The following is a 144,179-nucleotide window of genomic DNA, read 5'->3' on the forward strand; positions in this document are numbered from 1 at the left end:
ATGGAGTGAGGACCTGTGGCAAACATTCCTGACCTTCTACCAACATGAAACCAGAGTAGGTTAATGCCCTCTTTGCAGGAAGAAACCTAATCTGGTGGGTAACAGAGGATCCAGATTTCGATGAGAAAAGTTGACCCTGATAAAAGCAAAATATGTGTCCTCTTTTCACCACTTGTCTCTAAATCTTTTAAGTGACTGAACAAAATGAAACCATTCTTTCAGGCTTACAAATCAGCATTTCAAATATGTCTGCTTGTTTAGTGTTAGATTTTGAAGATGTTTGACTACATTTTCGAAATTGGTATACCCCCTGAAGGAAATCAACACATTCTTTGAAGTCTAACTGTAGTTTAGATTGCTCAGTTGCCAAGCAAGGGACAACACAATGTGCTTGGACCCCCTCTCCTAAGTAGTAAGTAATTCTAGTAAATTCTAGAATTTAACCAGGAATGAATAAATGCACAGGAAAGTCAGGTGGATTTATGGGTTTAAAAGTCAATAAAGCTAAAGATAAAAACTTAGCAAAATTGAAATAAAGGACAATTCTCTAACTTACATACCATAAAATTTACCCATCGTGAGTGTTCAGTTATTTTTAACCAATTGGCAGTTGTGCAGCCATTTTTAGAACTTTCCTTTTGCCCCAGAAAGTTATCTCATGCCCATTTGCAGTATATTTCCACTCTAGCCTCAGGCTCAGACACTAATCTAATTTCTGTCTTTATAGATTTCTTATAAATGGAATACAATATGTACTCTTTTGTACATTTGGCTTCCTTCAGTTGGCATAATGTTTGGCTATTTTGAATAACACTGTGATGAACATTTTGTACAAGTCTCTGTAGATGTTTGATTTTTACTTCTTTTAGATAGATACTTCAGAGTAAGCTTGCTAAATTATATGGTAAAGTTACATTTAACTTTTTAAGAAACTACCTACCAAACTATTTTCCAAAGGGGCTTTTCCATTTTACATGCCCATCAGCAATGTATGAAGGTTTCTATTTCTCCATGTCCCCTCCAACACTTGTTATTGCCTGTATATTGATTTTAGCCACTCTGGTGAGTATGAAAAGGTAAATCATTGTTGTTTTAATTTGCATTTCTCTGATGAGTGATGACATGAACACCTTTCATATGCTTATTGAATATTGCTATATCTTCTTCGGTGAAATATCCATTTAAATCTTTTGCTTATTTTTTATTGGATTATTTGTCTTATTATTGAGTTGTGAGAATTCTTTATATATTTTGGATACAAGTCTTTGGTTAGATATGTGATTTGCAATTATTTTCTCAGTCTGTGACTTGTTTTTTGTTTTCTTAGTGGCATCTTTTGAAGAACAGAAGTTTTTAATTATGATGAAGTCCAATGTATTAATATTTTTATTTTACGGATCATCTTTTGGTTGACTGGCTTTTTCTTTTCTTTTTTGGTTCTACTATAAACTGATTCATGGGAACATACATTCTCCTCTGTCCCCTTTGCTATATTCCTAAATTTGCACAGAAGTATTCTACTGAAGGAAAACAGTGATAGGGAAGGATTTTCAGATTGGCACAATCGCTAAAAGACTGTATCAAGAATGGAGAAAAATGAGCCTGCATGATAAGGAGTGGGAACAAAACCAACAACACAGCATGGAAGTTACGATGAAACAAATGGTTCAGGAAACCTTACATTAAATTAGTGTTCACAAGAGGATGGAAAGCAGGAGAGAAGTGGCTAACAACACTATTGATTCTTTCTGGCAATTATTAAAAAAAAAAAAAAAAAGCAGAGGCCTCTGGGGGGAACTTGACTCGAGGTGGGCCATGGGAGGGGCAGGTGATATCTTCCCTCCCCCATCCTCTTATCTCCTTTCTGGTGATGTAGATTGAGTGAGTTAGTAGAGTGTCAAAGACAGGAGGGAGAACAGAGGACTCAGCCGGTGACATACACAGAAAGTAACAATGTAGGAAACTTGGAGTCAGAAAGGCTGACTCCAGGCTCATATCCGGGCTCTTTCCTCAGCTAGCTAAGTCTCCTCAGGCCAGACGCTTGATCTCAGAGTGTTAGTTTCTTTCCACTTTAAAATGGGAATAATAATTCCACTTCACAGGGGCTTGTGAGGGTCAGGGGTGTGTGTTGGGTATGGGGGGATGCTCGTCAATGTGCCCGCCGCACAGTAGGACCTCAGTAGACTCAACTACAAGGACCCAGAGAAGTGCTGAGGTGTGGAAAGTGTGCTGGCATTAGGTCTCAGAAGGCCCGACATCAAAACAACCATTCGCAGCAAAATTCTACACTCCTACTGTAAACCTACCCAGACCCCAAGAATAAGAATCCCGGTGTCTTCAGTGATCTGATTTAAGAAGTGGAATATAGGCCAGGCTCTCTGGGAGAAAGAAACTCCATAGTTTTTGTTGTTATTTTTTATCTCAAGTTATTAGAGGTACAGCAGATCTTAGACTCCAACCGAAAGATAAATGATACTGGAGAATAAACGGGAGAGGAAGAGATTAGTTGAAATCTAAGCACTGTCATTAAAAAAGAAAAAAAGCAGGAAGAATGTTTCTCATCAGTCAAATGAAGGGGTTGGCATAGCTAACCTCTGAGACCATTTCTTGTTTATGATTCTACCGTGAGGAAAAGCTTTTCATAGAAGCAAGACTGCACTTACCAGAAGGAGAGTTTCCAGAGAGATTTTTAGGTGGTTGATAAGATAGAGTTGCCCAAAAAATTCCCTATAGAGGAGATGAATTCTGAGTTAAATAAGAAAGCAGAAATAAAGAATTCCTACTGTAAGGCACATGCCAGTATTGAAAAATTACCATATAGAAAACACTGAGGACAAATTTAATTCTATAGGTAGAATCTTTTTTTTTTTTTTTTTTGCATAAGAATTCAGGAAACGTTGATATTTTGGAATGTGACTCTGGGGTTGGCTAACTTTCAGATTGCAACGTTAGACATAGTAATTAAATTTGGAAAGGCCTGGAGATTTGCAAATGGGTTATGTGAATCAGGAAGACAATTGAGAGACAGATCATTTAAAGGGCCTAGACCTACACCTGGGCTTGAGGGAATACTGCGGCCCACATATGTCACAATTAAATAGATCATCATTCAAAAGAGTATTTCCAGAAACTGGCAATTTGCCCCTAATTCTTTAGGTCTGCAAATCTGGTTGCCATCACCCAGCCGCTTACACCTACCAGGCAGATTTATTTGTGGCGTATATAATGGCTGTGACAAAGTTTTAAAATATACGCTTCAATACTTAAATATGATGTTCTATAAAAATATAACTACTAAAATAACCTAGTCCTTGCACCTGTGCTGAATATTTCTCATTCTCCCCTCCATGTCTTCTCTTCATCCTTCCCTCCTCTGCTCTGTGCCCTGGGAGGTGGCCCCATTTGGACTGTAGCACAGGGCTCTTCCCCCACTAGGTCCCTGTGAGACCCTGGCAAGTACCACATCTCAGTGCTAGGTGTTAGGAAAGAAATCGGATTAAATTTGTCAGCCTTGGGAGAATGGGAGTTTTGTCTGGGTGAGTGAGTGAGTGTGCATGCGTGCGTGTATACGTGTCTGTGTGTGCGTGTATGTGTTTAACTATAATAGCAACATATGCTGATTTTGAAAAATTTCTGAGTATATCAAACCATGTAGAGGAAAAATTAAGAGGCATCTTTTCCTTTTGAAACAGAAGTTCCTAAAGTTTCATACAAATAACCTAAGTCATTTTATTTCATAATTATCAGCACTGTCTCTACACACTGCCTTTATACTGTGGTACTCACAGAACTTGGTTGTATACTCACAGCTGAAACACAAGTGAAGGGAATGCAGACTCTTTTTTTAAAGATTTTATTTATTTGAGAGGGAGAGAGACAGATCGAGAAAGCATGAGCACAGTGAGAGGCAGAGGGAGAAGCAGGCTCTCCGCTGAGCAGGGAACCCGACACAAGGCTCGATCCCAGGACCCTGGGGTCATGACCTGGGCCAAACAGACTGAGCCATCCAAGCGCCCAGGGAATGCTGACTTTGAACAATACTCTCCCTGAGATACATGGTCTCTCACTATCTCAGTTCTCTTCTCTCCAATGAATAACCATTTTGTTATGAAAACCCTGATAACTATAACCTTAGGGGAGTCTTTTCCTTCGGGACAACGTAAAGGTATTTTTGAGTAGAAGAAATATTTTAAAATTTCAAATATAATACATCACTGAGGTGCCTGGGTGGCTCAGTGGGTTAAGGATCTGTCTTTGGCTCAAGTCATGATCTCAGGGTCCTGGGATCGAGTCCTACATTAGGCTCCCTGCTCAGTGGGAAGCCTGCTTCTGCGTCTCCCTCTGCCATTCCCCCTGCTTGTGCACTCTCTGGCTCTCTCTCTCTCTCTGTATCAAATAAATTAATAAAATCTTTTTAAAAAGTACTTCATTATGAATATTTATGTTTTTTAAAGATTTTATTTATTTATTTATTCATGAAAGACACAGAGAGAGAGAGAGGCAGACAGGCAGAGGGAGAAGCAGGCTCCATGCCAGGAGCCCGACGTGGGACTCGATCTTGGGTCTCCAGGATCACGCCCTGGGCCAAAGGCAGGCGCTAAACTGCTGAGCCACCCAGGGATTCCCCATTATGAATACTTTAAGCAAAAACAAGTAAAATAAAGGTGCTCTGTTCCCCTCCCAATCCTTACCCCCAAACCGCCTCAGTTCCATACTCAGGGATAACTATTGCTAAACATATTTTGAAAATACATGAATAAGTAGAACACATTTTCTTAAGACGTTTTTAAGATACGAAGAAAAAAAATAGGAGAAAGAGAACTAGCCCGTATCTTGCCCATTTGAGACTGGAAGAAAGGGTGACAGTGACACGAAATAGATTCAAGGTGAGAACGAAGCCTACAAAAGGGGGAAGCAAAGAGAATAAGAAACAAGGTTTAAAAAACGTCTTGAGAGAAAAGTGTACCTCTGGAGAGGAATTCAGTTTGCTGGAGGGAAATGAAGAAGAGATTCAGTTTTACCTAGTTTTAAGAATTGAAACTTCCAGGGAGAAGTAGAGATAGAGTGCGGTTCACACAGCATGGGAAACGGCTCACTCAAGGGAATGTGGAGGGCTGGGGCAGAAGCGTGACAGGGTCCCCCTGGGCCGTCCGTGAAATGAAGAGCACAGGAGGTGACATCCGATTGCTAGATGCTCAGTTTTAAGTCCTTGCGCACAACCCATGCAGCACAGAGGCAAAGGGATGATGGGATGGACAAACAAAAACAAAGACAAAACAAACGGCTGGTTATAAGACAATATTTAAGCAGACACCAGAGATCCTGACATTAATGACCTCAACGGTACACTGGTGTTTTTTTAACAGAAGGAGATTTGTAATTAGGAAGTATGACTAAGAAGATAAAGAGTGATGTATACCAAGGAGGGCACACGTGAAAATCTTTCTGTTTTTTGTTTATGGCTGGGACTGTTTGCAGAGCCTACTACTATTGATTTGTAACCGGACTTCTTAGACTTTCCTTTTTTCCTCCCCAGAATAGCCACCTCACTTTTGGAGATCATTGTGCTGAGATAGAGCCCTAAAGGCATTTTGCGTGAGAAAAGTTTGAAAATAAGATCCCGCACAAGCTTTCAGAGGACTAATTATGGGCTTGAGCCCCATTTAGGAAAGAGAGAAAAATCCTCCTTAAGGGGAAGTGGGAAGAAAAATGAGGAACAAAACTGCAAGAAAGAGGTAGGCTAGAGATGTTTATGCTTGGTAGCTTTGTGTTATCGGTTTCTGAGTGTGGTGTGAAAAAAAATTAATAGACGATGATTGAATAGGAAGTTGAAAAGTAGAGAGAAAAGAATAAATTCTCCAAAGTAGGATTGAACTATTTTTGTTATTGTTATTAAGTACTTATTATTCATTGAGCTAGGGTTTTTTTGTTTGTTTGTTTTGTTTTAAGTATAGGAGTGACGAAGGTAAGAAAGTTGTTGTCTAGGAAGACATAAGGCTTGTTTCATTACTTTTTTTTTTAAACCTCTTTTGTAGCAAACAAAAACAAAAACAAAAACAAAAACAAAACAAAACAAAACAAAAACCTCCTTTGTAGCACTTTTCCCACTAGAATATGTTGATCATTAGGTTGACATCTGGCTTTGAAAAGTCGGCAACCCTATTTCCCCTAATTATGGAGTAAATGGATGCCTAACTGTTGAACCTCAAGACCAGAAGGGAAGACTTTAGAGCAGGCATTTCTTCAGGCGGGCAGACCCAAGCCTGCTCGTCTGGCAAGTGAGTGTTTAATAGAAAGTGACAGTAAATAAAGGAGCAAAACTAGCTGTTTCTACCTCTAGTCCAGAGGAGCTGTCTAAACCCAGGGTACCAAACTGGCAATTTCACTGAACTACTCTTTGCAAATCGCACATGCTTATTAGTCACACGCTTTAAAAAAGAAAGAAAGAAAAGTCTACTTGCATTGAAGTCTGTTGAATATCAAGAGACTCTGATATGGTTAGAATTCCTGTGATTATAAGGCACAGTGTGGTCACATGCTAATGCAAAAAAAAAAAAAAAAAAAAAAAAAAAAAGACCCACATGCTGAGATCCAGGGAATCTGATCACCAGGCTATGGGAAGGGTAAGAACCAAGTGGGCTTGGACACTGGCTCTGTTCTCTCCCCATCGTTTCCCTCCATCTTCTGGTCCTTCTTTCCCTTTCCCTCCTCTCCTCTTCTCTTGGCTACTTCCTTCTTGCCTCTATCTACTCAGTGTACCCAAAATGACTTCTCCTGGGTAGCCCGCCTTCTCTCCCTCATCCCTTTATCTTTGCATGTGCTGCATCTTCACCCTGGAAGAGCCTCCCTTCTCTTTCTAGCTTGGTTGGATCCTGTCTGCTTCTTCAGAGTTTCCTCAGGCGAAGCCTTCTCCAAGCAGCTGCCCTAGATCCCCCGAGGCTGAGCAAATGCCCGCCTTCTAGGTTCACCCGTGCTAACTATTTTGTCTTATGATTTTCCATGTATTGGGCTTCCATGACCACTGTGCCTTACTTCCACTGCACTGGGAGCTCCTTGAAGGCAGGGACTGTCCCTTGTCCCCCTCGAGCTTTACACAGAGCATGGAAACATCTGTGAGTGGCATGCCCTGGAGTCATACAGTGCCCCTCGGACCAGAAGCTCAATAAACACTCCTTGAATGGATGAATGAATGGATAAATGAATTTGGTGCCTCCACTTCAGGATTACACATCAATTGCTTGTACTGTCCCTGCACCTAGTCTTCCCATTGTTGTTTTCCTTATCTTGGCGTGTATCAAATTCACTTGTGTTTGGAGTTCAAGCCTGGTAATTTTATAGTGCAAATCAGGACAGGTCTAGCTACGCAATACTGCACTGAAACCAACAGAGAAGGACACTGACTCACTTCTTGGAATCCCTGACTGAGAATTCCAGCTGGCAAAGGAATAGCACACCTGCCGGGAGATGGCCCCAGATGAGTGGCTTTGTCTACATCCAGGATACAAGGTTTGCTTTGGATCTCAAATGACTGAGCTGGTTGGTGCTCCTCTTGAAAACTTCCATTCCCAACCAGAGAAAGTGTTGTAAAGAAAATAATGGTTTGTAATTTATATTTTTGTGATTTTAGGAATATTCCCGGGAGGTGCCTTTGTGTTCATTTGTCTCACCAGGCTTATAAAACTCTTGTTTGGGTTCTTTACCTAAACTGCAGAAATTGGTTTTAATGTTTCCGATTTGACTTCACTGTAGTCTGCGAACACCACATATTAGCCTTATCTATAATGCAAAATTAGTCTGTTTTACAGTTACTGGTTCCTCGAGGAGTCATTACTGCCCATGATAATCTAGGCTTATACTCACCTGTACAAGGAGGGTATAAAGTTGATTTGAACCCTAAAGTATTTCACCATCTAGTATAGGTAACACTATTCAAGCTCTTTTCCATAAGCAGCAAATTTCACTGCTGAGTTACAGGTGTCATAGTCCCAGTGGGGCTTATTGTGAATTCTTGGGATCTCAACAATAAGAAAAATCATGTCCTGTTTCTAATTTGAAGCAAAAACAAATACATTGCATTTTTTTTTTTAAATGAGAAAGTGGGATTTCCCTCCCAAAGCTCATGGGGGAAATTCTTGGCTTACTTGATTTTGCTGCCACAACCACGGAGGTCAGAATGTCCTTAAGTCTACTCTGTACCAACTTGAGTATTAATTTCTCTCATGGCTAGTTTTGGTGCCCTTGTCCATAGTCATGTTTCACTCTCAAGCATCCTTTACTCAAAATAAATAAGTACCCAAAAAATCTCCATAGTAGCCTGAGGGGTATTCCTTACACATGAGCATAAGAGGAGTTTCCAAGAAGCAAGTGATGTTCTGGGATGGGAAGGTCAGAGAGAGAAGCAGGTCAGTCTTGATTAAAAATAGCTACTTAAGCCGCAAGACTCTAATAGGGGTAAGCGCAAGGAATTTTGCTTTTATGAAGCCATGTAGATGCCTACGAAATATTTTGATTTATTTGTTTCAACTCCAGCTTTTGGTTTCTGGGACATTTTGGATCAGGAGAAGCTGAAAGGAGGTAGCTTATAAGAAAACAATTTCCTTTTGCTGTATAAATAACCCGACTGGTTGTGTGTTGGCTGATGGCCATACCCACTCATGAAGCTCCAAGCCAAGATTTGTTCTTTCCTAGGTTAAGATTTTTCCAGATTTTTAAGATTTTTCCACATTTAGAAGCAACTGCATCCTTCCCTTATTAAGACTTGAGCAACTGAAGGAGGAATGGAAAAGGAGGAAGCTTGTCTGTCAGCAAGGTCACTAAATATTTCATTCCAGAAAGCCAACTGGCACTTGGTCAGCCATTCAGAGTTGAAAGGCCACCAAGCACCTGGATCAGGTGCTTCCTTCCTTATCTTAAGGGTACAGTTGCCATATGCTTGGACAGTATCAAATGTGAGCTGACCAATCAGCCTCCCAAATCTCCCTGCAAATCACACATCAGGCATATTAGATGATGCCAAGAATACTTTCTCTAGGCAAAAACATCTGCCGCACTTTCCAGTCCCTGATGTCTAAAATACCAGCAGTGAAGATTTTTATCTTTGTATTAAAGAACTGGGTTTATAAGCCAGAGGCGTGGGATTGGGTCATTGGGTTATTGTTGCAAGTCACTTAACCTCTTTGAGCCCATTTCTCATCTATATGAGTGGATTAATAATGCTTTCTTTTAGGCTCTGAGGATTAAATGAGATATTAGCTGTTCTCAAATCTTGGTGCATATGAAAATCATCTCGGGTGTTGGTTAAAAGTGTAGATTTTAGGCTTTGTTCAGAAGATAATTATTTATTAACTTGTTTTATAAATGTAAGGACATTACATATAAATATAAGTAATTGCTCTCATTATCCTGGGCATTCCTGGAAGGGTTAACATTTTGAATGTTCATCAGCCTATTACATATCAGGAAAGGGACTGGAATTAAAGAAATTCATATTCCTTGAATAGCTAACATGATCTAGGCCTATTGCCCACATTATTTAAGTATATGAGGTAGGGATTATTATTCCCATTTTACAGATGAGGAGTGGAGTCTGAGAGAAGTGAACATTCTGCTTCAGCCTCAAAGGGCAGGGTCTGTGATCCTGCTTCCAAAGTCCAGGCTCTTCCCACTATAGCAAAATTAAATCACTGACAGATATGGGTCCTTTTCTTTCTTTCTTTCTTTCTTTCTTTTTAAGATTTTTATTTATTTATTCATGAGAGACACAGAGAGAGGCAGAGACCCAGGCAGAGGGAGAAGCAGGCTCCATGCAGGGAACCCGACGCAGTACTCGATCCCGGGACTCCAGGATCATGCCCTGGGCCAAAGGCAGGCACTAAACTGCTGAGCCACCCAGGCTGCCCAATGTGGGTCCTTTTCTAAATGACCATAAGTGAAGATCAGACTTTTGGAAGAGGAAAAATACAAGTAAAAAGTTCTCAAAGTGGGCTTTCCAGAACAATATCTTTAGCATCATCCTGGGAACTTGTTAGAAATGTGGCGTGGACCCCACTCCAGACCTCTGGATCAGAAACTGAGGCTAGATATAGTTCCACCCACAGCTTGCCTGAAGTCGCACAAGACTCCAACTAGTTCCTCTCTACTCTCCCTTTATGACTTTTGGACAAAGTGTTCAATGAACATATTCACTCTAAAGAACCTTGGGGTCACAGTCCTTTTTGTTGCAATCCCATTCCTGATGATGCACTCTTCCAGCAACCATCACACATGTATCCACCGTCATTGGCTCTACTGGCTACTGGACGTGCAAGTATGAAGGGGCTCTCACCTGACACCTTCATCTATGGATGAAAAAAGACATAAACTAATATTTACAGTGCAGGATGCTTTCAGAGAGGCTAGGCATATCAAACATTACCTGAGGGTGTCGGGAAACGGTTATGATGGCCAACATTTATTGCGCACTTACCACATGCCAGGAACTGCTCTAATTTTTTATACTTATTTAATCATCTCAACAATCCCCTGAGGGAGGTACTATTATTATACCATCTCACTGATGAGAAAACAGTCACAGAGAGGTTATATAACTGGTCTCAAAGGCACACTGTTAGTGTAAACTAAGCATTTCCATTATTTTTTTTTTGTAAAAATTCAATTCGGAGGACAACATATCTGAATTTTGTGGCACCTTGATATGACTCTTTTTTGAAAATGTTACTTACTTTAGAGAGAGAGAACATGAACAGGGGGAGGGGTGGAGAGAGAGGGAAAGAGAATCCCAAGCAGACTCCCCACTGAGCACAGAGACCAAGCAGGGCTTGATCTCAAGTCCCTGAGATCATGACCCTAATATCATGACCCAAGGCAAAATCAAGAGTTAGACGCTTTACCGACTGAGCCACCCTGGCACCCCAACTTCACAAGACTGTTTTGTTATAGCTAATGTTTCAATATGTGGTAGCTAGGGTATTGTCTGTGGAAAAAGAATAAAATATGAAGTAGCCAAGGAGGCGGTTTTGATTTATTTTTAAATATTTTATTTATTTATTCATGAGAGACACAGAGAGAGAGGCAGAGACACAGGCAGAGGGAGAAGCAGGCTCCACGCAGGGAGCCCGATGTGGGACTCGATCCCGGGACTCCAGGATCACGCCCTGGGCTGAAGGCAGGCACTAAACTACTGAGCCACCCGGGCATCCTGGTTTTCATTTTTTTATAGTGTGGGTGGCTCATCCTTGAGAGCAATACTGGGGAGAAGAGAGTTAACTTGGTATAGACATGTCATTTTCAAAACTGATAGCTAATTGCATTTAGGGGCTGTTGTGCTTGGATTAACTTTACACTCCCTGCCCTGGCCACCCAGCCTGTCCTTTGGGAAAAGCCCTGTTTTACAGCTAGTCAAAGGCTATATATCTTCAATCAGCCAGTTTGCTCTCCAGTGTGTGATAGTGGTCACAAGGGAAACTAGTAGAGATGACTCAACATGACCCATCACTGCCACTAGAAAAAATATCCCAAACCAAGACTTACTGGCTCTGATTTCTTAGTGTCATTTATCTAAAGAGCAGCATCATCTCATTGATCCTATAGGAATCCCCTCCAGAGAGGGGATTTCTCAGAAGTGCCTAAGTGTGCAAGATGAACAAGAATCCAAATTTGACATGAACGAGAGAGAACTGCGAAAAAGAAGACTCAAGAGACATTTCAGGAACGGGTTGTTTGGGAATGGAGTGTAACTAGGCAAGTAAGGCAGAAATGGTCTATCCTAGGACAGGCGTAAGGTCTGTTCTCACAGAGGAACTGAGTAGGAGCTGGGAATGAGAGTAAGGAGGGTAGCAGCTTCCTGGGGCAGTTTTCACTCTCTTACCTCCCTGCTCAGGGAACTGTCCCCTACATGTGGTTGGGCTCCTAACTCCTGGGTCTGAATTACATGACCTGTTGTTAGGCGTGGTTGACTGGTTCAGGGGACCTCTGTGCTAAGTGGAGCCAAGAAGATTTCTCTCTGGAGGATCTGGAAGTTTGAACTGAGAAGTATGGCTATCAGGAGTTCACGGTGTTGAGCGAGGGCAGTGTTCTGGAACTGTCTGGATCCACCTTGGGTCCAGCCCTCCTTCAGGCTGGTTGTTTAGCCCTTCCTGAGATTTCCTTATTCACTTGTTACTTACCTACCTTTGTTTAGGTTAGGTAGGTTTGATCTCCATAATTTGGGATCAGAAGCATCTAATCGAAGACTTTCAGAAAGCTGGCAAACACCTCTTCAAGCTTCAATGCCATCTTCCCAGTTCTGATTGAAACTAACTTCTCCTAAGTAAGATTGACAGCTTAATTAGCGAGAAATTAAGGATCCATTGAAGTTTGAGACTACTTAAGAGTGGAAACCAAGAAAAGTAGCCTCTGTCTCTCACAAATAATTTAAATTATATCTCAGGGAATGAGATTAAGGACCGACTGTGATTGACTGCAGCCGGGGGTAGCTGAGCAGTCTGCCACCTGATGATGGCTAACGTTCTGAGAACATGTTACTGGCTGACAAGCCGGACTTGTTGCGTCAGAATATCTAGGGCCCAGGAACATGTATTTTAAATAAGTTCTCCAAGTTTTGTTATTTTTGAATATTTTATATATGTTATTTTTTGAATATTTTATATATATATTTATATATATATCTGGTATATATATATACAGACACACACATATCTCAGGTACTTAGTTCTTCTAAATATAAATATATATTTAGATATATATATAAATCTAAATATATATATATCTGGTATATATATACATATATATGTGTGTGTATATATATATATATACACATATATATACACATACATATCTTGGATACTTATTTCTTCTAAAACATTTATTCTCAGACTACTAAACAAATCACCACAAACTAGGTAGCTTAAAATGACAGAAATGTGCTCTCCAACTGTTCTGAAGTCTAGGAGTCCAAAAATCCAGGTGTTGGCAGGTGCATGCTCCCACTGAAGCCTCTAGGGAAGAATCCTACCTTGCCTCTTGGAGGCCAGCAATCCTTGGAGTTCCTGGGCTTGCAGCTGTGTCCCTCTAGTCCCCACCTCCATCACCATGTGGCCATCTCTCCTCTGTTCTCTATTTCCCTTTTAACTGAGTTTGGCTAATCTTAATTATATCTGCAAAAACCCTATTTCCAAACATGGTCACATTCATAGGTACTAGGGATTGGGACTTGAACATATCTTCTTCGGGAGCACAATCCAATCCACCGCACTTCCTGTTGGACATTTGTGTCATTTCTAATGTTTTCCACATGATAATGGTACAGTAGACATTCTTTTATACAAATCTTCGATGTCACGATGTCCAGGTGGCTCAGTGACTTGGTGCCTGCTTTCGGCCTAGGGCGTGACCCCGGGGTCCTGGGATCGAGTCCCACGTTGGGCTCCCTGCATGGAGCCTGCTTCTCCCTCTGCCTGTGTCTCTGCCTCTCTCTCTCTCTCTCTCTCTCTCTCTCATGAAATAAATAGAATTTTTAAAAAATGTTCACATGGGTTCTAGAAATAGCTGTGAAGGCACTCAGGACAAGTAAGGTAACTCACAGTTTAAGGCTGAAGCCACTATTATCCCTGTGAGCACCTGATGGAATCTAGAACCACCGAGAATGAGTAGGCCTGTTGGGCAGGAGGTGGATCCCTAGCAATGGATTTTCTAAGTTAGAAAGAAGGAGGGGAACTGCCTTTTGCAATCCTTTCACCCCTACCCTCACAGCTTCCCACTAGTATGTCCCTCAGCCAAGGGACCAGGGAGCCCAACACATGACCCCCAGAGGTTAGCTCTCTGCAATTCAGAGTAGATCATGCAAAGGCGGAGGTGAGCTGAGGGCAAATGGACAGAGGCTGGCCGAGGTGTGTGGCATTAAGGGTCTGCTAGATTGCTCGATGCTTTCCAGGAAGTGTCGATCAGTGTGTACTCTCGTAATAATAAGTGAGGGCTGGTCTCATAACGCTTTTGCTTCTACTGAGAATTTAAATTTAATAAACAACATTTTCCTCTTACCTCGAAGGCAACGTATATTCATTGTGAGAAATTTGGAAATTAGAGAAGCAAACAGAAAAATTTTAAATCCTCTCTGCCTTTGCCCCTAAGTGACAATCCCTGTTAACAGTGCGTCATACACATCAGCAAGTGCTCAGTAACAGGTCCAGAAACTCCATGGGATAATGTACCCATTACCCTATTACCTGCACAGTGGGAGTCCCTGTTCACAAGACTGTCCATTTTCTAAACATTTCTCTGAACACTTGCTCTCCTCGATTCTTGAATTTGCATCTCAGCACCACGCAACTAAAAAATCCAGCCAGAAATCCCACCGGCTCGGCCTTCTTTTTTTTTTTTTTTTTTTTTTTTCGGCTCGGCCTTCTGATCCCCTCGTCTCGTAGCTCATCTCTCTGGATGGCCAACATCCACGAGGCCTTTTCTTCTCCAGCTGTGGATCCCCAGATCCAGCCCGGACTGAGTCTTGCAGTAGGTGTTCCGTTTATAAGTGTGTGTGTGTGTGTGTGTGTGTGTGTGTCCACTGATAACAGAGTGGGTGCTCTTTAAAATCAGCCACACCAGCACCCATCAGCATCATATGAACTCAGAAGGTAGAGAGGGAACACTTTTCATGCTGAATTGCATAATAAAGTCACTGCAGGGCCCTCCGCAGTGGGGGAGCCTCACGTCAGGCTCCGGGCAGGCCGCAGGCGCTGGCGGCGCTAGTCCTGGGCAGCTCCTGCCCCGGGTCGGGGCTGAACGGAGTTTCGCATGAGGCAACACGCGCACACGCCCAGGACTCAGAGCAATGGACACGCTGCCCCACGGATGTGGGAGCCTCAGGGCTGCAGAGGAGACGAAGCCATGTGTCCACGCGCGTCCACAGACAACCGAGCCAGGGTGCAGGTGTCCCTGACCCCAGCCCTCGCAGGCTCGGAGCCCACCGTAGGCCCCGTGGCCGCCTCTGAGCTCCCGTCCCCACAGCAGGGTGACGGCAGGAGGCCCTGTGGGCACCGGAAGGGCCCAGAGGCCTTTGGCAGCTTTGCTGGGCGCTTGGCGTGGTTTCCACTTGTTTTCCCGAAGCGCCCGACGCGGTGCAGTGGGAGGCAGGGCGCCGTGGGACACGAGGTGTGGGGGCAGGTGCAGGGTGAGCCAGGGTGCGGGGGCAGGTGCAGGGTGAGGCGGGTGCAGGGGCAGGTGCAGGGTGAGGCAGGTGCAGGGGGCAGGTGCAGGGTGAGGCAGGGTGCGGGAGCTGGGCAGTTGGAGGGGGCGCCCATCAGGGCCTCTCTGGGAAAGGGCGTTGCAGCAAAACCCAAAGCAAAGCAGGAGAAGCAGCCATGGGGTCAACAGGGAAGAACATTCTAGACAGAGGAAACAGCAAACGCGATGGGCAGGAGTCCAGGGTGTGAGGGCTTGTCCAAGAGGTGGCAGGCGGGTGGCCCGGGCCTGGACGTGCAGAGCACCGGAGGCTCCTGCAGAGCTTGGGCCCCAGGCGGGGCGGGGAGGGGGGCAGGGGGCAGGAATCAGAGGCCGGGGTCCAGCGGTTCCCAAGGCGGAGCTTTCCAGCTGTGCTAACAGATGCGGGACGGGGGGTGGCTCACAGCCGGATGCAAGTCACGGAGTTGTCCCGGGTGTCAGACAGTTGTCCCAGGTGTCAGGGTGTTGTTCCTGAGTGACAGGGTGTTGTCCCTGGATGTCAGGGTGTTGTCCCGGGTGTCAGGTGGTTGGTTGTCCCAGGTGTCAGGCAGTTGTCCCGGGTGACAGGGTGTTGTTCCGGATGTCGGGGTGTTGTCCCGGGTGACACGGTGTTGTCGCGGGTGTCAGGCGGTTGTCCCGGGTGTTCCCGATGCACAGAGCAGCCGGCCACCAGGTCCGCGACCCCAGGGCCATCTACGTGGGGTCTGCGGGTGGAGAGGCGCGGAGGCCTCGGGGCACAGGGAGGAGGCACTGTCCCTGAGGGGATGACGGCGACAGGGCGAGAAAGTGCTAGAAGAAAGCGGCTCCTTGGGGCTCTGTCCAAGCTGAGGAGAAGGGCGGAGGACAGGGCAACGCAGAGGTGACCCATGGAGGTGACCGGGGCTCCCTAGAGATGTGCCTCCAAGTGTGTGTGCGGGGAGCGGGGGACCTGGAAATCCTCTGGTTATTGGTTCCCACTGGCTATCTTCCTACACACTGCTCCGGGTCCCACTGGCCCCCCGTATGTTCCCCCCTCTCTGGGTCCCGCTGGCCCCTGCGTGCTGGCCCCCCTCTGGGTACCTATGGCCCCCAGGTGCTGGCCCCCCTCTGTGTTGCACTGGCCCCCCGGGTGCTGGTCCCCCTCTGGGTCCCACTGCCCCCCCTGTGCTGGCCCCCCTCTGGGTCCCGGTGGCCCCCCATGTGCTGGCCCCCCTCTGGGTCATACTAGCCCCCTGTGTGCTGGCCCGCTCTGGGTCCTGCTAGCCCCCCATGTGCTGGCCCCCCTCTGGGTCATACTAGCCCCCTGTGTGCTGGCCCCCCTCTGGGTCCCACTGGCCCCTGTGTGCTGGCCCCCTTCTGGGTCCCGGTGGCCCCCGGGTGCTGGTGCCCCTCTGGGTCGCATTGGTCCCCCATGTGCTGACGCTCCTCTGGTTGCATGCTGGCCCCCCGTGTGCTGGCCCTCCTCTGTGTTGTGCTGGCCCCCGTGTGCTGGTCCCCTTCTGGGTCACATCGGCCCCCCCGTGTGCTGGTCCCCCTCTGGTTGTATGCTGGCCCCCCGGGTGCTGGCCAGACCCCTTTCAATAGGTGTCAGCAAATCTGTGCCTTCACTCGAGGCCTGGATTCGAGGTCCCAGCTCTGCCCTGAGGCCAGCAGGGTCATTTGGCCTCTGGCCCCTGCAGGCATCACACGGGTCCTGCAGGTCAGACTGTGTCCTGTGATCACCCACCAGCCCTACTTCTCTCCTAGTATTCTGGAAACCAAGGAACCCAATAAAAATACTCTCCTCTTTTATCTTGGCAACACAAAAGGCTTTCTCCATGCAGGGTGATTCCCCAGGCCTTTGACAGTAGGCCTCTTGGGGCTGTCTTCCTAGTATCTGAATATTTCCTTCTCTTCTCTCTCTCTCTCTCTCTCTCTCTCTGCAGCATCACTTGAGGCAAATAAAACCAACGTTAACTCCTTGAAAGTAAGAATAAAGGCCTAACTGCCTAGCCTTCATTTGTGGGGAGAGGGGGATAAAATCCCCTTTTCTTTCTTTCCAAATGTCTAGAGCAAGGAGGGAAAAACAAACAAAAAGGCAGTAATTACTGTAACAGTAACTCCTCTTGTTATGTATTGATTCATTCCAGATTCAAAATCAGGTCACATCTGGATTCCAAAGCTAAAATAAATACAAGCCGAAAGAAAATAGTGGGGTGGTGGGAGGTGGGAGCATGTATGCTAATAGCAACTGCATTCATAAGGGGAGGAGAATCTAGAATCGAGGCGTCTAAAGACTAAGTCCAGGAGCCTACAGATTCTAAAGAGTGGAAGGAGTCATTGAGACTCTAATTTTCCTTCCAATTAAGAAATCTATTTCAGGGGACGGCTGGGTGGCTCAGCGGTTGAGCATCTGTCTTCGGCCCAGGCCGTGATCCCGGGGTCCTGGGCTCGAGTCCCATATCGGGCTCCCCATGGGGAGCCTGCTTCTCCCCCTGCCTATGTCTGTGTCTCTCATGAATAAATAAATAAAATACTTTTAAAAAATAAATCTAGTTCAGGATATCTCTTGCAGATAATGACCTCGTCTCAGACTATGTAGGCACGGCAGGAAGGAGCCTGCTTCTTTTGGAGATGGCTTGTTCCATCCTTGGACAGTTCCAGCAGCTTTTAAGTTCTTCTTTATCTTAAATCAAAAACATCCTATGTTTTGTCCTTCAGCCGTAGTTTTGCTTTTTAGGAGTAATACGGAATAGGTCAGCACAGCATTCAAGCACTTAAAGCCGTTATCCCACTCTCCCATCTGCTTCTCTGAGTTCCCCCATGTCCACGGCCGATACTACCTGCCCCTCCCTGCAGGTCGGTCAGGGTGATACACACACAGACACACGAGTGTGTGTCCCATTTAATACTGGGAACTGCCCTGTGAGGCAGGTACTCGTTTTATCCCCATTTTACGGATGAGGAAGCTGAGCTCCCAAAGCTGCTGCTGGCAGAGCTGGGCCTCAGGGCCACATTCTGGCTCCGGTGCTCAGTGCGTCCTCGCTAGCTAGTGCGTCGCAGGCCTGAGTGCACAGCAGGACCGCAGAGGGTCCGTTCCAGCCAGATTGCCCAGAATGTGCATTTCCGACTGGTCCCTGGATTGTGTTGGTGCTGGGAGCCTCAGAGCCACTAGCTGGTGCTAATTAAATCCTCTAGGTCTGCATTTTTGAGTCCTCTCTTGGGTTGCCTGCCCGCCCCCTGGACAGCTCGTCCTACGTTCCCGAGGAGGACTAGGCTCTACGCTCTGCTCTGAGATAACCCGGGCACTACTTGCTTTCTTGAATCTCTGCCTATTGTCATCTGCACAGTTTCCTGTTCTCTGCCTTCCTCCCTGCACTTCCAGATGCTAGAAATCGCCCCAATCACAGCCACTCTGTGTGGGGTTCATCTTGTCCATTGATTCTGCTCTGTCCTGATTCCTGACTGAGCTGTGGCTATGAGAGCTTTCATCCCTTACACCTTCTCTGAGCGGGCACCTGGGGGGCTCAGTCAGCTCAGGCCATGATCCCGGGGTCCTGACATCGAGTCCCAAATGGGGCTCTCTGCTTGGTGGGGAGTCTGCTTCCCCTCTTCCCTTTGTCACCTGCTGCCCTGCTCGTTCTCTCACTCTCGCTCTCTCTCAAATAAATAAATAAAATCATGGGGGAGGGGGCTTGTCTGACCTAAAACAATTCATGGAGTTTACATGTTCACAGGTAGCATGTCTTCCAACCTATCGCTGTCCAGCTGAACCTCTTCCGACCGCTCTCGAGGCCGCCTGTACTCATTTAGCGTGTGTCTGCTCAGAACTACACGCAGTGCATCATATGGGCTCTGACCACAGTTCACTGCAACCATCGCTTCTTTCTTCCAGACTCTTATATCCTGTGAACACTTCCCATGATTGCATCAGCTTACCCTCTTGGCACATATTGAATTTCGACCCAAGACTTCCAAATATTTTTCAAATAAACCATCCCCACACCCATCTTTCCTCCATTTTATGCTTCTGTAAAATCGTTTTCACGCTGGCAGAAGACTTTACAGTCACTCATGTTAACTTTCATCTGGTGTGTTTTTGTTTTGTTCCAGCCAATGGATTTTTCTTTTCTTTCTGAAATAAGTCTCTTAGTTATTTTTTCTCATTATGAAGGGAACACTTCTTCATTACCAACAAAGTCATAAAATATAGATAAACAAGAAGAAGAACATTAAAAACTATGCCACCCAAAGTTAATCGTTATGAATACCTTGGCGCATCTTTCTACAGCCTTGATAAACATCCTTCCAAAATGTTCCAAAACATCCCTCCACATGTTTCTGTACGTAAATGATCCATAGAGGTTATTTTTTTTTAAGATTTTTATTTATTTATTCATGATAGAGAGAGAGAGGCAGAGACACAGGCAGAGGGAGAAACAGGCTCCACGTAGGGAGCCCGACGTGGGACTCGATCCCGGGTCTCCAGGATCGCGCCCTTGGCCAAAGGCAGTCACCAAACCACTGAGCCACCCAGGGATCCCCCATAGAGATTATTTTTAGGCTTACTATAAATCCCATATATTTTGTATTCCTTCTAGCTCTGCCAGCCAACAAAGTTTGTTTGATAAAATATCATAGAGGATGGGCAGTAATGGGATCCTGCAGCACAGCCCAAGATCTTGCCCTCCAAAAGGCTACTGGCTCATCATTCAACGTTCATTGGGTAGCAGCTTTCAACCAGGTAGAAATCCACATGTCAGGACCCGAGTCCCATTTTCCATCTTATTCCGAGAGGCTGCATGAGAGGCTCCACCTGTGTACGTTGTGATGACTGCTATTCCGCCTGCAGATGTGACCTAAATCTTGTAATTCCTGCAACCAGGCTTCGTTCACAATAGGCTGACTCTGTCATTTCCCAAACCCAAATTGTACTACTCTACCTCCTTTCAGAAATACAGTCATTTGTCCATTTCCAATTTTCAGGCAACTTTTCCCTTCTTTTTGATTTTCCAGAAACTACTAGCAGCGATTCTATAATTTCTTTGGTTGGTTCTCTCGGGCACCTCAGGATCGAATTCATCCAGGTCTGAAGAACGAGGTCTTTAACAGAGGCTTCTTCTTCCCTTACCATCTCGGCTCCTATCTTGGAATTCAATTACCTTTTAACCGTGTTTGTTCCACACTTTCAGCTTTGAAGATCTTTCACTTTCATGGAGAAGATGGAAGCAAGAGTTGTGAGGAAGTTCTCCTGCACCCCCCACCTCACCCCACCGTCATCTGTTACCCTTAGAACATCAGATTCAGTACATTGTTCTGGCCACTTTGCTCAGGTCATTGCCAACAAAAGACCATTTTGATGCCTCTTGATTTTTTTCCATGTGCTTTGATTTATTTTTTTTTTTCTTGGCTCAAGCCTTCCAGCTATAATTTTAACTCTTTTATACCAACCTTTCTTTTTCCCTAGTAATGTATGTTCTCTGACCCTGTGTGCCTGTGATCTTTCACAATCTGATTTCATTGAAGTGGCCCATTATGTGCTCATTTGCTTCCTTACATTCCTTTCTCTTTTCTTTTACACAAAGATCATTTTTTAAAATCATATTTTCAGATTTATTGTCTTGTAGAGTCTTAAGCCACTTACCCCTTGATAGGCTCTGAGCTGTATCAACATATCTAGCTCTTTTTTGAGTTTTTGAAATATCAGATACATATCTCTTTATTCCCTCTCTCTTTTTTTTTTTTTATTATTTTTTTTTTATTATTTTTTTTATTCCCTCTCTCTTACTTTGAGTTATCACAAAGATGATATGGAGTGTCATATTCAATAAGGAGAATATGGATGTCATATTCAGCATGGTTATTAGGTTAGTATCAATAGAAACAGACTATGGCTAAGTTATACAAAAATGGAATTTGTTGGAAGAGATGAAGCTCAAGACCGATGAGAAGCTTTGGAACCAGGCTGTGAAACAGAACCAAGGCAGCTCGGAGGGTTCACTCAGCAGGAATTATTCTCCCTTTGTGTCAGCTACTTAAGATCTAAAGTTCTAGGACAGACATCTGACGTAGCTATGTCTGACACCTGTGCCTTGGCTAGGGGCAGGCTGGGGACCCTGCTTAACATGCCCAGTAAGACTGTCCTCATCGTGAGGATATAATCACTCCACAGGGAACTGGGGTGCAGTCACCTGTAGTGGGATGAACAGGACTCTGAAGAACAACAAATGTCCACTTGCTACTGTCTACCAAGGTTGACCTCACTTTTATTTTACCAAGAAGTTCAACCTTTTCTTTTGGAATTAAGCATTGGTCAGTATTGGCTTTATTGATCTATCTGCTTCTGAAAAAAGGTTGTTAGCAAGGGGTATTAGGAATTTATGAGATGCTCTGCTTTTACTAGCAGGAGACTTCCCACGGTTATCTGAACAGTGGAGGTCCCAGGAATACCAGTCATCTCTGTGCCAATTTTAACAATACCTCTGAGGTTCTATTTACCTTGTGATCTCAAATCTTTTAGAAAGGAGTATCCACAAACACGTGCATTTATCTTATATTAAATATTTATCTTTATTATCTGCAATTATCTTATATTAAAATATTTTATTACTTTAACAATCATGTTTTGGGCTTACCAGACACTGGAAATCATAAATATTGCTCCTGAATCTTTCCCATTATTTCTTTCCCAAAATTACGAGCCATGCCCTCAGTAACATTAATAACCACCCCCATGAGAGTGCTGACTCTGGACTACCTGATACTCCATTCCATCTTTCTTATCCATACCTAGTATCATTTGTAATCTTTGATATTATGGTCTTTCTTGGACTTTTTCTCCTTTTTCATCATTTCAGGAATGTCATTTATTGCTCTCCCATTAAATGTGTTCCTTCAAGCCTCCATAAATGGTCCTTAACTTTTGCCAGGAACTTATGCCAGCCAGGTAGCTAGCTGACCATTTCTCATGACCATATTCCCTTAAAGATAGAATCTTGCAAGAAGGGATAAAAAAATTATTGTGATGACTAGTTCTTTAATTTCCTATCTAGAGTCAGAGATATGAATGTTTCTTCCAATTTTACCATTTGCTCCCCTGTGGTAGTTGATTATAGGGAAGCTTTCCTTGTCAAACATCCTCCAAACAGACAACCCAATTCTAAAGTGACCAGGACAGGTTAGTTATAGTCATCTCCTTATTCCTCACCATAGATAAATTCTACAAAGCACATCTTCCGCCTAGAAAACTATTAGGCATATAGATGTTGGAGAAGTAAGAGCAATTCATAGAATCACTGATTAAAAGACAAAGTCTTAGGAGGTGGTGACAGTGGTTGGAAAGATGAGACCAAAGGGGAAACGGTAAATAGAAAAGAAGAGGGCAGCCCCGGTGGCTCAGCGGTTTAGTGAGGCCTTTGGCCTAGGGCGTGATCCTGGAGATCCCTGCGTGGAGCCTGCTTCTCCCTCTGCCTGGGTCTCTACCTCTCTCTCTGTGTCTCTCATGAATAAATAAATAAGATCTTCAAAAAAAATTCCTGATGTTTTTCTGTGAATGAGTTTTCTCGTATTATCCTGGAGGTCTCCACTGCTCAACAAATCAGAAAGACAGTGGAACTGGGAGATTTTTTTTCTTTTTTAAACTTCTGGCTTCCAGGGACTGTATTTGAAATTGAAGCTGAGCACACAAATAGTCCTAAAAGCCATACACAGGTGTCATCAATCCCAAAAAGGCTTGAACTTTATCAGAGAAGCTGGTGACTCTTGAGAAAGCACAGCTGCCTCAAGGAATTGAGCCCCATTAGAAGTTTACACTGGGGGGCCCCCGGGTGGCTCAGTCAATTAAGCATCCGGCTCAGGTCATAATCTCAGGGTCTTGAGATTGTGCCCCATGTTGGGCTCCTTGCTGAGTGTGAGGCCTGCTTAAGATTCTCTCTCTCCCTGCCCTTCAGTCCCCCTCACTTGTGTGCACACTCTTTCTCTCTCTCTGTCTCTCTCTCTCTAAAAAAAAAAAAAAAAGAGAGAGAGAGAGAACTTTACATTGGAACCTGTCATTGGGATGCCCTTTTAATTTCTGAGACATAGTAATCTGGAAATTTGAAACTTGCCTATGATTCAGTTTCCTTTCCTTTCAACTGTCTTTAATGAATTTATGAGATCTGACAGTGGCCAAGCAAGCAGCCACGGATAGCGCCCCGGCTCTGGTGCTTACTAATAAGCAAAGTAGTTTTCTGCGGTACTTACACGTGAGGGAAGCTGAGGGCAAAATAACACCTGTTCTAAGAGAATGATAAGTGTCAAAAACGGGAAGCCAAGGTCATGGTCCAAGGATTCAAGAACAACAGAAGAGGAGAAAAGGCGGGAAGAAGGAAAGACCATTTTGCCCTGAGTAGGGCTGGGAGACTGGAACATCGACTGAGTCTCTAAGATGTGGGTAGGGCAGCCTCGGTTGAAGGCACTGAACACACTGAATAAGAGCCACTGGTTTTAAAGAAACATCCTTTATTCTTTTAAACTAACAGCCAAGTAAACATCTAGAGACTCCCTTCTAGAATGTTCCTCTCAGTGAGTAGAAGATGAAAAGTCAAAGGAATAGTTTGTCTTACAATGTACCAAACCCAGCAGCCACTCCTGCATGTCTTTGTAGGATGGTCTTAGGAATGAAGACAATGTTGGTAGAAGGGGCTACGAGGCTTTACGTGAAGCTAGATTCAGTCAGATTGTGCGTCTATTTTGGGGTAGCACTAAGGTTAATGGAGATGGGGGCTGATGGCCACACAAAGGCCAGAGTCTTCAAACCACTTCTTGGCATTACTTCCTTTCACAATTAAATTAGTTTACTCCACTGGTGACTATTGTGAAAGATGCAGAGAACTGAGGAAAGATGTTTGTAGGAGGCTGCGATGGTGGTGAGTGCAGGACACACAAAGGTACTGCCTGACTCCAATAATTTGACTTATAATGTTGCAGTGGAATACAGTTCAGATTTCCAGGCTATATTCCCATTTTCATCCATACAAATAGGGCATTGATCTGGGCAATAGAATTTCCAGGAGGTCTCTGGGAGAAGAGAGGCGCTTGTTCTGATAGGGCTTAGCGACAGCCCCTCGCCCTTACACTCTTCTCCCTGCCTCACACATGGTAGGCACAGCCGGGCTTCTCAACTGGACACACCCTGCACCAGACTCTGCCTGGCATGTTGACCGCAGCTGACATCTGGACCAAACTCATCAAGGACCATCAGCCAGACGACCCCAATCAGCTGCTCCTTGACCTAAAGGATAATAATGTTTGTTGTTTTAAGCCTTTTTATTTATTTATTCATGAGAGACACAGAGAGAGGCAGAGACCCAGGCAGAGGGAGAAGCAGGCTCCATGCAGGGAGCCCAACACGGGACTCGATCCCCAGACTGGTGGGATCACGCCCTGGGCCGAAGGCAGATGCTCCACCGCTGAGCCACCCAGGCGTCCGGCCCTGTTTGTTGTTGTTTTAAGCCGCCAAGCTCTGGGGGCTAATTCATTACAGTAAACAACCAACGTAATCACTTGTGGAATGGAAGGGACACAGCCAGGTTGGGAGAGAGGGAACAGCTGAGCTGTGATGGCCTCCGCTGACCCTAAGAGAGGTTTCCAAAGCTCGTATGGCCCTTTACAGTCACATGTATTCTTTTCTTAAACTAGAGGGTTCTTATTCTTTCTGCCCATTGGAGATCTACATAGCTTCCTTCAAGGTTTCCACAGCTACGTGGTACCCTACCATGTGGACGTAGGGGTCCGGTCTTACTGAGACAATCTCCTCTTGCTGGACATTCAGCTAGTGTTGGTATTTCACAGCCTGCTGGAAGGTACACGTGTACACATCTCTGTGGACATGCACAAGTGGAAGCACAGAACTCACCCCTGGAGTTGGAATTGGGGGTCCTCAGGCTTCTCACTCACTGTACAGCACCGATCCCCAGGAGCCGCCTGGCCCTACATGTGTCGTCTACCTCCCTTGTTCCCACCTAAGTGCTGGAAACCGCCTGGAGATCCCACTGCCCTCATCACATAAAGGGCACGTTATGTGAACTTAGAGAAAATTCCTGGAAACATTACGGGTGAGTTCTATCAAGACATGAGCAGAGAACTGTCTCAACAAGTCCGCCACCGTGCCTGGCACAGACTTTTTAGGTTAAACCAATGTTCTCAACCCTCTGTTGTGATAGGACACTGTAAGAAAGTCAAAAGAAGTTAAAGACGTGCTCGTTACTCTCAGGAACTGAAAATCGAGTCTACCCCGTTAGCTGAAACCCAGAGGAGCTGAATCCAATCAGCTAGTTTTTCTTCCTCACTGATAGAGCTCCAGTTACCAAGAGGGAGGAACTGCCCTGAGGTCACCGAAGATGGGAAGACATTCTTCAGTAGGCTTTCCCTCTCTCCCACTACTGCCCTTCCTCCTTCTGTCCTTTTCTTCCTCTCCCCTCCCCCAACACATTTTTTAAAGATTTATTTTTATTTATTTATGATAGACATAGAGAGAGAGAGAGAGAGGCAGAGACACAGGCAGAGGGAGAAGCAGGCTCCATGCAGGGAGCCCGACGTGGGACTCGATCCCGGGTCTCCAGGATCACACCCTGGGCTGAAGGCAGCGCTAAACCGCTGAGCGACCCGGGCTGCCCTAGAATAGATATTTTCTACTGTAGTCTAGTCCTTTTTGTAGAAATGCTGGTCTTAACCCAATTGACTTCATGAACCATTAATGGGTCGCAACCTATAGTTTGAAAAACACTGCTGTCTATGCCACACACCACAGGCCTGGGGTAAATTTTAGGTGTCCTTTGCTCCGTGTAATAAAAACCTTAAAAGCCAGTGCTGTCTGCTAGCTAAATTGTTCTTCCTTTAAAAGTTAAAAGTCATCCTCACTAAATGTACTGGAAGCAACATAAATCTGAGACTTTCTCAGAAGTTGGCATTAATGTGCTGTAATTTGGTGCCAGCGCTGGGAGTATCAGTGAGTGCACCTGGCTCCGTCATTCTGCTTGATTGTCTGTCACAGTTGGGGAGGTACTTTCCCTTCAGACGCCCTCTGATGCGGCCACACGGAGAGAATGCAAATGCTGGTGAGCTCCGGCCAAGAATCCATCTCCCTGTAGCCGACTGGATTACTCGGCAGAGGCGTGTGTGTCTGTCACTGGGAAGAGGGATGTGTTTTCGGGGAAGCCAGGGGATTGGCGTGCGAGGCCCAGGCAGGGGAAGGAGGACAGGTGTGGGGGACATCGCCCTGACCTTAGGCCATCAGAGCCGACATGCTACCTTTGATCCCACACTGTGTTCACGCCCGTCCAGGAGGATGGGGGACAGAAGCTGACAGGGTCTGGAAGGGGCCTCTGTGTCAGGCCCTTGTCCAGGCACATTTCCACATGGTCACTGTAGTGAGGACGTAACACGGGTTGAGGACCTATTTTATTGCAGGCATTTATTTGCATTATCCCGTTTAAATCTCACAATTCTCTGAGGCAGATGCTATGTGATTGTCAGTTTTGCAGATGAGAAAACCGAAGCTTAGGGAGGGAGGATAGATTTCTCCAGGTTACGTTGCCAGTGAAAGGGGGAGCCGGGATGGGAGCCCCGATTGCCTGAGCCCGGAGCTCGCGCTCGTCTCCACCACCCACAGCATCTCTCTGGCAGGCAAGACACCGGCTTAGAAGGGTCATGCCCAAGGTCACGCAGCTAGCAGGCTGCAGGGCTGGGATTCCCACGGAGTCTGCGCCGGAACCGCCCCGCGGGGCTGTGTCACAAGCCCACGGCGCCCTGGAATACTTTGGGGGGGAATGTGGTTCTCCCAGGAATACAAGCCTGAATGGGGGGGGGGCAGCAAGACAAGCACAGGGCCGCCCCGAGGAACACGTGCCCCAGTGTGACTCCCCGCAAGCCTGCCAGGAGCCGAGGGCCAGAGGATGCATGTCTCCGGGAGATCAGCCTGAATCTTCAGCAACGGCGCAAGCTTGCGGACATTGCGCAGTTGTGGAGGATCAGACCTAACAGTGGGAGGGCTTCGAGAACGTTGTAGCTCAGTAGGAAGACTCGACTCTTCAAATCCCTTCCTACACCGTGCGTCCTATGGCGGCCAAGAGGAAGGTCCGGCACTTCGCTGCTCAAACAGAAACAAATTCCGGGGGGGCAGGAACCGTGTTGCGTGGGACTCAGACTACTTAGCAGTCAAGTTTTTCTCCACTGTTACCCTCTAAAGCCCCAGAAAAGAAATTTCTAGTGCCAGGGAAAATATTGAAAACTTGGGGAGCGGGGAGGCGGCAGCCCCTACCAACACCACTGACGGCAGGTAAGCAGTGCCTGTTAGAGGTCAGGGTCCTGGTTCACGACAGAAGTAGACCCCGGGAATCATGATCTCAACCAGGGAGTAATTATTCTGCTTAGAACTTGGACATTTGGGATCCCTGGGTGGCGCAGCGGTTTAGTGCCTGCCTTTGGCCCGGGGCACGATCCTGGAGACCCAGGATCGAATCCCACGTCGGGCTCCCGGTGCATGGAGCCTGCTTCTCCCTCTGCCCCCCTCTCTCTCTCTCTCTGCGTGACTATCATGAATAAATAAATAAAATCTTAAAAAAAAAAAAAGAACTTGCACATTCTCTGTAGAGGTGATGTATTGTTGTCACTAAGGAGCTCACACCGAGGGCCTCTACTTACAACGGCCTCACGAGCTTACCTAGAAGAGTGACTGTGTCTGCAACGCCCACTCTGGCGTCCGCAGAGCCTCCCAGCACGGCGCCTGTCACACAGCAGGCGCCCGATACATTCTCCCTCCGTGAGCAGAGTTGTTGGTAGACACCCCTGCTTGCAGCACCAATGGGAAAATAATGGGCAAGTCCTGCAGGCATATCTTTAACTTAAAAAGTGTCGGGATCCCTGGGGGTGCTCAGCGGTTGAGCGTCTGCCTTTGGCTCAGAGCGTGATCCCCGGGGTCCTGGGATCGAGTCCTGTATCGGGCTCCCTGCATGGAGCCTGCTTCTCCCTCTGCCTGTGTCTCTGCCTCTCTCTCTGGGTTTCTCATGGATAAATAAATAAAATCTTAAAAAAAAAAAAAAGTAAGTGCCAAGGTTTTGGTGAATGAATTCTGTTCCATAGTTTTAGGGGCTAAGTGGAGGTTTTCATCATGAAACAATTCATCTTAGTACAAAATTAGCCACGTTGGTTCTTTCTCTCCATGCAAACAAATGTCTCATAGAGGTTTTTTGTTTTGAGGGGTTTGTTTTTTTGGTGGTGGTGGGGGAGCTTGTACAGTTTTAAAATCTGCGACCTCAGAGAGGGAGACAGTTCCCGGCGGCTTGCATTGTGACTGAAGGTGAGTTGTACTACTGGTGCCACGTGCAGGTGTGTGTCTAATCCCACACTGTCACCCACTGTCACCCCCTCCCACTGTCACCCCCACCCCAACCCCAAACAGAAGATGCATCTCTCCCTGCTGTTTACAGACACGTCCCAGGAAAGACTGCCCTCTATCTTTTTTTTTGGAACGGGTTTTATAAGGGCAACCCAAGGGTACAGCCAGCTTGCTCTAGCAGTTAGGTCGCTCAACAATTCAGGGTCAAGGGAAAATAGGGTCGGAGGCCCCAAAAATAAAACAGACTGGTTAGAGATAAAACAACTGGAATAAAGACTTCTTTTCAAAATGCAAGCAGAATCCTTGCCCTTCGAAGAACAGAAGGTACAAAACAATGGCAAGACAACAGGAATAAAAGCCACATAATCACTTGGGCTATTCAGTTTCTCTTTACAAGGAAGAAGCTCCAGTTCATCCTTTATTTTCTGTTTATATTCATGAGCAAAACACAAGGAGCTTATAAAACTAAATATGGATCTCAGCATTAACAGCCAAACAGATGAAGGGATTTAAATGCGTTGATCTAAAAATTACGATCACAATGAGATACCACTTCATACCCATTAGAATGGCTGTTACCCAAAAGATGGAAGATTGCAAGGGTTGGAGAGGATGTGGAGAAATTGGAACCTTCGTGCCTTGCCGGTGGGAATGTGAAATGGCGCAGCTCCTGTGGAAAGCAGCCTGGTGGTCCCTCAAAAACTTAGACACAGAGTTACCATAGGACCCAGCAATTCCAGTTTTAGGCACATACCTCAAAGTATTAAAAGTCAGGACTCAGAGACCTTCCTACACTCACGTTCCCGGCAGCATTGTTCACAGCAGCCAAAAGGCAGACACAACACAACTGTTCACCATAAGACAAGAGAGTGGATAAATGGAAGTGTGGTCTGTACATTCAATGGAATATTATTCAGTCTCAGAAAGGAAGGAAGTTTCGATGCCTGCTACACTCAACACGGCTGGACCTCGAGAAGGTTATCGCTGGTAACTAAGCCAGGCACAAGGGGAAACCGTGTAATTCCACTTACACCACTTGTTATTTACAAGGAAAGAGCTGCGGTTCATCCTTTATTTGTTGTTTACATTCGTGAGAAAAACACGAGTAGCTGATAAACCTAAAGGCGGATCTCAGTGCTAACAGCTGAACGGATGAAGGTCTCAAGAGTAGTCCCATTCACAGGGCCAGAAAGTGAAATACAGGTTACCAGGGGTTACGGGGGTGGGAGGAGATGGGGCGTTAGTGCTTAGTGGGTACAGAGGGTCTGGGGTGATGAAACAGTTCTGGAAATGCTCAGTGGTGATAGTTCTAGGACGGTATAAATGTACTTAATGCCACTGCATTGCACACCTCAAAATGGTTAAAATGGTCATCTTTATGTTACGTATATTTTATCACAATCAACAAGAATACACCGTACAACGTGTGAATACATTAATTACGTTCCCTGTGTTGGACAAACATCACCCCAGCCGCTACCGCCTCCCCCAGAGCCCAGAGGCAGGGGACACGGGAGGCGCTCTGCTGGCCTTGAATGGCTGGAGGACATGGGAGCTGCCGCTTCGCTTCCAAATCCCCGACACGGAGGTAGGGAAAGGGGGTGGCACCCCTGCCTGGCCACCCACCCGGAGGCCTGCACGGAGCTGGGGAAACGGGACTTGCCATTTGGCCCTGGAGCTCACTGAGCTAGCCTTGCACGCCTTGCATGACGCGGATCTGGGTGGGTGGGCTGGGTGCAGCCGCGCCTTTCACTTCTCCTACCGACTTTCTGTAGGTTTTGTTGGATAAATATTTCTTAAATTGTTGACCGAAAAGGTTCAGTCAACCTCCAGAGATTTTGTTTGATTGTCTTTGCGAGCTTTCCATAGTTTGATAGATGTCTCCCTGGGGTTGACGTTTCACTGGGATCCTCACTTGACCATCCTGGAAGCTCCTCCTTCTCCGTAGAGTATTACCGACCATAACGGGAAGATGCACGTTCCTGGACAGCAGCACCTTGTGCATGTCCCTCTGCAGGATGTGCCTTGTCAACCCATGCATCAACCCTACACCGCTCTTGCAGTATCCCAAGGAGAAGCGGAGATCGTGGTCACATCAATCTCAGGTCTGTCGCAAAACTTGGAGGTGACATTATGATGGGCAAGCCCTCTACTCAGAGTTAACAGTCTCAATAAGTCAAAGGATTTGATTAGATAAACCTGAGATCAAAAGTAAAGCGTCCCCACAGGAAGGTAAGGGGATTAGCAGCCTGGAGGCCTGCAGAGCTTTTGGAAGGACAAGCCCTTTGAAATCCGCAAAATCATCTGTGGCTCAGATAGGGGCTTAGAGTGACTTCTGAGGGGATTAGACCCTGCCGGTGGTGCTACTTCCTAAGATGCATCATTATTCGCAGTGATGTTTACCGAGTGTCCCCCGAGAGGCTGCCATCGTCATTATCTCTTCCGAAGTCTCTGCATAACCTTGCTTTGATTTTTGTCTTTTTCTTTCTTTAAAGACTTGGCCGTTGCTAGAGATTTCACGACTCTTTTATGTTTGGCTGGTTTTTAAGGAGAAGAGGCAGTTGACTCCATGCTCTGCGCACACAGTCTTCGCAAAACCACGGCTGAGGATTTTAAATATTAGACCGATTTGGATCACGTGCCACTCTAAGCGGAGCTGTCTTCTTCGCTAGACTGGCTACCGGTTGGAAGGGAAGCCGTCCTTCAACGATGGCGAATGACACAGCCATTATCTCTGCAAGTCCAGAATGATTAATAGACTTCACCTCATCTGTCCCCTTCTCTGACTCAAGTCGGAGAACAGTTTCATTATTACTACTTTCTGGAAGAACAAACAAAATTATTTGCCAGGATGCTTGAAATGATGAATTGCTAAAAACGAAGAGAAGTATCTTTACGATCCTTGTAGATGCCTCTTAATGTATCTCTTCATTTTCCTTCCAAAGGCCATTTGTTTATTAGGATCTTCCCAGCGAAGGCTCCCAATGCATATTTCAAACATCAGTTTAAAATGATTCTTCAGGTGTGATGCCAGAGACTTCAAGAGCGCCCTTCGCAGCACTTCTGTGTTCCCCGGCATGTCCTTCCAAGCTCCCTCCTGTCGCCCAAGTGCCTTCTGAATAACAAAGATTTCTGGCTGGACAATGCTTGGGTCCAGTTCAGAGAGTGTTCTTGTGTTTCTTTCATCATCTAATAAAGATGGGTGTGTGTGTGTGCTGTGGTCAGGAGCAGCACGTCTTAGGGAGGAAGGGCAAACTGAGATCCTTGGATTCAAAGACGGTGACCCCATCACTTTCTCTTACATAAAAATTGTATTCATCCCACACTTCCTACTGCAAATCACTCTGGTACGACGTGACAATGCAGCAGATACCCAAGGACTTTTCCCACATCACACTACAAACATAGCCACCCTCTCTGGGGAGCCTAAGAGAAACTTTGGGGCTTCCACTTCCCCTCCATTTGTTTGAAGGATCAAGAGAACACAGTTCCATTTTCAACAAAAATTAAAAAGGAAAATCATGAAAAGAACCAGCCTCCTCTTTTTTTTTTTTCTCTCTTAATATATTGTTGCATCCAGGGAAGAGGAAGCCGTGAGCGCCACTGATACTGGGTCCCCAGGGACCCTACAAGGGTCACTCCCCAGCTATCAAATGAGCATGTCTTCCTCCACCCGCACAGCAAGTTTGTAAGGGGACTGGAAGTTCCTTTTGGCTCTGCTCTGCTGTGCAAAGATATGAAATGCCACAGTGCTATAGGGACTCAGGCTGTGTTCACACCTGGGTTTTCACAGGGAAGACAGTTTTTGGTTTTAAGGCTTTGGAGATTTGAAAAACCATTAGCCGCGATCCTGCCAGCCTCACAGGCCTTGCGAGGAACTGCACGTTCCTCAAGGACAGGAGCAAATTCCTTCCACACGTTTTTGGTTTTCTTATTTCTCCATAAGGCACTGTCCGGTGCCACAGGCCAATTCAATTCGGGACATAAAATGTGACAACATCTCATTTATTCTGCATTGTTATAAAACAAGGCGTGCACCGGACAAGAATTTCCAAGTGACTGTACTGTCACCCTTGGAAGCTTAAAATGAAAATGGATTTGGAGTGCATCTGGCTAATAAACAGGCAGGTTCATTATTGCCAATGTGTGCTATTTTACTGGCTGCATCAGAGATGTAGGGCCTAACTGGGTGACGGGCCCTGAGGAGGGCACGTGATGGGATGAGCCCTGGGTGTTATGCTGTATGTTGGAAAATTGAATATAAATTTAAAAATTACCTTTAAAAAAAAAAAAGAGAGAGATGTAGGGCCTACAGAGACCAAAGGGACTCTTTGCAGAGCCTCCTTTGTGGTGTCGGACTTCTAGCATCTTTCCTCGGTTTTCTGCTTCCTGACTGTGTACTCGGTTGTCCTTACTTCTGCTGTTCTTTCCCTTGATCTGTGTCTGAGAAGCTTCATTTTCTTCTCTGGTCCTGACTATTTACTTCATCAGCAACTGTAACTCAGAACAAAACTGAGAGAAACTGGATGGGCTTAATTCTACATACATTACCTGGTAAACATACTCTTTTGCCAACTGAGTAAGGAGCATGGGTTTTATGATAGCTCTGAGATTCTAATTCATCCCTTCTGTTATTATGTGAGGGAATGGCCTTTGTTTTTGTTTTTTTTTTAATTTATTTATTTATGATAGTCACAGAGAGAGAAAGAGAGGCAGAGACACAGGCAGAGGGAGAAGCAGGCTCCATGCACTGGGAACCCGATGTGGGACTCGATCCCAGGTCTCCAGGATCGCGCCCTGGGCCAAAGGCAGGCGCCAAACCGCTGCGCCACCCAGGGATCCCAGGGAATGGCCTTTGTATTAAGCAGCATTTTGTTTTGTACTTAGAAAAATATACTTTTGTTATTGTGACAATTAGCACCCAGCAGAACAAATCAACTGGACCCCAAAACAGATTTTGAACCACCCGCTTCTAACCCTTCCTTGCTACCTCCTTAATCAAGGCCAATGTCATCATTCACAAACTATTTTTTTTTATTTTTAAATATTTATTTTTAAAGATTTTATTTATCCATTCATAGAGATGCAGAGAGAGAGAGGCAGAGACACAGGCAGAGGGAGAAGCAGGCTCCATGCAGAGAGCCCAACGGGGGACTCGATCCAGGGTCTCCAGGATCATGCCCTGGGCTGCAGGCGGCGCTAAACTGCTGCGCCACCGGGGCTGTCCCATTCATGGACTATTAAAACTGCTTTTTAATGGCCTCCTAATACCATCCTGGCTTCCTTCCAACCTGTCCTCCACACGATAGCCAGAAGAAGCATTAGAATACGTAAAACTCATCTTTCACCACCACCCACCAAACCTTGCTCAGTGGTTTCCCGTATCAGCTTCACCGTACATCACTCTCCTGCTCCCGCTGAGTGCTGCCACACCGTCCCCGCTCCTGGGCCACGTTCCCTCTCCCACAGCCTTTGGCATATACTTTCTGCTCTGTCTGGCATGCTCTTCCCCTGGTTTTCTTCATGGATGGCTCCTTAGATCTTTAAGTTCTCAAATTAAATGTCACTTTTTCAGAGAGACAATTCCTGACCACGCTAATTCACTATCATTCTCTGCTTAGGGTGGAAGGACATATGAGAGTGAACACAAGCATGGAAAATCTTTGTATCACATGTCAACATCCACCACGTAGCAGGCACCATGGAGAGTCGTTAAAAAATCAGGCAATGACCTTGCCAGTTGACTTCAGTCCTTTACCAATAGCCACCCTGGTGCTAAGACAAAAAACAAACAAAACCATATGAATGAAGTAGCCATAGTGATACATATGGAGGCTACACATGTGCCCAACAGCATAACGTACATCTACCAAGGCCGATCTAACTCCTGTCACTGCCGAATATCCAACACGCCAGCAGCCAAGGCTGATGCTGAGCTTCCAAAATGGCACAGTTGCTCAGGAAGATCATTCACTTGGCGAGAAGTTGACCATGTTGAATCTTTTTCATCTTGAAGAGCCAGTGGTTTTTGTTTTTTTGTTTTTTTGTTTTTTGTTTGTTTGTTTGTTTGTTTGTTTTTCATAGGAACAGACCCACATTTGCCAGGATAGAGACCGGAGTGGCCCCACTTGTCAACACCCACAGTAACACACCGTTCAGTAGCACACTGCTCACTCCTGTAACTCTGAGTTCTGCAGGGTTAGAAATTTTCCTCCTCACAAAGGGATACGCTTTCACCTGGGGATATCGCAAGGGTACCACTGAATCATAAGCTACAGCTGCCATCTGGGCATCTTTTGTTCCTTGTCTCCAGGGACCAGCACAAGGGATGGGGTCACCATTTTGGCAGAGGGAATCCACTCAGTCATCAGGAGGGAAAAGGCTGCTGTTACAAAATGGGTCAGAGAGGAGTACACGTGGAACCCAGGTAACCCATTCGGGTTTCTTTTGGTATTTCCTTTCCCACTTGTGACTATAAATGAACAAGTACAGCAACCTCATTCTGAAAAGAGGATGTGTCTTAGTCCATGCGGGCTGCTATAACGAACCACCACAGACTGAGTAGCTTAAGCAATAAACATTTATTTCTCACAGTTTCGGAGCTTGGGAATTTCAAGATCAAGGTGTTGGCAGGTTCTGTATCCAGTGAGGGCCTGCCTCCTGGTTTGCCTTCTTGCTGTGTCCTCTGGTGGTAGAGAAAGAGAGAGCTCTGGTTTTCTCTTCTTCCTGTGAGGACACTAATCCCATCATGGAGGAAGCTCCATGTTCATGATTTCATCTAAACCTAATTACCTCCCAAAGGCCTTATGTCCAAATACCATCACACTAGGGGTAAGGGCTACTAATTTAGGGTGGGAGGACACAAACTTGTAATCCTGAGCAACATGGTGGTCAAGACTCAGACCCCTTAGGGATGAGAATGTGGGTCACACTACCTGAAAAGCCACTAAGACCGGCAGAGGTAGTGTCTGATGGAGACAGGGACCCAGACAGGTAATGGAGGAAGGAGAAGAGGAGTACTGGCTGCGTCTCCTAGACCAATTAGAGCCGTGGGGGCTAAAGTTTATCCCACTCATCTTCCACTTCTAAGTTTTCTTTCAGAAAGACGGGCCCACTGGTATCCTGGGGGAGATGCTCCATGGGTGCACATGAATAGGTGGACCAGAGGAATGCAAGGGTAGGGGGGCTGTAGTAGACACCGGGGCGAGTCAAGCCATGTCTCTTCAAGGAAGGACGCGTACGGAGCTGTCAATCAGTAGACAGCCTCTAGCCATTGGCTCCCTCGGGGTGTGTCCCTGTTACAGAGTCACACCTTCCTGAGGTCATTCCCTTTCCAAGGCAGCCCATACCTGGTGACTGAGCAAGAGGGGTGTGCACAGGCCTGGGCATCTCTGCCCAACGTGGCACAACCCTGATGGGCAATCGTTGCCCAGAGCCACCTGCCATGCTGGGTGAGGCTCGGTGAGGCCTGCATCAGTTTGTCCCCTCTCTTTACTCGAACTTCTCTCCCCACCCTTTCTTTTCACTGGTGCTAATCCTTATTAAGCATCTTGCACCCAGATTTGTCTCACTGTCTACTTCCAAAGAAACCAACGTGGTACATGCTTTGGTGGCAAATGAGGAACTTGCTAGCTAGGTCGTTTGGAGCAAATTATTTCACTCTGCGGAACCTCCATTTCTTTGGCAGTAAAATGGAAATAACAATATTTACCTCTCAGGGTTGGGCTGTGTGAGGTGTGGAGAAAATCAGGTGTGTGTCACCTGGTCCAGCGTACAGCATAGAACAGTGTATGATGTTTGACAAGGAAGCCCTCTCAGAAATGATGACTTCCCATGCCGACCCAGCTTTGTGAGCTCTCTGCTGGGAAGGGAGAGCTGAGTGTTCTGTTTTCTGGCCACTTTGTTCCTAATAATAACGGCGAGTTCTTGAACAGCATGCACCACCAGCCAGGCACTTTGCAGGTGTCTTGCATATATTAACTCATTTAACCTGCAAACAACTTGGTGAGGAAGGTTCCTAATCCCATTTGACAGGTGAGGAAACAGAGGCACAGGGAGGTCCACAAACTGGCCACAGGTTCCAAAGATGGCAAGTAGGAGAGTTGGGCTTTGAACCCTGGAACCTGACACCAGAATGTGTGCTCATTCCCAGCATAAGTGTATGGCCTCTTGGTTAAACTTTACAGTACAAAGAAGTTGACATGGAATAAAGCAGTCTTGCTGCCAACTTCCCACTTCTTCATGACACCCTTCCAGAACTAGTTTTTCTAAATGGGAAAGAGAAAAGGCTGAGGAAGATGTCACCTGCCTGCGGATGGTGTGAGGTTCAGGAATCCTTCCCGAAGCCCTGAGGCAGGGAGAAGTCAACATCTGTACCTCCCTGGGGTCGAAGCCCCAGGGGGAACCACTCTGGCAGAAGGTCTGAGGGCACGAGTGCAACGTTGGCAATGGTCGCTTCCTTGCAAAATTTCAGGTATTTGCAAATAATTAACTCAGCCTTTTTGACATGTCTTTATTTGCTTAAATTAACAAAATATAGGTTACATGCTATTTTCAGGTAAACTGCTTTTTCCACTGAAGCAGAAAGCAATATTCACAACTTGGGTGACTACACACTTGGAGTTTTAGTATTTAAATAGCAAGCCAGAATTCTGTACAAAATCAACATTTGGTGTAATGCTGTCCAAATATGTGAAGGTTTTTAAATGTTAGCTCTGTTACATTTTGTTCCAGCAAAGCAGACAGAGATCATGATTCAAAATTCGATGTTAATATTTTATTAAATTCCTTTAGGGCTTAATAAATACAGTATGCATATTGGGCTTCCTCACGCAGCGACTCATATACAAATATACCAGTTACCCCTGCGGGGTTACGAAAGGTCAGCCTCAGTCTCATGGCCAGCGGGGATTCAAATTTTTAAAAAGAGAGGATGAAAGAGGAATTAGAAGGCAAAAAAGAGGGGCGTAATCATAGGCCTGAATAAAAAGGATAAAAGAAAAATATGCCACTTGGCTGATGAGTTGGCTGCTTCAAAGCGACAGTGGCCAAAAGCCTGGGAAGCACACGGTAGTGACCTATTCTCAGAGTGCCACAAGAAAGAAGGTGGGTGCCACGCTGCCCTGACCCTTAGACTGCCGATAACCTTGGGTGCTTTTACCCCTTAATTCTCTTGGGGTGATCCCCATAGGTCTGTCCTTCAGGTTTGCGTTCTAGTTAATTAGCTCAATAGGCAAGTTGGCCCACCCTTCCCCTAGCTCAGCACTCCTACAGAGGGTGTCCATATAATTTATTACCCAAACTGGGACTCTTTTGAGAGTTGACGTGATACTCTTAGTAATTATCCTGGGGCAGAGGTATAAACCAGGGTTGCTCCAGGCACACCAGGACATTGGTCACTCATCAGCACACAAAACCAAGCCTTTAGCCTTAGTTCTCACAAAATCGGTATCTATTTACCATCAGGCTAGACCTGATGGAGTCTCTCATACCCAGAGTCAGGAACTAAAAACAGGCTTTATAATACACTTCCTAACACTTTTTAAATTACTTTCCTTAGACCTTTTTTTTTTCTCCCTCAAAATGAAATTTTACTTGGAAGGCTCACATGAAAAACAGATGAAATGTGAGCCCGTGGAGTGAAGTGGGCATGAGAGCTGAGTTTCTCCTTTTCCCCTCGCAGCTTTGTAGGGGCCTAAGAGGGACCTCTGGCTCCTCACTCCACAACTTGGAAACCACCCTTCTAGACCGTACTCTCTCCATCTCAACATGAACTTGATCCTCAAACATTCCCACATGATTCATTGGTTGGAAGACACTAGAGCTTGCCATTCTGGATTCCCTGGTTCCAGCGAGGCATACCCAGAACGAGCTGGAAGTCTGAAGCCCCGACAGCAGGTCTACAAGCGCTCTAGACTACTGAGAGAATGACCTTGTAAGAGAACCCAAGAGCTGGAGGGTCACAGAGCATGCCGCCGGCCTCCTTGTGATGTTATCAGGGGCACTAATGAGCTATATTCATAAGGAATGGAAGGCAAGTTGCCCCTCGGAGGACTGGGGACGGTTTCCTGGCACAGAGTTGTGCTTGTACCCACAACAACCCACTCTATCACCATCAGCATCCCCTTTGCAGGAGCTTGACCTCAGAACAGGGGTGGCAGTAGGAAACCCAAACAGCTTTGGCACTTTGCGGTGGTGGTGAGGCTGGAAAAGAAAAAAGAGCTTTAGGCGAGGTAGCAGGAGAAATGCGTCAGGGATCCACGAAGCCCGTGGGCAGATGATTAGAAGTAGATGAGGCTCCGGGGGAAGAGAAAAAGCCAGCATCCGGCCGTCAGAGACGACGGGCCAGGCCCTCCAGAGAGATGTCCTGGGAACATTAGGAGGAGAGAAAGCCAAATCACAAACAGTACCTAGCTCTACAAATAAGAGTTGAAACTACCACCCAAGAGGCAGTTTTTACATAAACACAGACACAGTACCAGAGGGTTAGTCACAGGTGGGCCACCCCCGGGGAGGCGGCTCTACCCGGCGCCCGGCCTGGGGAAGCCTGCCCGCCCGTTAGAGTCGTCACCACTCACTGGCATCGTGATTCAAGCGTCTCGGAGGAAATAATTAGTCACTGCGGGCTGGCTGGGTGTGTTTTAAGTGTATTAAGTGACCATAAACATCACAGGCATCATCTTCTAGAACAAAAAGCGTGTGTTTATACAGTGTGTGTGCGTGTGTGCCTGTGCATGCACACATGCGTGCGTGTTTGTGTCCTGATGAGGCTCTTACATGACAGATAAGAAGCCCCGAGTCAGCGGTATGACTTCAGAGTCTCCTACTCTATATTTTAATGAGTCTGAAGCCAGAAACATGTATTTACGGAGTTCCTGGGACGGGTCTTGGGAGCCACCATATTAGCCCGCTCAGTCTTTCTCAATCCTGGCTGCACAGAAGAATCATCTGGAGCAACCTTTTAAAAAAAAAAAAAAAAAAAAAAGTACAGGAGTTGGCGCTCCACTCCAGACCAAATGAAATCAGAATCTCAAAGGTTGAGGCCTCAGCATTGGTTACTTTTCTTTTTTTTTTAAGTTCCCCTAGATGATTCTAATGTGCAGGCAGCATTGAGAACGAGTCCCGAATCCCCCTTTATCAGTAAGTGGCTGATGGTTATTCTAATATTCTATTCTAGATAAGCGACACTTGGATGGCAGGAATCCCTCCCCGCACGCCCAGCTCCGGCACTGCGGAGAAATCCAGGGCCTGCAAACTCTTGGTTGTGCAGCTGCTTGGTGGGCCGCAGGCCCCAGAGCAAGGCCTCCAGGAGGGAGCTCTGCTCAGGCCACGGAGGGTGAGGCTGCAGACGCTGAGCACTCTGGGGCCACCTGGGGAGAGGCTCCACGTGCTCCACCTGAGGCAGGGAGACGTCACAGATCAAGGCAGACAGGCAGGCATCTGAGTTCTGCTGGGTTTTCACCACTTTACAGTCATTCATATTTTCTTGAAATTCTATCTTGTATCTGCAGCAACTATTGAGAGCATCCTCGTCAATACCTCACTCTCGTCCTTTCTGGTATGTCGGATTATTTAATGACAGTGATTTATATATATATCTATGTATAGATATATACACACAACTACTAATGTTTTCACCTATCTGGAAAAAAATTGTGAGTTCCACACATTCAACTAAATCATCATTAATAAGGTAACGTGTCAAGCACCATATTTTTGCAACTAAAAAGAAATTTACCACGTATTGCGTATTAGTCAAAGGAAGAAAGAATTTCTAAAAGCACCTCAGCGTCAGCGTCCAGTTCGGCCCGGCGAGCACGTACAACATACTGTCCGGCAGGTGCACGCGGCAGCACCGGGGAGGCCGGCGTGTGTGCCGGAAATCGGGGCCCTGGCGTGGCCTGCGAGGGAAGCATTCACGTGGCGGGGGACAGTCCCCGCTGGTGCGGCCCGAGACCCTGGCTGTGGCAGGTGACAGCTCACGCAGAAGGCGCTCCTGGCACGGCCTCGCTCCCATTGTCCAGACGTGATTTGAAGACCGTGCACTTAGATCCCTAAAAGCACCGCTTGTTTTTCCATCTTCCTCTCCAGTAATTCCTTTAAACTCTCATCTCTGTGCTTGAAGTACAAGTAATCGGGGAAGGGGGGGCCCCGCCGGGCACCGAGCAGAGCCCGTGGGCGGAGGCGCTCCTCTCCGCGGGCTCGGTCCCGGTCCCTCTCCCTCTCGGGGCCTCCCTCTGGCCCTGCGCTGTCCCGGCCCCGGGCCTTGGCCTCTGTGCCCGCCTCGCCCTCGGCCTGGCCCGCTGCGCAGGGGGGCTGCTGGGGGTGCTGCGGGCCCGGGCTGTGTCGCCGGGGCTCACGGCGGGGGTCGTCCTCCTCCTGCTGGGGGCGGCAGCTGGCCTGGGAGCCCTCCCCGGCAGGCTGCAGCTGGGGCACCCCGGGCCCACGCTTCTGGGACAGGTCGAAGGGCTCCTCCTGCTCCAGCCCCCCGAGGGCCGCGGCCGCTGGTGCCAGGGCGAGCCTCCCCCGGCCGAAACCTGCGGGAGCAGAGCAGAACTCAGGCTGGGGCGTGGGGAGCCGGCCCGCCAGCACCAGGCCCCAGGACAGCCGGGTCTGCACCCCAGAAGCAAGCAAAGCCCGGGTTAAGCGTCCGCATCCCGACCCCAGCCCAGGTCTTAACCTCAGGGTGCTAAGCTCAAGTCCTGCAGGGAGCTCCGGGCTGGGTGTGCGGAGCCCAGCCAGAAAAAGTCAAATGAGGTTAAAATTAAAAGTAAAATATATATTGGCAGATTGAACTCCAATAAAAAAAAAAAAAGCTGGTATTAAAAAAATAAAAATAAGATAAGATAAAATAAGATAAGATAAATAAAATAAAATAAAATAAAATAAAATAAAATACGCTCCCAGTAAAGCTGTGGAGAGACGGGCCTTGTCACGGATGTCGTGGGCATCAGGAGGGCTCCTTTATGGTAAATTTGGCAACAGGAGCCAAAAGCTTATAATAAGCAGCTTCTGACTTAGCAGTTATACCACTGAGAGCTTAAACTATGGAAATAGTCAAGTGCACAAAATGTGGAAGGATGCTCCTCTACCACATTTTTTTTTATAGTGAAACTGAAAGGATAGAGGTTTTAGATAAATGATACAATGAACACGTGTAGATGTAGAGACCGACTAAGCGTCGTAAAAAGGTAGTCTATATATTTTAAGTAAAAAAACCTATATTTATCATATATATTTATAGTGTAGGCCCCATCTTATCTGTCTTTATCAAAAAATATCTGGATGAATTTATGTCAAAATCTCACAAATTAGGTGATTCTGACATTTTTCTTTTCATTTTTTTAAAAAGATTTTATGTATTTATTCATGAGACACAGACAGAGGCAGAGACATGGACAGAGGGAGAAGCAGGCTCCATGCAGGGAGCCCCATATGGGACTCGGTCCCGGGACCCCGGGGTCACGCCCTGGGCTGAAGGCAGACGCTCCACCAGTGGAGCCACCCAGGGATCTCTCTTCTCACTTCTAAGATATTCCTTATTCTATTATTTTCAGTGAGCATATATTTTACCATAAGAAAAAATAACATAGCAAAGGTATTATCATCTTGAAAAATACATGTGTCTACCACTTGGAGCCAAGAAGGCCACCCCATAACGGGGCCCCCGAGCACGGCGGAGGGGAGAGGGCCTGAAGAGACCCAGAGCCCCCGTGTGCACCCCAAGGATCCGTGCTGCTGAACTCTGTTGTGCCAAAGGGCCGGCCTCCCTCTCAGCCTGGGGTTGAGGGCCCTGTGAGGGGGGTACCTTGCCGGAGCCCAGGGACACAGGCCTGCGCCTCTCACCCCAGGTGTGATCCCAGCAGTCGGGGCCCAGGCGAAGGCGGGGGCGCCTACAGGAGCCGACGTCCGGCCCAGGCTGCCTTGTGATGTCAGGCAGCGAAGGCGCCTGCAGCTTTAATCATACAAGGCACGTGGGGAGGATCTTTTTAATCCGATTCAGGATTTTTTGGGGCCGTTTCAAACACTGGAGTGCAAAAGTGCTCACACCGTTTGTAGATGAAAACATTACAAATTGTTGAAAGTCTGTTAACTTTCAAAGTGTCTCTCTGATACATAGTGACGCTCTTTATTTTTCCACAAGAATGACAGGCTCGTCAGGTGCCTTTTAGGATCCGAGCCCCCCGTACGGGGTAAGTCACAGTCACCAGGTTGGGCTTTCCAGCGGAGGGCCCTCTCCTCATTGCCTTCTGTTCCCAGCCCCAGAGACTGGACAAACTTCACCAATTCTGGAAAAACCCAGGCCTAGGTTGGAAGTTGGCTCAGGCAAGGAGAGATGCAGAGAATACTCCGGGAGAAAACCAGTCTCCGCGGGGTGGGGTGGGGTGGGGTGGGGGTGGGGTGGGGACTGCTTTTGTTTTTTAACTGGAATTTTTTCAGGGCTTTTGCATGAACTCTAGGCTTTGCTCTGTGATGCCCACAGCTACTGTCACTCGGTTATCAACGCAGGTACTGTGAAAAGGATGAAAACTGCCTTCATTCTGTTCCACGCTGTGGGGGGGAACATGTGTGTCCTATTTACGCATATATGCGCCCACTGGCCACCCCCCGGGGAGGGCGGGACAAGGGGCAAACATGAGCCCGTCACCCCGCGAGCACTGGCTTAGTGCAGCAGGTCCTGATTGAGCCCCGGGTCCAGGGCCGCACAGTCCACGACGCCGCTGGGCCTCAGTGCGGCCTGGGCTGCGGAGCCGGAATCACCCAGGCCAGTCTGGGGGGGCGCTGGGCACCCCTGGGGCATCTCCGGAGTACAGAGCACTGCACAGGGAACAGCAGGGCACCGTGGGGTCTGCAGCCGCGAGCGTGTGTCCGCTGTCCCCGTGCACACACCCGCTGCTGTCGCCTCCCTGGTCCCCGGCAGCCGCACCTGCCGCCTGTTTGTGGCTCGACCGCCCAGGGGGGCAGCCCGCCCAGTGGGTGCGCGAGCCACATAAGGCCGCCTCGGCTCGGGCCGGGAGTGGAGCGGGAGGGAGAGGGGTCCCCGCACAGTCCAGGGAGGGCTCCGCGGGGACCCGGGCGCCGTGCCCTGCGCACGGGCCACTCAGCCGACCCAGCGGGGAAAGCGTGCCTGGGCGCCCCGCTGTTTTGGAAAGGGGAGAAAGATCCCTCGCCCTTTAACGGCAGCACGATGGAAAGGATCTGCCCAAGATATTAGTTCAGGGTCAGTCAGCTCTGCGTTCGAGTCTTGGCCCTGCCGCTTTTCAGGGAGGTGGCTTTGGGCAAACCAGTATCCTGCGGCCTCAGTCACCCCATCTTACAAAGCTGGGGCTGGGAGACATTCCTCTAGCCTTGCGCTGTTGAAAGATTAAAGGGGACGGGACACCCGAAGTGGCGTCTGGAGCAGAACCTCGTCCCAGTCCTGGGTGGCATCATCATGACACTGCGCGGCTTCTCTGTGACCCCTTTCATGCACCACCTTCCGACAGCAGTATTGCATGTGCTGTGGTAACGTCAAGAGCCTGCTCCTCTGCCCCTGCTGTGGCCTTGACAGTTGTGACCCCTTTTAACAAGAGGAATAACCCATCCCCCCCACGGAAAGTAAAGCCCCCTAAGCGCAAGCTCAGCTCCCCGGTGGTACCCGCTGGCCTCAGTGGGCCGGGCACCTCCCAGAGGAATGCTTACCTTGAGAATGGAGGCCCCGCTCCATGACCCCATGCTTGACTTTCATATGGCGTGTCAGGTTCCCCTTTAGGGTGAATTTGCTCGGACAGTAGAGACACTTGAAGGGTTTGCTGTCGGAGTGCAGGTGCATGTGGCCCATTAGGTTGTGCATCCGGTTGAACTCCTTCCCACACAGCTGTCGGGGGCGATGGGGAGGACGAGACAGGTTATTCACGGCGTGGGCCTCCCCCCCGGACGAACCCGCACCCAGGCCTGCGTGGGGCTGCGTGCACTGCTGCTGTGTGGGGGTCTCGGCACGGTAAGCGGCCCCCAAGGGAGGTGTCCCCAGTGAAGCCGGGGATGGCCTGCACCGGGCCCAGGCTCCGACGCGGAGCCAGTAGGAATGGAGTCATGAGACCGTGGTCCTGCCACCCGGTGAATTTGAACACGAGGCAAAACCCTGCAAACCTACTGCAGCTTCTTTTGCATGCAGGCCGCACAGAAACAGAAAAGCCGACCTGAAAAGTGATTGCTCAGAGTGGGCTCCGCTCTAACGGCGCATACACAAGTATGGGCTTCCTATTTGCACGGCGTTCATAACGTGGAAGGTCCTGTGCTAAGCCTGCCATGGACTGTCACCTTTAGTTCCCCCACCAGTCCCAGGAGAAGGCTGCGGTTATCACCCCCAGTTCACGGATGGATAAGCAGAGAGATTAAGGCACCCGGACCAAGACACGCAGCTAATGGGTGCCCGAGCTGCGACAGCAACCCCAGAGGCCATGTGGCCAACCACCACCCCGTCCTGCGCCCCCTCGACACCACTCTTCTGCTGGACTGTGTCATGCAACGCATTTCTAATCTTCTTACTGCTCTTGGGGATGGACGGCAACACTAGAAGGGACAGAGAGACCTCAAGCAAGGCACGTGTCTTCTCTGCGGGCCGGGCTTTGAAAACACGATCTCAGCTTTACCAAAGGCAGACATGTGCTGTTGTTCTTTCCTTTCTTTTTTGGTCGTGCTGTTGTCTCTGTTTCCCACAAAGTGCAGACGCACCATGGACCGTGACCGTGGTTCTCCCACTGCTTTTGAAAGAACAGAACCGCCTTTTCTGAAGGCAATCTATGCAGACGCCCAGGGTGCACAACAGAGCCCGCTGCTCTAGGGTGTCCCTTCCTCCCCTTGTTCCCTAAGCCCTGGCGCAGCAGGGTTCCGAGGATCCAGCCCTTCCTCGGCCGTGTGCGGAAGAACACGGAGGAGGGTTTTCTGTGCGTATGAAGAAGGCCAGGGCACTAAGGAAGGAGCACGTTCCCTCCCCGCCTACCCCAGAGGCCCGTGTCACCCGGGCAGCCATATGGAGCGAGAGACGACACGGAGGGAGGAGTCGGGCCACAGTGGCCCCTGAGGCTGACCCCAGTTTTCCTCTCTCGCTGAGAGATATTTTCAGGGACAATGTTGGGGATCCTGGGTTGAATGTTTATTAACCAAGGCACTGTTTTCCTCAAGCGGCCTTGGAGAGAAGAGTTAAGCTGGCCCTAGAAGAATGGGTCGGCGCAACAAACAGTGGCCTTGGGAGACCCACCGGAAAGGATGCTGGGTGGCATGAAAGGGGGCCGGCTGGGGGTGACGACTCTGTCATAGAAAATCCACGCATGGATAATGAATAACGGGTTCTGTATTTTTTTTGATGATTCATATTTGGGGATTTTAAGTCCTTTTTCTCTTCCCTCTTTACTTCCTTGCTGGCAAGGATGAATTTGGCACACCGGTGTCCCACGCTTGGGATTCCGAGCACCTGCACACCACGTTCCTTTGGAAACAGTGGCCCAGGAGGGAAAAGATTGAGAGTGCTGGTTGGTCTAATTTTAATGTCCTGGGGAGAAGCCCGGCGTGTGGGATGGGGACTTGCTTTCTTTTACTCTCAACAGGGGACTAGTTAGTGAGATGAATCAATCTGTGACTCAGCTTTTCACATATGCGGACGTTCTGGGAGACTTCTATTTATTAGCTTCATCATCCAATTCTCCATCCTGGCTACAGGGGATAAAAAGCTTTGAATCTAGAGAGCCTATGTTAGGTATTTCCACTCACGAGTCATATAGGGAGAAAAAAAAAGTACATCTCATTTGGTTCGTGGGATGGTTCCTGATTATTTGGAGAGAGGCGGCCACAAAAGATCTGAAAACAGCACAAGCCCTGGGCTGTTAAGCACAAGATACATGGGAGCAGAGGAGCCAGAGGCTGCAAGATTATATACTACTGCACTAGTCCAAGTGCGTACAGGTCTCAGGGTTGTTCAAGCCAGACAGAATGGAAGGCACGGTGCCTTCCGTACCCGGCTACTATGAAGGGGAGCTTCTACTTTATCATCTCTAGTTGCTAAGGTATCAGCAGCTGGACTAGTCTGAAAAGGTTTTTATAAAGGGGATGGAATTTCAGCCTAACCTTGAAGAATGTTTAGGGCGCCATTTGTTTTTGGTTTGCTGCAGAATAAAGTCTCTTCAAGTATTTTCAGGCACTTTATTCAACCTTGAACCTACTAGGCAAGAACGGTGATTGCAGTGGTGCTAACGACCACCTGTTTGTTGTTGCCCCGGCCGCTGCACCTTGGAGGTCAGAGGGACTACACATTTCACCTGCCCCGAGGTCCCCTCTCCCTGTCCCTTTCCCCACCCCACTCCCACCCCAACACACAGAGCTGTGCACACGTCACAACGGCTACTGGTAAGCACTTTCCACATTCTTCCTTAGCTCTAGACAAGCCACGGTGTATGATCCTGTAACACAGGATCATGTGTCTACTATAGCGTTATTCTGAATCAATCAGTTCACTCCTGAACATTGTGGGGGCATTTTTAGTGGCACGTGAGTATATCAGGACACTAAAATGATATGGTCCCCTGAAGTCAAAGAATGTGGCTTTGGGGAGGGTCCCCTGTAGGACATGACTGCTCAGCTACATTATCTGAGGGTGATTGACAGAGGAGACTTTTGTGCTGTTGGCAAAATTTATTTCGTGCATGTCAGAGTTATCCTTCATGGTTGATGGTAGCCTATTGGGCCAACTGATGGAAAGCTTTTGCAGGGTTGGATTGAAGGTGTCTCAACTCTGAAAGAGGTCTGGGGCACTACAAGGAGCCCTAGGTTATCTTCCAAAATGCAAGGGCAACCTTCCTTTCCTACGTGGCCAACCTCAGTATCAAGCACAGGGCTACGCACACAGTAACATTTAATAAATCTCTAAGTATTTAGTTGGGAGACCAAACAAACAAGTCAGGAAAATATCCCTACCCTGTGCAAAAATTCCAAAAAGCAACCATCACCACATCTCTTCCTTTCCCCTACTAAAATGTCTATAACCCTATACACACTAGTTTGGAAACCAAAATCCTTCGTGGCAGGAGGACAGGGACAATTACTCAGGCCCCGAGGCACCTGGACACCAGTCACGTCTCCATAGTGGGCACCCTTAGCTTCTTCCTTTCAGCTCCTTCCGCAAAACCCTTCAGTCCTTATTCGGAATACCCAGCCTCTTCATGTTTCTCAGAAGGCTATTCTCACATGACAACAGATGAGTGTAGAAGATATTTTACGTCTATGAGATCCAGAGAAAAAAGACCCCTCAGCCACTGTTAGTGAAGAGAGGCCAGAGAGAGTGAACTGGGTAAATCAAAGATGGCACCCTTGGGTGGGGTTTCAACATGTGAGCCCCAAGAAGAATCCTTATAGGAGCGAGGGGGAAGGAGACCAGAAGGAAGAAGGAGAGTGACCTGGGAGGGATCACCAAAATGCTAGTTTCTTCTCCCGGGGAAAGCAGTGTGTGTCAAGGCCCCCTGTAATCATGAGGTGTGAGGCCAAGAGCAAGTCAAGACTTGCTGAACCATCTCCTGCCAAGGTCTGTGCGGATTCAATCAGGGTGGCTGTTGTTGATACAGGGAGCTCCTGGAGTGGAGAAGTCCCAGATTTCATGGTGCAGGTGTTCATCTTTCAACAGTCTGCCCCTCCTGAACTCTCAGTTGCTCTAATGAGGGGTACGAGTGTGCCTCTGACTCAGCCTTTCCATCAATACCAACTCTAATGCCTACTTTTTAAACAGAGGGGGAAACCTCCACATTTAACAGAACGTTGGAACAACTGTTTTGAACTGTCCTTTGCAAATGGGCCGCATGCATCATCGGGCTTTGAGATAGCAGCTCAGAGAGGTGATGGCGAGACCCCGGAAGGATGGAGAACTCGCTCCATTTTCTCTTCTGTAAAACGTCAGTGATAATAATAGTTTCTTACGAAGGTTGTTGTAAGGATCAAATGAGATAATTCACGTAAAGGGCTTGCCAAGTAGTAAGAGCTCAATAAATATTAGCTCTTATGATTATCATGTACATAGTAGACTCTTATACATTCTGGAAAGAGACAGATCTGTAAAGATAAGAGTGCTTTTTAGGCCAAGTTATTTGGAGGAAGTATTACAGGGAGGCCAAAGCGAGGGATCCTTCGGGTAAATACTTGCCGGGTCGCTGGAGGCTGCAGAGGCAGTCGTGCCCGACCCAGCGCAGAGAAGTGTGGTCGGAAGGAGAAGCTGCGCCCTGGCCCTTGGTTGCAGCCTTTGGGAGAGCCCCTCACGTGGCTCCTGGATCCCCAGCCCTTTAAGCAGCCGGCAGATGCCGTTCACTGAGCCAGATCCCGGCCTCCCCGGGCCCCTTCGCGCTGGTCCAGGGCCCGGAGGCACCTCAGGCCACTTGCCATGAGCTGCGGCGACAGCGTGGACAGCCAGCGACACTGTGTGCAGGGGCGGGGTGAGGGCGGCGGCGGCCCCGGGGGAGGCCCGCAGAGCCAGGAGGCCGGGGTGCACCCGGGGGCCCGGGGGTGCGGGGCCCGGGAGAGCAGGACGGGGCGCCGGAGCCTGCGGCCCACGGGCAGGGCCCTGCTAAGCCGCCCTTGCCTACGCCTCCTCTCCCGCGCTCTCTCTTTTAATAAGAAGGGTGTTCCTTTCCTCAAAGGGCGAGGGAGGGAGGGAGGGAGAGAGAGACTGTAAACTGTCCAAAAGGACCGTGAGAAAACAGGAAGCTCTGAGAAGTACAAGAGAAAGCAAGATGAAATCTGGTCGCAGGCGGCCCCCGGGGACGCGGAGGCATTGTTAGGCAGGCGGTCCGAGCAGCTATATCCTTCCTTCTCGAGGAGGGCTTGGCTGCCGAAAGGCTGCTATCTGGTCACTGCCTTAACCCCCTCCACGCCAGCCCCAGGGCCCTGGCCCAAAGGCCCGGCCCCCCCGAGCCCCCCCTCCGCGGCGTGCCCCCCACGGGGCGCCAGGGCCCAGGCGGGGAGCGAAGCCGCGCGGCAAAGGCGGTGGGGCCCCGGCCAAGGAGGCCTCGGCCCTCGGCCCGCGCTGCCCTCCGCCCGCGGGCCCCCGCCCTCGCCGAGGCTGCGGATGACCTGGTGATTCATAACTCAGGCAGCTCCCGGCTTCACCCATCATCTCAAAGGAGAATTTGTCCCGGAAATTCTGGATGGCTGCTTTTCCTGGACAGGTTTCCCAAAGACGGCAGCTGGCTCTTCGCTATTATGGAGCGCGGCCGCCACAGGGATGGCATCCAAATCAACCCCTGCGCGCTTACGCAGAATCTGGGAAGCATATTTCTGAACCGTGGCTCAAGTCTACAGGCACGGGTCTCTGGAGGCACTCCAGCTGGCTCCAAGAAGCAGGGAGGCCAGAAGTGGAGCCAACAGCAAAGGAGTCCAGAAGGGCAGTAATGGGGTTTTTTTTATACAAGAAAAATATAGAGAGAGAGAATGGAAACCTTTCCTCTCCTCTAATTTTCCATCCTATTGTGAATGCTTAATCTCACCGTGAGCGCATGTTGCTGCCCGCTGAGGACAGCTGTTGCCACTGAGCTCGGGGCCAGAGCGAGCCAGGTCACGCTGCAGCAGGGGGAGGGCTTTACGTCAGGAGGACTTTTAGCAGGGAGAAACCCAAGAAATTAGGCCCTGTTCCTTCAACACTCTCCCCCTTTCTACAAGCTTTTGGGCAAAACGGACAGATCTAACTCCTGGGATAGGACTGCGGCAAGGTCTGCCTTTTTTTTTGTTTGTTTGTTTCCAGCCACGTCAATTCTGTGACGCGACTATCTCTTCCCTGTTACCCACGATAAAGCTTTTGGGTTTAGTTTTCTGGGCCTCTCCTCCAGCATCACTATGCAGTCAGCCAGCCATTCATCTGGGATTGGCTATGGTTTTCGTGGTGATGAGCAAATGGCCCTCCGTTCTGTACCCAATGCCCAAAGTTCCACGGACATCCACCGAGGGCCAGGTCTCCAAGAATCCACAGCAACACTGGTGGCAAGCAAAGCACATAGGACACTGTCTGGAGACGGCCTGTGCTGCAGGAGGATCAGGGGCCGGCTGACAAACACGGAGCCGGGGTACATACTCTGTAAACTCAGACGTGCTCTGAAGCCCCTTTGAAGTGAAGAAGGGTGATGAGACCAGGAGGACACCAAGCAGGGGGGCACTTTGCAGGGACATGTGGACAGAGACAAAGACCCTGGTAGGGCTTCTGGCACTTCCCAGGAGGCAGAGGGCTCTTCGGTGAGGCAGCTGACACCTGCCCTCATTTCAGAAATGTCCAAGAATGGAGAAGGCCCGCCCATTTGACAAAAATACCCTTCAACACCCACTTATTTTTAATCCAATGACAGATACACTGTCCTAGGCAGCCTCCTGACCCGTAGTGTGGTCTCCTGGGAAAACCTCCCCACCAGGGAAAGGTGGCCTTTGCAGACGACGCAGCCAATTCCCCCACCAGGCCCATCTGCCGCTGAAGAGTATAAACTGTGCATCATCTCAGAGCTGCATTTCAGCCCTCAAGCCTCTCTCATGGAACCTGGTGGTGTTAGGATACATCCCAAGCCTAATCCACCCTCAAAGAGAGGTCAGAGTGAGTTTCTGAACCGCAGAGTGGATCCTCAGGCACCTGCTGCACCACGTATGGTATGCTATCATGGGGGTGGGTGGAAGAGGGGGGCAGGCATAAGGCATCAAGCAAGGTTGGCTCACTGAGCACTGGGCCCCGCTCGCACCATGTCATGCAGTCCTCTATGCACTGGTACCCGAGAGAATCTTCTCAGTCCTCAGGTACCACCTGGTCCAAGAAATCCTCCAGACCCCTCTGCATCCCCAGATCAAACCCAGCCTGCAAGCCCTTTTCCTGCATCGGCTCTGCTCCCTGATGAATCCTCTTTCAGAGATGCTCTCTGCCTGGTCTGACCACAGGTCCTGCTGCACCTGATGTGACGAAGGAGGTGGCAGTTGGCTGGACCGCACAGGTGTGGAAGGGACGGCAAGCAGGGCTCCCTTCACGTTTTAACAACGTACGTGTCCTGCCGCCGGCCGGTGAGATGCAAATGCACAGTTCATGCTCGAAGCCCAAGAGTGAACCGAGCACAATGAAGGAAAAGTGGCCAGCAGCTCCCATTTGCACCTCCACTGTAGGGGAAGCAACCCCCCGGCCGCGGGACAGCTGTGCTGAAAGCAAAGGGCTCAAGTGGGAAGCGGGGAGGAAATCAAAGTGCCTAATGAGAGAGAGAAGGGGTGTTATGCAGAGTCCCCAGGTTCCCGAGGCCACGGCTGGCTTCCCGGGCCTGTGTGCAATGCGGTCACAGAGGCCCCAACCCAGAAGGGTCCTCCTGAGTTGGCTCTAAAGCTCTACTTTCACCGCCCTGAAATTCTTAATAAGGTCTAACGAGGGACCTCACATTTTCATTTTGCACCAGGCACTAGGAACGGTGCAGCCTCATCTGCACGCAGCTTCCTCCCCCTTCGGCTCAGATGACTCAAGACGCACAGGAGTCAACTTTCAAACCACCGGGAGCTTGAAGGAAAGGAGGGGAAACACGAGTGGGTGGCAGGAAAGGGCTGGAGGGAGAAGCCTCCCTCCCCCGCCTCCAGAGAATGCCCATTCGGGTCTAGGGAAGCTCTGGTTCCTGACCCCTCTCACCCCGTCCAGGAGTGGCCGACACAGGAAAGCCGCTGGCTTCACAGGGGGTTCCTTCAAGTGGGGAGGGGGTACGGGGACATGCTGCAGAGGGAGCAAGGCAGGAAGAGCCCCTCTGATGGGCAGCGCATGGCATCTGGGCCCCATCAGACACGCAGTAGCACAGAAGGCAAACGTCCAACGCAGACACAAAGGCTCCAACAGTAGCCGAAGGCGTGATTCCCCTCTGCTTCCCCCAGCCCTGTCTTCACCGCAGGCCGCCGCACACCTGAACCCCCCGATCTGCAGCTGATTCCCTCTCACGGGGCGAGTGGAGAAGGGAAACGGCACCGGGGAGGGGTGGGAGGACGGGGAACAGCCTGGGAGGCCCAAGCGTCTCTAAGCAGTACCCGTCACTCCTGGAGTTTTACCAATCTCCAGCTCCTACGTGATCTCAGCTACGCTATCCCTAAGCCTACCCCTACCCCTACCCCTAAGCCTAAACCTAAGCCTAAGCCTAAGCCTAACCGGCCGCTGAGATAAAAGTGAGATGAGGTAACACTCCAGCCAGTGAGGCGGATGCAGGCGTTCCCACGGCGACGCTGCACGCCTGCCCTGCACGGGACTTGGGCACCAACGGGAACCGCTTCGGATGGCGGCGCTCACGGCCAGGCCTCGACCCCAACGAGCACTTCTAAGGGCGCTGGAGGCCCCAACCTCGGCCTTCCTCCCACCTGGCCTGGGAGACCCGGCCTCATGTCATGCAGCTCCATCCTGGTGTCCGGAGGGTGTGTGGGGGGGTGCCTCTCGGGCTCCCTTCCGAGGTCCACCCATCGGCTTGTGGGGGGAAGAGGCCCTAGAGGCCGTTGCTCCCTCCCGGGATGGGCCACTCCACCTCACCTTCGTCCTTTAGCCACCTCATGCCCCCGGTGGGCCTTCCGTCCTCCTTCCTCCCCGCGGGTTGCCTCCTCCCCTGCGTGCTGATCCCACCGTACGACACACAGGGCCAGCTTCCTAGGGACCAGCTAGGGGCTGGTGCAAGCACAGGTGTGGTGCGCAGAGGAACAGAGCCATGGACGGGCCTGGGGTTGGCCACAGCAGCCCCATGGACAAAACACAGTAGGACGTTTCCTGGAGATCCTCCTCCACTGGCCATTGGCACAACCCTCTGCATCCTTCAGGTGTGCACCGCCCCCCCCCCCAGGCCCACTGCCCACCTTGCATTTGAAAGGTTTCACGTCGGAGTGGACGATCATGTGTGCCTTGAGGGTCTGTTTCTGCACAAAACTCTTGTAGCAGAGGTGACACTGGTAGGCGCGGATGTTGGTATGGATGAGCACGTGTCTCTTCATGTTGGCCAGCAGAGTGAATTCCCGCCCGCAGATCCCACATTTGTGCTCCTTCACACCCTGGAGAGAAGCAAGATTCAAAACATGCTGTGGTTAGCAGGTGACACGCGTTCATCAGAATTAGAATCTTCACTTCTCTCTTTGCCACGCGAGTCCACGGAGAGCCTGGTGACAGATGCTGAGTTCCAAAGGGCGTGGCTTTGGCCTTGCTAATTGCCGTTTTCCTGAAAAGTGTTAGTCACATAATCTTTTCTGTTTTCTGAAAACCATGAGCTAAGCCAAACCTTTAGGGAAAAAGAAAGCTACTGCTCCCGTTGCTCCTGCTGCTACAGGGGTTAATTCTATAGTAACAGTTCTGGGGATTAATAGGATTTGGGTAAGAGCCCTGTGGAGTGATATGTAAAATGAGACTACAATCTATCTTTGGGGAAAACAAACAAACAAACAAAAAAACCCAAAAAACCAAAAAACCAAAACCTCCTCAAGTGATGATAGCATTTCTCGAATGAAGAACCATTGTTTTCTTGAGTTTTCCTTAATGGACTTGACAATCCCAGAAGAACAAGTGATATGCCCACTTGAATTTCTGAATTAGAAAACAGGACAGAAAGAGACTTTGTACCTTCCCCACTGTTCATGGAGAGGGGCTGAAGACGTAAGCATCGGTGCCCTCAGTCGAAGCCCCTTCCAGGGACTCACAGCGTGAGCAGAGTAGGAGCGACTCCTGCCTGACCAGTGCTTCCCTGAAAAGGCCTTTGCAAGCCATCCTAGCGCAGAATGACTTTTCAGGAGGAACACTTAGAGACCCACAGCGTTAGAACTGAGGCTGGTACAGGATTAGAACGAGCTGCTTAGCTAACCCTTATAAAACACCTATTATCAGATATCCATAGCGACCTAGGGAGAGAGGAGGTCTAAGTGTAGCTCTGAGTCCTTTCTTCAAGGTGCGACATGATAAGGACGTACCGCTCCTCAGTTTTGGTGAGCCCAAGGCCCCCAGGGGTGGGTCCAGGTCTCTGCCCAGCCATTTAGGGGCTGTGCAACTTCAGGCAAGTCTCGTGCTGTTGGGTCCCTCCTCTCAAGATGTAGCGGTAGGTCATGAGAACCAGGGACTCTTTCCAGCTCAAATACCTCTTGAGTCCTGATGACTGTCGGTGAGTAGGAGTTCATGCTCACCAAGAGACGGGAACTCTAATGCCCTCCGAAGAGGGTGAATTTTAACAGTATGTTGTGTATTCAAGCAGGGAGTTTAAAATTCTGAAAGTCATGAAAGTTATATTCTTGATGGGTCTCAAGCATTACCTCAGCATCTTTCTTCTCAAGATCGCCTCCCCACTTGTCTAGCTGGCCACAGCAGCCCTCCTGCGACCATCCTGCGACCGAGAGTGCCTACTTATCACTAAAGAGAATTCTGTGTTCTAAGTAAAATTCACATAGAGGCTGGCCTAGAACTCATGAATGGAAGCCTGGACAAACTCTGGGAACTGAGGCAGTGACTGTGTCACTAATAGGATCAGTGAAATCACAGAAAGGGAGCCCATGTTAGGAGGGAGGGAGGGAGGGAGTAGAGAAGGGGAACACTTGACAATAGCATTCAAGGGCTCAGGTGCCAGAGTCCGAGGGTCTGGGGGACAGCCCCCTGCCTCAGTGGTGTGCGCATCTGCAGATCTGGAGTAGTGATACCTGCAGGGAGCTCTTAGAGTTGTTGAGGCCCTCCACAGGGCTCTTACCCAAATCCTAAATGAGGAGGAGAGCACCTGGTCCGCAGCAAGTGTTCAACAAACACTACCTCTCACTATTGGCTGACACTGGAAATTAAAATGCATTTTGTTTCCTAATTCAAACGAGACATTTTGGACACCATGCTGTTTTGTCCATTTTTTATTTCATTTTCTACATTCTTAAGAGAATTTCTGTATGTTCTAAAATTCGTCTTTGATTCCTTTTCCACACATGTAGAAGCCCCTGCAACCCGCACAGGGTCTTAAATCTCAGGCCAGCTTCTTTGTGGATGGTTCCTGCGCTTGGCAGGTGCCTCCTCCCTGGGTGGTATCCTCAGGTGCCTTTCGTAGGTCAGAAGCTGTTTGGCTCTACGTCTCCGCTGTAAAGCCCCAAAATGCCCACGTTGTGTCCTAACCTATCAAACGAAACCCCTTATGGCAGGGTAGAGAGGCTATCCTGGCTGGGCAAAGTCCTCCACTGGCCTTTCTAGAGTAAAGAGTGTATTACAGACTCTGGCTTACTAGATGTCTCTCCTGCCAAGGAAACTACTTGAGGTCCAAAGCGTGAGGACAGAGGTCGTTGGAGCAAAGCTCCCCTCTCAGAAGCTCACAGCAGCCCCAAGTCGGCTTAGCTGGCTAAGATTTCAGGGACACCAATAGGGCCTCGCCTTTGTTCATCCCGAATGACTCCAGGGCTCTGGCTGCAAAGTAGGCTGCACTCGGCCCTTGGGCCTGTATTTGTCCTTAAAGATCTGAGCCTAGGGAAGGTCAAACCAAACCCAACAGAAGGGTGTGCTCTCACTCCTCCCACGAAACAAACCACAGGACACTGCACCCAGCTGGGCAGGGGCTCCACGACCGGGAGCGCAGGCCTGGCTGGACCCAGAGCCACATGTGCACGAGGCAGTTCTCACAGCTGCATGAGAAAACCACCCAAAAGAGCTGCGTGAGAAAACCACCCAAAAGGCGGCCACTGCGTCAGCAGCAAAGGACCAAGGGAAGTGTCTAGAAGGCGGCTCTGGTTAGTAACTCCCAGGCACAGAGCTGGTCTTGGTTCCTGAGTGTGTCCTGAGACACACTCCTGCTGATGCCCCAGATGACATTTTGGGAAACAGGGCTTCAGGGCTCAAAGGGGGCTTGGGAGCAACAGCACGAGGCCCAGGGGGCTCCCTCTGGCCTTGCTCACTCTGCTCTTTGCTCTGTGCACATTACTAACCCCGGGGCCCACCCGAGCCCCCGGAAGGCTGGCTGGCAAGGGGCTGCAGGCCTGGTGGGCCTCCGGGCCAGGCCGGGGGTGGTGAGGCCGGGAGGGGAGGACCCAGCAAGGGTCCGCCCCCCCCCCCCCGCGCCAGGTGCCCCCCCCAAGGCCCTCCTACCTTGTGCGTGAGCGAGTGCTGCTTGAGGTGGTGCGGCTGCACGAACTCCATGCCGCACTCGGAGCAGATGTAGGGCCGGATGTCCTTGTGCTTCATCATGTGGTTCTGCAGCTGGCTCGGGTACTGGAAGGTCTTGTCGCACTCGGAGCAGCTGTACTGCACGGGGCCCCGGTGCGCGGTCAGGTGCCTCTTGAGCTGCGCCAGCGTGGGGAAGTCGAGGCCGCACTCCACGCAGATGTTCTCGCGGCCGCTCGCGTGCTTGGCCTCGTGGGCCTTGAGCTCGCTGGGGTAGGCGAAGCCGCGGCCGCACACGCGGCAGTTGTGCGGCTTCACGTCGCTGTGCTGCATCATGTGGCGCTTCAGGTGGCTGGTCTGCGTGAAGGCCTTGTGGCACACCTGGCACTTGTGCGGCCGCGTGCCCTGGTGCGTGAGCATGTGGGTGTGCAGGTGGCTGAGCTGCTTGAAGAGCTTCCCGCAGCGGCCGCACGCGTGGGGCTTGATGCCGCTGTGGCCCAGGATGTGCGTGACCAGGTTGTACTTGGACGTGTAGGACTTGTCGCAGCTGGGGCACTGCCAGCGCTTCTGCGCGCCGCCCACGTCCACCAGGTAGCTGTCGTCCACGCGCACGTTCACGTCCACGCGGTCGGCGCGCGGCGGGGCCTCGGGCCTGCGCGGGGGCGGCGGCGGGGGCGGGGGGGGCAGGAAGGCGTGGCGGCCGAAGGGGAAGGCGGGCGCGGGCACGAAGAGCGGCAGCACCAGGCCGGGGGGCCCCTTGGGCAGGTAGGCGTAGGGCGCGGGCAGGAGCGCGGCGGGCCACGGCCGCTCGGGGGGCTCGGGGGGCTCGGGGGGCTCGGGGGGCCGGCCCGGCTGCAGCCCCAGGTGGCACAGGTCGATCATGCGCGAGGCGCAGGCGGGGCGCGGCGGGGGAGGCGGGGGGCCCGGGGGCGCGTCCTCCGCGGGGGGCCGGCAGGGCACCTTGCTGGGCACGCTCTTGCGCCTCCGCGACCCCCCGCCCTCGAAGGCCCCCGGGAACCCGTCCAGGTGGCCCGCGGGCGGCTCATACCGAAACTGCGAAAAGGGGCCCCGGAGGGCCTCCGGGAAGAGGTGTCCCTGCGGGGCCTTGCCTCGGGAGACCCCCGGCTGCAGGCAGTGCGGGAAGGACGGGGCTCGCTTCAGCCCCAGCTGCAAGGGCACGACCTCGTCCTTGATCGCCTTCATCTCCCTCGGCGTCCTGGGCCGCGCGCCTTCAAAGAGAGAGAAATGCAGTTTTTTACAAAAGAAAAAAGGGTTCCTCGGCCCCCACGGGCGGCAGCGGGCATCAGGGCCAACTCAGGGGGAGTGACCTTCTCAGCCCAGGGCGGGTTCCCGTCGCTGCGGTGCAAAGCCCCAGCCTGCTGCACGGGGACCCCACGGCACCCACAGAACCAGAGCGGCAGGCCGGGTGTCAGGGTGCTTTGGGAAGACACCTGAGACCTCAGCCAGCCTCGGGGCCCCCCTAGGATGAGGGCGGCGGTAGCAAGGATGCAACCCGTGAAATGACCTGCATAGTGGGGGAGTCAGAACTGGGGTGCAGGGGATCCCTGGATGGCTTGGCAGTTTGGGGCCTGCCTTTGGGCCAGGGCACGACCCCAGGGTCCTGGGATCAAGTCTTGCAGGAACCCTGCTTCTCCTTCTGCCTATGTCTCTGCCTCTGTGTGTGTGTGTGTGTGTGTGTGTGTCTCATGAACAAATAAAATCTTTATTAAAAAAAAAAAAAAAGAACTGGGGTGCACTCTGACGTGGGTTTTCAGCCTGAGATGGCCTTGTGTCTGCCAGGGGGACTTCCATGTGTCTTCGGGGTCGCTCTTGGTCTCAAGGAACCAACCTCCCTGCCGGTCTGGGTCTTGGGGGCCTTGGCTGCTGGAGGACAGGGAGGTCCACACAGGTGCAGAGATTTGCCTGCTGAACTCAGATGTCAGAATTCCCAAGTTACCCACTCCAAGCCAGGTGTGCTGCCGGGCGTACCGAGCGGATGGGGTCAATGTGATGAAGGAAAGCGGATCAGACAATGTCACCAAGTCATCTTGGCAACTTAAGCCTTTTCATCTTCCCCGTGAAGCATCCGCAGGTGAAAAATACCAGGATTGTCAATCTCTGAAACCGCACTTGCATCTCCTCCTTCCCAGAGGTTTCGGGATAAAGCTCGGCCTTCGCCGACTCCCGAGGCAGGTGACCTTCCTTTCCTTGCTAGGCCTGCATCAGGCATGTGCGGGAGAGGGTGTGGGCTGGACTCTAAGCCAAGGGCTCTGTGTCCTTTCATGCGGCCCCCTGCCACGTTTCTGCGCCCCTCGTGTGGACGGTGGTAGAGAGAATCGGGTGGCCGACTCCACATTTTCAGGGGGGGCCCTTTATGCCCTAACCCTCTGAACTTGAAGGGGATCCTTAGGGCCCTGGCCTTGGGGCTGGCTACGTGCTGAGTACTGTAGGGTGAGGCTCCCCGGCATGAGAGGCCCAACAGTTTCTGGTGGTTTTCTTCAGTCCTTGATGGAGCAAATGTAATTTTTGCAAGTACCTGGGTATTAACAAAACTGCTCGTGTGTCTTCATGAGAGGTTTGAGAACTGCAGCACCGTTAAAACAAAAATGGGCCTTTTTAGGTTGGATTACCAATTCCATGCACAGAGCATTCAACGGAGAGAAAAACTATGTGCCTTTATGATACGAATATTTGGGTGTTACTTAAAACCGTTACAGAAAATCATCAGAAAACTAAAGAATAATGTGTATTGATCTTTGCTTTGTATTTATGTGGTGGGGAGTTAGCTCTGGTTTGTCTTCTTTCCGTGGATTTGGGGTTTAGTAATTAAGAGCGAGAGCTTGTTTAGCAGAAGGAAAGCTCAGCCCTACCTATGTCCCATCCTCCTTCTCATTCCTAAAATTGTTTACCAAAATGCCAGGTCTTCCCCCACTGCTAACCCGAGGACCAGGCAGGCACCTGGGGAAGATGAGGAGGGGGCAGCAGAATGAGTACCTAGCCTGTGAGCTTGGGGACGGCCGCTGGGTGCTGGTAGGTAGGCCCCGGGCGGGGACGGAATGGTTTCCACGGTCACTGGGTCTGGCCTCGAGCGGCAGCAAGTCCTGGCCCCTGAATTCGCGTGCGGGTCTAGAGGGGCTGGTGGACCCTGATCTGACACCCTGTTACTTCTATAAAAATATGTGGCTTCCAGACAAGGTCAGTGTGTCCTCTTGAAATAGAGGGAGGAGGAAACAATGGCAGCTCCTTTCTCTGGATTTCGTTTTGGCCACGGTTGGTTGTATTCCCTCGGTGGCGAGAAGGTTCTATTTGCAAAAAAAAGGCTTTTCACACTGGAGACAACTATGCCAGGCCACACGTGACTATGGCAGACCACAGCGGAGCCCATCCAAGTGCACACTGGTCCTTTTTTATTCTGATTATCTGATTTAGAGAGCTTGATTGAAGAATTAGTTTAAAAAAACAAAAACAAAAACAAAAACAGACCTACCAGAGCGTGGGCCAGAATTTATTAGTTCGTTGAATATTTTATTGCTAAGGTATTAAAAAACGCGTGGCTAATGATGTTTGGCGTCTTTATACCGTGTGTGATATCTTATTACTAGAAAGCTACTTACGTGGAAACGAATGTTTTCGCTCATTTTTAAAACAAAAGGTGTTTCATTATTGTCTTTGTGCGGCGTGTCTGTTTCTAGTTGTGACACGGTCTACTAATTGGGTCCCTTTACTGCATTAGGAGCGACGTTTTTAATACAATACTAATTTCAAAAGCATATTTACGTTCTGTGTTTGCGTCTTAATTTTGTCGCCGTCGACCTAGTCAGGTAAAGACCTATTGTTGAACACAGATGACGTGATTTCTTTTAATATCAACGTCAGAATTGTGTCCCCCAAATGTAGAGATTTTCCGTATGTTCGTGTTAATCTCCTCCCTGTGTTGACTTGATGATGATCTCCCCCAGTGTCTGACTCTACCCCTAAAAACAGTCGTGTGCCTGTTCGAGAATAAAATCATCAATTCAGGAGCTTTAAAAAGGCATGGGGATCCCTGCATGGACGTTTTCCAGAGCTTTCAAACAGCGGAGCCCTCTGCACACTGATCTGGGGGCGCCCCCCACCCCCCGGCAGGCCCGGAGGAGGCATGTGCCCCGGCCCTCCTAGGAGGAACGGCTGTCGCTGCTGCTGACCCCCAACAGCACAGGTGCCGAGGGGAAGGAGCCCAAGGGGGGGGGAGGAGGATCCGGGAAGGGCGGCTCCCTCAGGGCATTAATCTTGGGGTCGGTGAACTTAGGAGGCTGAGCGGCCTCTGCGACACACCGACGGCCCCGTGCGCCCCACGGCGGGCTCCCTCGGAGCAGGTCCCCCTGCGTGTGGCACATGGGGGTTCCCATCGGGGCCTGGCCGGAGCCTGTGGCCCCTCCCGGGACCGGCCCGTCGGAAGCCGGTTCCTCGCCAGGAGGAGCAGGACCTCGTGCACCACGGCACTGGCACTGTGAAAGCAGCCCCCTGCGCCGTGGTCGGAGCCCTGCGCCGCAGGCGGGATCTGGGTTTGACCTGTGTCAGCGGCTGTGAGACACCGAGCCTGGGGGGCTCAGGCCGTGGGCCTGGGAACCTGGACGAAGGCTTGCACTGGGCCCCTGCTCAGCAGGGAGCCTGCTTCGGCCGGCTGCTCCCCCCCACCCCCGCCCCGGGTTCTCTCCCCACCCCCGCGGTCTTCACCCCCTCTCTCTCTCTTACACAAAGAAATAAAATCTTAAAGAAAGAAAGAAAGAAAGAAGGAAAAAGAAAGAAGAAAAGGAAGGAACCTAAGCAAGTTAATTTGGGGGCTTGGCTTTCTCGTCCATGACCTGGGGGTTGGGCAATTGCCTGCGGGGTGTTGAAACCTTAGAGCGTGTAGGGAAAGTGTATTAAGCCCTAGACGGTGTGGTGCCCTGGAGGGGTCGGGGGTGCGGTGCCCTGGAGGGGGTGAGGGGTGTGGTGCCCTGGAGGAGTGGGGGTGCAGTGCCCTGGAGGGGGTGGGGGGTGCGGTGCCCTGGAGGGGTGGGTGGCGGGAGGGCAGGGTTGCCATGTGATCAGTGGATCGATGCCAGCTGACAAGGTCCCTTTCCCAAGCGAAGGCTCGTGGTCGGCATCTGGGTGTCTGCTCCGCTGCTCAAAACCAAGACTTAGCTCATTTGCTCTGAGTTGCTCTTGTTGCAACAGCAGATGTGACTCCCCACAAATGAGTATTCATTCAGTGTGGACATGGACCTCCGGGTTCGAGAATAGTCCCCACCCCTTGTCCATGGCTCGCTTTCCTATCCGGGCCTCTGTTCTGAGGCTGCCTTAATCACCAGCGGCTTTGGTTGTTGGGAACTAGAGGGCTAGGTGGTCTGCTAAGCCATTTCAGCTGAAGGATTGTCCCCGTCTGGTGGCACCAGTCACCTTCCCAGAGAGAAGAGCACCTGTCAAAGCTCCAGTGTCAGATACTTAAGACGGTGCTGAGCCAGCAGAGGCTAAAAGACTCCTGGAATTCCCTCTAGGCTGCGGGGCCTGCTCGCGGCGGCACTGTCCAGTGCCCACTTGGTGATTGACGCTGAGCAAGGGCTCCGGAAGCTGCTCTGGGATGAGAGGGATGGAAAGGTCTTGTTTTTAAAGTCTCCATGTGGAACTTTCATTTTATTTATTTATTTTTTTAAGATCTTATGTATTTGTTCATGAAAGACAAAGGGAGAAAGGCAGGCTCCCTACAGGGAGCCTGATGCGGAACTCGATCCCAGGACCTGGGGATCACGCCCTGAGCCAAAGGCAGACGCTCAACTGCTGAGCCACCCAGGCGCCCCTCCACGTGGAACTTTTAAATGTATAACCTTATCTTTATTTAGACCGCAGGTGACTTTTGGAGACCTCCCTAATCAGATCATGAGCACACTCCAAAACCGTCGTCAGGTAGTTATTGCACAAAGAACTTGCGTGTCCTATTGCTCATCCCCCTCGGTTTCCAAGGCCTACATTCTCTGACCTGATCCTCAAACCAGGGTGTGCCCTACATCCTGGCTATTTCCAGGATGCAAAGGACACAGAAATTAATGCTGGGGGGCTATCCTCAAAGTGCCACAAGGTTCTCAGTCGTGACAAGGCCAACGGGCAGTCGTGAGTAGAAGGGCAGACCCTTGGGGGCACCTGGGGGGCTCGATCGGTTAAGCATCAGACTCTTGATCACAGCTCGGTCCTCCATCTCAGCAGTGTGAGTTCAAGCCCTGCATGGAGCCTACTTTAAAAAGGTGGGGTGGGGAGGGGCCCTGAATTAAGAATGTGAAACACAGACCAAGATGAAGGAGTCACCCGGCACCCTTCCACCCCAAGGAGATGCTTGGAAAGCTAGTAGCGGTCCACTTTTTGTACTAGGAGGTAAGGGTGGAAGGTTAGAAGAATCATGTATTTTCCTTGCCGCCGTCAGAGAATGTCCCTGACTTTCTTCCCTATCTGCTCAGTCACCACAGCAAATAGGCTAAGTCAGGAAGCAGATAGTTTCAGGAGGAAAATATTGGGTGGATCTGTGTTAGAAGAATCTGGGACTCAAGATGTCTTCTTTCATAAGAAGTATGACCCTCAAGAGTTAGTGATAAGGAAATGGGGAGTGAAAGGATTTTAAAAGCAAAAATCTCCTTTTGAACCATAAGGACCAATTAAAAATGCAAGGCCTAAGATGAAACTATATTTAGTTTGAGGGAAAAATTTTTTCTTTTTTTTTTTTTTTCTAATAATGCCCTTTAATCAGGAATTCACCTACTGCACCAAAATGTAAATATCCCCCAGATAAAATTACTGGTATTTTGTGGTTCTCACTTGAATCGAAGGTCATTCCAGTAAACGCTCTCAGAGGAGTCACGGTGAGTCAGCAATGCCAAGAGGCAGATTTACTTATCTTGACTCCATAACACTGATTTTTGTTCATCCTGAAATTCATGAGAGAATATTCCCTCACGTTTTTTTCATTCCTTGAAGATGTCCACATTGCACTGGAAAAGGGTACGTCTCGCTCTTGGAGACAGTGGCTTCTTCTCTTTTCATTGGAGAGAGTAGCACTTTCTTACGTGGTCTGCCCCGGAGCTCTGCCCTCAACGAAGATGAAAGCAGGGAGGAGGTGGGAGTTGGGGAGACATTTAAGAATAAGGAACAGAGCTAAGAGGACCGAAGGTAACAGGAGGGCAGCATGGGAGATACGTGGACTTATTACTAACCGCTCTGACAAGAAGACCTTGTTTTAACGTTCCTCCAAAGTGGGATTTTATTGGGTCACCTGCTTCTTTGTGAAGTTTTGATAGCAAGAGGAGACTTCGAATCTGAGGCTTAAACATCGTGATGATTCCACATCATTGTCTTAACACGTCTGTCGCTGTATTGCTACAGTCACATATCGTGATTGGCAGGAATGGAAGGCTCTCTGTGTGCAACTGGCAGATGGGCCAGTATGTTCCAAAGGAAAGCATGACCCTCCTTGTCACTCCCTGGGCTAGTGGTATACCTAAGACGGGGTCACCAGGCCCCAGGTAGGCCTTTCCGGATGCTCTTATGGCCCTAACTTAATAAACCCAAATCCCTCCCATTTTGTTATAAAAAGTAACCTGTTAGCCCACAGCTTGGTGGTCAGAAGATATTCATTGGTGATGAGACCTATTTACCTGTGAAATAGTCCATCGAACTCATATTTTTTTTTAAGTTCCTAAATATCACCAAGATACATACGGCATAGTTGAAGTCAAATTTAGTTTTTCATCGTTCAGGTTGTCCATACACACACACACACCCCATGTATGTATCATAGGCCTTACTAAAACAACAGCAAATTTGGTTACTAAGCTGCACAGATTAAATAGATGTGGGAAAAAATAAATAAATAGATGTGGGTTTCATTTAGAAAAGTGCTGGATGCCTAGGTCAAGTTTCTGGAAAGCAGGAGTGAATATAATTGCTTGAGCCCTGGAACAGCTGCTGGGGTGTTGGGGTTATCTCTACCCTCGTGACCCATTTAAAGGAAGGAAATGAATTGGAGATGTGACTTAGCAGTTTTCTTTCCCAACTCTCAGAGCTAATATATCTTTTGTGGATGGAGCTGTAACTGGAATGTTAGCACGTTTCTCCTACTTTCTTTTGGGGGAAAATGTCCTTAGGATATATATCAGGTTTTTTTCTTTTCTTTTTTTTTTTTTTTTTTTTGGTTTTATGCTCTTAGATGAAGTAAACTTGATGTACCCCCTCCTAGCAAAGCAAATAGACACGTGCATGTTAGAAAGTTTCATTTTGTCTATCTCTGGAAGTGATAGCATAAATTGTTGGGTAAGCCTTTGAATGGTAGCTGATGCCAGAAAATATGACCCTCTGGCAAGCAAGAATGGTTAAGAACGAACACTTAATAAATGAGGACGGCCATCTGTGGAAGGAACCTATCTTCAACATGTAACTCAAGGCGGTATTTTTGGGAAAGAGGTGTCGAGAACTGTTTTGTACTCAACGGGGGTGGTGGTCACACAACTTTGTCGAAACTCCTAGAATACAAATGAATTTTACTGTACGTAAATTAAAAATAAGTCTGAAAATGTAAAAGAGATATACCCCAAAATTCTACTCTGTGCATTATTGTAAAGATAGTAACTGAGGATACTTGGGAAATAGTCAAGGTGAGCAGATTGTTAGAATGCTCCCAGTAATGATATGCGAAGTCTTCTCTTTAGAAGGCACCTGTCCATATGGTATATGAAGAGGGGCTCTCAGTTACAAGTTTTCGATGATCTTAATTATTGGTCTTTCCAAAGGGGAGACTTTGAATATGGCAGATAGACCTGCTTTTTTGTTTGTTTGTTTTGTTTTGTATGTTTTCTATTCCGCGTAAATATTATGGGGACAGGGATGATGCCTTAAATTATCCTCCAAGGTCTAATTTTTGGCCCCAATTGCATATTCAGTAAATAATCTTCCATTATTTCTCCAACATTTTTGTGATGTACATCTAGCACCAGTGGACAAAATCCTTCTGGTCGTTAGGAAATCTATTACTACCCCTTGTCAATCAGTAGGTTGGTATTGACATGCAGGTCAACAGATGACTCTTGTGAATACATCATTTCCTCTAAAAGTGGTTGACTGAGTACTTTTATGGAATGAAGCACATGAATGTCCAAACCCACAGCCTAAATCCGGAGTCGTGGCAGCTCCGGCAGGTGCTGCTGGCCCATGGAGTCCCCTGAGCAGTCAGTGCCTTCTTAGCAGTCAGTGCCTTCTTTCTCTGATACCTGTCACTGGATGTATTCACCAGTCCGTCCCCAGACTGTACCGGGCAGGAGGTAGAGAGAACCTCACCTGCTGGAGGCTTTTCTGGAGACACTCAGGTGAAACTTTCCTTTCTATCAGAGCTGGGAACAAAACTGCCCACGTCTCTGATGCTTATCACATTTGCCATTGACTGGCTGCTGTGCCGCTAGTCACCTCTCTGTGTGGGTAGGAATCTCATATTTCTAACAATCTGGTTAGAAAGTCAGAAACTTGGCTGGTGACTGATCTATTGTTGGGACCCAGCACCTGTGTGGGAATTTATTTAACAAGCCCGTGTTCTAGCTTGCTCTTGCTCCCTGATCCCTACTCCGACCCGAAAGGAGGAGCTGCTGGTTGACTTGACCTGTTCCAATCCATCCAAGCCCAACTTCACATCGGTAAACCACCAAGAGCAACTCTGATGAGGCAGGTGATTTAGCTAAGGTGTGGAAAGACTAGGGTTTTGCTTTTCAGGAAACATGGCCCCTTCTGCTTCATGCGGGTTTGGGTTCCTTAGCCAGTATATCCCATATTCCTTTGGCCTGAAAGGTGGAATTCAGTCCTGTTACACCGAAATAATGTGAATGAATGTGAGCGGGCTCTGCAAATGCCTAGTGATCAAATGCCACTGAGCCTCTGAGGGAGTGTAGAACATGCCCATGTTCTAGCAAACAATATCCCAGGAAGGCAGGCCACCACAGTTTCTCTCAGTTTCTCCAGAGCTGCAAGTTCCCCCATGATCTGCTGGGAAAATGCCCATTAGTTTTGTAGAAGTGCCCAGCCTAATGGGCAGATGGATCTGTGACCTCACCCTTTCTTTTTCTTTTTATGTAGAAAAAAAAAAATTCCGGCTCTATTTCTGTCTTCTGATGCTTATCACTTTCATCCTGGATACCAGTCCCCCACACACACACTTTTTAGTTGAAGATCTTCTCCTTAACCTGCTTCCTGTTGATTTTTCTATGGGCTCTGCCACCAAAAGAATTCTTGGAAAATATCTATACATATAGATCTATTTATTTCCTCATGTACTTGTACCCCTTGCCTGTCTCTTGGAAGGAAGTACAAGAATCTGGTAATACTGGTTACCTCTAAGGAGGAAGACTGTATGGCTGGTGGAAGAAGGCTTGGGAGTCCCAAAGTTGAGTTACCGGTTCAGGATGGACCATTGCCATCATGGTCTTAAGGTCTCCTGTGACCATAGATATAGGAAGATGCCCTGTGGGTGAAGAGTTCCCTGGGTGGAGAGGAAACTTTTAATTGTATAACCCCTTCAACTTAGTACTTTTGCACGCTCTGACTTAGCTATTCAGATACTTGCATTAAAAAAGTAAAAATTCATAATGGCTTTCAAACAGCAAACATTCAGATAAAATTAAACCTGGGATCCCCTTCCTTTTGAGTGCTGAAGAATTCTCTTGAAGCATTTCTTTGGACTCCTCTCAAGTGTTCTTCTCCCCAAGGTCTTTTGATGCCCCTGGCAGAGTTAATCCTGGCTTATACTTTGGGCGTGCAGCCTTATGACCCAGGGAGCTAAATGTAAGCGACCACGAAGACTCAGGCATGGAGAAGCCTCCCCCAAGCATTCCCTCGGGAAACCACTCTCTGTGTGGGAGCAAGAGGACAATGGCTGATAAGCCAAATGCTAACTTCAAGGAACTCATTATCTGGGAGAAGAAACTGATGAACAGTTGTGGGGAAACTACTTTAGGATCTACGGGAGGGGATTCTTGACCTGGCAGGTTGATGTGCTGGATGGATGTCAAAGAGCAAGAAGCAGAATGACGTTTCTTTGACTTAAAATATTTTCTTTCAATATATGCCTTTATCTCCTTTTTGTATCATTGAAACTTCGATTAGAATAACAAGAAACAGATGAAGGGGTATCAGTGATTGTGAGAGAAGCCAGGAAAACTTCTCCTTTCCTCAACCAGTGCCCCAGCCTTCACTACCCACATTTCCTACACAACAGAGGAAGACTTTGGTGGCTTGAAAAGTGGGCTGACCTTTGCTTAAGTGCATTAAGAAAACCAGGGTGTATCAGACAAAAATAAATGACATTCAGCCTTGCAAGCGCAGGTTAACATGAGTCTGATGTGAAGATTCACAGTAAACAGAGAGTCACACGCTGCAGATATGACTAATGCAGTTTCTCCATCCTACCCATCCCTGAGCTTTTCCTTGGCTCCCTCCCCAGTGCTGGAAAGGGACTTTGGGATGCTAAGGATGACACCCTTGGATGTTGGGCAGTGTCAGGTTTTCCCCCAGGACCTCCTACAGTAATGCAGTTGCTTACAAGCTTCTTCCAGGGTAAAAGTCCAATCCTATTCCTGCCACTGCAGAATCATCAAACGTCACAGCCCAGGCACAGTCCAGCCCGCAGACAGAAGGAGTCCCCCGTTTCTCTTGGGTCCCCCAATGTGCGCCCACACCCGTCATGGAGACTCCTCCTGGCACACTTCCCCACACCACTGTGATCCCTTTGAGGTCCAGACGCATTCCTAAATTTTTTCCAAGTCTTCACTGCCTTATGCAATGACTGGTACTAATGTTTTTAAGCGATAGATACATTTCCAAATTGCAGTAATTTTCTAGTCATAAAACGATCTTGCTGTGTTCGTGAGTGCTAACCAGTAGATAAAACTACAAAAAGAGTCTGTGGAGTTTTGTATTCTTTCCTTCCAACAAATAGACCGTGCTTTGTGATTGTCATTTAGGGTTAGTCATCAAAAGGAATGTAATTTGTCTTCAGATGTGGTTCATCTCGCTTATCAATCACAAACGTATTTTATATTCTAATCTGTTCTAATGACCTGCTATGTGCTGTGTGTAGACAATGGCCCTGAAAAGCAAAGCCCACATTCCCAACGATGGGCACATTCGTCTTAGAATCCGTTAACTTCCAATCTAACCCGTCTCTCTTCCATACCTCAGGTGCTTATTACGTTAAAATGTAATAATACTCTAGGATTTGTAACTGCCTCAACATGTCTCATTCTGGGATTTTTTTCTTTGTCAACTTCTCCCTTCATTAGGCCCCACATACTAACTTTGACAAATACCTACCATTTGCTTCGATGTGGTTGGAACTGGAGGGTATTATGCTGAGTGAAGTAAGTCAATCGGAGAAGGACAAACATTATATGGTCTCATTCATTTGGGGAATATAAATAATAGTGAAAGGAAATAGAGGGGTAGGGAGAAGAAATGGGTAGGAAATATCAGAAAGGAAAACAGAACATGGAAGACTCCTAACTCTGGGAAACGAACTAGGGGTGGTGGAAGGGGAGGAGGGTGGGGGGTGGGGGTGACTGGGTGGCGAGCACTGAGGGGGGCACTTGACGGGATGAGCACTGGGTGTTATTCTGTAAGTTGGCAAATTGAACACCAATAAAAAATATATTATTAAAAAAAACTTTGTCTAAGAAACAAAGAAAGAAGGAAGAGAGGGAGGGAGGGAGAGAACCAAGCAGTCAGCTTGCCAACACCTTCCTCATGGACCATGCGTCCATGCGTTGTTGGATGGTTGTTAGAAAATCTTGCTCTCCGTTTCTTAGAAATGACTATTAGCTTCTCTCTTTGTTTCCACCCCCAGATCTAGGACGGTAGCCTGGGTGCCCGCTTCACTCCTAGGTTACCTCCAACACAATACTGCGTAGATATTGCTATATTCATAGTGTGTAGGGCTTGCTACTTGCGGCTCCAGTGTCCAGCCCTCCTCCCCCCTTTAAAAATGGAGCTGACTTTGCTTGTGGTGACGATACACCCGGCCAGTGCCCTAGCTCTTCAGATGTCCCTTCAGGTGGGGGTTGCCTTGAGCCACAGTTCTGGCCAGTGACGTGTAAGTAGCGGGGGGCTAGCGATTTCTGAGAAAGCTCTTGTAGTCATAACACAGAAACCACCCACTTTATCTTTTCCCCTTTGAAATCTTTCTGCCTAGAATATGGATCTATGGTTGGGGGCAGAGCAGTCATGTTGCAGCCATGAAACAAGGTAAATGACAGCGTTCCCTGCAAGTTACAGTAGAGGGGAAGACGGAAATTGTCAGTAGGAAACCCCTGGTACCTTCTTGGTGCTGGTCGCTTTGTCGTTTGACAAAGCGAATCCTGTACTTTGTTAAGAAAATGTACTCGGAGCTGTATGGCTTATCACCACAGTCCCCACCTGATGCACAGGGCAATGTAAACTCCTCCCCCGGACGTTCACGTCCAACTGAAAACCTCTCAACCCCAGTGACACCAGGCTTCCACGATTCTCACCAAATGGAACAATCTGAGTTCTGTCTCCTGGCCTTTGTTTACACCGGTCAGCCGTTTAAGAATTTTCTTTCCATTGATCCATCCCTTTGTTCCAGGCTTCCTCCTGGAAAACTTTCCACCCTACCCTTATGCCCAGTTATCTTTCCCTTCTTTCTATCTTTCTTTTCTTTTTTCTTTTTTGATTTATTTATTTATTTTAGAGAGGGAGTGTGTGTTGGCAGGCATGGGGGAGGGGCAGAGAGAGAAGGAGAGAGAGAGAATCTCACGCAGACTCCCGCTGAGCACTGAGCCCTACCAGGGACTTGATCTCTCGACCCTGAGATCATGACCTGAGCCAAGAGCTAGAGTCAGATACTTAGCCAGCTGAGCCACCTGGGCCCCTCCCTGCTTCCAAATCCTTGTACCAATCCCCCAAGCCCTGGGTTAAACACAGTGTTTTTTTTTTTTCCCTACTGCTCTCTGGATCTTTCATGCTTAGGTGTTTTCCCAAAAGCTCCTTTCAGCCTGGGACTCATACTCTCCTGTCTCCCGTTGTGCCGTGCACGGTACTAGTTACCAAGTTGCTCAGCACAGAGCTGTTGCCTGGTTAGGATTCTCTTACTCTGTACCGCTGTTAAAATGCATTTGTTTGTGGCCTTTAAAAGGACATGTGACTTTAGATTCTATTTCGGTCTAGTAAGTTAATATTACCATAAGTTGCCAGTTGAGGTTCAGTATGCGTTTGCCAGGTGGAGAAGTTGGCGGCAGCAAGCATTGTCATTGTGGGTTATTAGTTGCTATAAGCATGATGTTGAAGGGACACGTTGTCAATAGAGCATTAGCTGATGCTACACATCAACCTCCAGGCCCTTAAATCTGGGTTTTCAGCCTCAAGAGAACGTGAGATTAGGACTCTTTGGAGCCCGTTTCTGTCTGTCTCTGAAGTACTACAAAGGCCAGTTAATCAACTCAGCTTGGGTGAAGGGCCGCAGATATGATGTCAGGCTTCTGTGCCAAGTGGGACTGGGCTACTACAGTGGGTGGGACCGCTCAGTACTCTCCTCAAAGGGTGCCTTCCTCTTGTTTGGCTGAATGCAAGGAAAGCAAGGAGGGAGTAGAGGGGGAAAACGCTACTTTTTATTAAACCTCTGGAGGTTTAGTTACTCTTCTATGAAATGGAGATAATCACTGGACTTACATGGTGGACAATTTTGTGTTCTTCCTTAGACATGTCAACTGTGAAAAACAAAAAGGACATCAGAGCAAAGAGGGGGTTCCAAATTCAGAAATGAAGGTTATTGTAATTTCCCAATTTTCTTTTTTTTTCCTTAGAGATTGTATTTCTTTATTTTAGAGAGCATGGGGGTGGGGAGGGGCAGAGGGAGAGGCAGAGAGAGTCCCAAGCAGACTCCACGTTGAGCTTGGAGCCCGATGTGGGGCTCCATCACACGACCCTGAGATCATGACCCAGGCTGAAACCAAGAGTCAGACATTCAAGAAACCAAGAGTCGGGATCCCTGGGTGGCGCAGCGGTTTAGCGCCTGCCTTTGGCCCAGAGCGCGATCCTGGAGACCCGGGATCGAATCCCACGTCGGGCTCCCGGTGCATGGAGCCTGCTTCTCCCTCTGCCTGTGTCTCTGCCTCTCCTTCTGCCTGTGTCTCTGCCTCTCTCTCTCTCTGTGTGACTATCATAAATAAATTAATTAAAAAATTAAAAAAAAAAAAAAAAGAAACCAAGAGTCAGTCACTCAACTGGCTGTGCCACCTAGGTGCCCCTAATTTCTCAATTTTCTATATTAATTTAGCTTCAAGGATATATATACCACATTAATACCCTTGCTTTCTTCCTCTCTGCCTCAAACATACACATTTGCATGCATACACCCACAAGCCATGTAAAGCTATCTTTATTTAATTTGTTATATTATTTATGCCTGTTATATCAATAGATGTGGCCATTATGGAAAACAGTAGGAGGTTCCTCAAGAAATTAAAAATAGAACTACCATATGATTAGCAATCTTGCTTCTGGGTATATATCCAAAGGAAATGAAACTATTATTTGAAGAGGTATCTGCCCTCCCATGATTACTGATGCATTATTCACAACAGACAAGAGGTAGAAACAACTCAGATGTCTGTCAAGGGATGAATGAATCAAGAAAATATATATAATGGAATATTATTCAGCCTTAAAAATGAAGGAATCCCGGCATTTGTGACAACATGAATGGACCTTGAGGGCATTGTGCTAAGTGAAATAAACCAGGCAGAGAAAGAGAAATACTGCATGCTATCACTTATATGTGGAATCTAAAAAAAAAAAAAGTGACCTCATTGAAACAGAGTGTAGAGAAGTAGTTGCCAGAGGCTTGGGTGTGGGGGAAATAGAGGGAGTCTGGTAAAATGGTATACAATTTTAGTTATAAAATGAAAAATCTCAGCTCTAATGTAAAACATGGTGTCTATAGTTGATAACATTGTACTCTCTATTTGAAATTTGCTAAAAGAGTAGAACTTAAATGTTCTCACAAAAAAATTTTTAAAGAGTGGTAAATATGTGGGGTGAGAGATGTATCGATTAACTAGTTGGAGATCCTTTCACAATGTGTATGTGTATCAAGTCATCACGGTGTTTAAATATCTTACAATTTATTTATTTATTTATTTATTTATTTATTTATTTATTTTAATATCTTACAGTTTAATTTGCCAATTATACCTTAATAAGCTGAGAAAAAAAGGGGGAAGTCTCTTCATAGATATGTCCTTCTACTACCTTAAAATATCAGCCAAAATATCTTATTGAATAACATTCCCTAGTCTAAGAAATTGCAATGACTTTGTCATTTGGTATATTCATCTCTTTTTAAAAAAAACAACAACAACATTTAATTAGCAAAACAAACAAAAATGATGGGGAACATGAAAAATCATTTCTTTTGGGACAGGCCTTGAGGCAAATGCCCACAGGATGCATTTATAAATGTCTGTGAGTTGCTTGGGGGCATTCTGGGGAGTCTCGGTGCTGCTTGGGAAAACTCCACCGGGCAGTCTTGACAGAAAAGAACAGAGTCCAAGCTTATGAGCAGCAACACTGAGGCTTGCAGGATTCAAAGGATTCCTTGGGGCCTCAAGGGCTCAAGAGTGACGCTGCCTCCACGAACTGACCTCTGATGCAGTTATTGCTCACCTCAGGCCAGGCACGTGGGGGTGAGGAGAGAAGGGATGCTCCTGCAAAGATGTGTAAGATGCATTGCCTTTCCTCAGGTAGCTTGCCAGCTCGCCGAGGAGGAAACGAGCTAGAGATTGTAGGGTCACAGATTGTCGGAGTTGGAGGGGACCTACAAGGTCTAAAATATAAACCACATTCTAAGTCTCTTAACCATTCAGGGTCTTGTTTTCCACATTTATGAAACAGCGCTGATAGTGCCTGCCCTAGTAGTGAAGTTCACTGAGATACTGTATCGTGTAGAGTGCCTGCGCGTAGTAAGTGTAGTTCAATCTGCCTTTAGTATCAGGTTATCACAAGTCAGCAAATTATGGTCATTAGTGATGCCGATGATAGAACATTGCTTTCACGTGGGGCAAGAGGGAGGGGGCATGCTCTGTGGGGCCGCTTCTGGTTTCAGTGATTGGCCTGGGCTGTCCAGGAGGGCTCTCCCATAGTGCTTCACTCTATAGAAACAGGGGACACAGCGACACTAATTGTCCTGAACAAGAAGCAGGCATCTAACCACAGCCCTGTCACTAGCCTTGGGCACTAACAGAGCTTTCTGCAAGCCAAGAAACCAAGTGTGAGCCCAAGTGATGATGCCCTGACCTTTCGAAAGTTATATAATCTCCCATCCTCCAGCTCTTTCACAGCTCCAAGCTTTATTCTCCAGTGGCAGTCAGAAAAATATCTTTACCGCTCATTTATTCGTTCAAAAAAAATCTTTACCACTCATTTATTTGTTCTGCCTTGACCTACTAGACCACAGTCTCCATGAGGCCAGGTCCTCGCCTGTTCTATTCACCGTTGGACCACCTAGCAGAGTACCCTACCCATAGTAGGTTAGCGCATTGGAATCACTCGGGAACTTCTCAATGGACAATACCCACTCACCCCCACACCTAAAAACAATGCCAAGCCTAGACCCTTCCCCAGATCTAAATTATATCAGGAGCTCTGGGGATGGGGACCAGATACAGGTGTAATTTAAGAGTTCTGTAGGTGATTCTCACTGCCACCCAAGAACTACTTTGGGGGCGTGTGATAAAGCTTTGTTGTGTATAAATGTCAGAACCTCTACAATAAGGGAAAGGCCAGTGGACCTAGGGTGGTAGAGGAAGGACTCTGATGGAAGAAGCCCTGTGACATGCAGTCATCCTTCCCTTTCTGCGACACAATCAGGCTACTAGGAATGCGGTGTAGGGGTGATAAGATTCTTCTCTATGACAAGGCTGAGTTGATGAGGCACAGCCCATGCCATGGCCATTTTGGGGTACAGGTAATCCACAAAGGAAGCATGCTGGGCAGGTCGTGCTGGACCTGGTGGTGATGGGGGTACCACCAGTGCATCATTTGAGTGCATAGGAGTCTCAGACTAGAGAAGCTTCCCCACCCCTTTTTCTCCTCCCAAGCACCAACCTATCCCAAGGCCCTGCCTAGCCACCTGCTGAGAAGCTGGGCTGCAGATCTGGTTCCCCATAGGGATGGCTCCTCTAACCTGCAGAGCTTGACAATGCGGAAGAGAGTACAAGAAGGTTTTCTCCTGGCATGACTGATACTTGTGAAAGGTTGAGCTGTGGGATTTTTTTTTTCTCACTTCTCTCTTGGAAATCACCTCCATATGCTGATTGGACTGTAGGAAAAGACTTCTTCTTTACATTGAGAAAGCATTTCCCATTATATTTAGGAAGCGAAGTGGAGTTGCTGTTTTTTCAGCTTCCTTAGTGGCTTTTAATGCCATTTGTCAAGCTTGATTGTCTTTTGAAGAAAAAAAATCTTTTCACTTTTGAACAATAAGTGACTAAAGGAAAAATCTTCTCTTGTACTTTGGTTGATAGTTCGCACCTTTTAGAATATCTTGCTCATATTTTTAGAAAGAAACGGCTGGTGCTGTTGACATTTAATTCCATTACAATGCCTCATCCAATTCCTCCTCTCCCAGATAGGATATGCAGACTATTGGAAAATATTCAATGACACTAATCCAAATGTCTCTATTAAGTGTGGAGGAAAGGTAGAGTGTGCTTTTAATATCCTCGAAGCTGAGCTAATGGCATTGAAATGGCTGATCTTAAGAAAGCCATTATGGCAGGAAGAGACGACTCTTAGGTGCTATTGATATCTGCAGTGAATTAGAGGGCTTTGAAACTGGGGTTGAACGAACAGGTTTTCCTGGATCAGGATGAGTTTTATACAAGGGACGTTGCTATAAATCAGTGTTGTTAGTAGTAACATAATAGCCGTCATTAAGCAAGGACTCACCACATGCAAGACTTTTACATGGATTGTCTCATTCAATCACTACTATCACTATCCCTATTTTCCAGAAACGGAATTTCAGGCACAATAACTATAAATTATTTGTCTAGGGTCACGTGGCCTGCAAGTAGCAGCTCTTAGCCAGGCGTTGGTAAACTTCTACTTAAAGGGTCAAAGAGTAAATATTTTTGGCTTTGTGAGACCTACAGTCTCTGTTGGGACAATTCCTCCCTGTTGTAATGAAAGCAGCTGTAGTGGCCACATGCAAACAAATGGGAGTGGCTGTGTTCCAACAAAGCCTTTTATACTCAACCAGGTGATGGGCTAGATCTGGCCTTGGGGCCGTAGTTTGTTGACTCCTGCTCTTAGCCATGACACTGGGCTCTCTCTTGAGGGCCTGTTGCTGGACTCTCTTTTTCATAACCCTCTTTCAAGATTTTTACATTTACCTACGGGCTATTGCAAACACTCATCAAGCCTATTTGTACAGTGGCCTACTGGGCAAACAATTCAGTTTTTTGATGAGTTGTAATCCTCAGTGCTAGCAGCACTCCAAATGTTGTGATAGGAAAGGGCTTTTAGATGAGGGGAGTCGTAACCACACAAGGACTCTTCAGAGGGAAGCATCTTAGCTCTCAGCAGTTTGTAGGCTGGCGCAGTGGAAGAGAAGTTAGGTGCTTGCGGCACCCACTCCTTGCCAGGCATTTGCAGGGGCTCCTCACATTCTGCCTTCGTCAAGAGGGTCTTTACGTACTACTCCTTCCAAGTTTCAAGGTGACACTTGAACATACACCACCACCAAGATAAAAGAACTGAAGAAGGTGGAGCATTATATAACTTACTCCTCATATCCACCCCGCAAGACCATTGTCCCACATTTTATAGATGAGAAATAGCAGCTCAGAGGGAGGTCATTTGCCTGAGGCCAAAGAGCAAATAACTGGCTGGCTGCATTGGCCTTTCATCGCAGATACGCCCACTGTCTTGACCTGTACCCCTTCTGTCGGGCCACGCTGCCCCTTCGTAGTGGATGGCACACCTCACCTTGCTCCATAACTCAATCACAAACTCACTTGGGTTTGGAAAGCCAGTTAAATTTGATATTCTGTTTACTTCTAGTCTGTAGAAAGACTAGGAAACCTCGGTGAGCCCTACTTGCTTCACACAGCTGCTGTAATAATCAAACAAGGTAGAGCATCTAAAGGATACTTGGAAAGGGCGAAACCTCTCTAGATGTGTGGTGGTGGCATCTGTCAGGGAACTGGTTGGAGCTGTGGTGAGGCAGGCCCCTTGGCCTCTTCACCACCTAGCTGGCCACCGAAAGCATTCCCCTGCACCCAGAGGACCCTGGCCACTGAATCATTCAGATTGCCCAAGTCTGGGAAGGAATTGGCCCCTAAAAATCCCCTGAAATCAACCCAAAGCTTAGGAACTTGGAAAAGGTTACAAAACAGTCATCCAGCTCCTAGTCACAGAAGTGTCCTTTCTATCCCTCCTCGCACTGCATTCGTCCTACTTCTATTCCTCTAGTTTCAAGATGGCTTTTTCTTCTCCTCAGGATGAGTGTAAATCCAACCGTATCTTCCAGACTGATCCCCTGCCTCGTTCTTTCAACAACGTGCTAGGGAATGATTATACCAGCTTCATTCGAAGACTGAAACTCCCAACTCATTGTGGGGAGAGGGCTTTCATGTGTCTTTGCTTAAAACTGTGACCTTTTAAAGCCCTTGGGGGGTGGGGAAGTTTGAATAGTTTGATTATATATAAGGAAGAAAAAATCCTGTGTATCAAAAATCGCATAAAATTAAAAAGGAAATGGCAGACTGGAAAAATAATTGCATAATTGCAGCATATGACAGAGAAACAGTATCATTTGATATCTAAGAGCTTCCACAAATCAGTCACAAATGTGACTACTTAACGTGGAAAATTGGGCAAAAGCCATCTAAAGGGAACACACATGAACAGTTCTAAAGACAGATTAAAAAAAAATTTTTTTTTTTTTTGGCTAGTCTCAAGTAACACCAGACACCTAATTTTCATGGAATCACCAGTATCGGAAATGTTTTCACAAAACATAGAGGATCATATCTGCCACTCGTAAGTTCTGTGTCTGTACATGGGCATGTGTAATCTCTGAATAAATCCACACCTGCGTGAGGCCATTCAGGTGACGGAAGAGAATGGTACCAGAGACAAGGATTAGACCGAGTTTCAGATTTAAAATCTATGAAGACACCGTATACCAATAGAGCCAAGATTTCAAGTTTGAGACTCTGGACAAAGGAAGAAAGAAATACGTCGGTATTTAGGGAGGAAGATGGAAGCAGCCTCCCAAACTCTTGTCCTGCAACAATATCTGGAATGAAAAGCACAAGGCCCCAGGTTCATCTAAGGCCGCGATCACACAGGGAGAAAATCCATTCATGGAACTAAATCGTCCTAATGCAGATGACATTTCATGAGGCGAGACTACAACCAAAGTGTGAAGGACATCCTCCCAATCAATGTGAAAGTGTGAGGAAATAGCTGGATCTAAGTTGAGTAAGAATTGTGCAACAAATGGATGAGGTGGTGAGGAAAAGCCAATTAACACTGACAGCCTTACTCTGAGAGTCTGAATCTGGAAGATTCTGGATAAAGACTATTTCTTCGGAAGGGCTAGCCAAGGGAAGAATTCTCAGCGGTGCTTTGCCGTAGCCGATTGTCTGTTCCTTGGAGCTTTTTGACTCTGAGGGTTGGGAACAACTCGGTCTCAGTAGATCAGTCAGTCTGTCTCTCCCCGTCCCCCTCTCTCCATGATCTCTGGTACCATTCTCTTCCGTCACCTGAATGGCCTCACGCAGGTGTGCTTATTAAAAATAAGAGGGCACATTTGATAGCATCATTCAGTAGAGTTTTGGGGAAATAACCCTTTCAGGTTTTCATCTTCATTCATGCTGACTGAAGAAATGCTGGAGCGAATTTAAGATGGAACTATCCGATTGAGCGAATAATGTGGTGAGTAAATAACAAAACACCTTGTACTCACCCTCTGGTAAGAGGTAACTCCTGTGAATTCCTAACTTGAAAACAAAATATGAGCAAATTCAACCTAGAGTTTAGGGAATTGCCTATAATTTCTGAAACCTTTGTTTTTTCAGAGGAAAAGCCTACTCTGTAGGGATTAATGGGAAATTCGACGTGAGTGGAGATGCCTCTGCCTGAGATTTTTTTTTTTTTTTTTTTTTTTTTGCAACTTGAGAATCATCTCAGTGTAAGTTACCACAATATCACAAACTAGTTCTCTCCATAATCCTGGAATTATTTTTCATTTTAATAATTGGGGGCTAGGGAGAGAGAGTGCAGAGGAAGGGGAAAGGGAGTGGGAGAAAGAGAATCTCTGGCAGGCTCTACACCCAGCACAGAGCCCGACAGGCTCGATCCTGCAACCCCAAGATAATGACCTGAGCTTACAGCAGGAGCCCGACGCTCCTCCAGCTGAGCCACCCAGGTGCCTCTCTGCCTGAGAACTTTTTTAGGGGGAGTCAAGCAAGCCACACTTTAAGAGTGTCCTCGGTAGATCTTATTCTAAAAGAAATGAGTCCTGGGCCAATTCATATCTCGTGAACTTCGTGTGAAGAAAGAGTATGTGGGATATTCAAGGAAAGAAAGAGCCTCCGTGTGGACACTAAGACTAACAGGTGAACCCTGGGTGTTATCTAGGCTGCTGGCAGAGCACAGGCATGATGTAAAGCCCACAGAATGTTGTGGTTCACTGAAGAACAAGAAGAAAGTCATGGAAGTAGTTGAGATAAGCTGGCTGTTGGTCAAGATGAATTAAAGGACAGGATGAGTTAGTTCCAGAACTAGATGAAGGTGGGCAGCTCTACACAATTTATTTTTAAAGACCCTTAAGTAATATGAATTCATTACCCTCGTAAAATTTAACACTGAAATGTTTAAAGAAGAAAATGGAAATAATACTATCACCACCACCACCACCCCCCAAGAGTAACTGTTAATATTTTGGTTTGTTTCTTTCAAATATGTTTGCTTTTCCAACGTGGACTATTTACTATATGTCTCAATACAATACACAAATAGCACTGCAGTGGATGACTTTATACATAAATCTTGTATGAGTTGAGTCTCTGTCATTTCCTTAGATCAGATTCTCTAGAAATAGAATTACTGAGTCAAAGGATATGAATTTTCAGGTCTTAGTATGTGTTGTTAAATTGATTCCTGGGAAGATCGCTATAATTCATACGTAAACCACTCACTCATTTCCTTCAGTGCATCTTTTTACCTCCTGTGGATCCTTTCATTTTCCACCTGAAATTAAATAAGCTCCTAAACTTGACCCAACATTTTTGTAATAGAAATGAAAAATAATTCCAGGCTTATAGTGAGAGCTAGTTTGTGATATTGTGGTAACTTACACCGAGATGACTCTCAAGTTGCAAAAAAACCCTCTTTCATACCCGTCATTACATTTAGTTCCTATGAAAACCCCATGAGATGGAGAGAATTAATTGTAGAATGTTTGAAGCATGGGAGAGGATTTCAGGTGTCACCTTGTTCAGATTGTATTAGTGTTTCCATGTGACAGAGGCAGAGGGAGGAGAGGAGATTTTCAAAGTCTAGAGGCCAAGTGTCTAGAATCTCAGTTCATGTATTACTTGGCTCCTATATGACTTTTTTCATTCCCCACTTCCTCCTCTCCTATACCTTATTACCACTCCATTGGGAATTATACCACTCAGCCTCTCCCTGTCGTAGGGATTTGCGAATAATTGGAAATTAAGACTCAGACTCCTAAGCAGAGACAAAGCAATCTGGAAACAAGTGTCTTATCTGTGACGTGTATGAACACTTAGAAAAAAAGAAGCAAAGGGATGAAAACGAGCCAGTGGCATTGAGGTAGTCAGGGCTGAGTTTGGAGTGAACTTGATAAACCAAAGTTCATCAAGGGCAGTTTATCAAAGTTTATCAAGTCAAGGGAAACTTAGTAAGAACAAGTCAAGGGCTCCGGGCTCAGCTCCAGGTTTCACTACCAGACAGTTCTGGCCACGAGGACCGCTGAATGCCAGCGTGTGCTGACACAAGGGGAGTCATTTCCGTGGATAATTCTCACCTGCTTGTGTGACTTAGGTGGCACAGGTGAGTTCTGTCAACGGACAGGGGAAGCTTCAGTGAACACTGTCAAGGCTTCTTCTGCCCCAAAGATTTGGACACTCTTTGTGCCTTATCATCTGGTTAATGCACTACAGGATCATAGTATACTGGGTAGAAGTTAAAGCAGCAGTCTGCTGATGTTTGGCAGACCGGCGTCCACCATGGCCTCTGGTCAGCTGTTGACTTTATTTAGAAGCATCTCAGTAGTATTTCCATTTTTGGAGGGGGTGTGATTTTAATTCAAAGAGACCATTTCTTAAAATGCTTGACATTTAAGATAATCTGGCACTGTATTGCCACCACTGAAGCCAAGTATCACATGTGTAGAGAGTGGCATGGCTTAGCGTATTGCGTGCGCCAAATTTTCCTTAAAATTAACATTTGTGCCATATGTTGGTACCCTAAACTCGATACTCCTTCGGCTGATGAAAATGCAAAGGGAAAACATTCTCCGACTAAGTCCCGTCCTCTTTCTTTGTGTATCCTTTCGTGTGTAGACACCAGCAGTGATATCCCTCAGGGAGTGAAAATGAGGACCTGCTCTGAAACCCTTGGTGAGAGGTCAGGCACCTGAAGGCTTGAAGGCAGGAAGACCTGGGCTTGGCAGGCAAGGGGCCTGAAGGCAGTGAATCTGCAAGGCAGCCCTATGTTCAGGGTTTATCATTCGGCTCCTCACAATGTCTCAGGCAAGAACTTGGAAGTAGACTCCAGGCTCCTCACTCCCATCACAACGTTCCAGAGGGCTAGTGGGCAGGAGGTAGCCACAAATCTCTCATGGAATTTAGAGAGAGCATTACACTAGAACTTGACCAAATGCCCAGGAAATCTGAGGTTGACATGTGACCTATACTCGTACACCCCCTGGGTGGGTCTTAGGTGCTAGATCTCCTGGCCTTGGAGGCTACGCCCCCTCTGAGTCACCTCCTCTGCTCCTACCTCTCCCTGTCACACACACGTGGCCTCCGTGGTGCAAGGAAGAGGTGATAGTCTTTATGCCTGTGGGCCAGCGGTCTGTGCCACTCTGGGGCTGCAGTGTACTCTGTCTATACCATTAATCACTCTACTCCCCGAACCCCTGGGTGCCTCAGGCCGAGTCTGCAGCTCCCCTTGGCGCAGGGGGCACAGGCTTTGCTTGTAAACATTGATCCTAAGCCCATAGCAAAGAGTAGGATGAACGAGTAAAGTCATGTTACCGCCAAAAACACCAGAGATTTAACCTACGATGGGAATTAGGGGCCCATTAAATATATGGCTTTGTTCCACTGCAGTATTAAATAAGAATTGTGTGTTCTCGGTGCTTAGGTAGGCTTTGGCATCAGTACCATGAAGCATGCACAGTATTTAAGGGGAATTTTTGAAAATCCTACCTGTACTAGAACCTAAGAAAGCATGGAAATCTACCTTCAGGGGGAAAAAAAGGTTATTACATAAATATTTAAACTATAAAAGTAGAGAGAATAATACAGTGAATCCCCATGTGAATCTCACACCTTGTTTCAATTATGGCAAATCTTATTTCTTCTAAACCCCATCATCCTAATCAGGATGATTTTGAAGTAGATCCACAACATCAGTTTATTCCATCTATAAATATATTTTAGAATGTATCTCTTAAACATAAAGATTTTTTTTTCCTAAAACACAGCCAAACATCATTAGTTTCCTTAATCATTAAATATCCAGTTAGGATTCCAACCTCCCAAGAAAATCCAGCTCTTTTTGGGCTCAGAATGAAAACCATTATTGGAATTTTGTTCATTTGCTATTGAAGTAGCCACTTTCCCACCATCAGATCCCTTGAGATCATAGAAGAATTTAGAAGTTTGGAAGGAAAGATTTCTTTGGGAAATGATAATGAAAATAAAAAGGAGGAAAACCTATTTGGATTTCCTTAACCGGGAGGCAGTGATTGTTAAGACTGAAAAAGTTGACGCGTATCACGCAGCCCTGCTGTATTTCCTCCGTGCACCGAGGCATGGAAAAGACCAATTTCCTCGAATTCACCCACTTAGTCAATCACAAATTAGTCGATTTTGAAATTTAAGCTCTGCTTAAAGTATTATATACCTTTTTAAATTACTATAGAAGGACCTACATTGAAGTGTTTTGTACCTGGATTTATTGTGGCTGCTTTAATGGTTTAGAGACACGTTGTCCAGCTTAGTACTCACTGCCACGTGTGGCTTTTGAGCACACGGAAATATGGCTGATCCAAATTCAGGCATGCTGTACGTGTAGAAAGCACACTGGATTTTTAAAATTTAGTAAAAAAAAAAAAAGTATAGTACCTCACTAATAATTATTCTTTTGATTACATGTTTCAATATTTTTTTGATTTATTGGGTTAAATAGAATAAGTTGTTCAAATTAATTTAATCTGTGTTTTTTTTCTTTTTTAAATATAGCTTCTGACCAGGGTAAAGTTACATTTGTGGCTTGCATCACATTATGTTTCTATGGGACAACTCTGGTTTAGAGATTGTGTTTTTGATGCAGGACTCCATCAAGTCCTTATACAGCCAGGTCGGGAGAGGGCTGGGGCCAGTCTCTGTCTCATCTTCTCTTTCTGGTAAGCCTGGGCATGAAACCATCCTGTAACAAATGTTATTTTTTTTAAATCTATTTATAGAAAAACTGATTTTCCAACTTACCCTGTGGCTTGATCTACTACAAGTAGGTGAGTTCTATAAATAGGACAGTCTTACATCCACTGGTACAAGTATTTTAAACAAAGAACTGGGAATATACCTTGTGGCTCATCCAAACCTAGGTCTACTTTCTAAGTAGCTCCTGGATCTTGACCTTTCTTCTCATCATGACCTCCCAGCTCTCTCCGGGATCCACACCAGCACCGAGCACCGACTCACCTGAGCTGCTGCCTTTGTCTTGTACTTGGCCTTCCACATCCCTCTTGCTCCACTCAGCAAGCATGGAGTACCATCATTCCCTTGCTTCAAGGCCTCCAGCTGCTCCCCAATGATTTCAGCGCGAGGTTCAAAATCTGAACATGGCCCACAAGCCCAGCAGTCTGACCCTGTCCATTTCTCCAGCTGCATTTTGCTCACATTCCCCAAGCTCTCTGCATTTTACTCACATTGACCTTCTCTCAGTTCCTCATCCATACTGTGCTCCCCCTCCCTTCAGAACCTCTGTACGTGCCATTTCCATTGCCTAGGACACTCTTCCCCTGCCTCTGCCATCTTTGTCTGCTTGGCACTTATTTATTCGGGCGCAGCTCAAGGGTGCTTTCTTTAGCACCTTCTGACCAGGGCAGATACACCGATGTTGACGCTCAGCATTTGTCACAGTGGTCATTTTACATTTATGGCTGTGATTATCCACTTAACATCTGACTCTCTTTGTAAACCGTTTGCTCTATAAGGGCAGTCATCCTATTAGTTCACACGCACTGCTGCATCCCAACGAAATGCCTGGCACATAACAGGCCCTCAGTTAACATGAAGGAACAAGGATGAAAGGCAAGATGGTTGAACCAACAAGAATCCTGCCTCTTCTTCCTTCACTGGAAGCGAGGAGGGCATACCCCCCGTAACCATTCCTCCACAGCTCACTAACAGAGTCCTGGGCAGGCCTCCTGAGCACTCAGGTATGGATTACCAATTCCCTAGGTTCTGTTTTTATTGTCCATGCAGAATCCAACCATTCCTCCCCACCTGCACTGCCCCTACCCTGGCCCATGCCACAGTAGGCTTCTTCCAGGAACTTTGGCCTTTTTTTCCCCTTTTTTTGGTAAAGATTTATTTATTTGTTTTTAGAGAGAGAGGGTAGGGGAAGGGGCAGAGGGAGAGAGAGAAAGAGAATCCCAAGCAGACTCCCCATTGAGTTCAGAGCCTGATGTAGGCAGGATCTAATGACTCTGAGATCAAGATCTATATCAAGAGTCAGACTTTTTTTTAATTTTTTTTAATTTTTTATTTATTTATGATAGTCACACAGAGAGAGAGAGAGAGGCAGAGACACAGGCAGAGGGAGAAGCAGGCTCCATGCACCGGGAGCCCGACGTGGGATTCGATCCCAGGTCTCCAGGATCGCGCCCTGGGCCAAAGGCAGGCGCCAAACCGCTGCGCCACCCAGGGATCCCAAGAGTCAGACTCTTAACCGACTAAGTCACGCAGATACTCCAGGAACTTGGGCTTTTGCCCTAAAGTCACTTCCTAATGGCCTCCTAGTTCTTCTCCTCACTTCTAGCCTTTGGATCTCTTTAGCCATACTTTCAACGCAGTAGTCAAATTGATTCTATTAAAATGTAAGTCAGATCTTGTCACTCCCCCACATAAAATTCTCCCACCATCTTTTATTGTAGGGCCAAAGTAGGGATGCCTGGGTGGCTCAGTCACTGAAGTGTCTGCCATCGGCACAGGTCAGGTCCTGGGATCGAGCCCCACGTCATGCTCCCTGCTCAGCAGGGAGTCTGCTTCTCCCTCTCCCTCTGTACTCCCTCTCTTTTTCTCTCAAATAAATAAATAATTTTTTTTTTTAAAGAATAAAAGCCAAAGTGCACCCAGTGGCCTCCAAGACTATCCATGATGTAGTTACCCCCCCTCACCTCATACCCTACCATACACCCTCCGTTGCTTGCTCCGCTCCAACCCCACTGGCCTTTGGTTGTTTCCCATACACAGAAAGCAGTCTCTCACCTCTGGACCTTTGCATTTGCTTCTCTTTCTGCTTGGACAGCTCTTCCCCAAATACCCACATGGCTCTCTCTTTCACTTTCTTCAAGTTTTTGCTCATTACCACCTTTTCATTGAGGCCACCCTAACCCTGCCCCGCTCAACACTTATACACCCTATTTGCTCTCCTTTCCTCCTTTATCATTATCCGTACTTTCTAACATAGCATTTATTTATTTTATTCAGTGTCCATTTCCCTCCAGTGGAATGCAAGCTCCATAAGCACAGAGATGTTTGTTTTTTGTTTCCTAATATACCCTCAGTGCCCCAAACAGGGCCTGCTAGAACAGGTTGTTGCCAGATAAATGTTTGTTGCATGAAAAACTGAGACTCAGCCCATGCACTAGAGAATTAGGCAGGCTTGAATTCAGCTCTCTAGTGTGAACATGCAGGCCTGGCCTTGTTGTCAGAGGGCTGATTGGCTCTACCTAGGAGCTGGTTCAGGAACCTTGGAGGCTCCCTAAGCCCAGATCAGCTGCCCAGTTTCCCAGCGTCATTCTGGTGACTGTCTATGAGGCCTAAGGAAATGGTTTGGTTCCAGAGAGCATCTAAATGTCTCCTCCCAACATCCTCTCCTCCTCCCCCTCCTTCATCACACACAAATATACCACACAACCCTCTCACTTTCCAAGGACACAATTCAGGCTATTTCCCAAACCGCGATTCTGATCCAAAACAGTAGCTTAGTGCATCTCCGTGTGCACAGGAAGACACAGAAGACCTCTGAGCAATTTCCTGGTCCTATATTTTTCCATTCCAGTAAATGAGGCCTCCTTTAGCTCAGGAATCTCTCTCTGAACTGAGCCAATGCCTTCACAGTGTCTGCCATTTGTCACTGCCTGGGGCTTGTTTCTTTGTTCTTTTATTTTCTATTTTAAGTGATCAGTGCCTAGGTCCCTTATGTCAAAGAATTTTTGATGTCCAGCTCTATCCAGTGTTGACTACTAGTTAGGGCACATATAATGCTACTGGAGGGTTCCCTTCCTAAATAGGCATTTTGTTCAATAATACAGAATACTTCAGTTGCACTCTCTGTCTTCAAAGAGTTTTGCAGACTCTATACTCTGCTAGGCTGAGGAGCACTTTGCGTTCATGCTTTATGGCTCAGAAACCTTCAAGGTTAAATAATTTGCTTAGACTCTAGCTAGCTGTGCTTCAGACAAAGCACTTTGCTTTTTTAACAGATAAGGAAAATATAACCAACTGAAAATGTTATTCTTTAACAACTGTCTTAGTAAGTTTTCAGTTCTTCTCATGTGATTTTTTTAAACCATATTTGTCACTTGCTGCCTCAGCTGTGCTGGCTTCTCCTTGTCTCTAGATATCATTTCATGGCCTCTTTGCCCTTCTCCCCTATCGCTCTTCTTCCAACTTTTTTGTTTTTTAAAAAATATTTATTAGAGAGAGAGAGTGTGTGGGAGGGAGGTGAAGGGGAGGAGCGGGAGGGGGAGGGGAGGGGCAGAGGGAGAGGGAGAAGCTTATTCCTGGCTGAGCAGGGAGCCCGACTTGGGGCTCAACATGGACCCTGAGATCGTGACCTGAGCTGAAGGCAGATGCTTAACCGACTGAGCCATCAGGTGCCTCCGTGCTCTCTCCTTTTTTCTCACTTCCATCCTCTCCTGGTTTCTGGGGGTACTCTAACTGCCAAGGGAAACCCCCATATCCCCAACCTAAAAGTCATCCTTATTCCTGTCCCTCTGGGGTCCATTTTCAGGTGATAAGCAAATTGTTATTTATGGGTAGGGAAAGCTTGAGGAGAGGTCCCTAGCAAGTAGTGAAAATCAATAAGTTTTCCTGCCCTGTTAATTTTATGTAGTAATGAGTGATTTAAAAACATTTTAAATGCAAATAAACGTGGGCACCCAGGACCCGTTACAGTCTGAAGTGGCACCTGTGGCCCACCACTTAGGATTGCTTTTCTCTCCCCTTCGCGGTACCTGGATTAGAAAAGTCTGAGAAAACTAATGCAGCCTAGCATTTCCTCTGGAGTCCAGGAGATGAAATACTGGGATTGATTTTCTAAGGGCTGATAGAATCAGTCTTGTTATTTTGTTTCTTTGAGCAAGATTTTTTTTTTTTCCCCTGGAGGTTGTCTCCAAAGTAATAGCGGGAATCTGGGACAGCCTTTTCCCCAGACCTTGAACACCTACCAGGCAGCAGCCTTACCCAACTACGGGCAAAGTGGCCCTTTTCTCGTTATACAGCAAATAAAGGCAATAAGCAAGAAAACCTGTTGCCCTTGAAACTATGGTTAAAAAGAAAGATATGGCATGTGTTCAGAGATGAAACTTGTATTACATAATGACTTCACGCCAAGTGTGTTGAAGACCTTACAGAGAGGAGAAATTGGTCCAATAAAGTAAGGATCGAGCCACATTAGCTTTGATTTGACTGACCTGTTCCTCCCAGGTGCACGTGCGTACCTCCCTCTAAAGCCCCAAGGACACTTTATTTGGAGCGAAGGTACAACAGCACGTACGTACCAACATGCTCACAGGACGCACCTGCTGTAGGAGGGCGGAGACCCCAGGAGACCAAGTCAGAGAACCCGGCGTTAAGTGCCAACTCCACCACCTACAGACTTTCCTAAGCATCCATTTTCTCAGTTATCGTAATATTTTATTCATCAAATGTTCCTAGCTCTCCTTCTGCGCCTCTAGTTGGGTTGCATTTCTCTCTATTCCCTTTATTTGGAGGCATGGCCTTGAGACTTGCTTTGGCCAACAAAATGTGTCATTTCCTTGTGGAGTCTTTGAGAACTAGTTCATGATTTTGCATAATTCTCTCCCCCCGGCCACAGCAACCTGAAACATTTCCGGTAATAGCTATTCCGTCAGCCTGGGGCCTAAAGTTAGGATGACCTGAAACAAAGCTACAGTTGATCCATGTAATGGAAATAAGATAAAAATCCTTGTTTCCTTTCTTCCCTTTTTCCTTTTTTTTTTTTTTTTTTCTTTTTTAAGTCATGACAGTTTGAAGGCTGTTTGTTACTAGAGCATAATATAGTAGATGCCCTGACTACTACGCTCCTTCATGGATCCGGGAAGAGATTAGAATGTGATACGTGATAGGTAGTATACTAGCACACAGCAGGTGCTGAGTAGGTGTTAGTTCTTTCCACCCTCACTATATTCCTGATGATCCTTCTCAGCCCTTCCTTATCAGCCCTGAGCTATTGTACTCTGCAGAGAGTGATTTTCAATTAACAAGGAATGAAAATGAACGTTAAGACTTCTTAAACAACTCCCCAATACCCCTTAAGTGAGAGAGCCCGGGTGGAGCAGAGTGGGGAATTCCCAGGATGAGAAGAGAACCTCATCTTTGAAATTTATGAAGAAGAAAGGAGCTAACGGTCTTATCAAAGAAATCAGCCAGAAAGTAAAACCAAAGAACTTTGAAAATGTCCAGTCGCATATACTCTCCACCCTACAGCTCCTGCTACTATCCTGGAGCTGGAATTAGGGCACAGACATGTCATGGGATTCCAGTTCTGACTTGCCTTGAACAGGGTACCTGTCCTGGAGTGAAGTAGAGTCCTTGATCTACATGGTACCAGCTTTCCTGACATGTCCTTACAGTGAGATTAATGAAACTGGTCAGACCTCAAGCTTTCAGCATTTTCCTTGCTGGTTTCTTAAGGGACCTCTCCCTTCCTCCACCCAATCCAGACTTGTAGCTTCATGGGCCTGAGAGGGGAAGCCAGCGAGGGCCACGGATGCTGCCTGGGTCAAAACCACATCACTTAGAGTTAATCACTGCACAATCCATTCATTTAGGCTGCCAACTAATACCTTTCTAGGGTGTTTAAGTCCACTTTACTTTTAAATTTAAATTTAAAGTCCAATTTACTTTAAATTTTTAAAAAGAGGGGAAGGAAAGGGGATTGGAATATAGATGAGAGAGCTCTATAAGGCCTCCAGAAATTAGAATTAGAGGCAAGCTGAACAACTCTCAGAAAATCTGGTAGGAGAAGCGAGATGCAGAAAATGGGAAGGGGAACAAAGTGGAACATTCATTCACAGGATTTGTATTAAGCATCTACAGAGGGACAGGCACTGTGCTGGGCATGGGATAGTGGCAAGAAGACAGTCATGGCCCTGACCTTCTCGAAGGGAATGGACATTATTGCTGTTTTGCATGGATTTACTGCAGCCCTTTACCATCCCTGCCCATCCCCAACCACTAGATGCCAAAGGTTGACCCCTACTCATTATGATAACCAGGAGTATCCTCCTTGTTTTCAGATGTCTCAGCAGGGGACTGGATTGCCTCCAATTGAGAATTTCTAGACTTGAGTAATGGTGGTTGCTGAAGGTGACAGGACCGAGCACTCAACGGTGCATAAGGGACCCCAGTGAGGGTAGAAGGAGAGGGAAGTCCATCCTGACCCCTTTCCTCTCCCTGCATGGCACTTGCTGTCAACATATTTCCCTAAGGAAGACAAAGGATGATAGGATAAAAGAACACACATTTATTGAGCACCCAAGATGGCCAGGCAAAGTACAAAGAATATTCAAGTGTGTTATGTCACAGAGAGGCTGAGTGATATATGGCAAGAAGCATAAACTTGGAAGTCAGGGAGCCCAGGGTTTGAATCCTCGGTCTTCTATTTAACATCTGTGACAAGCTACTTAATCCCTGAGTCCCAGCTTCCTCAGTTGGAAAATGGTGATTAAAAAATAAATAGGGATGCCTGGGTGGCTCAGTGGTGAGTGTCTGCCCTCGGCTCAGGTCGTGACCCCAGGGTCCCGGGATCGAGTCCCACGTTGGGTTCCCCGCAGGGAGCCTGCTTCTCCCTCTGCCTGTGTCTCTGCCTGTCTCTGTCTCTGTGTCTCTTATGAATGAATAAATAAAATCTTTGTAAATAAGTAAATAGCCCACCTCACAGGGTTATTATGAGATTTCATAAAACAAGAAATACAAACCACTTGATAACAAAGAAAAGGCATTCAGTAAATACTAACTACCATTTACTGGTACTTGAGCTTCCTAAGAATGCTGGTAGGAAGATATTCTCATAGTCATAAAGAGGAAGGAAGAAGACCTAAAAGAAGATTAGAGCTGGGAGCTAGAAAAATAATAAGGCAAACAAGTAATTCTCATTTTAAGGTCCTTGCTTTTGCCTCCAGGCTCCTTCATCTGGACCTTCTGGAAGAAAATCCCAGCGGTTGCTTTGGCCCTAAAATAGACCTCCAGGAGCCCAGTGTGTTGGTCACTGAGCCAGACCACCGGCATGGGGGAAGGGGACATTCTGGGTCAAACATGATGGACGGGGACAAATTAGAGTTTGCTGAGGTGCACAGCCTGCTGCTGGGGAGACCTGGAGCCTCACCTCATTGAGGTGGCTGAAGGGACCTGCGGGATCTGAAGGAGGTGCATTGGAGGCCTGGGGTCTGACGTTTACATACTTCAGAGAGCCGACCCTTGGAAGCCTGGATTTGTTCTGTGCGGCCCCAGTGGACAGAAACAGGGCCAGTGCATGGGGGGTGACAGGGAAGCACTCATCTCCATTCAGTGCAACCATTAATTTACTGGCAGCTTCTGAAAGGCTCCACCTGGATTTTATCCACTTTAGTGTCCATAGCACCAGCCCAGATCCTCACCCACACGGGGTGGCCATGGAGTCCTAGCTGCTAGGATTGCTACTGGCTGCTCTTTACAAAAAGCAGCCAGTTCTGAAAAGCTGATAGTCTCTTCACTGGCCCATCAGCCTGAGACTTGAACACTATGTCAGGGCACCTGAGAGGCTCCATCAGTTAAGCACCCAACTCTTGGTTTCGGCTCTGCTCATGATCTCAGGGTTGTGAGAGGGAGCCCCGCTTTGGGCTCCACTCTGGGCATGGGACTTGTTTAATATTCTCTCTCTTTCTCTTTCTCCCTCTGCTTCTCCCCACCTCCTCTACAAAAAAAAAGAAAAAAGAAAAAGAAAAAAAAAGCTATGTGTCAGGAGGACAGCCCATCTTCCAAAGTCTAGCAACAGGTGCTTTATGCCTACCTTTAACACCACTTTGCAAACACCAACACAAAAACAAAACCCTCTTTCTGTTAGGCTCAGAGATTGTTTATGTAATAAAGCCAAGTAATTATCCATGGGATCATCTGGAAGTGAAATTTTAAGCTAGATAAACACTGAGCCCTGCTATGAGAGTTCATTCTAACTTCCTTTGACCCTCTTGTAATTGTGGTCCTCAGCATTTTGGTTTGTGGTAAGAAAGCATTGCTTCTCTCCTATCTGGGTCTCCTGGTCCTGTTTCCTCTTCCAGTTTTTAAAGAGGAATGTGGCCTGTACTTCAGTGCTCAGCCCAGTTCGTTTTGCACGGTGCCTTGCATACGTGTCTTGATGCCTCTGATGCATCAAGTCAAGAGACTCGTGAAGTCTGCAGAAGCAGCAGATGCAGGAGCACCCCCAGGCCACCCTAGCTTGAGCTCAGCGGCAGGTGCAGAAGCACCCCCAGGCCACCCTAGCCTGAGCTCAGCAGAGGGAAAGCTCCCCAGCAGAGCGTCAGCACCGGAGCCGTGCCCGCCGCCTGCCCACCTGTGACAAGGGAGATGCACACGAGGAGTCGCATATCCAGAATCACCGCTCCTTCGATTTCACGTTTTCAGTTACTCATTGTTCATCCCAAAAACGTCTATCGGGTCCCAAAACAGTGGCAAGTGTTGCCTGCCACAACCCGAACATTTGCTGAGTGTTTCCATGTGTCCAGAGTGCGTGAACAACATCACACGCGTTGACTCATGTGACTGTCCCGGCATCGCATCAGGTGGGCACTGCCCCCACCCTCCATCGGACCCGTGAGGAAACTAAGACACAAATGGGTTGAGCAAATTGCCCGTAGTCACACGGATTAAAAAGAAAGGAACCAGGAACTTTTTTTTAAAGATGATTGTTAAGTGAAGAAATTAAACAGTAGTGATGCCCACTTCCCGACACTCGACTTCCAGCCACTGTGTACACTGACCCTCCGGTAGCAGGTTAAGCGTGGGGAGGCTCACTGCCACCAAAGACCTCGATTATTCCAAGTACCTCCCTGCATTTTCTCAGTGAACCCCGGTTTGGCCTCCTGCAGCGTGTCTTTCGCAGGCTTCTCAGCCTGAGGGCTCCCACTGCAAATCACAAAAATAAACCCATTTTCTGAATCCCCAGTAAATTATAAAAAATATAAAATAACCCACAGCTCTTTGAATTCAGTGACCTCTCCAAATCAATTTATATTTTATTGATTACCCGAGCGTACTTGGACTCCAAGAGCCGAGGGACACACACAGCCACCCGCGGCGTCCTGCGGCCCGTGTGCAAGCATTAGGCGCTCGACGTGTAAGTGCAGGCCCTCCCTTGCCTCCTTCAGCTGGGCGCCCAGGCCTCCCGACATCCGCGGAGCTGTGTCACTTCAGCCAGTTGTCTCTCACCCCCGAGCCTCGGTTTTCTCATCTCTAAAGTGGGAATAATACGAGCATGTGCCCAGGGAGAGCCCAGGGAGAATTAACGTGAGGCCAGCAGGGGTAGGACAGCGGGAGAGGACAGCGGGACAGCTCGTGGTCCTGGGTGCCTGAAGGCCACCGCCACCATGAGAGCAGAGCCCCCGAGAAAGAGCTGTGCCGCTCCCGAAAGTCCCCCGTGCCTCCCGTGACCCACTTCTGGACCGTGGCCTGACAACTCGGGTCACCCCACGTGGGAAACCCCAAGCGCGGGAAAGCCGTCGCTCTGTGGCTGCCTCGGGGTCGGGCCACACTCCCTCTGTGGCTGGGACGGGCGACATTGCGGGGACTCCAGGTCCTAGGGGCTTAGAGACCTCTGTTGCGGAGCTGAGCTCGAGAGCACGCCGTGGGGATGGAGCTGTTTGTTCCCGTTGGCCTCCAAGCTGCGACTCCATCCGTGGACCGGCTGCCAGGGCCAGGGGGCTGCGCGGTGGCCCTGCTGGTAATATGTGCCGGTGGTTCTTGGTTCGTTCCAGATGGAACTTAAGCACCTTTGTCAAGCAGACTGGAACTTGTTCTTCAGCCTAAGGGTCCCAGGCCGCCCCGCCCCCCAGCCCGACAGCACAATCCAGGATTTTGCACCCACGTGCATCATGTGCATCACGCAGTCAGGATACGACCGACGCCAAGGATGACATCTTAGACGTTTCCCTCAGTGACACTGGCCGAGGGGGCAGCAGAAATCACTCCACCGGCTCCATCGGGGTTGTTGGATTAAGGAAACAAGCCACTCTGTCCCCCACAGCCTCCCAGCTCATGGCATTAGCGGGGGCACAGCCTGGTACCCAGGAGAGAAGGTCCCGTGGGCAGTGGGTCCGGAGGAGTAATTGGGGGCTACGTCCGTGACCATGGCCTCGAGGCGGGCGGCGCACTCAGCAGGTGTGGGGGTGACCGTCCTAACGGCCCCGGAGGTGATGCTGGCCTACACCTGCCGGTGGGAGGGCCGGATGGCAGGACAGTGGAACAGCAGGACAGCAGGACGGCGGGGCCCTGGCTGCAGGCGGGATGGCGGGACAGTGGGACGGTGGGGCCCTGGCAGGACAGCCCACTGGCAGGTGGGATGGCAGGACAGCAGGACAGTGGGACAGCAGGACAACGGGACGGCGGGGCCCTGGCTGCAGGCGGGATAGCAGGACAGCAGGACGGTGGGATGGCGGAGCCCTGGCTGCAGACAGGATGGCAGGACAACAGGACAGTGGGACAGTAGGACAGCGGGACAGCAGGACAGCAGGACTGCGGGGCCCTGGCTGCAGGGCGTCTTGCTGCTGCGCCCCGCATGCTGCCCGCCCCATCACCCCCACATGACGGCTGGAGGTTCCCCGGTGCCGAGCAGGTGGGCACCTGGTACCCTGACAGGCCCCCGAGCCCGAGGGGCAAAGCCTTGGGTGGTGGCCTTGTGCGCGGTGCTTGGTGGCGCGCTGGCAGGGGACGAGCGACCTGAGCGTAGGCACGTGCGAGATGCCCGCCCCCGGGGGATGCCCGGAGTCTGGGACCTGCAGGGACGGGCGTCCCGGGACAGCGACTGCCACAGGAGGAGCGGCGGCCGGCGCCGGCCTGGAGCCTCGGGTCTTGGTGCGGGCCCCACGCTCCCTCCGCCGCAGCCGCCCCTCTTCCTACCCCAGCCATCCCACTCCCCGGCCCGAAGGCTAATTCTTTTTTTTTTTTTTAATTTAAATTCACTGATTGGTTTATTTAAATTCTATTTAATTAATATACGGTGTATCACTGGCTTCCGAGGTAGAGGCCACGGCTCATCAGCTGCAGGGAACACCCGGGGCTCAGTCGGTCCGTGCCCGTCCCCTACCCCCTCTCCCCCACCCCCGTCCCCGCATCTCTCCCCTCCAGCGGCCCTCGGCTGGTTCCCTCGAGGTCGGGGTCCCTATGGTCCAGCCCCCCTCTCTGCTTTCCTCTCGTTTTGTTTTTCCTTCCCTTCCCCATGTTCATCTGTTTTGTTCGCAAAGGCAAATAAATTCTCTTAGCAGGTTTATTATACCCCTTTAGAGATAGTCCCTGTGTGCCCCAAACATACTTCTGTTCTGTTCCTTTTCTTTCTTTTTCAAAGATTTTATTTATTCATGAGAAACACGGGGACAGAGGCAGAGACCCAGGCAGGGGGAGAAGCGGGCTCCCCACAGGAGCCCAATGCGGGACTCGATCCCGGGACCCCGGGGTCCCGACCTGAGCCGAAGGCAGACGCTCAACCGCGGAGCCACCAGGTGCCCCTGTTTTGTTCTGCTCTTTACACGAAAACGGTCGCTCATGGACACTGGCACAATCTTAGTTTTCTTAGCTATGCAGGTTGGAGGTTGCTCCACTGTTACGATGTACACAACTTCCTCACTTTTTTTTCCTTTCAAAATTTTAATAGCTTTATTGAGATACAATTTACATAATATAAAACTCATATACTTTTTAAGTGTCAATGTGATGAGTCTCAGAAAATTTATATAGTTGTACAATCATCACCAAAACCCGCTTTGGAATGATCCCGACTCCCCGGAAGTCCCAGGATGCTCACCCGCAGTCCTCTCCAGCTCCGGCTTCTGGCCCCAGACAACCCCCCGGCGACTTAGTATCTCGGGAATTTATCTGGTTCTCAAAGAAGTGAAATAATTCGGTAGGTGTTACATCCCTGGCCCCTTAAATGACACGGGCTCTAGCCCCTTTGGCCTGGCGGGCTGCTCTTGAGATTCATGTGACACCGCCGCACAGAACGGCAGCTCCTTTCCATCGCTGGGTCCCCCGCTGGGCAGATGCACCACCTTCTCCCTCCTCGCCACTTGATTGACCTTTGAGTGATTTCCACTTTGGGGCACTTACGAGGAACGATGCTGCGAACGTCTGCGTTCAAGTCTTTTATAGGGACATCTGATTTCATTATTAGGGGGTAGCTACCCGGAGGTAGAAGTGCTATATATTTAACTATTTAAGAAACTGCCAAGCGGTTCTCCACAGCAGCAGTGCTCCAGAACATTCCCCACGGCAGTGCACGAGAGCTCTGGTTTCTGCGCGTCCCCAGAAACACTTGGTGTGTTCAGACTTTTTTGGTTTGGGAGACTTTGCTGGATGTGCAGGTCTATCTCATCATGGTTTTAATTTGCATCCTCATTATTGATATTGCATACCTTTTCATGTGCTTATTTGCCATTGGTATATCTTCTGTGGTTAAGTATCTATTTAGAACCTTTGACCAGCTTTTATTTTTATTTTTTATTATTTTTTTTCTTTTACAAGCTTTTAATTGGGTTGTTTGTCCTATCCTGGAGTTGTTAAGAGTACTTCATGTATTCTGGGAACAGGTGCTTTCTCAGCTCTGTTTTGCAAAGACTTTCTCCTAATTTATGGCTTCTCTTTCTCTTTTCTTTCTTTTTTTCTTTAAGATTTTATTTATTTATTCATGAGAGACACACAGAGAGAGAGACAGAGACACAGGCAGAGGGAGAAGCAGGCTCCATGCAGGGAGCCCGATGCAGGACTCGATCCCAGGACCCCAGGGTCACGCCCTGAGCTGAAGGCAGGTGCTAGACTGCTGAGCCACCCAGGGATCCCCTCTTTTTATTTTTCTAATGGTGTCCTATCTTTGAACAGTGAAAGTTTTTAATTTTGACAAAGTCCAGTTTATCAATTTTTTTCACATATGATTTGTGCATTTTGTGCCATAACTAAGAAATCATTGGCTAACAATGGTTACAAAGATTCTCACCTACATTTTCTTTTTAAAATTTTATAATTTTAGGGATCCCTGGGTGGCTCAGTGATTTGGCACCTGCCTTTGGCCCAGGACACGAACCTGGAGTCCCCGGGATCGAGTCCCACGTCGGGCTCCTGGCATGGAGCCTGCTTCTCCCTCTGCCTGTGTCTCTGCCCACCTCTCTCTCTGTCTATCATGAATAAATAAATAAAATCTTTAAAAAAATAAATAAAATAAAATTTTATAATTTTAACTCTTACATTTAAGTCTATGACCTACTCTAAGTTAATGTATGTATATGGTAAGAAGTAAGAGCCTAAGGTCATGTTTTCTTTTGCGTATAGATATTCAGTTGTTCTAGTGCCATTTGTTTCAAAGATTGTCTTTCCCTCATTGTATTATCTTTACACCTTTGTCATAGTCGAGCTTATACCTAGAATCTATTCTTGGACTTTATTCATTCTTTTTTAGGGCTGCATAATATTCGTATAGCTGTACTATGCTTAATCAATCCCTTACTGATGGACAGTTATTCTATTAATAAGCTCTTTTTCCTATTTCAAATATTGTTGTGGCAATCTTGCTTTGTAGGAATGTTTTTTTGCATCTTATGTGTATATTGTAAGATTAACTCCAAGAGAAGTCAATTTTACATTTTCGTAGACACTAACAAATTCCTCCCTGCAGTAAGTTTTGCTAATTCACTATTTACCAGGTGCATGACAATACTCTCCAGATGCCCAGAAACAGGTATGCTAACAAATGCTTCACCTTTTGTTTCATCCAGTAAAAAAAAAAAAAAAAAAAATAGTATTTCATAGTTTTAATTATTATGAAGTAGGATGAGTGTCTTTCTTTATAAATTTTAAAGCCAACTATATGTCATTTTATGTGAAATAACACTTCATGTCATTTGCCCATTTCTTGTCATATTAGGTTCCTTGTGATATACATTACGTATATTTCCCCTAGTTTTGTGTTTGTCTTTTGACCTTCTTAATTGAGTTTTGGCCCTGTAAAAGCCTTTTCTTGTAAGTGATAAAATGTATGATAAATGTTAAGGCTCCTGGGTAAAATCAGAAAGATTTTTCCCTACTCTGAGATTCAAAAAAAATGAATCCCTCATTTTTTCTTATTTTTTAACATTCTTATGTTTAATATTTTAAACTTGTATTTATCTAGAATTTATTTTAATGTAAGAAATAAAGTAGGGATGTAAGTTTTTCTTCTTCAAATGGCTACCTAATGACCCTAACATCATTAATTATATAATCCAACATTCCGCTCTGATATGCAATGCTGCTTTTTGTCATATACTAAATTTCCATACGCATTCAGGTTTACTTATCTGCCATCTATTCATGTGTTAATCAGCACACTGAACCCTCTGTTCTCTGACTCCTTCTGTCCCGTATTTTCAAAATGACAGTGAATGAAACCCTTTATGAATTGCTTGTAACAACACTTAAGTCCTTTCTCACCTTCTATCCTGCTGTCACTAGCTAACAAAATTCAAAATGCTAACAAATTCTTTTTAACATCCCCAAGGAAAATAGAATTAGGATAGTGAGTCTGGAATTACGGGCGAGTAATAATCGGGCACTATATTTTTGAGTCAGCTAAGTAACTTGGTGCTAATCCATGCTTTCCTTTTTTTTTAAAAAAAGATTTATTTACTTATTTATGATAGGCATAGAGAGACACACAGAGAGAGAGAGAGAGCGAGAGGCAGAGACACAGGCAAAGGGAGAAGCAAGCCCCATGCAGGGAGCCCGACACGGGACTCCGTCCCAGGACTCCAGGATCGTGCCCTGGGCCAAAGGCAGGCACTAAACCGCTGAGCCATCCAGGGATTCCCTAATCCTTGCTTTCCTTCTAGAACAGCCAATGATTTGGGGTAGGCTGTGTCTGTGTGTGCGTGTGTGCATGTTTATACACATCTGTGCAACGCTCAGGTGCCATCAATAGCAGAAATAGCACTTTAGTAAGGAAACCAGATCCCCTTTCCCCCAAATCCATAGTGGTTGAAAGACAAATGAGTCTGGCACTTCATGTCCTAATCATTCTGGGTGGGATGTGCTCATGGTTTAAGGTCCTTCCCAGCTTAGTGTGTTAAATATGTGATGCCAACATTCCTCACTTAGGAGGGTCGGAAGGAGCACAAAGGAGCCAGTGGAAGCCATTGGAAAGAGTGGGATGTCCGAGCACTTAGAGGTTGTGAAGACGCACTAAATAGGATTGCCTTCTTCAAAATGGTGTAGTATTGGGCTGTGTACCTTCTCTTCCTAAAACTGAGCTCTCCACTCCTTCTCCAACATACCTATTCAGACCTGGGGCCCAGGCTGCAGCCAGGGGATAAGAACTCTATCCCTGGGGACCTAGACAGAGCCAGAGGTGGGCCCCTGTGCTCAGGTGGGACTGAGTGGCAGGAGCGCCGTGGAGATGCTTCCTGAGTGCCAAGGAAGATGAGGCTCCTTACCCACCTCTCTAAAAAAACCTGGTAGGAGAAGGGATCCTGCATATATCTGTGAGTAACTGTGGAGCTTCTGAACGTTCCCCACCCTAAAAGCTCAAGGTCTAGTGTTTCAGGACCCGCATCTTGATGGATTAAGTACAGTTCCCCTTAGCACCTTAAAAGTGTTCAACGTGTATATAAATATTTTTAGGAGAATGCTACAAGATCTCTCTTTGTCTTTCTTTTTTTGACTGGAAGAGACCTGTGTATGGGGTGTGGGGTGGGTGGGGAACCAGGGGAGGGAGGACCCGCTATGCTGGTGGGGAAGAAAGCTGCCTGAACTGGAAAAACAGCGAGAAACAAAGTGGTGGCATGTCGCAGTGGGTGTTCCATAAAGCAGAGTTGAAAACGTGAAGTTCTTCGTCTCCCTGCACTTCCTGTGGAAGAAGGCCAGAGGGCCGTGATTAAGGGGGAGAAGCCACCATCTCCATCCAGGCAGAGGCCTGGATGAAGCAAACCAGAGGCGATTCCGGTCCTCTCCCTCGCTCTCTTCCGGCCCTGCTTCCTTTCCCCACCCCGCCAACAATACCCCCTCTTGATTTCTGTTCTAGGACAGAACGGTGAGTCCCGATGAAAAGGAAACTTTAAGGATTCTTTCCACGGAGTTTTCTAACTGGGAGGAGTGAGGCGTGTGTGCTGGCATCTGCTCCTTGGCAGTGATGCTGGAGACCCCGGAGGGCCCCCCACCCCGCCCTGAGGCCGACTCAAGGCAGGTAGCAAGGTCCTTTGACCCCCATTCTCCAGCATTCAAAGGAAGCAGCTGATAGAGTACCTCTTCTTCCTGGAAGGACTCTGAGGTTACTCTCTCTGGTGTGGTTGCCTTAAAATTTTTTCAAGCTGCTGAAAAGCTGAGTGCCTTCTGGGGCTGATGTCACCCTCAATACTTGTCACTCCCCCTGCTGGGACTTCCTTTCCCTGAAGCTAGCAGTTTGTGAAATAGGCAGATGCTAGGCCCCCTCCCCAGCTTCACTAGAAGGGCTAGGGATCTGCCCCCAGATGATTCTGATGTCTGGTGCTCAGAACACACTTGAAAGACAATACCCCAGACCTTTCCTCTCTGAGATTATCAGGTCCCTTGGTGTCCAGTCCACCTGCTTGGTGAGATCACAGAAATCATGCGAAAGAAAGAAAGAAAGAAAGAAAGAAAGAAAGAAAGAAAGAAAGAAAGAAAGAAAGAAAGAAAGAAAGAGAAAGAAAGAAATCATGCTTCATGTGGCTCAGAGCCGAATAAACTCCAGACTTGTCCGATAACCACCGCAATCACTCTCCAAGAGGGAGTTACGGGGTCTTGGAGAAGGTCAAGGTCAGCAAATGGCTTTGTAAGTCTTTTGAACAGGGATCCACATTCTGAATTCACTCTGTATACAGTAGGTCAAAACCCTAAGGTAGTGCTGCCCAAACTTGAATGTGTACCTTAATCACATGGAGATCACGTTGAGATACTGAGTCTGACTCAGGAGGTCTGGGGCCGGGGTGGGGGTGGGGGGGTGGCAGGGGGAGCTGGGAGTTCGCTTCCCTCACAAACTCCCAGGTGATGCTGTGCTGCTGACTCTTGGACTACATGCAAGGAGCCTTGAGGGATATTTAAGTCTTGAAAAATATTATTAGCTGCAGATAACATTTTCTCCTTCATGAGAAACCCGGCACAAGCTACGTCAATTTAGTGACCTTACGTGAATCACGTACTTTGTCTAGTTAATCTGTTAAACGAGGTGGCTGTCTATCTTCATTTCTGAAATGAGAGCAAGAAAGCGCTTACTTCCGCGAAGGGGAAGCTGGAGTGGAATGATGTACGGTTCTGAGCAGGCCCCAAACTTGGAAGCGGCTCCCCCATGAATGTTGCCAAGGGGGGGGGTGCCCATTGTCCCTTTCAGTGCCCGTGGCCATCACAGAACGAGGTACAGGTGAGGCCACAGCAGAGCACAGAGAAATAGGAGGCTGGGTCAGAATTGCCTTTTGTGCTCTGGTGTGTGGCTTTATCAATGAACAGAAAGAGCTTTTTCATTTTCTTCTACAAATAACAGAAGCCTGAGACCCGTGGGCCCCTTGTTGTTATTATATTTATATTTATATTATATTTACCACCTTCAGTTGGCCGAGTAAGTGCAGACCTGCCTCAAAGCATGTTTGTTCATTTGATTGTCTCCACTGCCTACTTACATAAAGGAAAGGGTATTGTGCACACGAGGAGATCACATTTCCCTCCCTGAATTCACCCTGCTGTGTTTGTGTGAACTCAGCCCCAGTGGCATCCCTTGACGTGAATTTACAAGCCTGCCTATAAAAAACAGAGAGCACTGAGCACTGCCCTCAAGTCTGACTTTCGGCTCCCAGCTCCTTTAGGCAAGGAAAAGCAAATGACCTCTCCCCTTCTCTCCCTCCCCTGCTGTCCCTCTCTGTCCCTCCCAGCTGCTCTCCTTCTCTCTCCCTCTCTACCCCACCCCCACCCCTGCCTCTCCAAAAAGAATTTGCTAACCCATCATCTGCCCATAGAACAAACGGAAAATAAAATGCAACCAACAGCCTTCTTTGTGGATCTGATAAATGTTCATCTCCCACGAGCGAGTAGAGGGGGTCCTTGCCAAGATGACACATTAATATACATAAATGCAGCAGCCCCAGGCGCATGCTGGGGGAATAAGCCATAATCACAGGCAACCCAGGCAGCGAATAACTATGTCAGGCTGGCGGTTTGCCATTGTCTAGACCCTAAAAAAGTTTGACTTTTTTACTTACTAATGACTGCATTTAGCTTCATATAAAGATGGCAATCTCACTGTATCGCCCCATTACGTATTATCTATTCAGCAAGTATTTATTGTGCGTCTACTATGTGGCATGTGCTATTCTAGACCCTGAGCACATGACAGTGAACAAATGAGGGCCCTGTCCTCATGGTGCCTATTTTCTAGTGAACTCATCTGTTAACGCATATCTCCTGATGAAGACGTGTTCTTATCCTTTTATCTAAATGCCTTGGTTTTTATCTAAAAGTATTTGGTATTTGAATAGTCAAAAAAGAGCAGCCATTGTTAGGCTAGCTGTTTCCAAGAGCACACATCAAAATACTTGTTGTCTCTCTGTTCCTCTCGGATGGAGACCTGCATCCATTGCTGCTCTACTTAATTCAGTATAAACATACGAGAAGAAAATTCACTGATTTAGGTAGAAACAAACTCAGGGAAATCAGAACAACTTTTTCTTTAAGTTGCAGATTTTTCTTATAATTAAAGCAGATGGAACATGGCTCATGAGCGCTGGTTTTTCAAACACCATTGTCAGTCTTTTGCCTTTCCATGTCACCATTAATTTAGGGACAAGGATCTAAATGTCTTTAGACATTTAGAGCCTATTTTAATAGGCTCAGCAAGCATACACTGTAGAAGTATAAAAACAAAAACCTTATGAGATTAGCAATAATTTTTAAAACTCGAATAGAAAAAGTTGGCATCTGTTTTTCTTTTTTTTAAGATTTTATTTATTTACCTGAGAGAGAAAGAGGGCATGAACGAGGGGAAGGGCAGAGGGAGAAGCAGACTCCCCGCTGAGCAGAGAGCCCAATGGAGGGCTCGATTGCAGGACCCTGAGATCATGACCCAAGCTGAAGGCAGACGCTTAACCGAACGAGCCACCCAGGTGCCCTAGTACCTGTTTTTCTTGACTAAATAAACAATGCATGCTCACTATAAGATGAAAAAAATATAGAAATGCATAAAATCAAAAAGTGCTATGCATGCAGCATTACGGCATTGATGTGCCTAAGTAATTGCTCTTTTTATGATTTATGTATGGTTATAGAACACGGACGAGTATCATCAGATTGCTTGACTGGCTAGCGTATTTCTTACTTTAGAATACTAAGAGCTTCTAGAATAATGATTGATAAATTCAAAACTGATTTCTACAGAGAATATCCAACGCTGAATAAAAATTCCACTTAAAAGCATGGTCTTTACATTTTTATTTAATGTCAGTGCCATCCTGAGGGAAACAGAACAGGACGCTTACCCCTTGTTTTAGAGGATCATAGGATGTCAGTATCTGGATCTCATAGGTCATCCGGGGCAGAGGGGAGGGGAGGGTACACAAGCTCCCAGGTGAGTTTTGATGCGCACCGAACACACAGAGACCACCCTGAGAATTACCAATTTGGTCTGACTCTCTATCCTTTTGTAGACCAGAAATCTGGAATCCAAGCGAGTGAAAAAACCTTTCAGGTCACGTGTGTAGCAGATGGAAGAGGTCAGACGAGAAGAGAGCACGGAGTCCTAGCCTGCTCTTTGTCCTACTGCACTAAAGCCATGTTAGAAGACACCTTTCACACATTAGTGTAGAACAACCCAACTTCAACGTGGTCTCCAAAGATTAGGTTGTTCTAACAAGCCTTTATTGTGTTAGAAACTCTGATTCCAACAAAAGAACCTGAGTCTCACGTTATTAGTGACAGACTTCTGGTCGTTGTTGCGGTTGTACGTTTTCTTCGGGAAAGTAGAGAGGGAAGTTTAACCAAGATCTAGGCTGAAGTATCATTATTACTTGACGGATTAATCAGCACGTACGTTGTAAAGTTTAGGGTGAGAGAAAAACAGCAGTTGGAGGAGCCACACCCCCACCCACCCACCTCCAGCCACACACACACCACGGTGACAATGACGTTCTTATTATCCTTGTGAAGCTAAGTGGCTCTTTACGAAAATGTTCAGGGAGAGAGATCACGGTGTACACCGCCCTCGGTAGGGAGACAGCGTGTCATTTCAAGCCCTTTCTGTGTGGCTGAGTCATGGAATTGCCACGATGGTCTCCAGAGAACGTGTCTCCGGCCCTCCACGGCCAGGGGAAAGGTCACCAACGACACAGAGCGCAACAGTTTGGGGAAGTAGGTGAGAGGGAGAGAGAAACATCTACAGTGGAATTGCAGCCTCTTCGAACACGGACCGAGGCTGAAAACTTTTACTCCAAGGCAACCTTTCCCCTGCGCTGAGCTCGTGGGACACAGCTGGCATTTTAATGAGGCTGAACCTGATGTTTCTGCCATGAGCGGAGATGAACGTCAAAACATCCAACTCTGCCTTCCTTGATTTTACAAGAATTTGGGGTTCAGGATACCTTCGCTCAACGTGTGCCCGATTCTCAAGCCCCGAGGAACGGTTTTGCTCTGATAGACCCTTGGCACGGTATCGACCGAATATAATGACACGCATTGCGGAAGGTGTACTCTCTTCTGGACGTTGAAAACTAGACAGTGCCCTTAAGTGACGTATGACTTAAAAAAAATTACAGCCGACACTGATTGACTCCTGCCCCTTGCCATGCATTGTCCGCATTGCCCGTAAGTGCCCCGGTTGGTGGCATTACATAACATAATCCTACTGAAGCCTCCCCGGTCTGTGACGTGGGTGCAGGTTTATGCTTGAGGAAGATGCAGCTTAGGGGGGTGAACAAGCTGTCCCAAGCCTCGTAGTCAGCAAGTGACAAAGCTGGAATCAAACCCAAATTCGTAGGACAACAAAGTCTACACATTCGATGCTCTGCTTACTCTCATTCGATTCGCATCCCAGCACAAAGACCTACAGGACACGTCCTAATATAATTTAACATTTACTCGACAAATTTGTGGATTAGACGCACAGTCTGGGCACGCATTAATGAAAACCTCTGCATCAAATTTTGAATCATTCCAAGCTGGAGTTCCCCTGATGATATCACAAAAGAGCCTCGGATGACCCCGAAGAAGAGTCACACAGTGGAAGTTTCCACAAATGCCAACTCCTTGGAGTTGAGTGGAGACAGATTGGTAGCAACTAGACTAAATGAGTCAATGGCTTTTTTCTTTAGGTGGCTGAAGTGTTTCGCCTCGGCATCAAACAAATACTCTCATTGCAAATGCTTAACAACTCAAGGGGAAATAATATATATTTTTTCTTTTAAAGAAGAGAACATATCCTAGGCTCCTTAATCTCAGACCACAGTGAACACGCGTGCTAGAAGTGTGGCTGGTTGCTGCACCATTGTCACCATACCCGCCTTTTGTCCTGCTCGTCTTTAGACCGTGTGACCCTGTTGTCATTTTTTTGTCATACTGTATTGCATCTGACGATTTTGTTCAATAACCAAAACCACAGAGCATTCTATGCTGTTGCTTTAATCGAGCACAAAATCAAATATGTTGTCAAGAAAAAAATGAAACCGAAAGAAGCAAGTCAAGATCGCAACCCAGAGTTTTCTACTGTTGTCACAGTTGCTGATAAAAGATGCAAAATGCCTAAGTTGGTCAGTCCTGGCTACCTTTTGACCTGAAGATCCGTGAAACGAGGTGGCTAGGATAAGAGATGGGAGGGCTGGAGAGCACTTCCAAGCCTTACTAGAATAATTTCATATCCTCAAGGAGGCAAATGCTTAATCACATCTCTCTTACAATGCTCATTTTATAGTGCTCATTAGGAAAGCCTCTTGAAAAAAGAAGACGAAAGAAGAAGTCTGACTAAAGAAACAAAACTGACATTACAGCCTGCCTGTAGCATATTTTCTCAGTCTTATTAAGATGATGGCTCAGTTTTGAGTAAAGACTAATTACTTGATTGTGGTTAATAGGCAGTCTGGCCAAATTAATTTATAAATGAGAGACCGGTTGCTTGTTTTTTTGTTGTTTTTTGTTTTTTGTTTTTTTATCATACTACTCACTTCCCAGGTTCCTTGTCTCCCTAAATTTCATAGAAATGAATACTTTAAAAACTGCATGATCCGTGTCTTTCGCCCATTCAACACCTCCCTGAATTAAGTGCTTGCTATTAGTAAATATACACACTCTTTCCAAGTGGCCTCGCTGGCCTAGCTTTGACAACATACCCTTGCTCCCTGGTGGCTTGCCACGATGGGTTCTTGGTAACATCATCCTTTCTGACAAATTCAACTGAAGCAAGTCTGACTTTTAAAAACTAGCTGTGTGTGTAAGCTTGACCAGTCTGCCGTGTTCTATTTGGTGCTTGGAAAACCAGGTGCCGGGTGCGCACTCTTCAATTGCGTCGGTAGCTTAATTTCTCGCTCCTACTGTCAGAAGAGATCTGTTTTAATCCTATTCCAGTCACGTGTTCTTTCCCCAAACTAACGCTCTAAGCCCCCAAATCTTTGCCTTCTGTTTGTAGGGCAGATGACATCTTCCACTGACAGTGGGTACTACATCCACACTCCATCCACGTGTGGCCCCTGAACACAGAAGCACCCCCATGCAGTACGATTTGCACTGACGTTCTTTTCCTTCTCCTCCAGCCTCAGTGATGCAGAATAACAGTTATAAATCAACATTCTTTTTTCTGGGGGTGGAGGTGGCCTTGAATGGAAAGAAAAGAACAAGAGAAGGCCACCCTCAATCTAGACAACACGTAACAAAAACCCTAGAGCAAACCACAGTTCTTAGCAGACACCCTCCTAAGTTTCCCAGGACCCAGTACTGAGGAAGCCTGAGTCCTCCAGCGAGACGCATCGCACACTTCAGTGGCTCCTGGTCCACCCAGCTGCATTATCTGCACCAAAAAATCACATTTAACGACCTGTCCTCCTTAGCCCCCAGTGCAATTTTATTTCCAGTTCTCTCAGCCTCAGCTCTGCAAAGCAACAGTATTCTCTTAAAAAAAATAAATAAATAAAGTATAAGCTTAAATTCTGGGCCATCCATCAGTCCTCCCCTTTGATTAAGGATCACACCCGGCCAGGTGTTTTCTGCTGGAGGCGCCCACGGCGGTATCCATCCCAGGGACATTGAAATGGAAGGACAAACGATTGCATGGGTGACTTACCAGCTCCTGAGTTTGAATGGCTGCAGCCCCAGTGCTTTACCTGATCCCTGGCTCTCTGTCTCTCTCCCTCTCTCTCTCTCCCTCTTTCTCTCGTGTACAGATTGCAGGGAACTTAAAGAACTCGCGGGGACAATGTTTCAAATGACTTAAGAAGGAGAACAGGAACAATACTTCGTTCTCTTTTTCTCAGATGAGTACCTTCGGGAAGAAGGAAGGAAGGGAGGGGAGAGGGAGGAAGTCAACAACCCTTTGCTTTCCTGAAAAAAAATAAGGAAACAGAAGATAGACATCTCATTTTCTCTTAAACAAAATGTTGGAAGGGGCAAAAAAAAAAAAAAAAAAAAAAAAAAGAAATCTTTGAAAAAAAGGAATTCCTCAAATATGCTCTCCCCCCGCCCCCCAAAGAGGTTTACAGAGATGAAAAGCCCTACTGGCCCGGCCTGTCCAAACAAATGGTGAAATGGTGTTCCAGAAAGGCCGGCTCTCCTGAGCCTGCAGCCTCTGGTATCTGGTTTGCAGAACTGACTTGGCCAAAGGGGAACAAAGCATGTCACGCTGCCTGCCAGCCAATGCCCCGTCGTCTGTCGCGCCAGGCGAGGTGGCCCTCGGGGGCTGCGCGCTGCGGACCCGGGTCCCAGGGCTCTGCGGGGACACAGCTCCGCACTGGCCACCCAGCCCCAGGCCCAGGGCCGCGCCGGCCTCCCGCCTCTGCCGATGTTTCCAGAAAGGGGAGGAAAACCCGAACAGCCCCTGGCCACTCTGCCATCGGGCCGGTCACCTCGGGCCGGACTTAGTCTTTCCTGGAGAAAGCGGACCAGCGATTTCTCCCTCGTTCTCAAAATGCTGGGAAGCGGTCGGGGTGGGCCAGGCCCGCCAGCTCCTGGGGGGGAGGGGGGACGGGGGGCTCCACCCACGGCAGGTGCGGTCTCTGAGGGCGCCTGGCCTGCAGCCCCCCCCAAGCCCGGGCCTCGTGGCATCCGTTCATCTGCCTAAGGCCGCGGTCACCGCAAACAGGAACCAGCAGTGGCGCGGACCCTCGCGGCGGCCCAAGGAAAACCAGCCTGAAGGTGCTTCCTTCTTTCACTCGTGGAGGACGGACGGGGAGCAGGGAGCACCTGCCACCTTGGGGAGCAGGGAGCACCTGCCACCTTGGGGAGCAGGGAGCACCTGCCACTTCGACCGACCGGCGGCAGCAGTGAAAGTAGTTCAGGGACAGTGACCTTGAGATTGGGTCTCCCCGACAGACTTCTGTTGGGCTCTCTGCTGAACAGCGTTACTGTTTTATCCCCCCCCCCCCATTTATCTGTCCGTCCGTCCATCCGAGTGTGCATGCCTCCAGCAGTGAGGTGGGACGGACGGTTATCACAAGCGGGCAAGAGCCGGGGCAGCCTCTTCCTTGTGTCCCTGTGGCACCGCCTCTGGCACAACATTTGGGTTTCTGGGGGGTCATCCAGCCCCATGTGCAGATGAGGAAACTCGCACCCAGGGACAAGTCTGTCCCACCTGCCCGGGTCACACGCCTCCCTGGGGAAACCCAACCTGCTGCCCTCTGCCCCCTGATGGCCTTCCCCTCTCCCCGGATCTGTGGGCCTGGGGAGGAGCACCCCAGCGGGAGTCTAAGGAGCAGGAGAAGGGTGGGAGAGAGTGGAGCCCAGGAGGAATAGGAATGAGGGTATCCTGAGGAGCCGCAGTACCGGGGACCAGGGATGACCGTCGAGTGCTCCAGAGGGTCAGGACGCCTCCTGCGGGGATGTGCACCAGACGGTGGGGGTCGGGGTGAGTGGGGAGGAAGAGGGAGTGCGGAAGAGGGGGAGTGGGGTGGAGGAGGAGGGGCAGGGAGAGGCGGGCAAGTGGGGAAGAGGGGGTGAGAGCAAGGACGGGGGCATGGGGTGAGCTGGGAGGAGGGAGTGTGACTGGAGAGGAGGAGGGAGTGGGGAGGAGGAGGAGTGGCGAGGAGGGGTAGTGGGGAGGAGAGGGTGAGTGAGGAGGAGGGGGTGAGTGGGGAGGAGGGGGTGAGTGGGGAGGAGGGAGTGAGGGAGGAGGGGGCGTGGGGGAGCGGGTAGGAGGGGAAGTGGGGAGGAGGGGGGCACGGGGAGGAGAGAGAGTGGGGAGGAGGGGGTGAGCAGGGAGGAGGGTGAGAGGGAGGAGGGGGCACAGGGAGGAGGGGGAGCGGGGAGAAGGGGCAACAGGGTGGAGGGTGAGTGGGGAGGAGGGGATGAGCGGGGAGGAGGGTGAGTGGGGAGGAGGGGGAGCAGAGAGGAGGGGCGAAGGGCAGTGGCCAGAGCAGAGGGCCCTGGGCTGCAGGAGCAAGGGCATCCATCCCCAAGGGCCCTGGGCCCCCCCAGCGCGGCTCCCAGCTCCACGCCCCCCACGACCTCAGGGTCCCCAGGTCCCCGCCCACCGCCCCCACCGTGCTGCAGGCTGCAGGGCTCACCGGAGCGGGAGAGGATGCCAGGACTCTGTGACGGGGCCGGAGGAGGAGGCGGGAGACCCGGGAGGTGACCCGGCCAGGGCTCCCTCGGCTTCCCGTGGCCCCGGCCTGGCGCTGTCCGCTGACCCAGGACAGCCCTGCCCCAGCCGGCGGGTGAGGGCGCCCAGGGGGGCCTGGAGTATGACCCACGGTTGGTGCGGCCGTTCCCTCCCCGGGGTCACATGGGCCTCACACCTGCCCCTCGGTGTAGACGTGAGTGAACTGGCTTTGAACTTGAGGACCGATGTCGCGGGGCTGTGCTGTCCGTTTTGGGTTTCCTTGCCCCGAGGCTGGATGTATGAGCCCCCCGCCCCCCGGGAGCACAGGTGGGGGGTCCATCCACCTTGTTTCTCGAGAGTATTTTACCTTGTGACGATGCCCCTATCCACACACGGCCTTCTGACTGTGGGTGCGGGTCGCCTCTGGTCTGGGAGCGTGGTCAGCGGTGGCCAGAGTCCCTGTCCCTGCCAGGTGTCTTCTACAAAGTCTGCCTAGGAATCCCCTCTCCAGGACGGTTGTCCATTAGTGGTTGACAACCTTTTTGCTTGATTTGTGTTTTGTTTTGCTTTTGGTGTTTTTGGCATCTGCGTCCTCTCGCGTGGCATAGATTCTTTTTTTTTTTTTCTTTAATTCAAGTGAATTCAGTTGGTGGACGTGATGCTGTTGGAGAACCTGGCGGAGCGACTTCCTCCCGCAGCCGGGGTGCTGGGGTGCTGCTTGGAGCCAGGCTCCATGGACTCCCCGTCTCCCCTCCTCATCCTGCAGATAGCCACTCTGCTCCCCCCACTCCCGGCTTCTGGGGGACCCGCTATTTTGTCGTGTCTGTGCGCAGGAGGGGGGGCCGGGTCCTGGGCCTGGGCCTGCTTCCACACTTCCCCGCTCTCCATGCCCTCTTCTCTTCGTGTGGCCAAGCCCCAACCTCCTCCAAGACTCCACTCTCAAAACATGAGAACATTCGTTTCTTTCCTCCTTTTTAGGGTTTTTTTTTCCAGCATGCAAAAGTGATATGAAGAATTTAAGTTATTAAAGTCTTTTTATATGGATCTAGTTTCCTCACTTAACAAGGGGGAATAATAACATCATAACACAATACCCAGTTTTCATAGCTTTAGGAATACAGAAGAATAGTCCATGTCTTTCGCATCCTTCGCAGGCACCAGGCACCACCCTAAACATGTGACAGGTCGTAACTCGGTTGTCGCAGTGTCCCAGGCAGTAGGGACTCCTATTGTGGTTTCCCTCTTTTTTTTTTTTTTTTGTACAGTTAAGGAAACAGACATGGAGAAGTTCTCCTGCTCCCCCAACATCACATTAGTGAAGAGCTTCAGACCCAGGGCATGCTGGCCTAGAACCTCCCATTCTCTCTGCCACCAAGCTAACCCACCCTGCCCTCTAAACAGACACTTCCTGTCACATGGTCAAAGCCTAGCGAAGGCCCCTTCCAATTGGAGAGTACCATGCTTTATAACAGAAAAGGTAAAAACGTGTTGCGCAGAGGCTCCTTCTGTGATCACATCGTGAGCGTGTCCTTCCCTTCACAGGGAAGACCCTGGGCTAGATGCACTCCGTGGGCATCTTAATTGGACTCATCCAACAGGCTGAGCGGATTGTACCTGCGTGTAGGTAACGACAGCTGGGGCAGCGCCCCGCAAAGGACATCTAGGAGTTAGGCGAGCCTGCGGTCGGTGCTAGATCCGGACGAAAGGTCAGGGGAAGCCCCCCTTGGAAAATGACGCATAAAAGGCAGGCTGGGCCGGCAAGTGTCCGGCCAGGGTGGGGAGGTGGCGGCTTATGCGGGGAGCAGCCTGGTAGGCCTGAGTTCAGATTCTCACCTTGATGCTGAGATGGTTGGGAAACCATGGAGGATTGCGCAAAGGGGGATGATCTAACCAGATTTGCATTTCAGAAAGCCTTGTTTGGCCACTGTGCACAGAATGGATTTCAGAGGAGCAGGAGCAAAGTCTAGTCTACGCTTGATCACACCATAAAGAGCTTATTGGGAGATGCAGGTGGGCACGTTCATGCCGAGAGAGGCCCTGGGATGGTAACAGGCGAGAGCTGTGCTGATTTGTTGTGGGACAGGAGCGGGCTGGAAAATCAATATCGATGGTGCCTGGCACACAATCAGGCTTATAGAAGGCTCATGTCTCTGAACAGCAACACCTTCTATCACATCCCCACCCTCATGCTCAACCTGCAGGACCCCCAAAGCTGAGTCCCTACCTGCCTCGCTGCATCCCAGCCTCCTGGTGTGCCTGTCTTGCTGTCACCGTCCTGCCTCAGTTCCTTAACACTCACCCAGCACTTGGCCTCTAGCGCACACCCAGGGCTGTCACTGAAAAGGCATCAGACCTGGCCCCAGAGTGGAGAGTTGGACGGATGGGAGTCGGACTCAGGGTTCGAACTGGTGTTGGGGGAAAATGTGCTCTCGGTATTCCACGTTAGAGCCCAGGCTGAAGTTCTCTATGGAAAAATCTGTTATATGTGATAGATTGGCAGCATTGTGAGTTAGCTCCGGCGTGTAATGGGTCTTATGGACTGGCCTGTGGACTTAATCCCCACGGACCATGTGCTTTCTATGGGGAAGTGCTTTCTGGGCTCCAAAAATCTGATACAACGCAAATGGGCATTTTTAATTTAAGGAATGGCAGTAGTTGTGTTAAATAGCAAGTGGGCTCCTTGTTTTGCTGGAGGTGGGCAAGCATTCTCCTCCAGGACTCATTTCCACAATTCAGTAGAGCTCATCCTTTCAGTCTTCCTCCAGAAGGGTTACAAAGGCCTCCCCTTCACCCCCACCTACGTATTCTCTCCTAAAATTGTATATGGCTGTGACACACAAGGGACAAGAAATAACTTTCTTTATAATTATAAATTGAATATGATAAAGCTGGCTTAACAGTTCTATATCATTTTTCGTGGCTCTCGGGCTCTTCCTTAGTTTGTAACTCTTAACAGTTCTAGGAAAAACACTGAGACTTGATATATGTGGGCTGATTCGTGGTCCCCTCAGTGGCTGGTCGTGCTCATGGCTCAAGGTCCTCAGTGCCAAATTCTGCATGGGAACATCTGGCAAATATTCCAAGAGCACAGTGACTGATGCCCAGATCTCTGGTTATCCTTGTCGTCTCTACAGCCCTACAAAGGTAAAAACCCAAGGTTGCTGCTCCTCTAAGAAAACCTACAACCTTTCTCATTTCCTGATCTTCTGGGGTCTGAATCACACTGGTGGCCAGGCTCTTCCCTCCCTTGACCCCGTTGCCACACATTTCAGCCTCCTTGAACCTAGGCCAGTGATAAACCCAAATATTAAATGAACCGCAAACCAGTGCCCCCATGCGTTACACAAGAGGGTGTGGTGGGGAGCATGGCAAATTGAAGGGTCTGTATCTCATCTAAAGTGTTTTGTGACCATATGAGAACATAGGCCTAATGTGACCAGGTCATCTTATTTTTTTAAAACTTTAAGTCTGAATTTTAATGTGCCAATCTCTTGATTTTAAGATTTTAGAACTCAAAAGATTGTTTTTAAAAGATATCAAGGAATTATTAATTTGGGGGAGAGGCAATAATAGTATGGCGGTTTTACCTTTTAAACTTATAGGGAAGTATTAGCAGGTGACATGTGATTGGTTTTAAGATTCTACCAAAAAAAAAAAAAAATAGATTTTATGGGAGAAAGGAACCTAAATTTGATGCATTCAAAATATGTCTACAAGGTCTTTGGTATTCCTTGCTTTAAGAGAAGATGGGGCCCAATTTTCTATCCTTTGAGGTGTAATCACTTAGACTTAGTAATTTGTTTCTAAAAATAGAATAAGGCAGATGTGCCAGGGAGGAACTTAGGAGACCGGTCACAAAGGCATTACGGTGTCCTCATTCGCTCTCTCTTAGATTGCTTGCTCTGGAGGAAGCGGTGCAGCTTCCATGTCATAAGGACACTTAGGTAACCTGTGGAAAGGGCCACATGAAGAGAAACCGAGGCCTTCTCTAGCAGCCCTGTGAGTGTACCGTTGTCACAGTGCATCACCCAGCCCAGGCAAGGCTTCTGAGCCAAATTCTGGTGATAGTCTCTTGAGAGCTCCTGAGCCAAATTACCCAGCTAAGCTCTTCCTGAATGGCTGACCCAAAGAATCTATGAAGTAATAAATATCCGTCCTTCCAAGCCGCTAGGTTTGGGGGAAATTTGTTACACCCTGAAAAATAATCAATACATTAGCACCGGAGAGGCTGCTGGTTTACTTTTGGCCTTAACTTTTCAAACCCAAAACCCCATGTGGGAATATTTGCTGGTGGCAGTCACAGTTTGAGTCAAAGTCAACAAGGCTACTAACTGCTACACCCACATCCACCCCACCACCAGACAAAGGGGGGCAACTTTAATGTAGTCACATACTGACTGCACTTGGCCTGGAATAGCTGAGAAGAGAATCTCCTAGTGACCCCTGGTGTGGATGTAACAGACTCTAAGAGCTCAGCTCACCATCTGTACCATTGATTCATTTCCTTATTTCTCTCCTACATCTGTCACTGAGTGGAGATGATGCTGTCTGGGGCAAGTTCTCCTTTTAGGTGTCTTTTTTGGGGATTGATTTCAAATTGTCAGTAGTTGGAAGACCAGCAGCTAATTTGTCACATGTAGCAGCAAAATCTCCACTTGATGTTGCAAGTGTTTGATGAATATCAGTTGATGCTTTGAAACCTAGATACGGGAAATAGTTTTTTAAAGAAAAAAAAGAATTAACCACTTTACTAAAAAAATCTTAACTCAGAGACTAGTACAGACAACAGATAACCAATTTCATGGGAACCCAGACTTTGTGAGTTCATTCTTACATCTCCAGCGTCTAGAAGTTGCCTGGCACACAGAAATTGCTCGGTAGACATTGGTTCAATGAATGAATGGGTGAACGAATGAATGAGACCAAAGAAAAGAAGCTGCATTAGAAGGGAGAGTGGCGTACCACCCATTAGGAGGCATTCTCCTTCGCCCTTCCTTCCCCTATCCCCTCTTGAGGGTCATCATCGCTGAGGTGCCTTCGAGGAGGCTAAGACTCCTTGAGAAACATGGTTTTAAATGCAAGGACCAAGAAGAACCCCTTGGGACAAGACATGAGGAGACCTGGCTCGCCATCCTTCCACTTTCTGGCCACAAGGCCTGGCAAGTAGGCTTCACTGCTCTCCTTTGGTCCTCATTTCTTCTCTCTCTCTCTCTTTAAAGATTTTATTTATTTGAGAGAGAAGCACAAACCAGGGTGAGGAACAGGAAGAGAGAGCATCTCTCAAGTGACTCCAACTCCGTACTGAGTGTACTGAGTGCGAAGCCCAGTGTGGGGCTCGATTCCACGACCCCAAGATCGTGACCAGAGCAGAAACCAAGAGTCCAATACTCAACTGACTGACCCACCCAGGCAGTCCTGATTTCTTCTTCTGCAAAATGAGATAGAAGCTTCCAGCCTTAATTCCAGAGGTGTCACGAGGTTTTTCCAGGCTTCCCCTTCTTTTAACACTCATCCACGAAGGAGGCAAGTCACCCACTTGTGAGGCGCTTTGAAGCTGACAACCCAGAGACCTCCGAGCGATGTGACCAGAGGCGCACAGCTTGGCAGATGACCTGATACGACTGATGTTCAAAGCAGCTGTCAGTGAATAGAAGGCAGCCTGCACAAAGGAGCCAGCCAAAAATAATGAGGGAGGTGAAAAGAAAAAAATAAAAGAAAGAAAGAAAACACAGGCAGGGCAGGGCTTGAGGTCACTGGTGTTTCCTCTGGTCTCACCTCCTCCCTGTCCTCCTCCACCCAGTCCTCAAACAACCCCCTTCTGCCTCCCCCAAAAGAAAAGTTAAAAGCTTTCTTTTGGAAAAAGGGTAGTTTGCTTAGACTGCTGCTGTTTACCTTTGGTAGGACAGCCATTGGTGGTGAGTTCAAACACAGGAAAAGGCCTCTGCTTACAGGAAGAGCTGCAGACAGGCCTGGAAGACTTGCTGCGATGCTGTGATGTTGCACCTTTCCCATCGGTGTGCAGCCCTGGCACCTGACCCTGGCCCATTGCCTCCACACCGGGCAACCAAACTTCACTTGTTGCTTTGACTGCTCGACTCCTCCCTTCCCTCAGGAATATTGACCCTAAAGCATAAAGATGGTGAGGGAATGACGGGTGGGAGGGAAGGGAAGGGGAAACAAAAAGAGGAAAAGAGGTTTACATCACAAACAAACCATAACCTTATTTCAAGTCTAGCATGGAAAACATAATTACAGGCAACAAAATCTGGGTTTACATTGAGGAGTTTTATTTATTTGTTTTCAGTCATTAAAATCTTCCTCTATGAACTTAAGAACTTTTCCCTGGAAAACTGATCTCTCTATAGCTACCTCTAGAACTCAGTGATGTACTGATGAAAGGGAAGGGAAAGAGCAATCTGCCTTCTTACTTTTCAAAGCACTTGCTCAGGAGACCTACCCACCCTGAGAAGGGCTAGGCTACAGTGGAAGGGAAGAAAATCACACCGAGGAAACAAAGGCTGGCCAATAATCAAAAACTTCTGGGTCTTCCCTAATTCTAATTCTAATTAATTCTAATTCTAAAATTCTAATTCTAAATCAAATTCCAATTCTAATTCTACTTCAGAAATTCTTTCCTCTAATTCTACTTCAGAAATTCCCCTGGCTCAAGAAGCTCTAGACTTTCTGGTCAGGCCATTCTCAGGCTTACCATAAGGATCTCACTTCTCTCTTCCCCGATTTTAGAATTATTTATGTCAAAATCTCTCTTCCTTCAGCGAGCCTGTATCATCCTGTTTCCCCTGGGAGACTTACCCAACCAAAAGGGAAAAAAAGGGGCTGTTGGTGTCCTCTCCAGCCACCCATCTCTATTTTTTCTGACTCTCACTGTCAGTGAGCTCCTGACATACCTGATATGCTAAGTACTGAAAAGCAGCAATGTCTCCAGTGAAAAATTTCTCCAGTACTCCAATTTCATTAAACTTTGGTTGCAATATTTTACTTGGTGTGAAATGAGTTTGTAAAAGTCCTTTGGTTCTTCCAAGATTTTTCTCTTCAAATTTCATTTTTAGCAATTTGACACTGATAAACGTATGCTCATGTGTGTGCATGTGCTTAAATCCATTCTGTGTGGGTTTGCTCTCCTTTCTAAATTTGTAAATTTGAATCTTTCTCCTAATTGGGAGATTCTTCATCTATTACTTTCAAATATTCTTTGCTGCCTTTTTTTTTTCTTCTCTTTTCTCCTTCAATGACTCCAATTGCACATATATTAGACCTTTTGATATTGTCCACAGGTCTCTCTCATTTAAAAAAAATCTCTCTTCTCTCTGTTCTTCATTTCTACCATTTTTTGAACTATTTTAAAGTTCACTTATTTTTGTTCTGTTCTCTTTTATTTTACTGTTAAGCCCAACCAGTAAAGTCTTTTTTAATGTTGTAGTTTTCAGTTCTAGAATTTTCATTTGGTTCTTTTTTTAAAAAAATCATCTTTTAGAATCTCTTTCTGAGCTAGTACTGCACTCATCTGTGAAAGAGTTATATGGAATGGTCCTATTTTATAACCAAGGAATTGAGAGGTTAAATAGATTTATCAATATTAGAGAGGCAGCCACAAATAGAGTCAAGATATATAATATATTCTATATAAAATAGTGGAAGAAGATAAAGGAAAGAAAAAAACAGGGGAGATTAAGAAGTATGGGAATGAGGTAGAGTTTACAGTTTCAAATAGGATGTTTAGGGAAGGCCTCAGTGAGAAGAGGCACTTCTTGCCTCTCTGAAAGAGGCAAGGGAATGGGTAGTACCTTTTATTCAGTGGAAGAGTGGGAAGAGCAAGTGCCCTTAGTAGAATATATTAGGTATATATGTTATATATAATGGATCTTCCATTATATTTTTACAAGTTGGTGGGGCATAAGTTTATCATACTAAAGTCCACAGGCCAGAAGTAGTCATGACTTAAAGATGTCTTATAAACTATTTTGTATCATACCAGATAGGGTTCTTTGAAAGGATGGATTTAGTGAGTTCTCTACAATAATTTTGGTTCTGTAGAATACATTCTTGAAATATGAAAAGTGCTTTATAGGGACTAACAAAGTGATAAACATAAAGTCAAAATAAAGAACAATGAAAATTTTCCTTTCCTCTGATGACTGAATTATAACTTGTACTCCCAGTAACCGATGGCTGGGAAATTTGGACCAACTCTCCCACTAAAAAAGCCTAAAGAATGAGATGACATGTGAAAAACATCTTCTTAAAAGCCTCAAAATGTCTACAAGGTAGTGAGGAATTTAAAAACCAAAATCTAGAAAAGGAGAACACAGAGACTAGGACGGATATTCAAATCTGATTTTGCCCTCTGGGCATTTGCCAATCCTAAAGAAATAGCTGCAGAACTGTACTTCTGACAAATTCCTGGGGCCAGGGGCAAAAGGAAAGACCTGCAATCTGCCACAGGTAGGGATTCTCGTCAACCACCTTCACTTTAAACTGAGATCCCAAAGAGTTGCAGGTAAGGTGAATCACAAGGAAGCCAATCCTTGCACACAGTTTCCTTCTGCCTTTCAGTGGAAAGGCAGAAGTGGATGGTCCAGGCAACCTTTAACCTTGAACTTGATTTGAGTTGGATCCAGACTGATAGCACCTCAGGAGTCTGGCTGAAACAAATGAAAATCCTTTTTTGGAAGAAGATATTATCTTGCTAAGCCTCAAATTATTCTCACAAATAATTTTTAAAATACAGGGCCCAGGGATCCCTGTGTGGCTCAGCAGTTTAGCGCCTGCCTTTGGCCCAGGGTTTGATCCTTGAGTCCTGGGATGGAGTCCTGCATCAGGCTTCCTGTGTGGAGCCTGCTTCTCCCTCTGCCTATGTCTCTGCCTCTCTGTGTATGTGTGTCTCTCATGAATAAATAAATAAAAATCTAAAAAAAAATACAGGGCCCAACACACTGTCAAAAATTGCCAGTCATTATGGGGAAATAAAACACATTGAGCAGGAACCAGCCGAAACAATGGACAACTCAAATAGGCCTGTAAGGACTGGAGATAATGTCTGTTGGCATTATCAACCATAAACTATAAAACCACCTTGCATTGTCTAAAGAATAAACATGTGAAGACTCTCATATGAAGACTATGTTGAAGAAGACAGAGAGAAAAAGGTAGTATCTAAAGATATAATAGCTGAGAGTATTCAGAACTAATGAAAGACATCTTTCCATAGATTCAAGAAGCCTAATACTGTCCGCCCAGTATGTTTACACAGCACTCTCACACACATTATAGTAAAACCATGCGATGCAAAAAAACCCCCAAAACCAAAAACCAAAAAGCCCTGAATTGTCTATATGCCATGTATTTAAAACAGCCATAGAAGGAAGGATGTATTGTCTTCCAAGTTAAATTAACAGCTGACTTCTAAAATCAATAATGGAAGTCAGAAGACAGCAAAATGATAGTCAACATGCTGAAAGAAAATGATTGCCTGCTTAGACTTCTATTCCCAGTGTTTTTACATACATAAAAAACATATATATGTATGTGTATATATATATATATATATATATATATATATATATATATATATCAAGGATGAATGAAGACTTACTTTAAATGAGAGAGTTTGGGAAATTCTAAAAAAAAATGTATTCAGGAAAAAGTAAAATGATCCAGATGGCAAACCTGAGATGCAAACGAAACAAAATAAAACAAAACAAAAAAACCCAAACCAATAGAAGTATCTTGTGGAATTTAAAAATTAGATGAAATTTAAAATATTGTCAACAACAGCAAGAGTTGGGATGTGGGTTAAAGTGGTCTTAGGTTCGTAAAGACTGCTAACTCTGGGAAACGAACTAGGGGTGGTAGAAGGGGAGGAGGGCGGGGGGTGGGAGTGAATGGGTGACGGGCACTGGGGGTTATTCTGTATGTTAGTAAATTGAACACCAATAAAAAATAAATTAAAAAAAAAAAAAGTGGTCTTAGGTTTCTGAATTGTATAGGCCAATAATAAAGGTCAGCATTTATATTAGATTTGAATAAGTTCAACAACGCAAGGTTAAAGATATCATAAATAGCAAAAAATAAATAAATTTAAGCTAACCACTAAAAGAAGAGATAATTAATGTAAATAGTAAAAGGGAAAAAATTCCAAAATAGTAAAAGGGAAAAATTAATCATAAACAAATTTTAGTCAATCCAAAAGAAGTTAGAAAACAACAACAAAAAAGTATTGAAGAGGTAGGATATGTTTGAAATCATGAAATAAGAGGATAGCTTAAAACTCAACTATGTCAGTAATTACATCAAATGAGATGGACCAGAGTCACTGTGGCTTAGCAAGTGCACCTGGGAAGGCTGTGAGGCTTGGGGAGGGGGGGAGAGGGGGCGGGCACTGGGCGGAGGGTGGAAGGCCCGACTCAGGTGCCCGTTTAGCCATCCCCTACCCAGGGAGCCCTGAGCAGCTCTCTGGACCTGAGTGCCCGCAGGAAATGAAGATGTTCGGTTGGATAAAGAGCTTCATTCAGCCCTTATAGACCGAGGCACTGCTCTCACCACCTTCTTTCTGAGAGGTCCCAGGTCCCAAGATAGCCTCCGGTTGCTAAGGGCTTGTCACATTCCTGGAAGGAAGCGACGCCCTCTGCTGAGATAAAACTGAATTCTTTTAAGCCTCTCTGTCAGCTGCAGGGCAAGATAGCTGAGCCTGCACACGGGGAAGGCCTATGTCACAGGTAGAGAGGCCTTAGTCGAAGGTACCATACATGCCCCTTCAAGTGACTGTTCGTACCCTTGCCAGGAGCTACGCTGGTCGTCTACCTGCGATAGCGAATGGAGAATGCACCCCACTGGTCTCTAACAAGGAAGGCACAGAATTTCCAGAGCTATTTATATTCATCCTCCACATAAGAAATTTAGATATACCAACACTTGGTAGACCTCATGGCACTGACACCCTCGCTCAGTCCATATGCAGGATGGTCGCCGCTCACCAACAGGGCCCAGGTTACCCTGGGGGAACCTGGAAAGTCCAGGCTGTGAGATGGGGGACCCTTACAACATCATTCCTTCGTTTGGATTTTGGTGTACTGCCACCGAACACAGCTTGTACGTCGCCAACTCATCATTTGGACATTTGGCTTAAAAGGATTCCTGCCCCCACCCAATATATATATATATATATATATATATATATATATATATATATATATATATATATTACAAACTGAGAGGAATATTAATAGTGCAAACTGAAGCAAAAAACAAGAAAACAGTGCAGCTGACATGTTCTCTATTCCTCCAACCATATTACAAAGTAAAAACAATGATAATGTAATCAGATCCTTCAAAGAAGCCTGCCAGAAATACTAAACACTATCAAGGCGGCTTTTTGAAATACAGATTTATACCCTGTGTCATTAGTGAAAACCGCAAGCGATAGCAGCCCATAGCAGCTCATGATAGAAAGGGACCATCATAATTAGTAGGAAACCTTGACGTAGGTTTTACTACATTTTTTCCATCCTTTTAAAATTTCTTTTGTGTATATTTTAGGATAACGAATATTGTTTGTGTGTATAATTAGTAAACAGACATTTAGGATTATATGCTCAAATAGTGGGGCAGGGGTAGGGGAAGCGGGGGCAGGAGAGGAGACTATAGACACGAAGAAATCTAGAGGCTACAGCCCTCATTAAAAACCAGATCCCTGGAATGGACCTTGAGAGAGACATGAATCCTAGGGCTCCTGGGAACCGAGCAGCCTTGGGTCATGGGCTGAGAGGGTTGAGCCGTGCAGTGCTGCGGCCCTGAAGGCAGACAGAGACCCCAGCTCCGGTCTGGGAACCCCATTGCCATTGCTGGGAGGTCCGACACGATGATTTCAGCCCCGGTCCCCGGGCTGGAGGTATTGTCCCAGCGCCCTGCTTCACTCAGAGAACCTGGCCCACCGAGGTGGAGAGCTCAGGTGCCCCATTTCCACAGGGACTCTGACGGGACCTAGTTTCCACAGGCCCCCTAGCTCCAACCTTCCAAACATTTGCCGTTTTGTATTTGAAGATGAGATTTTTCCTTTTGTTTCTGAATATATGTGATTTTGTTATTTACAATAAGAAATACGTATATTTGTTCTTCCTCTCTTGTTCCTGACAGTTTCTAAAACCCCTGGAATTTTCTACATGATGAGAGTTGGAAAGGTGTCCTTTGTTATGTTCACGAGGTGGCTTTGGGACAGCACCTAGGGATAGGAGACTCTGGAGCTGACCCTAGGACTAGAGCCTTAGAATTTCCAGCCTCACTCCCACCCCCAGAGAGGGGAGAGGGGCTGGAGTTTGGATCAATAGCTGATGGCCAATGATTTAATTAACCATGAAAAGCCAGAAGGCTTCCAGGTTAGTGACCACGAGACTCGGGGAGAGCGATGCACCTGGAGAGGGCATGATCGCTCTACCCCTTTGCCCTACGCACTACCCTGGGCTGCCTTTCCACCTGGCTGTTCCCGAGCTGTATCCTTTTATACTAAATTGGTCACCCAGTGAGGGAACTAGTTTCTTGAGTTCTGTGAGCCACTGTAGGAAATTACCTGGACCTGAGGCTCCCCTGGGGAGTCCCAGGAACCTCTGATCTACAGCAGCTCGCTCAGAAGGATAGGTGACGAGCTGGACTTGTGACTGGTGTCTGACATGGAGGAGGGGTGGCAGTGGCAGGCGTGCCGGGCCTGGTCCTTACCCTCTGGGAACTATCTTCAGGTCAGAGCTGAGTTGAACGGAAGCACAGCCTGCTAGCTGATATCCCAAGAATTGCTTGGGGGTATATTATGGAAACACCCCCCTATGCACACACAGTAACACACTGGAATAGGGTCTTGAACTCTTCAGTATGATATCTATTTTTTAATATTTTATATTCCATTTGTGTCGCCATTTCTGTGTTTGTATGAGAGTAGAGAGAGATACTCATGTGATTGCTTTGCTGTCTCATCTCAAAATCTTTGCATGTTCATTTGAAAGACCGACCACCTGAAGCCCAGACGGGTTAGTGGAACTTTCACAGGTGCCAGAGCAAGGTATTATTAACGCCAAGTCTCTTGGCTAAGATACAGTATTCTCTCCACTTCACCACGTCGAGCTGTGGGATTTTATTTGCTTTGTCTTTTTTTTTTTTTTTGCTTTGTCTTTTGATGGAAAATGATTTATTAAGCTTCAGTAGCCTGGGGATGCACACAGAATAGCATCCCTCTTGTATTTCCGACTAAAGCAGCTCGGTCAGGGTAGTAAGTGTTCAGTGGCCCTGGGCCCTCTCCCTGATTGTCCAAGAATGTCGGGGTTGTTTGGTCCATAAGAGCCATTCCTGCGGGCCTGGTGCTGGCTCTTCTCTCCCCGGCAGATACTCACTCCAGATCATTCCCAGCCATTCAGTATCCAGTTATGTAGCCAGTGAGTGGTTCAGCATGGACGTTGTGACCCAATTCTGGGCAGTTAAATATGAGAGGAAGGGGAGGGGTGGGATAGGAGAGACTTCTGGGAAAGATTTTCTCACTCCTAATAAGAAAGATAAGACAAGAGTCCTCCTCTTTGTTTCCTCTGGACATTGAAAAAGTCTGGATGGGACTTTTGGGACTTCCACAAATATACATTGATCTTAAACCGAGCCAGATAACAGTAGAGAGGGAAAGTGAGAAGAATGAACCCTGACGACACCATTAAGCAGCATTAGCAACCCTAGCACTTCCCCGCCTCTGTGTTATCTCTCCAAGATAATACATTTCTTTACTACTTATTCCACTTTGGGCTGAGGTTTCTGTTACCTGAACACTAAGGCATCCTAACTGATAATACCTGCTTTCCAGTGGCTCCAGCGGTGAGAATGGGATCATCTAGACTGGTGTTGTCCAATAGAAATACAATGCAAGCCACAAATGTGGGCCACATATATCATTTAACAATTTTTAGTTGCTGCATTAAAAGGAAATTAATGTTAATAATGTATTTTTAACCTACTTGATGCAAGATACTATCATTTTGACAGGTAGCCAGCATAGAAATTGAGATGTTTTATAATATCCTAACAGAAAATATAACACAAACTGTAAGAGAAAAAGGTTTTAAATCGGACTTCATCAAAATTAAAATTTCATGTTCTTTGGAACCATTAAAAAAATGAAAAGACAAGTCACAGTCTGGGAGAAAAATCCCAGAAAATATCTGGGAGATATTCATATACATATATCATGAATATACACCAGATATATGTATCAGATGAAGGACCAGAATAGGGCAGCCCAGGTGGCTCAGTGGTTAAGTGCCTGCCTTCAGCTTAGGGTGTGATCCTGGAGTCCTGGAATCGAGTCCCACTTCAGGCTCCCTATATGGAGCCCGCTTCTCCCTCTGCCTCTGTCTCTCGGTAATAAATAAACAAAATCTTAAAAAAAAAAATGAAGAAAGTGAAGCCCACTGAGGTTATAACAAAGCTTAAAAAAAAACAGAATATATAAAGAACTTCTATGACTCAATAATAAAACAAGCAATCAATTAAAAATAGTCAGATTTGAGCATTCACTTCACAGAAGAAGACCTATGAATGGCAAATAGCACATGAGAAGATTCTCAAAAATGCAAATTAAAACCATAATGAGATACAACCAGCCTCTAGAACGGCTAAAATGAAGAATACTGAAAATACTACATATTGGTAAGATTATGGAGCAACCAAACTTCTCACCCATTGTCAGTGGGCATATTTTATTATATGTAACTTATACCCCAGGAAGGCCTTAAAAAAAAAAAAAAAGAGTTAAGCCAATGAAGTTTCAAAGTAATGGCAAATGATTTATAAGAAAAGCAAAAAAAAAAATACAAATAAGTAATGGAGCCATTGATAATATTTCAAGAGGGGCTATTTAAATCTTTGCTATATTTATCTCTTGAAAAGAGCCCATGAGGTGGGTATAATTATCATAATTATCTCCATTTTAGAGATTGAAGCTTATAGAGGGCAAACCGGAGCTTCCAGGGATTTAGTGCTCAGGCTGCAGCTAATGACAGTACTAAACTCTTAAACATTAAGCCAAAGAAACTAAAATTAAAATGAAAACTAGATTAAATGTGGTAAAAAAAGATGGCAAGGATGTGGCTTGACAAAACCAGTACAACAGTGGCTTCCAAGTGTGGGTGACCATTCTGGTTTTGTCTCTATTGCTGCGGTGTATCCTCTTCATGTTTTTTCATTTGTAAAAAGGAATAAAATATGTCCTTACAGATTTATGGTCAGGACCAAATAAATTAACGTATGTAGAGTACCTAGCACACAGCATACACTAAGATAAATTTATTTTCTTCTTCCTAATGGAAAGCAATATATTTCGTATTCTGAGAGAAAGTTAACCCTCAGGTCATACTGCAGTCTTGAGTGCAGAACAGACTTGAGATCCCATTTGGTTTGGATTTTGAATGTGACTGTAGATGTTCCCATTCATGTTCGTGGCCTACTCCCAAACAAAACCCCATCTCCATGTAAATTGTTCCAAAAGTGAGAAATATTTATTCCAAGTAATCCCTGATGTTTGAGAATAATCAAAACATGCTCATCATTTCAGGGTCTAGGTACAAACAGGAGGAATCTGGGTCCAGTTGACCCGACGACTCTCCCTTGGAGCGCAGAGGTTGGTGGAAGTTACAAAGAACAGAGCAGAAAGCAGGTTGATTGGATTCTGCAAAAATTCAGACCAAACCCAGGGCCCTTTCCTGGTGCACCTCTAGCTCCGGGAGCTCTGCGCCCTCTGATGGGCGATGCGTGTCCCCCCAGACCTGGCTATCGCGCCCTTCATGCGCCCACGAAGGAGGGCAAAGCCCTTTTCCACTAAGAGGACCGGCGGCTGGTGCACATATGTGATGGCAAAAGAAAACCAGCCGTCAGCTAGTGTCTCTATTTCTCCAAATTTTGAAAAATAAAATGGGGTGTGGAGTTACACCTGACAGCAAGGAACTACTAAAGTGAGCCAGGAGGAAACTTTCTGATCCCGCCTCTAGGGGTGTGTGTGTGTGTGTGTGTGTGTGTGTGAGAGAGAGAGAGAGAGAGAGAGCATGAGGCCCGGAGAGACCGTTATCACAAGCGGGCAAAAGCCGGGACAGCCTCTTCCTTGTGTCCCTGTGGCACCACATCTGGCACATTTGGGTTTCTGGGGGGTCATCCAGCCCCATGTGCAGATGAGGAAATTCGCACCCAGGGATAAGTCTGTCCCACCTGCCCGGGTCACACGCCTCCCTGGGGAAACCCAACCTGCTACCCTCTGCCCCCTGCTGGCCTTCCCCTCTCCCCGGATCTGTGGGCCTGGGGAGGAGCACCCCAGTGGGAGTCTAAGGAGCAGGAGAAGGGTGGGAGAGAGTGGAGCCCAGGAGGAATAGGAATGAGGGTGTCCTGGGGAGCCTCAGTACCGGGGACCAGGGATGACCGTCGAGTGCTCCTGAGGGTCAGGACACTGCCTGTGGGGATGTGCACGAGATGGTGGGGGTGGGGGTGAGTGGGGAGGAGGGGGCTGAGTGGGGAGGAAGGAGCACGGAGGAGGGGGAGTGGGGTGGAGAAGGAGGGGCAGGGGGAGCGGGGGTAAGTGGGGAGGAAGGGGGACGAGAGGAGGGGGGAGCCGGGAGGAGAGGGGAGCAGAGAGGAGGGGGAGCAGGGAGGAGGGGGTGGAGAGGAGGGGTGAGCGGGGAGGAGGCGGCAGAGAGGAGGGGAGCCCGCGGAGGAGGGGAAGGGGGGAGGAAGGGGAGGGGTGGCGGCTGGAGCAGAGGGGCCAGGGGCTAAGGGAGCAAGGGCGTCCATTCTGAGGGCCCTGCACCACCACCCCCACCCCACCCCCCAACATTTGTGGTTTCCTGCCTTGTTAATTTTCCCCATTCTCACTGGTGTGAGGTGGGATCTCAATGTGGTTTTGATGTGTATTTCCCTGATTCCAGGTGATGCGGAGCATCTTCTGTGCTTGTTGGCCATGTCTATGTCTTCCTCTGTGAGATTTCTGTTCATGTCTTTTGCCCATTTCATGATTGGATTGTCTGTTTCTTTGCTGTTGAGTTTGATAAGTTCTTTATAGATCTTGGATACTGGCCCTTTATCTGATACGTCATTTTGTTTTGCTGAACCTTCTTAAAAAATACAATCGCATGGGACATACTCTTTTTTTTTTTTAAGATTTTTTTTTTAATTTTTATTTATGATAGTCACACAGAGAGAGAGAGAGAGACGCAGAGACATAGGCAGAGGGAGAAGCAGGCTCCATGCACCGGGAGCCCGACGTGGGACTCGATCCCGGGTCTCCAGGATCGCGCCCTGGGCCAAAGGCAGGCTCCAAACCGCCGCGCCACCCAGGGATCCCGGGACATACTCTTTTACGTCATTTTTGTTACTCAAACTTGAGTTTGTGATAGCCTACCTGTGATAGCCAACCATGTTGTTGGTAGTTATGGTTTGCTGACTTGCACTCATTCTTGTAAAGTATTCTGTTGCTTAAACATGCAGGATTTACGTATTCCTTCTACCAAACAGGGCATTTGGGTGGTCCGGCCTGCGACCATGTGCATAGTGTTGCCATGAACATTCTAGCACATACCATATCATATTTTATTTTTTTAAATATTTTTGTTTATTTGAGAGAGAGAGAGAAAGAGAGACAGAAAAAGAGCACAAGTGAAGGGAGGGACAGAGGGAGAGGTAAAGGGTGAGAGGCAGACTCCCCACTGAGCATGGAGCCCAAGGTGAGGCTCAATCGCAGGACCCCAAGATCATGACCTGAGTCAAAGTCAGATGCTTAGCTAAGCCCCTAATTATATCATATTTTAAAATGTTGGTGCAGGACTGCCCACTGTTGCTCTGATCCTTATTATCAGGAAGGTGGTTTGAGTTACCCTATTTTTATTTCATTAGGCACCTACTTCCTCCCAAAATGATTGTATGACATAGATATTTTTTTAAATAAAATTAACCTGGTTTAAAGACACGGCAGTTGTCATCAGCATGTTCTCCCTTCTGTGAGCCCTTAGCAGCTTGTTCTGCACAAAGTAAATAATTACAACATTTATTCGGTTGCAATGAATTGTTTGAGAACCACCTCCTCCATATACACCCTCCACGATTTCTACCTCTCTTCATCTTCTCAAAACAAAACGCCATCACTCTCTTAACTATAGCAACTATATTCTGTTATTTTGCTTTGCTGCCCAGGGTAAAATATTTCTTGAAAACACATACAGGGATCCCTGGGTGGCGCAGCGGTTTGGCACCTGCCTTTGGCCCAGGGCGCGATCCTGGAGACCCGGGATCGAATCCCACGTTGGGCTCCCGGTGCATGGAGCCTGCTTCTCCCTCTGCCTGTGTCTCTGCCTCTCTCTCTCTCCCTCTGTGACTGTCATAAATAAATAAAAAAAAATATTAAAAAAAAAAACACATACATAGTCACACAGGCTGGCATCTAAAATCTTTATCATCAGTTTAAATAAATCAAAAACTGGAATTTCTGGAATATTTCTAATATTTTAAAAATATTATTTAAATATTTTAAATTGTTTAATACTTTAAATTTTTTTTTAGACTTTGAAACTATAAGCTTAGCTCATAAAGTTTACAGAAAATGTCTACCACCTTACGTGTTTCACAAAGCTGTCCTCGTGAAAATCGATTAGCAAATTCAGACTTACTTTCATTCAGATGTGGCTTTCTGCTTCTTATTTCTATCATCTCAAATAAACCTGTTCATACTTATTCCCCGGCAAACATTACATCCAAATCTAAATGCTAAGCTACATGGATGGATGGGTGGGTGACTGGGTGGGTGGAACCTCACCGTGACCTTTTTCCCTTGGATGAAACAAAGAGCCACACTTTGATATTTCCTCCCAGTACTTTCTTGGCTTTGCTTTAATGTGACTCCCAGAAGGGATGCATTCTTGGGTTGTTTGTTTGGTGCCCAGATGTCTTTTACACTCCAGATTAATAGTGCTCCACGGTAAGACCCAGGCTGGGTGACAGGTCTGCTTTTCTACTTTGTTCAAGTGATAGAAGGGAAAGGGGAGATGGACAGCTATGCTGTGAGTTTGCTCCACACTTTCTTTCTAAAACCATATGGAGGAGAAAGTGGCGTGTTAAAGATGTTGGGTCACTTTATTTCCTCATGCTATTCAATAGGCCAACCAACCTGTGATGCTTAGCATCACCTTTATGTCAGGTATAAAAGATCCATGGGAATCTGGAATCTAGACAAAGGATAGGTTTTCCAGTCTCTCAAGAAAATGGACTTTACGAGATTTCCTGATAGAATATTTGCTTTCCTGGCATTTGGAATGTTTAAAATTCTGCCTCTGAATTATTCTATTTTGCTTGTTTAGACTGTGTTCAGGTGTTTTCTAGGTGGTTTTTAGAATCAGCACTATCATCAGTTCTTAATTATCTAACAATATGTATTCTGTTTATTACTTGAGGTCAGTTTTTAATTTGGGTTGAGTCTTTCCTGAAATTCAGCACAACAAACCTCTTGGGTCATTTGCCCCCCCCCCCCACCACAGCTCAACTAGTCTTTGAGCTCATAGAATGCAAACTAATCTTAAAATAAACAGGGGGACTCCAAAGGCAAGATTTTTGCTGCCAAATAATAATAATGATGAAGATAATAATAATGCATTAAGAGCCAAATGATATTACTCTGACATCTGGCACCTCCTATTTTCCTCAACATATGTAAACCTGAAAACATCCCCTAAAAGCCTCTGGGAGTGAACACTCTGGAAAGATTCAAACCTTGAAGTTGCAGAAAACACAAGGCAACCCGCTCTTCCCCCAGACACCAGAGCATGCCCAGGAGAGCAGGACCTCGAAAGGTTATAAAAGCCAGCCTTGGAGAATCAGGTGCGAGAAAAACAGGAGCAGAAAAAAGTGATGAAAAATAAGAAGCAAGTGGCAAAAAAAGAGAAGCCAGAGTGAAGCCTAAAACTGCAAATGATTCAGGAAGAAATAGACTCCCCACAGAAGAGCAAGAGGGTCCTAAGGAAACCCAAAAGACAACCAAGGGAAAGTAGCAGCAGCCTGAAGAGCAGAGCAGACGGGAGGCTTCAGTGTCAGTGCCCCCAACCCCAAACACCTCAGTTTTCTGTGGGCCTCTACACAATATTCAGTAAGAGTCTCTGTTTCGCTTCTGTCTTTTGCACTTTAAGGACCAAAGGCCCACTGAGGACCCTAGGGAAAAAAAGGAACTTTCTGAAAAAAATCTGTTATCAAAACACAATTTAGAACCGGAAAGCTATCGGGAAGTAAGATGCCTTAAGCAATTAGCTATTCCCTCCTCTTTCTGGTCGCAGGATCCCCTAGACCCTGCTGCTCTCTGCATACGGGCTTGTTCCCCATCCCTCAGCCCTTTATCGGTTTCGTCACACTTGCTGCTTCCTCCTGGCCGTGTTTACTTACAGACCGTCGGGGGGGTCTTCAGTTCCAGCTTTCATGGCCCTCAGCTTGCCAAGGATCAGCCATGTGTTTCCATAACCCTTTACAGCAGGGGTGCTTTTATCATCATTTTATAATTTAATTCATAGGTAAACTCAAAGCATATGAATAGAAAAAAGTTAATGTTTCCATAAAAGCTAATTTGGATGTTTTGAAAAGACTCATAAAGTTGAATTTCCACACATGCAGAAACCTCACTATCAAATTAGGTGTGATAAAGACCATTCTAAAAGACTCGGGGGGGAAAACACCTGAAAAATCTAGAAATATTCGGCACCCAGCCCACTTACAAATTGTCTTTAAGATGTTGATTCACTTGAAAGAAATCAAAACTGGAAATGGTAGCGGATTCTCTACGAGTGTGATCTATTCCAGAAAGACTATACAGAACTTGAGGGAGCCAGTCCATGATCAAGGCAAAGGTCTTTGATTAGCCTTACATGAAAAGATTGCAAGCAAACTGACGCGTACACGTATTTATATGAACTCGGGTTTATTTACTAATCTACATATATGTGTACAATTAAAATAAAACTTTTCAGGTGATAGCGTTTAAAAAATTTTTTTCCCTCAGTGACTACCAGGCATCAGTGCAGTCAGATTGGGTAGGAGGACTTCTGCGGCCGATTTCATCCATTCTGGCTCTCCCCACTCAGCACCTTGCCTGGCATGGGCTGCATAATAGGCATTAAGAGACCCTTGTTCCTGGACAATCTCAAAGGAGGTGAGCAGGCCAAGCAGCGATAACCTAGACCCTGCCCCCAAATTATCTTTCTGGCCCAATACTCCCCAAGCACTGAGCCAACTATAAGCAATAATGAACTAAACCCAGTTCCAGGAAATAAAATAATGTGATCTCTTGTTTTGAATTCATTGTTAAAGGACTTGGCATGCCTTTAACATCCCCCCATAGAGCAAGGAACCTACCCTAAACCGTGCCCTATCCCTGGAGGTGTGAGCAGGAAAATGGGAGCAATACAAAATAGAAATCATGTTTGTTTGTTTGTTTGTTTTTTTGCAACATCAGCCTGTGCAGTGGGTAAAAGCACAGCTCTAGAGTCTGAAGTTCCTTGGTATTGATTTGCCAGCAATGCCTCGGCAACTCCCTAATCTTTCTAAATCTGTTTTCTCTTTTGTAAAATAGGTTTTCATAAGAACTAAACGACGTAATGCATGAATAGCGAGATAAGGTTTTCTTTCCACTCCTCTTTCCTTCTCTTCCTCTACCCACTTATCCACCATGGGGTAGGGGAATGTGGCAAACACGGGGAAGAGAAGAAACACCAACCTTAATAAGGCCTAGAGTCATACACAGAGTGGTTAACAATAAGAGGAAAAAGGAATATTATTCTGGCTGCACTCTGAAAAATTACAAAAGACCTGAAACCTCCTCAGCACCTTGCTGTAAGGCCCACATAGGAGCACCTTGAAACTCTTCTCCATACAATCATTCATCCGTTCAATGAGTACTATTTAAGTAACAGGAATTGCTTCAGGCACAACAGTGACTAAGAGCCAAGTTCTCTCTCTCGTGGAGGTTATATGGCATTCTACTTGAAGAGAAACCAGAGACTAAGAGGTTACTTATTAAAGCCATGCAAAAAGCCTGTTACAAAGTAAGCACTCAGTAAACACGAGCAATGTTAATTTTTGTTATCAACCCAGCTGAAAAATCTAATTTAGGGTTTAAAAATGTCTTCTTGACTTCACACCAAATAGAGGTTTTATATTCCCTAAAGCTGGACCCACCATCTGACGCTAGCTTCCTCACAAACCAACCTCAGGACCCCAGCCCCTGTGTCTATCTCAGCACAGAGCTCCTTGTATTTTATGATCTTTCCCCTCTCCTACCTTTCTACCTCTTTTCAGAAATAACGACCTTTTCCCAGCTCTTCAGAGGTTAGGCATGGAAGCTGGGGAAGTCAGAGCTATAATGTTCTATTAAAAAAATGAGGAATTGGTATTTTGATAGGGATTGCATTGAATCTGTAGATTGCTTTGGATAATACAGACATTTTACATCTTCCAATCCATGAGCATGGTATATCTACATTTGTTTGTGTGATCTTCAGCTGTTTTCATCATTGTCTTATAATTATCAGAGTGTAAGTCTTTCATCTCCTTGGTTAAATTTATTTCTAGGTATTTTATCTTTTTCGGTGCCATTGTAAACAGGATTGTTTTCTTAATTTCTGTTCCCCCCAAACCCACTTTGTTGATGGTTTTATCACCAATAGATGTTGTATTTTGTCAAATTCTTTTTCTGTATCTGTTGATCATATGGTTTTTACCTTTCCCCTTGTTAATATGCTATATCACATTAACTGATATGCATTTATTGAACCACCCTTGCATCCTGGAATAAATCCCACTTGATCGTGGTGAATCATTTCTTTAATGTATTGTTGTATGCTAATATTTTGTTTATGATTTACAAATACTTTATTTAGGATTTTGCTATTATTTTGTTGAGGATTTTGGCATCTGTGTTCATCATGGATATTGGCCTATGGTTCTCTCTTTTTTTGTAGTGCCTTTGTCTGGTTTTGGTATCAGGATAATGTTGGCCTATAGAGTGAATTTGGAAATTTCCTTCCCCATGTATTTTTTAGAATAGTTTAAATAAAACAGATATTAGATCTTCTTTAAATGTTTGGTAGAATTCATCTGTGAAGCCATCTGGCCTTAGATTTTGTCTGTTGGGGGTTTATTGATTACTGATTCAATTTCAATTTTAGTAATTAGTCAAGATATGGAAGCTCAAAAGTCCATCAATAAAGAATTGATAAAGAAGATATGATATATAGATACACACACACACACACACACACACACACACCTAGAGAGTATTATGTGAGGTGAAATAAGTTAGAGAAAGATAAATACCATATGATTTCACTTCTATATGGAGTCTAAGAAACAAATGAACAAACAAGAAAACCAAACTCTTTTTTTCTTTCTTCAAGTAATCTCCACACCCATCATGGGGCTCAAATCCATGACCCTGAGAGCAAGAGTTGCATGCTCTACTGACTGAGCCAGCCAAAAATCACACTCTTGAGTACAGAGAACAAACTGATGGTTGCCAGAGGAGAGGTAGGAGGAGGGGTGGGTGAAATAAATGAAGGGGACAAAGAAGTACATACTTGCAACTATAAATTTTATAAATGTTTAAATATGAATAATTTATGGTCTACCTCACATCCTATTCTAGAAGTAAAAGCCTCTCTGCAAAGATCTCTAACTCTGTGCAAATCTGTGAACACAAAGAAGTGCTCCTGAGAGGCTGCCCTGGGTCGGAAGCACTGATCTGCACGTGGCCTAATTTCCACCTGGCAGATTTCCATTGTGGGTCCTCGGGGGTGCTGCCTGAAACCCACCACACTTTGATGGACCTCATCCACTTATCTACATGGTTATATCACCTTCTAACATGTGATTCCCTTATTAATAAGGTTCTTTATTTTCTCTTTCCTCCATGAGAATGCAGATTTTTAGGAGGGCAAATAGGTTTGTTCATTAGAACAATGCCTGGCACATATTAGTCACTCAGTAAGTATTTGTGGGATGAATGAATGAATGAAAGCTTCAGAGGAAAAAGCTCTTTCAATCCCAGACCGGCCTTGGGGCCCTTTTGGGAGGCCACTGAAATGTGAAACCAAGCAAAACTTGGACAACTGAGACTGTATTTTCTCTCGCAAACTGGAAAGCAAGGGGAGTGGAGGCGGCAGCTCCAGCCCTTCGGCCCCGCCCCAGCGAGGAGGAGGCCAAGGCACAGAGCCCGTAACCGCCCCTGCGGCCTCCCACATGCTGCGGCCTCCCACATGCCCGGGCCGGGCCTCCTCCTTCCCATCCCTCGATGGCTCTATTCTGGGGTGTGCCCTCATGGCCTGTTTTCCCCACAGCATGGCTGCTGTGAATAACTACATGGGGCAGGGATGAGTGCATGCCCGCTCCAGCTTCAATAGCAGGTCCTGGGGACCCAAGACGTCGGAGACTGGGCCCGGGGAGCGCCACCTGCGGCTGCCAGGGGAGCGCCCAGGGGAGCCCCGCAGGGAGGCCCAGGTACTGCGTGGGCCCAGGGGGGAAGGGGGAGGGGGAGAGAGAGGGGGAGGGGGGTGGAGGGAAGGAGAGGGGTGCTGGGAGCCTGCTCAGCCGCCTTCCCTCCTTGGGATCTGCACCTTTCAGGTGCTGCAGTGCCTGGAACACGTCCCACCTTCATCTTGGGACCACGTCTCCGGGTCGCGTTGTGAGACCTGTGAGGAGCCACGGGCGCCCTCCCTGCAGCCTGCTCCTCCGCCACACTACGGGCTGCTGTAGCCGCCGTGGCCCTGGGCCCGTGGCCAGAACTCCCCACCCCGCGGCGAGGACCCCCACCCAGGGCAAGGACCACCTGCATGGGCATCAGCTCGGCCAGGCCAAGCGCAGGAGCACCCAGCGGACGGCACGCGCAGCCCTCGTCGGTTGAATGGCTTCAGAAACACGTGGAGGTCATCGGGGCACCGGGGGGCTCAGCGGTGGGCTTCTGCCTCTGGCCCAGAGCATCACCCCGGGGGCCTGGGATCGAGTCCCGCATCTGGTCCCTGCAGGGAGCCTGCGTCTCCCTCTGCCTGGGTCTCTGCCGCTCTCTCTGGGTGTCTCATGAATACATAAATAGAATCTTTTTTTAAAAAGGCGTCAGGTAGCACATGTTAGGCCACCGTGAGCCCGGGTCCTTTCCCACGGCTGAACCCTGCAGGAGGAGGAAGCTGAGTGGAAGATACTCAACTTCGACGTCTCCCGGCAGCTCAGTCTTCCACGCGGCCGACTCTTGGTTTCAGCTCAAGTCATGACCCCAGGGTCGTGGGGTAGAGCCCCGGGCCCCCTCTGCCTCTTCCTCTGCCCCTGCTCCCTGCCCTCAAATAATAAATGAACAAATCTTTAAAAAAAAAGAGTCGCAGACTCTCCCTGGGCAGCGCTGGGCCCTTCCCCAGGGGCATCCGGAGCACCGGAGCTCAGGGGTCGCGGGGGCAGGCGGACTTCAGTCGTGCCCTTTAATGGCCGGCCTGGGACAAGCTTCAGTCCTCTGATTCTCACTGTCAAACAGGAGGAAGACCTTGAGGTGGTTGAGGAGGAAACTGCGTGTGTCGTCCAGACTGCGCTGGCCGTGCCCTTGCCCCTGTGCGCGGGCTGTTCACGACCGAGGAGGAGCGAGGGCAACCGCAGTGTCTAGGAAAGCTGCGCACAGGGCTTGGAGGCCGCCACCGGGGAGGCCGCCACCTGGGGAGGCCACCACCCAGGAGGACCACCCAGGTTACAGCGGCTGGTGCTCCCAGGAGGTCCTCCTGCCTCCGCAGCTTTCCCGGGGCCTGCACCGCTGCCCAGAGCAGCACTTCTCAGGGCTCCCCTTGCACGGCCGCGTTGCCTCCCCAAGCTCAGCCTTGCACAACCTCATGGATAGTTCCCTCTGTGGTCGTCTGGTGGGGGGTCACCTGGAAGCCCCCCAAAGCCCACCCTCTCTGACCCATTTTCCTCCTCTTGTTTGATTTATTCAACACAGTCGTAGGCCTGTGTCTTAGGCCGATTCTACTCCCGGGCGCAACTCAGCTTCCCAGGCCTTCTCCGGCAGGAGAGCAGCGCGGCCGTGGAGGGGACCCCAGCTCTCCCTGCAGCCTCCCGCTTCACCCCCTCGCGCCTCACCCCTTCCTGTCCTAAAGCCTTCCGCCGTCTTCGTACCTGGGTCATCCCTGTGTCTAGTCCGAGTCCAGTCCAGTCAGCAGCCGAGCCACCACTTGGATGTTCTTTGAGTCAATAGCCAAACGCCTCCAAGGCCTCAGCCGAGGTCTGTGAGCCCTGGATGCGTGTCAGGACACCGAGGGTGCAGGGGAGCTGGTCCTGGAAGAGCCAACATACTTGGGTCACAGTGAGCCCAACTGTAGACCCTTTCTTAGCGGCTCCCCAGTCTACGGGGGAAGTGTCTTCCGGAATCCCCTCTGGGTTTGACTTACAACACGGACAGCTGTAAGCAAGGGTACGAATTGAAAGCATCATATCAAACAACAGTGGAAGAGGGAAAAACATCCCCAATCTCTGATGACTGTTGGCCAATGGTAATTGTTGCGTTACTGTTACGAGGAAGGGAGGCCAGCTGGGCCTCGGGGCCATGTCCGCTTCCGCCTGAAAGCCCTGCAGAGCCCCGAGCTCCCAGGGTGCCTACTAATGACTACGGAAACCCAAAACGGCTGCAGGGGAGGGAGGGCTCCTCAGGGAACGTGACACCACCACGCCTGGTGGCCCGTCTCCCTGGGCCGAGGGAGGAGCAGCAGGTTCTAGACTCTGCTCCTCCTTCACAAGTTTGACTCCTTCAATGCCGCGAGTCACCTGATGGCAAAGTGATTGAGGTCAAAATATCGGCACCGTGACAACGCCGTGGTGCGTGATCCTGCTCCCCGATTGCACATGCCTCCCCTTGGTTTCTCCATCGAGGCACCCTTCCGGGCCGTCGGAGCAGAGAGAGGAGCAGCGGGGGAAGCACAGGCCTTCCCCGGAGGAGTAGGTAAAATGCGATGGAGTGATGGCGAAGTGTGGAGGGACCGGCGGTGTGACTGCCATTGCGTGGCTGGGTCGCGAGCGTGGGGAGGGCGCCGTGAGCATCAGTAGGAGAGCGCCGACATCGCCGCCACCGCCTCAGTGGAAAAAGCCGAGAAGACTCACCCCAAACTGCCCCTTGGGGTACGATCCTGCAGAAGCACCAGGACTAAGGAAGGGACAGAAGGAACCCCCCGTGGTGGACACTCGTCTTTCCTTTTGGGCCAACTGTTCGGAGCCCCTGGAGTATGCGTGGGGACCACCCACCTCCCGCCGGAGAAGCTCAGCGTGTCAGACACTCGCTGCTGCCCTTGCACGGGATCCGGGCGAAGCACATGTGCGGGGGGGCCCCCAGTCACCTCCAGACCCAATCAGAGGCCCAGTGGCCGAGGCCCCGGCGCTGGAGGTGCCGGGCGGGCCGTGGAGGGGCACCGCAGAGCCACTTCTGCACTGGCCCTCAGGCCGATCAGAGGTTTGATGAGCCGCCCGGGATCTGTTGAACAAAAACGTTCCTTCCTCTCAGAGGACCTGCACCGCCACAGCAGTCGGATGATTGCTGTCCGCCCGTGCCTTGTCCTACTCACCCCTACTGAGTCTGCTCTCAGGGAGGGAGCTAAGATGTGTTTCTGTGAAAATATCCATCACGGTGTAGGGTTTCTCAGCCCGGAACCCCCAGTTGTGTCCCTTCTCACTCAGAGTAAAGGCCAAGGGTGTCCAGCGGCCTGAAAGGCCCTCGGGGGCCCCCTAACCACACGGCCACCACCCTCCCTCCTCACTCAACCTGTGACAGCCACTCAGACACTCCTGCTTTGAGGACTGTTCGGCTGCTGAAATTCTCCCTGGAAGGTACTTCCCCCAGAAACCCACATGATCCACTCCCTCACTTCCTTCAAGCCTTGACTGAAATAGTCCCCTACCGGGGCAGGCTTCCCTGACAATGCCATTTAAAACTGCATCCCTTTGTGCCCAGGGACTCCTTACACCCCTTCCCTGCCTTAGTCTCCTCTGTAGAACTTCTCACGAATCTGACATGTTTTATACTTGACCTGCTTGGTTGTGTCAGCCCCTCGGCCACACTGGAGCGTAAGCTCCAAAAGGGCAGGGACCTTTGCTGGGTTCGCTGCTGCCTCTCCACCACCTGGAAGAGTGAGCACCTGACCCAGAACAGGTTCTTAGTGAACATCTGCTGAAAGCACAGATGGAAGGATGGCTGGAGAGGACGTTAGTGATCGGTGGCAAGTGTAAGCTCACCTGACCCGGGGACAGTGGCCGGAATGGGAAGGTGAGGCTTCGGGATGCATGCCTCGTGGCCTGGCTGCCCTTAGGGCTCCTAGCTGAAAAGTAGTGGGCCGTGAATGCCTCCTCGCAAGGGACAGTCAATAGCAATAAAGAGTCCTCTTTATTATTATTATTATTTTACTTTTTTTCTTTTTTTTTTATTTTTAGGAAGATTTTTTTCTGATAGCTTAACTAAATCTCACAGAGGAATGCCCCAGGTATATCAGTGTGTTGGGAGGAGGACACGCATCCGTTGCCCCGTCCTCTGGGGCACTGGAGGACTCTTTTTTTTTTTTTAGGAATTAGGCTGAATTTTGTGAGTTGAGGAGGGCCACAAGGAAGCCAGAACTCAGTCTTGATTGTCAGAAATTCTGACCTGGGACAGTAGTGCCAATTAACCTGAGCAAGAGTCGGGACAGAACGACAGCAATGACAGCGATAGCAGCTACAGTTAGGGAGTGTTTACCAAGCGCCAGGTACTTCTGTAGAGACTTTACGTGGACTCTCTCATGTTATGTCTGCAGCAGATTTATGAGGTAGGCACTGCTGGCTTTTCCATTTTGCAGATAAGAAAATGAGAGGCTAAACCATTCACCCAAGGCCATACAGCTAGGAAGATTTCATCTAATTGTTTGGTTATGTTTTGAGACGAGACAAGAAAAAAACGTTCAGAGTGATCTGGCTCTCCTGTGTCCCACAGATGACCCCGCCTCAGCGTGGAGGCCGAGTAGGATGGAATAGGACATGGTCAGGCAGGTGGATCCTGAACATTGGTTCTTCCACTTGATGTGCACGATGTTAGACAAGTTACAGTCTCTCTGAGTTGATTCCCTCCTGTGTAAGGTGTGAAATCATGTGCTTCTCTCAGGGTTCTCAAGATGACGTAAAACCGCACATGCAAACACCCGATACAATGTCTGTCCCGTAGAGATCACTCAATACTAGTTGTTGTTACTGTTTTGCCGAGTCTGCCCTCTTGGCTCCATACCGCGAGGGTCCACAGCTGTGATTTTCAATCATTAGTGGGTAGCGTTTAGAATTAATTAGACTGCAATCTGAAAATGCAAACTTCTGAGCTCCACCTTTCAAAATTCCAATTTAGTATACATGATGGGGCCCAGAAGTCTCACTCGTGGACGGCAAATTGGCCTTCTCTTAAAGAACTCCAGAAGGAGAGAACCTCTCCGCCCTCACACACACTTTCTAAGGTGTCAGCCGAAATCCTTATATGCCCCAACCTCTCGGGCGGGTGTGGTCTGATGGTTAAGACACCGAGTCCTGGAGTCCCACAGCTGCGGGACCCTGGGTAAGCGTTTGCACCTCTGTGCAGGTCCGTATGTATCAAGCTGGGATAACAGTGATTCTTTCTTCTTAGAGATGAAGCAAGGCTTAACCCAAACATGTAGGGTGATTAGAAAGAGCCTGGCCCAGATTAGGTTCAATAAAGGTTAACTATTATTGTTCGAATCTACTTCCAATCTTTGGACTTATATTGGTGGAAGGATTTAAAAATAATAATAAAACAAACAAACAAAAAAAGCAAGTGGATGGGAATCCCTAGGTGGCTCAGTGGTTTAGTGCCTGCCTTGGGCCCGGGGCGTGATCCTGGGGTCCTGGGATCGAGTCCTGCGTCGGGCTCCCTGCATGGAGCCTGCTTCTCCCTCTGCCTGTGTCTCTGCCTCTCTCTCTCTCCCTCTCTCTCTGTGTGTCTTTCATGAATAAATAAATAAAATTAAAAAAAAAAAAAAAAAAGCAAGTGGTGATTTTTCCAGTCCCAAACTCTGCAACCTGGTCTCCCTGGTTGGTCTTCACACTGAAGACCTTAGCACCTGTACTGGGAGGTCAGGCCTGCCCAGGGCACCAGACTCACTCGACAGAGCCCTTGGTGGTGCTTGATGTTTGTGAACTTAGTAAGATATTTTTTTTTTCAATTTTTAGGAAGATTTTTTTTTTCCAATAGCTCAACTAAATCTCACAGAGGAACACTCCAGGTATATCAGTGTGTTGGGAGACAGACGTGCATCCGTCGCCCCGACCAATGCAGTGGGGGGGACTCCATCGATTCCTGCCATGAGTCCCTCTCACCTGCCAGAGGCCGCAGCTCTTTTCCTCCACCTGGGATCACATCCGCCCCCTTGCCCCAGCTGCATCCCCTTGCCACATGGCATATGCATGTGTACCTGTGCCAAGGAACCTTGTCTCTCAGCCCCCGGTCTGCTCACAGCTCTTATCAAAGACATCATTGCATAACCCATTTCCTGCTGTCCTGTTTCTGGGCTGTGCACCCCCTCACACACACGCACACGTGTCCACAGAAACGCAGGGGTCACTTCTGTCTCGTCCCTCCTTTGTCACTGACATCTACCTCAATGCTAGTTCTCAGCACATCGCAGCCCTTAACAAATATTCAATAAACCCTGAATGAATCTAACATCTCGAATATAAAGAGGCATTCGTTCTGGGCTCTTCTATCTGAAAGAACAGGCAAGCGGCTGGAGCCGAATAAATAGTAAAGGAAAAAAGCATTAGGCACAACCCTTGTAATTCCCCAGAGTGTGGCCATTAGCAAGCTTCATACCCACACTTTTAAGAACATTAAATGACAATTTCTGACCTTCGATGTGAAAACCAGTAGCTACACAGAGGCTGGGAAACTATTGAAGTCATTGGAAAGGATTACGAGTGAAATAAAAAGTTCAGTTCTCTCTCTCGCTCTCTCTCTTTTTTTTTTCCTGAGAAAAGAGAAAAAAACTTTGATGAGATCTAAAATCTCCTGATCTTTCTGAGAGGAGAGAAGTCAGATCCTTTCTTCTCTTTTTGGACCATTTTTGTCGTTTTGGTTTTGAAACTTAAATTGTTCCTTCGGCTTCCAGTCGGACCACTGTCTGTACCCTGGGTATCCTCATCCCTTCCCCCTCGCTATATGAATAAGGTTTGGAGTTGGAGGGACTTAAAAAACCCTGTTAAGTCCTTCCCTTTTGTTAAAGAGGCAGAAGTCCAGGCCCTACTGCGGGAGGGTCTCAGGACCCAGGACTCCTGACTCCCCAGCTAACCACCCACTCATCCACGTGAAGGTCAGTTCACTCTGACCTGTCCCCTCTGACACGAGACCCGGTCCACTTTCCAGCCCCAGTACAGAGGTTCAGGAGGCAGCTTATCATATCCCGCCTGCTGAAGATGAGAACAACCCCACAGATGTCAGCCAAGACCTTTCTTTTCCGGCAGCACTGAATGAGCCTTCCTCCTCGGACCAGCAGACCCAGCCAGAATATTGCCAGCCAGGGAGTGGCCCACCCCTGAAGATAGCTTCTTCTCTCCTGAATCTGGCTGGGTTTGCTGCATCAGCCCGGTGGGCAGTGGGAAAGAAAGCGGGACTACAGGACGTCCGCAGTGCACACCCTAATCCCCAGAGAGCCTTGCTTTTCCGCCCTCGAGGCCGCCAAAACCAGAGCATCTGCAGCCCTCTTTTGTCTTATTCCTCCTCCAGAAGGAAAGAGGGCTCCCCAAATACTTGGGTGAAGGAACCACAGGTGTGAGTCTTGACAGGCCATGTGAGGGTTGAGGAAAGACGATGTCCTCCATCACAGCCGGGTAGGGGCACTGCTCTGGACTCCAAAGGGGTGGGCGACAGAGCTGAGTCATTTATTCTGCCTCCCCCACTCCTACCTACCTCTACTGTGGAAATTGCAATGTTCCAAGAAATCCTTTGCTATGGTCCTTTTCTCCCCAGAAACTGTTCACTCAGCAATAAATCCCATGGGCAGTTCATCTCTTCACATATTTGTTTTTTTATTTTATTTATTTATTTATTTATTTATTGGTTGGTTGGTTTTGGCCAAACTTTTTATTTAGCATTCTGTAGTTGCTTAACACACACTTGAATGGTCCTACTGGGGGAGAGGAAAGGGGAGGTTCCTGTAGATTCGCAGGGAAATGTCAGAAAGGTATATTTGGCCAGCATTATCCATTTGCTTTTTTGGATTTACGGGGTGCATAGCGCTTTCCTTCCATAAACATCTGATGTCAGGTTTTTCATTGCTGAGAACATGGAGGTTTCAGTCTGAAGACACTCTGAATGCGGGGCCGGGGGCGGGGGGCAAGTAGGATTTTGATGATTTTACAACAAAGTTACTCACCTCCCTCTCAGAGAGGCCAGGGCTGGGCGGGGGCGCTGGGAACCTGAAGGCAGGTTGATGATGCCCAAACCGCCCACCCAACATCTTACCCAAAGGCTCCTAGGAGGTGAACGAAATGAAAAGTCCTACCAAATGAATAGAGGTGGCCCCTCTAAAATTCTTATTTCAATAAAATGAAATTGGGAGATGCGTGGGGAGGTAGACAGTGGTCAGTGGGGGTGAACGATGCTGAGCCCAAGAGCGGGCCAAAGGGCCCGTAACTCTGATCATGAGGAAGCCGAGCCCGTGGATGGCGACACTGCCCGGCTTAGCAGGGGTGGGGGTGCGGGTGAAGGAGGACAGGGAGCCCAGCGGAGCCAAGAGGCTGCGGCCTGTAGACACCAAGCGGCCGGACGCCCCGCTGCTGCCCGTTAGCGGCCTTCTGCTGGCCCCCCGCTTCGGGCCCGGCCCCCCGCTTTGGCGCATCTCTGGTGGGGACCACATCCCCTTCAGCTCCAGGTCCCGGGAGAGCACCTGCCTTCAGGTTCCCAGCGCCCCCGCCCAGCCTTGGCCTCTCTTCCACCCAATGCAAGTCCTCCAAGTGACAGCGGCTTCCCCCTCTGCTGATCTTCGGGAGGAGGGGAGCCTCACTGTCCCTTGGTTAGCTTGTCTTTTTTTTTTTTTAAGGTTTTATTTATTTATTCACAAGAGACACAGAGAGAGGGGCAGAGATCCAGGCAGAGGGAAAAACAGGCTCCATGCAGGGAGCCCGATGCGGGACTCGATCCCAGGACCCCGGGGTCACACCCTGGGCCGCAGGCAGGTGCTCACCCGCTGAGCCCCCCAGGCATCCCCCGTGTAGCTTTTCATCCCTTTAATTCCATTTGTAATGAGTTCGCTGTATCCCATTCCTCCCCTCCACCGGCAGGGCCCTGCTGTCCTGCAGGGATCCCGACTCGCGCAGCAGGGGCTGCAGAGCTGAGTCAGACGGGAAAGTCAGTCTGATTCCTGCACCCACGCCCTGAAGACCGTACTGTGTGGACAGTGGAATCTCAGATTTCTCAGGTCTTCACCTGCAAACTGAGTGACGTTTCCCCCAGAGTGAGGCTCCCACTCCGCGTTCTCAGGGCTCCCTGTCATGAGGTAGCTTTGTATTGCCACCAAGCCGGAGACAAGGTCAAGCCAGGAGAGATCATTTCTAAGGCCTTATCACACCACAACGCTTCGCCCTGTTCTGACTCTGCTCCCTGAGCCCTCGGGGCCAATCTAGCCAGAGTGGATTTGCTACTAGCCAAGGGGGTCTCACGGCACTGAACACTCTCCAGTAAGGCAGTTTGAAATCTCAGGCTGCTCATTAGGCCTGCCACTGCGTGAGAGCAGTACAGTCCCCTCCTAGTGCTCTTGATTCTGGCCCCTCCCTAGACTTCAACCCTGGAAGACCCTATCCTTTCATGATAATGTATCCTACTTGCACTCTCACGTGCTTTGCTTGTGCCCCCGAACCCTGTCCCCGACTCCTGGATTTCTGACCATCTGACCTGCCAGGCTTGGAGATGCCCGGGAAGGTAAATCATGTATAAACAGCCCTCTGTTGGCCAATCACCAAGATTCGGGTCACTCCTGATGAGGTCCTGTTACCTGTTTCATGTTGCACTAAGTAGTCTGGCTTGCTGTGCTGTATTGCATTTAGAGAGGAGCCTAGAAACGGTTGAATGTAAGATTTCTCAAAACTAGATGCTCTGACGGAGCAAAACATTCAGATCATCTTCCCTGAAAAATCAAAAAAAAAAAAAAAAGAAAAGATCAAAGAAAGAAGCCTCAACTTTCAGGTCTTTAAATAAACACATAATTGCTTCCCTAATTGTAAATGCCTCCTGCACCTGGTGTCAATCCCTTAAATACTAAGTTTAGTCCATTCATGGGTGAAGGTGGATAATTTCAGCAATTAACGAGTGTATGATGCGAAATAGGCTGAGCTCTTGAGGGTTGTACTACACAATATCCTGTAACTACTGACAAGTGACAGTCTATGGTTTATAGACCACAGTTGAACAATCTGTACAATCATGTGTAAAAATAACCCAAGTCCTGTTATAAAAATCGGTGTTATCTTTGGCATCTCCCTCCTCACTCCCTCTAGCCACCACCTCCCACATCCCAGCTGTCTCCTAATTCTGTGAGGGTTTTTGCCCCCCCCAAAAAAAAAGCTTTAGTGGCTTTTCGGTCCTTTCTTTTCTCTGTCTAAGGAAATCTCAGTGTTACCAAAGACTCAACTGCATGGCCATATGCCACAAAGCATGAAATATCT

The 144,179-nt window shown here is 47.8% G+C and overlaps 1 protein-coding gene across 1 annotated transcript; it reads right to left on the reverse strand.

Moving 5' to 3' along the window:
• Positions 1–37,044: 37,044 nt before the first annotated feature.
• ZNF366 (zinc finger protein 366) lies at positions 37,045–83,856 on the reverse strand. The gene is made up of 5 exons (XM_035713948.2): positions 83,657–83,856; positions 56,616–57,859; positions 53,387–53,578; positions 44,228–44,402; positions 37,045–41,082 (listed from the first exon to the last, which is right to left on the reverse strand). The coding sequence occupies exons 1-5, from the start codon at positions 83,718–83,720 to the stop codon at positions 40,592–40,594; spliced, it is 2,166 nt and encodes a 721-aa protein (XP_035569841.2). The 5' UTR covers positions 83,721–83,856; the 3' UTR covers positions 37,045–40,591.
• Between the last annotated feature and the right edge of the window lie 60,323 nt (positions 83,857–144,179).

Source organism: Canis lupus, chromosome 2 (assembly GCF_003254725.2).
Source record: "Canis lupus dingo isolate Sandy chromosome 2, ASM325472v2, whole genome shotgun sequence".
NCBI lineage: Eukaryota > Metazoa > Chordata > Mammalia > Carnivora > Canidae > Canis > Canis lupus.

Excerpts from the sequence above, each read along its gene's own strand:
- ZNF366 (XM_035713948.2), bottom strand. The coding sequence starts at position 83,720 with ATGCTTGCTGAGTGGAGCAAGAGGGATGTGGAAGGCCAAGTACAAGAC. Across the intron at positions 57,860-83,656 it reads AGACAAAGGCAGCAGCTCAG|GCGCGCGGCCCAGGACGCCG; the intron begins GTGAGTCGGTGC and ends CTCTCTTTGAAG. Across the intron at positions 44,403-53,386 it reads TGAAACCTTTCAAATGCAAG|CTGTGTGGGAAGGAGTTCAA; the intron begins GTGGGCAGTGGG and ends CGCCCCCGACAG.